Source organism: Saccopteryx leptura, chromosome 2 (assembly GCF_036850995.1).
Source record: "Saccopteryx leptura isolate mSacLep1 chromosome 2, mSacLep1_pri_phased_curated, whole genome shotgun sequence".
Classification (NCBI taxonomy): Eukaryota; Metazoa; Chordata; class Mammalia; order Chiroptera; family Emballonuridae; genus Saccopteryx; species Saccopteryx leptura.
Window position 1 is genome coordinate 364,032,503 of NC_089504.1, and position 121,896 is coordinate 364,154,398.

The 121,896-nt window shown below is 54.4% G+C and overlaps 3 protein-coding genes, 2 long non-coding RNA genes and 4 other non-coding genes across 11 annotated transcripts; 2 read left to right on the forward strand and 7 right to left on the reverse strand.

Moving 5' to 3' along the window:
• The first annotated feature begins 26,322 nt into the window (after positions 1-26,322).
• Positions 26,323-71,610, forward strand: LRRC75A (leucine rich repeat containing 75A). The gene is made up of 4 exons (XM_066364957.1): positions 26,323-26,688; positions 61,189-61,317; positions 66,715-66,830; positions 69,865-71,610. Exons 1-4 carry the CDS (start codon positions 26,437-26,439, stop codon positions 70,406-70,408), a joined length of 1,041 nt encoding a protein of 346 aa, XP_066221054.1. The 5' UTR covers positions 26,323-26,436; the 3' UTR covers positions 70,409-71,610.
• Positions 49,520-49,595, reverse strand: TRNAV-GAC (transfer RNA valine (anticodon GAC)). Its single transcript has one exon. It is a non-coding gene; the product is annotated as a tRNA-Val (tRNA).
• An 87-nt stretch (positions 71,611-71,697) lies between the features above and the next one.
• Positions 71,698-74,083, reverse strand: LOC136392626 (uncharacterized). The gene is made up of 5 exons (XR_010748957.1): positions 73,771-74,083; positions 73,505-73,555; positions 73,093-73,162; positions 72,241-72,300; positions 71,698-72,041 (listed from the first exon to the last, which is right to left on the reverse strand). It is a non-coding gene; the product is annotated as an uncharacterized lncRNA (long non-coding RNA).
• Positions 72,111-72,183, reverse strand: LOC136396167 (small nucleolar RNA SNORD65). Its single transcript, XR_010749572.1, has one exon. It is a non-coding gene; the product is annotated as a small nucleolar RNA SNORD65 (small nucleolar RNA).
• Positions 73,637-73,707, reverse strand: LOC136396040 (small nucleolar RNA SNORD49). The gene has a single exon (XR_010749471.1). It is a non-coding gene; the product is annotated as a small nucleolar RNA SNORD49 (small nucleolar RNA).
• A 1,289-nt stretch (positions 74,084-75,372) lies between the features above and the next one.
• On the reverse strand, positions 75,373-103,842 carry TRPV2 (transient receptor potential cation channel subfamily V member 2). 3 transcript variants are annotated; one of them, XM_066364925.1, is made up of 16 exons: positions 103,730-103,842; positions 103,297-103,514; positions 101,132-101,366; positions 98,331-98,464; positions 95,400-95,693; positions 94,459-94,757; positions 92,339-92,512; positions 91,781-91,936; positions 90,686-90,781; positions 89,828-89,898; positions 89,214-89,379; positions 80,759-80,825; positions 80,311-80,648; positions 78,673-78,800; positions 78,080-78,159; positions 75,373-75,759 (listed from the first exon to the last, which is right to left on the reverse strand). In XM_066364925.1, exons 3-16 carry the CDS (start codon positions 101,329-101,331, stop codon positions 75,665-75,667), a joined length of 2,298 nt encoding a protein of 765 aa, XP_066221022.1. In that variant the 5' UTR covers positions 101,332-101,366; positions 103,297-103,514; positions 103,730-103,842; the 3' UTR covers positions 75,373-75,664. The 3 variants fall into 3 exon arrangements, with proteins under 3 accessions (XP_066221022.1, XP_066221020.1, XP_066221023.1); XM_066364923.1 differs by lacking the exon at positions 103,730-103,842 and having other exon boundaries at positions 103,297-103,579; XM_066364926.1 differs by lacking the exons at positions 75,373-75,759; positions 78,080-78,159; positions 78,673-78,800; positions 103,730-103,842 and adding an exon at positions 80,049-80,177 and having other exon boundaries at positions 103,297-103,579.
• TRNAP-AGG (transfer RNA proline (anticodon AGG)) lies at positions 84,386-84,461 on the forward strand. Its single transcript has one exon. It is a non-coding gene; the product is annotated as a tRNA-Pro (tRNA).
• Positions 103,843-108,325: 4,483 nt separating the features above from the next.
• On the reverse strand, positions 108,326-110,314 carry LOC136393809 (uncharacterized). The gene is made up of 3 exons (XR_010749138.1): positions 109,952-110,314; positions 108,901-109,165; positions 108,326-108,491 (listed from the first exon to the last, which is right to left on the reverse strand). It is a non-coding gene; the product is annotated as an uncharacterized lncRNA (long non-coding RNA).
• Positions 110,315-118,141: 7,827 nt separating this feature from the next.
• Positions 118,142-120,196, reverse strand: UBB (ubiquitin B). Its single transcript, XM_066364927.1, has 2 exons — positions 120,073-120,196; positions 118,142-118,978 (listed from the first exon to the last, which is right to left on the reverse strand). Exon 2 carries the CDS (start codon positions 118,970-118,972, stop codon positions 118,283-118,285), a length of 690 nt encoding a protein of 229 aa, XP_066221024.1. The 5' UTR covers positions 118,973-118,978; positions 120,073-120,196; the 3' UTR covers positions 118,142-118,282.
• Positions 120,197-121,896: the final 1,700 nt, after the last annotated feature.

The window sequence follows — 121,896 nt, forward strand, 5'->3', positions numbered from 1 at the left end:
CACTAAGGCAAGAAAATGATAAAATCTATTTCAACAGTGAGAAAAATATAAGTAATGGAAAATAGGAGTTTAGTGCAGAAGGTGCGTCGGGGGAAAAAATCAAGATGAAGACGCTAGCAAGGAAAGAATTCATAGAGAACTTCTAACATGAAGTTGACCAAAAAACGATGAGTAACTGAATGAAAAAGCAAAATTTATCCCTGTCGTTTGTAAGAAGAGACTAGAAATGATTGATTTTAAAGGCATAATTGGAATCGGTTTTCCTTTATATAGATAAGTAAAATAGAAGATACTCTTAAAATACCAGTAATAAGTTTCATTGGAAAAAAGCTTTGATGCAGAAACTGTCATTGATGCAGTAATCATTAGACAGTAACAGTTTGTCGGAGCCCTAGACAGCATGAGAGGGAAAGGGCAGAAATGCAGATAGAAATAGGTAAACGTACTATTGCATCGAATGTTCCAGCATCCCTCTGTCAGAGTAGAGGGTTGTGTTCTGCGAGATTTCATCGGGCTTTTGTTTCTCCAGTGCCTTGCGTAGAGCGGTGGCCATTATATGTTTGTTAAATTAATAAGTTGACTAACAAGGTAGAATTAACTGATAAGGAGTAAAATTGGTAGAATTTTTTGTGCGTACGGGCAAAGAAATATTTAACAAATACAGGTCATTGACTGGTTCATAGGAACCACTTGATAATGAAGAATCAGAATCCCAGTAGCATCAGTGGGGTGAGTCTAAGAAACCACAGGACACCTTTGCACAGGAAGTTTTCCCGAGCTAGGTGAGGAAAAACTGATGGATTCTGGAGCCATACACATCAGTTTAAACGTGTTGACAGTGTGGCTTTGTTTGGACGTGACTTGATATAAACATCTTACAACCCGGTGCTGAAGGCAAGACATCTCCAGGGTGTTGTTGCATGTTTTCTCGGAGAAATTGCTCTCCCTTGTCCTCACACATAAACCATGCTGTCATCGAATCCCCTTCACAAAGTGCAGATTGTCTCCAGGTTGCAGAAAACTCACACGGATCTTATTCCCCTTATTGGGTTAAAAAATAACCATTGTGCTTAAGATGCAGTGTTTATAATGCCACTTCCTACCTTACACAACACGTTTTTCTCCTAGAATGAGTGTGCTGAGTCTTCTTGTCCATTGCATCTTTCTTAGCATTAATTTGTGTTTCTTTTATATGTTTTATGTAAATAATACCTTTTATAAGGTCTTCCAGTGATAACGCAAACAGTTGATGTCCTTAGAATAATAATAGTGGAGCATTCCAGATCTTAGGGTATTTTTCCCACTTTTACAATTGTCTGGCCCAAATATAGCTCAAGCTTTTTTATTTTCCTCATTAAAACAAACTATTGTATCTGCCACTTAAATGTAAAAAATCACATTTTGCCATATTTTTGTTGGGAAGTAACTTAAAGACGTGACGTTTCGCCCCAAGCATGCATCGCGTAAGGAATAGACAGTTCTGTTTTTTCATAACCACACCACCATTACAGATCTGAAAAACATGAGTAATTATTACCTAATGTCTAATACTCAGCCCATGTTTAAATTTTCCTCTTAATTCAGTTAAATATCACGCATAATATTTGATTATGTCTGGTTCATCTGTAACACTGACCGCTTTGATTTTTTCCAGGACTCTTTTTTTTTTTTTATAATGGGGCAGGTCAGTTGTAGACTATCTCACATTCAGGATTTATCAAATCAGTGGGTTTATTTTTTAAATGTTTATTTAATTTAACGGAGAGAGAGAGAGACAGGAACATAGAGCTGCTCCTGTACGTTCCCTGACCGGAATCAAACCAGCAACCTCTGAGCTTCAAGAAGATGCTCTAATCAACCAAGCTATCTGGCCAGGGCAGATCAGTGGTTTCTTTATCTGCTGCTGTAGTTTATGTAAATCAGCAATTAGGACCAAAGGCTTGATGTCTTCAGGTTAAGCTTTTAGCACACTTCACAGATGTATGTCATATTGCATCATATCAAAAGCCTTATTAATATCTGGTTGACTCACTTATCAATGATGCAAAATTTGATCCTTCAGTTGAGGTGGTCACCACTGTGTCTTTCCAATCTAAAGGTATGTTTTTCCTGTTGCAGTTAATGAATCTGAACTGAGACCTTGGCAGCATGTGGATATAGCCTGTTTACCCAGAAACTTGACCTGGTGGTTTTGGTATCCAATGATGATTGGATTTCATCAAGGTGAAATGCAAAATGGTGACGTTCTAATTCTGTCATTCTTTCTACACTCATTGACTGGCATTCTTCTGTAAGGAAGAGCTTCCCTTCAACTGGAATACACTGAAGGCAGGCTCAGTTCTTTCATTATGAATTGTCAGAGTATGGAGTTGACAGTGATGACAGATAATTCAGTGTGTTATGAAGTATGATCTTTTTTTAGAAATTGAATGTAATGGGGCGACGCTGGTCAGTAAGAGTACATAGGTTGCAGGTGAACGTCTCCATAGCACTTGAACTGTTGATTGTGTTGTGTGCCCATCACCCAAAGTCAGATCATTTTCTGTCACCGTCTGTTTGTCCCTCTTTACTCCCCTCCCCCCACCTACCTTCCCCTGGTAACCACTTCATTTTTTTTTTTTTTTTTTTTTTTTTTCTTTTTTTTTTTTCATTTTTCTGAAGCTGGAAACAGGGAGAGACAGTCAGACAGACTCCCGCATGCGCCCGACCGGGATCCACCCGGCACGCCCACCATGGGGCGACGCTCTGCCCACCAGGGGGCGATGCTCTGCCCATCCTGGGCGTCGCCATATTGCGACCAGAGCCACTCTAGCGCCTGAGGCAGAGGCCACAGAGCCATCCCCAGCGCCCGGGCCATCTTTGCTCCAATGGAGCCTTGGCTGCGGGAGGGGAAGAGAGAGACAGAGAGGAAAGTGCGGCGGAGGGGTGGAGAAGCAAATGGGCGCTTCTCCTGTGTGCCCTGGCCGGGAATCGAACCCGGGTCCTCCGCACGCTAGGCCGACGCTCTACCGCTGAGCCAACCGGCCAGGGCCCACTTCATTTTTATCTATGTCTGTGAGTCTCATGGTCATTGTTTCTGATGCTCGAATTATCTCAAGTTTGGCCAGTTGGAACCCTTCAGGTAGCTCTTACGTCCTTCATTCAGCATTTCCCTCTCCGGTCTTTGGGGACTTAATTGCCTTTGGACAGAAGACATCTCGGGTTCACCTTGCGCTTCCATGGCCCCAGATATGGGCCATTTCTCCAAGAATTCATGGCTCCTGTCGACAAGCGTGTTTAGAACCCAAGGCCCAGGCACTAGGCATGCTCGTGGCTACTGGAGTGTGATGAGCAAGGAGCCTTTGAGCCTTTCCAACCATTCAGCTTAGTTTTATGAAGAGATCTCTACTTGTCTAAGACCTAATTATGTAATGAGAGACTTCATTACGTACTGGGACAGACTTAGGAGCAAACAACTGTCGTGTTAAATCTACAACTCGGTTGGAGAGAATAGAAGTGTCCTGTGTGCTAAAAGCAGCAAATGTAACTGCAAGAGGTCTGTGCCAAGGCCATTAGGAAATTTTGCAGAGGAAGAAAGATTGGCAGTTAATGTGGCAATTAAGAGCAACTACAGGTATGGCACCTACTGTAATTGACTTCTATAAGTTAATCACACTTCTTTTCCATCACATTCCTTAAGGCAGGTTTCTGATCTAAATTTGAATTCTGAGGATCTATTTTATGCAGATTTAAGTACTAGAGATTTTTTCCCCCTAAAATTCCACTTGGTCTTCAAACTTGAAGGTTGTTAGCTTTCATTTTGACTGTTACCTTCTGGTACTGACTCACTTGCATATGTGCCTGCAAATGTACTCTAGTCCTTTGTCTCTGTTCTCATGGCGTGTATTTCTCTATAGTGACTCACTCCTTAGGACACTATAGCCATTTACAGTGGCAAGCATGTGCACTGTAGCAATGCCTATAAACTTGTAAGCAACACTGAGTCCTCTGTTTGGGTGGGGAAAGGGGTGGCCATGGTGCTGACACGTCTCCCTGGAGGTCGTACGGGGACAGAATACAGGCTGGAGCCCATTGCTCCAGCACAAGGTCTTCCTGTGAAATGTTAAATGAAAATTCAGAGCACAAAAATATATATGTGTGTATCTACAATTTAAAGTGACGCATTTTGATGAGATTAGAGCATTAAAAGTTTGTCTCCCCTCCCACAGTTGCCTTAATTCAGATTTTTAAGAGAGAAGGGCCCAACAGAGGAGGTACTTACTCCCCTCATTTCTGGTCCTCCACTCAGATCTTCGCCAAGTTTCAGAACCACACAGTCGTTGGTCACTTGGAACTACCTCAAGGACCCCCAAACCTCCTTAATTCACTTTACCTTTGATGACAGGGACGCAGGAAGGCACTCTTCCTCACCCATAGTCATGTTAGTCCCACTGGTGTTACCTCCAGTATAGTCCAGTTCATTCTCTGTCCCCACTGCCTCAGCTTCATTGCTGGCTTTCAATCAGCTCTTGTTTAGATTATTTTATAACCAGGTAAGTGTTCACCCTGACCCTGACTTTCCCCCCCTTTCAGTGTATCTTGCACATTTTTGCTGATGTGACTTGAAAACATCTAGCTAGGACCACCATGGGCAGCTAAGCTGGACAGGTTGAGTAAGGACATTTGACCATGGAACAGTTTGCTTAAAACCCTATCTTGTTGGCAACAGCAGTGCATCTCACTCTTAGCTACACAGTAGAATGACCTGGTGCAGGGGGCTTTTAAAAGTACAACTCCCCCGGGTGATTTCTAATGCTATAAAGTGGTTCAAGGGCAGAAGCAGGGACACCAGCTAGGGAGAAATTTCAGTGGTTTTGAGGGACAGTGCTGGTTGAGAAGTGACAGAACCCCAGGCTGCACGAGCATGTCGGGGTGCTCAGGGCCCGTGATATATCGTCTCTTCCAAAAGAGCCCTTTCTAGTGTAGACTTGCTCCTCTGAGGGTCCGGAGAACGTTCTGGCTTAGAGAAGTCACAGGAAGCAAAATGAAGTTGCCTGTTTGAAGCCTACATTGTGGACATTTCCCTGAAGAAAAAACAATTTTAGGTCAAATCAGAGGTATGTATACCCAGGGGGTGGAAAAGTAATCTCACTACAGTGTACATGAGAAGCTACGGCAGGAATACTAAATTCATTCTGGGCATCCTATGTTACGCTAGAGTATGATACATTCGGTCTAAATCGTTAAGGGGAAACATCTCGCCTGTCATGAAATTCGAATTTCAGCGTCAACAGAACATATGAGCCAAACTCCCCAAGTGGTGTCCGTGGCCGCTTTCCTGCTCCAACGGCAGAGCTGAGAACCGTAAAGAGACCGCAAAGCCTAAAGATGTACAATTAACCCTTCATAGAACAAGTCAGCCAACTCTGCGTCTACACGACGAGGTGGTGGGGGGGGGGGGGGGCAGGTCTATCGGCAAACAAGCAGCGACACTCAGGGTGTGGGGAGGGGAGCGAGGGTGTCACGGAATAAGAGTCAGGATCCCCGCTGCATGTAAATAAAGGGGGCGCATCGGCAGAACTCCGGGGAGGGAGGGGAAGATGCTGCCGTCCGTTCAGGCCGCGAGCGGTCCAGGCGGCGGCGAGAACCTGGGACAGTACACACACACACACGCACACACACACACACACGCCCGCGTGCATGTGCCCGGTCGTCCCCGTCGCACTGGAGAGCCTGCGGCAGGTGCGGGGTGCAGGTGGGTGACATTCGGAAGGGTCACTTGAACAGGTTCGGGAGGAGAGGCGTTTTCCCCCCCTGCAGTCGCCCTTTTTCGCGCACTCGTTCTCCGGTCATGCGAAAAAGAGCAACGCGATCCAAATTCCGCACTTGATTCCTAAGCCGCGGTCTAACGCGGTCAGGCTGGAACCCCTCGGTCCTAACACGTCGCAGAGCATGGACACCCCCTTTTCCTCCCTAAAGTCGCTCATCCAGACCGGACCACAGGGAGGGCTGCTTCTCGGAAGTCTTTCTTTTACTCTTACATGTGAACCCCCACTTCTCATCGATGCCCCCGAGGGTCTGCAAGTCCACGGGCGTGGCCGGGGGACAACCCCCGGACCCCAGACCCCCGCTCGTCCCCGGAGACTTGCCGAGTGGGAGGTAGGTCACTTCCCGCAGGGAGCGGGGGTCGCGCCTGACGCTCGTGCGAAAACAAGGTCTCCTGTGCGACAGCGACCCCGCCCCCCACGGGCTCCGGAGGGGGCTCGGGAGCCCACAGCGCCGCCAGCCGCGTCCCGGGTAAACGCGGGACGCCGAATGCGCGGCGCAGGCGCACCTGCCGGCTGGGCGGCCACGCCCCGCACGTCTCCGAGCCCCTGGGGGCGCCCTCCGGTGGCGGGGAGCCTTCTCCATGGTCTGCCAGCGAATCCCAGAGGACCTGTGCACCTGCTTCGACCGTCATCCTGTCGCGATGCCCCTGGAGAGCCCAGCCCGCTCCCACTGCCGACACACGCCATGTTACTTTGAAGCAAATACCTGTTATTTTACCTGCAAATATTTCAATATACGTGTAAAGACGGAGACTGTTTTTACACAGTGGCATAACTTTTATTAATTATTATATTATTATTTTAGAGAGAGAGAGGTAGAGAAACATCCACCTGCTGTTCCACCCATTCATACATTTCTGCATGTACCCCGACTGGACACTGAACCCATAACCCCAGCTCATCAGGACGATGCCCCAGCCAACTGAGCTAACTGGCCAGGGCCATAGTAACATATCTTTTTTTATTATTTATTTATTTAGTATTTTTCTGAAGTGAGAAACGGGGAAGCAGTCGAACAGACTCCAGCATGCCCACTGGGGGTGATGCTCTGCTCATCTGGGACGTTTCTCTGTTGCAATTGGAGCCGTTCTAGCGCCTAAGGCAGAGGCTATGGAGCCATCCTCAGCGCCGGGGCCAACTTTGCTCCAGTGGAGCCTTGGCTGCGGGAGCAGACGAGAGACAGAGAGGAAGGAGAGGGGGAGGGGTGGAGAAGCAGACGGGTGCTTCTCCTGTGTGCTCAGGAATCAAACCCAGGACTTCCACACACTGGGTCAATGCTCTACTACTGAGCCAACCCACCAGGGCCCATAGTAACATATCTTTATTGCATTTTTTAAAAATAGTTCTTAAATGTTATTTAAATTTTTTTAATGTTTAGATTTCCCAGCTTGATGTAAATATTTTCCATTTTTTACAGTTTGTTTGAGTCGGAATCCAGGGAGGTGCACACTTAAAAGCTGATTGATGTGTCACTTGTCTCCTTTGCAAGCTGTAAGTTTCTCTGACATTTCTCTTTTATTTCTTTCAACATATTTCTTGGAGAACTGAGGTGGAGTTGTTTTTGTTTATTTGTCTGTTTTTGTCTGTAGCGCTTCCGCTCCATGTGTTTCCTGTAAATTGACAGCACAAGAAGCTTGATCCCATTCAAGTGCAATGTTTAGGCACAAATACTTCATAGGAAGTTTGTGTTCTATCGGAAGGCGCATAATGTCTGGATTTCTCTTTCTGGGATGTGTGCAACTATTGATGATCAATACCCAAATCTATTGATTCACTAAGGGTTGCAAAATACTTATATCCTAAATCTGTAGTTTCTTCTTCATTTATAAATAGAATTATTTATAAACTTCCCCTCATCAACTCTTGTGCTACCCTGGTGTTGGGGAAACAGCTGTGTCAGGCTTGCTTGCTTGTACCTTGCCTGATCAGTGCGTGAGCACGTGGCAGAGCCACGTGTATAGTGTATGTAAGGCTAGGGGTGCTTGCCCTCAGGGCTGATGGCGGGTTGCAGATCTCCTGCTCGCCCTGTGAGGGGCCATTTTGCTGTTTGTTTACCTGAGAAGCGGTTCACCCCTGCCTGTTTGCTCCTCTGCCATTGCGAAACTCTTAAATGGGAATGGCCCAATGTTTTCTGGCTGTGCAATTTCTCTACTGTCCACCTGAATCCAGTGTGGACCTGCCTGGCTTCGGCCACCAGCATTACATCTTATAAGAGTAAGGCAGAAGAGAAAAGAAGAAAGTAATGTGAGTGACCAGGGAACAGAGACTGAAATGATGTCATCACAAGCCAAGCAATGATAACAGCCACCAGGAGCTAGAAGAGGCAAGGAATGGTCTTTCCCACAATGGTGAAAGAAGAAATTTCCATTATTTTAAGCCGCCCAGTTTCTGGTGGGTTTTTACAGTGGTCTTAAGAAACAAATACACCCAAGTTCATGTGTTTCAGTTTACTTTCACAATTCAGGGATTGCTTTTTCTTTACTGTGGATAATTGACTTTTTGGAGCAGGAAGCTAATACTTGGGGTCAAGAGTTCGTGAGCAAGTCTTCTGTAAATGAGAGGTTGTTGGGGTAACCAGTAGGTTTGCAGAAATATGATAATACAATGAGCAGGAAGCTGTATCCTAGACACCATGAGGTTTAAAGGAAAATAAGGCAAAATAATTGTATACTGAACTTTGGTTAAGCCCTCTCATCATGCTGTCCTATCCTCTATATACTTTTCTTATGAGGATCAGAGAAATGGAGAATTTAAGAAGACAACGTATTTATCATATGCAATGTATGTAGATATTTGCAATTTTTCATATATTAGATATTTAAACTTGGAAGAAAATGAAGAGAGTGTTTAAAATGCAATTTTAGGCCCTGGCTCAGTAACTCAGTAGGTTGGAGTATTGTTCTGGTACATCAAGGTTGAAGGAATGGATCAATCTTTCTCTCTCTCTCCCTCCCTCTCTCTCTCAAATCAATAAATAAAATTTAAAATAAATAAAATGCACCTGACCAGGCAGTAGAACAGTGGATAGAGCATTGGTCTGGGACACAGAGGACCCAACTTTGATCCCCAGGGTTGCCAGCTCAAGCATGGATTCACTGGTTTGGGCATGGGATCATGGACATGACTTCATGGTCATGTTATAAAGTACTGCACCCCAACCTGACCAGGCAGTGGCGCAGTAGATAGAGCGTCGGACTGGGATGCCGAGGACCCAGGTTCGAGACCCCAAGGTCTCCAGCTTGAGCTCAGGCTCATCTGGTTTGAGCAAAAAGCTCACCAGCTTGGACCCAAGGTTGCTGGCTCGAGCAAGGGGTTACTCAGTCTGCTGAAGGCCCATGGTCAAGGCACATATGAGAAAGCAATCAATGAACAACTAAGGTGTTGCAATGTACAACGAAAAACTAATGATTGATGCTTCTCATCTCTCCATTCCTGTCTGTCTGTCCCTGTCTATTCCACTCTCTGACTCTCTCTCTGTCTCTGTAAAAAATAAATAAATAAATAAATAAAATAAAGTACTGCACCCCAGATTCTGAAAGGCACTGTACCTCATTTCATCGAGTTCATGTAGAGACACCCAGTCCAGATGAATTTGGAAAAGTTTTATTGAAGGAGGAAATTTATTAAATATGCCGGCTGCATACAGCTTACACGGGGCAGCAGTCCCAAATCATGTGTGTCTATAATATTCTAGGGGCTGGTTATATACCTTTAATTATACATGGGTGGGAGGAAAAGACTGATATCACGGCATAAGCTTATAACCTTTGTTTTCACCTATACAGGTTTGGGAAAAGGATGAAGGGGGGAGGGGGAATGGGACATAATTCATTAGCAAGTTTATAACATTCGCCTATAGGATTCATAAAAAACGTTTCTACACATTAAAACTTACAAGGTAACACAGTAGTAAAAATGTCACTCTATATATTATTTTCACCTGCCATTCCTTTGTTCAGAGATATATACATTAACTACATGCTTTCAGGAGGAGAGGGGTAGTTTCCATGGGGACAGATGCCTGTAAATGGCCCATCAATATAAGAAAAGGTTTAATTTAATTTTTCTCTTCCTGCACCTGGCTAGCTATTCTCTGGCTTCCTTAAAGGTGTGGGGGGAGGTCAGAGAATCCAACTCCTTCCCCTCTGCATTTACAATACAATGCCATCGGCCATCCTGGTTTTGGTGCTAATCACACAAGTACAAAGATCATTTTCAAAATCTCTCTGTACCTAGCCCAAATTAATAAAATGTCCTTTAAGCTTCCTAAAATATTAATATTAATTCTGTAGCTTTTTGGTACCTTACAACAGTTGCTGGCTTGAGCCCAAGGTCACTGGCTTGAGCAAGGCCTTATTGGCTCAACTGGAACACCCCCCCCCCCCAGTCAAGGCACATATGAGAAAGCAATCAATGAACAACTAATGAGCTGCAACAAAGAATTGATGCTTCTCATCTCTCTCCCTTCCTGTCTGTCTGTGTCTCTCTTGCTAAAAAATAAATAAATAAATAAAAATTAAAAATAAATAAAATGCAATATGGCATTTAGAAAATGGTTATTAAAGTAGGGTAGAATCATTACTTAATTGATCACTCCTCATCTAAGAAAAAAGTACATATCTTTAAACCTGTAAAAAAATCTTTTTACCAAATAAAGTAAGACATTCTGGGAAAATGTCTCTGATAACTTTAAAAAGTAAAGGTGGGGGAGGGGCATAAGGAGGACAAATACGGTGATGGAAAATGAGTCGACTTTGGGTGACGCACACACAATACAATCGACAGTTCGACTGCCATCGAGATGTTCGCCTGAAACCTGTGTACTCTTAGTGATCCATGTCACCCCATTACATTCCATTTCTAAATTTCAAAAAAGAAGAAGACAAAAATAAAAGGAAGTAAAAATCAGCAGTGTTCAAGGAGCAGCTTTGTTTGGATCTTTCACCCTGAGCCGGGGAGACTTGCTCTCACCCTCGCTGCTGCCACGCTGTGAAAAGAGCAGGCAACACAGCTGACTTGATTATTGACTTGGAATTGAATTTAGCCTCCTTCCCAGGGTTTGTGGGTACAACCACCAGGAGAACAATTCAGCTGAGAAATCCGGCCCTTCCGGCTCCTCCGACTTCCTGGTGCCGCCGGCGTCATTAGGAAGGTTGTTGCTTTGGTTAGGCTGCCGGACAGGTGCAACCGTGCAAATTGAAATAAAACAGCGTCTCTGGTACTGAGGGTTACCCAGAAATGCATGTGTTGGGCTCCCTCTCCACTTCCTGGCCAGAGCTCCTACACCCGTCATTTTCTAGTAATAAGAGGACGGGAGCACAGTGTTTGTGATACAGTTTGGGTTTTATAAAGGTGGAAATAGCACCTTTTGTTATAAGGACCCCTGAGTTCATGTGAATGGGGTGACTTTTGGAAAGCCCCAGAGGATGGGGGCTGGTGTAGGGGGGAATCAACCCTGAGATTAGAGACGGGATTTCAGCCCCTCGGCAGGGCGTCGAGGGACTAGACGTTGACTTAATCACGAATTGCCTGAGGTTTAATCAATTGTGCCTACGGAATTATAAAGGAAACACTCGGTTTTCCACCTTCTGGGGTCGGGGGACTGTTCTTCTCTACCGTGCCTTTCTTCCCCGTGCGTCTCCTTTACTAACACACAGAACACCACGGCTCTGGCCAAATGTGTGAAGGCTCTTCTCCACAACAAGCCATTCTTTGCAACCCCCCGCTGGGTGTCTACGCTTTAACTCAATTCTGACACTCTCTAGTTGGAGATGGTGTCAGATCTCACAGGTTGAGGGCTCAGACCCACAAGACTGCTCCCGGCAGACGCGCATGCACGGATGTGCTTCGGAGGCCACCGCCACCGCCAGCCTGGGGTTGTCCCCTGTGCTTCTGACCAACCAGTGGTAGGTCAGAGGTTCCCAGAACACCCTCCCCAGGTTCGATTCACTTGCGAGAGCGGCTCACAGGACTCAGGGAAACAAGTACTTTCATATACCAGTTTATTCAAGGATGTGATAAAGGACACAGATGAAGGGAACACACAGGGTGAGAGGTCTGGGAGGGTCCCGAGCTCAGGAGACTCTGTCCAACCCCACTGCCAGCCCCTCTGCCCTCTCTAGAGAAGTGGAAGGTGGGGTGAGAATTCCAAGCTTCTAATGAATCATGAATCGTTGTTTCCAGTGGCCAGCCCCCCCCCCCACCACCACCACCCAGGAGCCAGCCAGGAACCCAGCCAGCCAGCGTTGCCTCATTAGAACAAGAAACGCTCCTAAGGGCTCTTATCGCTTAGGAATTGACAACGGTTTTAGAAGCCCTGTGTTGAGCGGAGCTACCGATGTATCTATTTTCTATTATCTCCCAGTAAGGAAGCCTCCATGAAAACCTCAGACAACAGGGCCAGAGACCTCTCAGATCAGTGAAGACAGTAAGGTACTGGGCAGGGGGTGTGCCCAGAGTGGACACGGAAGTCTGCCCCTGCCCCATATCACGCCCCATGCGTCTCACCCCCTTGGCTCTTCCTGAGTTCTCTTCTTTACAGCGCACTGGCCAGCGGTGGTCAATGTTTTCCCTGAATTCTGTGAGCCATTCTAGCAAATGATCAAATCCGATGATTGTAATAGATGCGGGAAATACGTGCATTCCTATTTGTGTGTGTGTGTGTGTGTGTGTGTGTGTGTGTGTGTGTGTATTTTTCCGAAGCTGGAAATGGGTAGAGACAGTCAGACAGACTCCCGCATGCGCCCCACCGGGATTCACCGGCACGCCCACCAGGGGGCGACGCTCTGCCCCTCCAGGGCGTCACTCTATTGCGACCAGAGCCACTCTAGCGCCTGGGGCAGAGGCCAAGGAGCCATCCCCAGCGCCCGGGCCATCTTTGCTCCAATGGAGCCTCGGCTGCGGGAGGGGAAGAGAGAGAGAGGAAGGAGAGGGGGAGGGGTGGAGAAGCAGATGGGCGCTTCTCCTGTGTGCCCTGGCCGGGAATCGAACCCGGGACTTCTGCACACCAGGCCGACGCTCTACCACTGAGCCAACCAGCCAGGGCCACGTGCATTCCTATTTTATTCAACATCAGGAGATTTATTCTGCAGAGACATCTTTTCAGTGCGAAATGTGCAGAAGTATTTTCAAGCAGAAGACACACACCTTATGTTCCATCAAGGAATCCAAGCAGCTGAGGGACCCTGGACGTCAGCAGAATGAGGAAATGCTTTGGGGCACAGCTCATCTCTGTGCAGCGCAGAGAAGTCGTACTGGAATCTGTGATTTCAGAATGAGTGCGAAGAATTGTGGGAAGACCTCAGTCCTAGATCATCCCTTACACTGACTCAGAGAACTCATCTATGGACCAAACGCAGGTGGTGTCTAGTCAAAGATCGTTCCTACTTCCCATCAGGATACCAAACCAGGGGGAAACTCTAAATATCATGAATGTAGGATGTGGTTTCATAATTGCAAAATCATTTTTGAACATTAGAAAATATATATGGCTCTGGCTGGTTGGCTCAGTGGTAGAGTGTCAGCCCAGCATGTGGATGTCCTGGATTCAATTCCTGGTCAGGGCACGCAGGAGGAGCAAACATCTGCTTCTCCACCCCTCCTACCTCTCGCTTCTATATCTCTCTCTCTCCTCCCCTCCTACAGCCATGGCTCAATTGGAGTGAGTTGGCCCTGGGCACTAAGGATAGCTCCATGGCCTCCACAGCAGGCACTAAGAAGAGCTCAGTAGCTGAGCAATGGAGCAATGCCCCAGATGGGCAGAGCATCGCCCCCTGGTGGGCATGCCAGGTGGATCCTGGTGGGGCGGGGCAGGTAGGAGTCTGTCTCTCTGCCTCCCTTTTCTCTTACTGAGTAAAAAAAAAGGAAGACTTATACTAAAGAAAAAACTTTATAATGCATTATATGTGAGAAAAATTTTTAGATAAAGCAGGGGTAGTCAACCTTTTTATACCTACTGCTCACTTTTGTATCTCTGTTAGTAGTAAAATTTTCTAACCGCCCAGCGGTTCCACAGTAATGGTGATTTATAAAGCAGAGTTACAGCAAGTTAAAGCATAATAATAATTACTTACCAAGTACTTTATGTCAGATTTTCGCTAAGTTTGACAGAATAAATCTTTATAAAACTACTTACTATAGTTAAATCTTTTTTTTTTTTTTTACAGAGACAGAGAGTCAGAGAAAGGGATGGATAGGGACAGACAGACGGGAACGGAGTGATGAGAAGCATCAATCATTAGTTTTTTTGTTGTGCGTTGCAACACCTTAGTTGTTCATTGATTGCTTTCTCATATGTGCCTTGACTGCGGGCCTTCAGCAGACCGAGTAACCCCTTGCTTGAGCCAGCGACCTTGGGCTCAAGCTGGTGAGCTTTTGCTCAAACCAGATGAGCCCATGCTCAAGCTGGCAACCTCAGGGTCTCGAACCTGAGTCCTCTGCATCCCAGTCTGACACTCTATCCACTGTGCCACCCCCTGGTCAGGCCTAAAGCTCTTTTTATTTATACTTTGGTTGCTCCGCTACTGCCCACCATGAAAGCTGGAACACCCACTAGTGTGCGGGAGGGACTAGGTTGACTACCACTGACATAGAGCATTAAATTTATTCCCCATTGAGTGCTCACACCAGAGAGAGACCCTATACATGTAATAACTGCCGCGGACCAGCGCGGTTCCAAATAACGGTGCGGAATTGAGGAAACACACTTGTCAAAACAAAACCGATGGGACCGGGAGGACTCTTCAAACTGCCTAGCAGTATCTGAGTGCCTCATAGCCCCAGTTCGCTTTATTATATAGACCTATGCAAATCAAGGAGCCTGATACAAAGTTGCACATCAAAGGCTAAGACAGGAACTCTCCCAAGGCAAAAACAGGATACATTAGTGAAATTTACAAACATCTGAAACAAACAAAGAGTCAGAGGAAGGGCATGTATATTGCTTCCTGCAACCCAAGGAAGCAAGTGGAGTGGGTGCAAATACTCAGCATCAAAGCCAAACATGGAGATGGAGGGGGGAGAACTTAGCCTCTTGCCAAGCCTCGAATCTATAATGGCTTCCTGCCATTAACGGTCTAAAACAAATAACCATGAACAGTGGTAAGTCACAGCTCATCTCTTATTGCCCCCAGAGGAATCCTAACTATGGGCTATGAGAGGAAAACCCACTAGGTGTCCTGAACGTGGTATAATTGTCAAACAAAGTAGGTATCTTACCACAGTAGTCACCTCTTATCCACAGTTTCACTCTCAGTGGTTTCGGTTAACCACAAGCAACCGCAGTCTGAAAATATTAAATGGAAAATTCCAGAAACAAGCAATTCACAAGGTTTAAATGCTGTGCTGTTGTGAGTAGCATGATGAAATCTTTTCTTTTTAATTTATTCATTTTAGAGAGGGGGAAGAGAGAGAGAGAGAGAGAGAGAGAGAGAGAGAGAGAAGGGGAGGAGGAGCAGGAAGCATCAATTCCCACATGTGCCTTCACCAGGCAAGCCCAGGGCTTTGAACTGGCGACCTCAGCATTGCAGGTCAACACTTTATCCACTGCTCCACTTCAGGTCGGGCTCTCTATTACTTTATTGCTCACAAAAATTAGGGGATATAGGCCCTGGCCGGTTGGCTCAGTGGTAGAGCGTCGGCCTGGCATGCAGGAGTCCCGGGTTCGATTCCTGGCCAGGGCACACAGGAGAAGCACCCATCTGCTTCTCCACCCCTCCCCTTCTCCTTCCTCTCTGTCTCTCTCTTCCCCTCCTGCAGCCAAGGCTCCATTGGAGCAAAGTTGTCCTGGGCGCTGAGGATGGCTCCATGGCCTCTGCCGCAGGAGCTAGAATAGCTCTGGTTGCAACAGAGCGACACCCTAGATGGGCAGAGCATCGCCCTTTGGTGGGCGTGCCAGGTGGATCCCGGTTGGGCGCATGCGGGAGTCTGTCTGACTGCCTTCCCATTTCCAACTTCAGAAAAATACAAAAAAAAAAAATTAGGGGATATTTCAAAATGAATAAGAAGCGATAAAAAAAAGAAGCATTTGCCCTGGCCGGGTGGCTCAGTGGTAGAGCATCGGCCTAGCGTGCGGAGGACCCGGGTTCGATTCCCGGCCAGGGCACACAGGAGAAGCGCCCATTTGCTTCTTCACCCCTCCGCCGCACCTTCCTCTCTGTCTCTCTCTTCCCCACCCGCAGCCGAGGCTCCATTGGAGCAAAGATGGCCCGGGCGCTGGGGATGGCTCCTTGGCCTCTGCCTCAGGCGCTAGAGTGGCTCTGGTCGCAACATGGCAACGCCCAGGATGGGCAGAGCATCGTCCCCTGGTGGGCAGAGCATCGCCCCCTGGTGGGCGTGCGGGGTGGATCCCGGTCGGGTGCATGCTGGAGTCTGTCTGACTGTCTCTCCCTGTTTCCAGCTTCAGAAAAATGCAAAAAAAAAAAAAAAGAAGCATTTGATTTGTTTTCTTACTAAACAGGAACATCAGAAAAGCAAACAAGTCAAAGAAAGTTAGTTGTTTGATTATGCAAATGAGATGCAAAACCAACTTTTATTTCATTGGTGAAAATGCACTATACAAAAGGCTGAAAATACTGGAATATCTGCACGTTCCTTGATCCCCTAATTTTTGTATTTCTAACATCAAATTATCTTCCCAATCTAATGACATTTTGGCGTTCCCCTGCCCCATGGTGGTTTCCAAGTTACAGAGCATGCCAGCTGATGACTTGGTTGTGATACTCAACCGTGTCTTTCTTTCTCCTGAGCCTTGCAGCTTACGAAATGCCGTCTCCCCAGGTGGTGATCAGCAATCGTTGTTTATTTTTCCCCAACTTCCTTTCATGACCTATTCTGCCCCCTACTTCCAGCAGTGAACCTCGTGTGGGACATTTTTAGTTCTCTGTATCCCATAGGACTCAGACTCCCAGCCAGCTCGACCGACTTCCGGACCAGAGCACAGAGCGCAGCGACCGGGCAGACCCGAGGCTGCAGTCCCCCTTCTTGGCATTGCTGCCTGGTCTCTTCTACTCCCAAGTACTCGTCTTACCTTTCAGTGTGTCTAGATATTTTAGGTTTCATTACAATATTCTATCTGTTCCTGCTGCGTGTGTGGAGCAGAGAAGGTACATCAACGCAGCAACTGCCCATCTGCGCCCTGACCTCTCTGTCTGCCCCCCCCTCCCGGGTTTTACATCCTGTGGATACTGTGCCAGGGAGGTTCTGCGTCTGTGGACGCCACGGTGTTGACAACCCACTGTTGGCCAGATAATTTCATCAGCTGCCCAAGCTTTAACAAGATATGGGGAAGGCTCTGTTTCTGAACGGCTGACTAGATTAGGAACCAACTCTCTACTTCATGCCTGGAGGCAGTAAAAGCGGCATCCAATTATTACAAAATCAGAGGTCTGGTCCAGATTGAAATGACCTGCCCTTAAGATATTGCTTCAGAGAGGGGCACAGCAACCACGCGCTGTGTTGGAGGGTTTGAACCAGTGGGTTTCTAATAACCAAGCTTGATTGTGAGCTCATTAGCCCATCTCCGCCTAGGTCCGAGGATATGGAAGCCTGAACAGCGGGTGATAGCCTTGCTACAGAACCTCCCTGCTGTCCACTTACAAGTGCGATTCTTCTCATTGAGGAAGCTCCTTTTGCATGGATTTTGGGTAGTGAATTTGCAAGTCGAATCCCAACTCAGCAGTGACTTGGTTTATTTGCTGGTTTGTTGCCCATCTCTCTTACTAGAATATAAGCTCCCTGGGAACGGGGAAGCCTGCCTGTCCTGTTTCCTTCAGTGTCCCTCCTGCCGAGCAGGGCACCTGGGGTGCCACCGCTTGTGACGTGTGCAAGAGACTGAAAGCACAGAGTTCCGGGACTTTGCTGGGGGTCCGTTCCGCTTTTTCTCCGCGTAGATTCACTTAAATGTCTGCACCTGTTGCAGACGTTCCCAGGAGTCTCTGAGACCTTCACAGCTGCGTTCTCCTTGGTCCTATGTAATTTCCTGTGGCTTGGTAATATGCCTTCAGTCATTTCAGTGATAACTTTGAAGATGGAGGTTCCTGGCACACACAGAGGACGCAAGATCAGAGAGGCACGAACTGACGGAACAGTGATTCCTCTTTGGAGATGGCATTCATTTTCTCACCTCCCAGGGTTTCCAGCTCATCCCATAATACGTATGTATTTCCTTGGCAGGGACCCAATTCACTTCCCCCACCCCCATGGGGTTCTACTCTATTTACGTTTAATCCGTGGATCTAACTAACTAACCCACAGGTAAGCAGTGTCAGCCAATGGTCACTGAGGCCAGTTCAGCCTCAACAGGACTCCCCAGTTTGGAAACTTGATTCAGTGTAAACGGCTCAGCTGTGATACGTACAGCAGGGCTGTTAGGTGGCCCTGGGCGGAGGCCCCTTCCAGCCGGCCGGAGGGCTCTGCTCGGCCCACCCCGCCCTGCCCTGCTCCCCACTGGCCAGCTCCGCTTTGGGCGAGACATCTTCGGAGTCTCAGCTTCAGCAGGGGAAACACAGTCTTCAGTCTCCAGTGGAAAGGGACAGCCCCCCTCAAGTCCCTTTCCTGAACCCGAAGTCCCAGGTCCTCGTATGGATCCGTCTGGAGCCTTCGGCACCACGGACTGCGCTTTCCGTTCCGGCCCCCCCCCCCCCCCACTTCCCCGGTGCTTCTCCCGAATCTGCCCTCTTCCTCTTCCTCTTCCTCTTCCTCCTTGACGTTACTCTAGGTTCTCTCAACGGCTCCCCTGCCTCCTCCAGCCTGGTAAACAACACAGTGCCGACCGACCGGCCCTGGTTCATCTTCTCATCCCCGGCGAGCGACCTCATCCCCTCACTGGGGTTCAGTTTCTTCCATGACGCGCGCCGGTTGGATCGCAGGCGATGCGCATCTCAAACTCCACCTGCGCAGAACAGAAGCCGTCTTCTCCCCCCACGCACACTCGAGCTCCTCTCAGCTTCTTCTCCAGCCCTCCGCACGTCCCCGCCCCCTGGTTCCACGGGCGCGCGGAGTCCTGTTGGTTCTAAATCCTCAACATCCCCCTAGGACTCTCGCTCTCCAGCCCGACCAGCCTTCCTGTGACTTCAGCCGGCATGGCTTCTGTGTCCACTAGTTAACCCCTGCCCCCCCCAGCCCCTCGCCTCTGTCAGCTACCTCTACCCCTCCACTAGGAGCATCTACCCACTAGGCCACACTGCCACATCTCTCTCTGGCTTCCGCTTTCCAACACGTCAGCGTCGGGAATGCAGGTTCAGCCCCAAGTTCTTGTCACCTGAGGCCTCTCATGGCCAGGCCCCTTGCCCACCTGCTCAGCCTCCCTCCATCACCTGCACCCGCTACCCCAGCGCTGTGGAGCCGCCTGCAGGCAGGCGCCGACCTGCCGAGCCACCGCAGGCCGCTTCCTCTTCGCAGGGGTGCCTCCCCTTAGTCAGCCTGCAAAATGCCACCCAGTGTCCAGGCCACCCGGAACGCCTCCTGGGGACCCTCTTCCTGCACCCCACCCTGTGCTTATCTGCCACAGGCCCTGTCACCCGTCCTTCACTGGACGACAAGCCTGCCTTCCCTGCCAGACTATAAATTCCATGGCACACAGTAGGCTCGCCACATAATACGTTCCACGAGTGACTATTACACACACAGGAACCCCATGACAAGACTGTTGTTTTATCGACTGCTCTATCCTTAGACACTAAAGCAGCACCTGCCACATAACAGATACTCAACAAATATCTGTTGAATCCGTGCGTGGATACAGATAAAAGTGTACACACCAAAGGCAGGTCCTCCAGACAGACATATTCTAGAGACCAGCTGGCCGGGGTCTTCAAAGCAAGCCCAAGGGGACATCATTTCCCTCCCTGCCCTCAGGAGCCAGATATCAGCCAGATACCAGCCCAACAGCTGCCAGCTTCCTCCCGGCCGCCTGATGACTCAGGAGAGCTTCCTCAGGGAGGAGTGGGAGGCGATGGTTGACAAAAATAACCACAGACGCCTGAAGCATCATCAAATCTCTGTCTGTGGCGTGAACCACAGAGGCGAGTCCAGAGGTTTATCCCAGGCAGGGCAAGGCAGGTAACCATCGCACCAGCACCAGCGGTTAGCAAACAGTGACTCTCAGAGAGTCAGACAAACATGGGGTAAGTGAAGTAAAGGGGCGCCCGCTCCGGAGCTGTCAGTGGCCGGTGTTCTAGGGGAACATTCTTTGTAGACTGCGAAGGAAACACACTTGGGAGTTGGGATTATTATGCTTCATTATGTTGATCATTCCTTTTGTGTGCCTTTTTTTTTTTTAATTATTTTGTCTGTGAGATAATTGCAATTTTTTTTTTTTTTTTACAAAGACAGAAAGTGAGTCAGAGAAAGGGATAGACAGGGACAGACAGATAGGAATGGAGAGAGATGAGAAGCATCAATCATCAGTTTTTCATTGCACATTGCAACACCTTAGTTGTTCATTGATTGCTTTCTCATATGTGCCTTGACCACGGGCGGGCCTTTAGCAGATTGAGTGCAACCCCTTGCTGGAGCCAGCGACCTTGGGTCCAAGCTGGTGGGCTTTTGCTCGAACCAGATGAGCCCACACTCAAGCTGGCGACCTCGGAGTCTCGAACCTGGGTCCTTTGCATCCCAATCCGACGCTTTATCCACTGTGCCACCGCCTGGTCAGGCTGTGTGCCTTTTTTTTAATGTATTTTTTTTTACCAAGGGCTTTCCCTACTTGATCTCATTCAGTGATCACATCAACCAGGAGAGAAGGGCAATTGGACACATGAAGGAAAAGACAGAATCAGCGGCCTTCTTAGAGTCCGATTCTCCAAGTGACCCGAGGACCAGCAGTGTCCTCCTCATCGCCTGGGAATGTATTAGACATGCAAATTCTGGGCCCCACCCAGGTCTCCCGAATTGGAAACCAGGATGAGACCCAGCAATGTGTGTGGCAACCAGCCCTCCAGGTGATTGAAACGCATGCCTCACTTTGAGAACCTCCGAGAAGTAAAATCCTGCGGGCAGCAAGTTACAGACCCTGGGTGAGAAGCCAAGGTTGTCCTTAGGTGTGACCCTTCTCTGAGTTCCTTGCAGGTTTTTTTTTTTTTTTTTTCCATTTTTCTGAAGCTGGAAACGGGGATAGACAGTCAGACAGACTCCCGCATGCGCCCGACCGGGATCCACCCGGCACGCCCACCAGGGGCGGTGCTCTGCCCCCCAGGGGGCGATGCTCTGCCCATCCTGGGCGTCGCCATATTGCGACCAGAGCCACTCTAGCGCCTGAGGCAGAGGCCACAGAGCCATGCCCAGCGCCCGGGCCATCTTTGCTCCAATGGAGCCTTGGCTGCGGGAGGGGAAGAGAGAGACAGAGAGGAAAGCGCGGCGGAGGGGTGGAGAAGCAAATGGGCGCTTCTCCTATGTGCCCTGGCCGGGAATCGAACCCGGGTCCTCCGCACGCTAGGCCGACGCTCTACCGCTGAGCCAACCGGCCAGGGCTCCTTGCAGGTTAACAGCTAACAGTTTCCTACTAGTACCCTTCCGTAAAGCCCTGCCCAGACCAGTTTTAGCTACACCTCCAACCTCTCCCCACTCCACTCTCCCTCCCACGAGACCAGGGGTACACAACCTTTCTATACCTACCACCCACTTTGTATCTCTGTTAGTAGTAAAATTTTCTAACCGCCCACCGGTTCCACAGTAATGGTGATTTATAAAGTAGGGAAGTAACTTGACTTTATAAAATGTATAAAGCAGAGTGACAGCAAGTTAAAGCAGATAATAATAATTACTTACCAAGTACTTTATGTTGGATTTTCGCCAAGTTTGGCAGAATAAATCTTTTTTTTTTTTTTTTTTTTTGTCTTTTTCTGAAGCTGGAAACGAGGAGAGACAGTCAGACTCCTGCATGCACCCGACCGGGATCCACCCGGCACGCCCACCAGGGGGTGACGCTCTGCCCACCAGGGGGCGATGCTCTGCCCCTCCGGGGCGTCGCTCTGCCGTGACCAGAGCCACTCTAGCGCCTGGGGCAGAGGCCAAGGAGCCATCCCCAGCGCCCGGGCCATCTTTGCTCCCATGGAGCCTTGGCTGCGGGAGGGGAAGAGAGAGACAGAGAGGAAGGAGAGGGGGAAGGGTGGAGAGGCAGATGGGCGCCTCTCCTGTGTGCCCTGGCCGGGAATTGAACCCAGGACTTCTGCATGCCAGGCCGACACTCTACCACTGAGCCAACCGGCCAGGGCCGGCAGAATAAATCTTTATAAAACAACTTACTATAGTTAAATCTATCTTTTTATTTATACTTTGGTTGCTCCGCTACCGCCCACCATGAAAGCTGGAACGCCCAGTAGTGGGCGGTAGGAACCAGGTTGACTTCCACTGCACTAGGCTAATCTGTACCTTAGGCATGCCAAGCTCTTTTCTACCCCAGGACCTTTGCATAGACTGTTTTCATTGCCTGGAATGCTATCCCTCCAGGCTTGATTCTTCTCACATTAGATGTCAAGGAGAGCCCCCTGTGGGACTCAGAAGCACCGGGAACTGATGCAGATACGCTGATGCGCATGCTGCACGTGCCTGACAGTCAAATCCGAAGCCTCTGACCCAGGAGTCTCATGTCTTCTGTCAGCATCCACAGGTCAGTGACGGGTTAACTTATTAGCTTATCAAGTTGGAAAGAGAGACTGGGAGTCATCAGTGCGTGTGTGTGGTGGCTAAGGCCCTGAGTATAAATAACACTGCCTAGGAAGAGGTCTGAGGCCGTACCCTGGGCAACACCAGGTAAAGGAAGGGGGTAAGAAGAGAAGACCTCAGGAGACCCCAAGAAGGAGACCTGCAGGAGAGTAGCTCCCTGCGAGACAGGGGAGAAGAGTTTTAACCAAAGCAGAGTAGGCAACAGAATCAGATGCTGCTTAACCGTCAAACAAAATGAAGAACAAGAATGGCCACTGACTTTAGCAACCAGGTCACTGGCAAGAGTCATTTCAGTGATGTGGTGGAGGCCAGAAGCCAAATAGGAGTGGGTGAGGAATAAGTAGAGGAAAAGGAGGTGTGACGATAGATATAACGTATTTCAAAAAACTGAGGCCCTGGCTGGTTGGCTCAGAGGACAGAGCGTTCGCCTGGCATATGGACGTCCCGGGTTTGATCCCCAGTCAGCGCACACATGAGAAGTGACCATCTGCTTCTCCCCCACACCCCTCTCTTCCCTTTCTCTCTCTCTGTTCCCTTCCCAAAGCCAGTGGCTCAACTGGTTGGAGCACTGACCCGGGCGCTGAGGACAGCTCGGCTGGTCAAGCATCAGCCCGGATGGAGGAGCACTGACCCGGGCGCTGAGGACAGCTCGGCTGGTCAAGCATCAGCCCGGATGGAGGAGCACTGACCCGGGCGCTGAGGACAGCTCGGCTGGTCAAGCATCAGCCCGGATGGAGGAGCACTGACCCGGGCGCTGAGGACAGCTCGGCTTGTCAAGCATCAGCCCTGGATGGAGGTTGCCGGGTGGATCCCAGTCAAGGCACACGCAGGGGTCTGTCTCTCTATCTCCCCTCCTCTCACTTTAAAAATAAAAATAAAAAGCTTAGCTGGAAAGGAAAGAGAGAGATGGGGCGCTGGTAACCAAATGGAAAGATGGGGCAACTGGAAGTTTTATTTCTAAATAAACAGAAGAGACCGAGAAGAACAGGCAGAAAAGAGGGAAAAGTCAAAAATAAAAAAATAAAAAGAAACTAAGAGCAAGTTGAAGAGGATAAAACGGTCTCTGAAGAAGAGGAAAGGCAGGACATTGACTGGCCCGAGCCCTCTTCCACTGAGATGGCCTTTGCCCCAGCCACGCCCCTCAGCAGGCCACCTGCCACCTCAGGATGAGGGTGGGGCCCACCGTCCCCAGAGCAGGGCCTGGCCAGCAGAGTTCCCTGCGGGCCACTATGCCTGGTGGCCTGTAGGCCCGAGATGAGAGGCACCACAGGGCTCTCTGGAGAGGCCAGCAGGTCTGTTCCACACACAAAGGGTCCCGGCAGGTGTGGAAGGTGCTGCTCCAGGCCCCGTGGGGCCCACTGGCAGGGAGGCTGACTGAGTGCCCAAGAGCGATGGGCACTGGGAAGCAGGCATGCCAAGGGGAGAGAGCCTGCTGGGGGTACACGAACCTCACCCTCCCCGCGCTGGGACCGGCAGAGGAAACCCCTACGGGAAGACCGCCATGATTCCCAGTGCAGGCAAAGGCACTGTCCTCAGTGGAGCACCTGTGCTCTGCTGGGCGTTTCCGCTCCCCCACCCCCAGCCCATCCCCCTTACTCTCCCGATTCGTGGTAACATGCGTGTCCGTATCCCGACAGGGCAGACGGAGTTGCTGGGACTTGCCTGTCGCTTAGCGGTCAGCATATGGTGGGTTCCCGTCCTCCCTGACTTGGGATCTGGCTCTCCCACCCCTGTAGCATACCCATGTCCTTTCCTCCCAAAGCAGCATCCAGGGCCTGGGGCAGAGGCCAGCACACACCCTGGGGCCCCTACAGCCCTGTGGCTGAGACCAGGACAGACACCCCCCCCACACCGCCACCAGGTGGTCTGTGTTCTGTGATAGGGACGGTCCTCCGGGTGCCGGATTTAGCCTTCTCTCTGAAAGGACCCTGGTTGGCTTTCCAAGTACCATCAGACCCCAGGGGGCTCTGGTCCCTTAGAGGCTAGGTCACCGGGCAGAGGTGACCAGGGAGGGAGGGGGCCAGCAGAAGTGTGCAGGTGGGATTACTTGTGGGCATGCCACTGCTTTTTTGTGTGAGGACTATCCCCAGGAGCCTTCTCCAGAGGTGTGAGAATGAGAACAAATGACAGCAGTTCTTTACACGTGATGGTCTGGACCACGTGGTGTGCCCCAGCCGGCTGCAGAATCTTTTCTTTTTTTTTTTTTAGTTTTTAAATTTTTTTTACAGAGACAGAGAGAGAGTCAGAGAGAGGGATAGATAGGGACAGACAGACAGGAAGGAGAGAGATGAGAAGCATCAATCATCAGTTTTTCGTTGCGATACCTTAGTTGTTCATTGATTGCTTTCTCATATGTGCCTTGACCGCGGGCGTTCAGCAGACCGAGTAACCCCTTGCTCAAGCCAGCGACCTTGGGTCCAAGCTGGTGAGCCTTGCTCAAACCAGATGAGTCCACACTCAAGCTGGGGACCTTGGGGTCTTGAACCTGGGTCCTCTGCATCCCAGTCCGACGCTCTATCCACTGCGCCACCGCCTGGTCAGGCACAGCTGCAGAATCTTAAAGCACGCAGTAGCTGACTATTTAGTCGGGGCACTGACCTCTTTTCCCTCAGATCATCCAACAAGAAAATGACAACAGCCACCAACAATAGTTGTCCAGTGTGAATCAAAATTATACATTTTTGTTTTGTCAAATTGACAAAATATATGTATTTTGTGGTGTGCTGGAGAATTTTAGTAATGTTTATGTGTGCCCTGAGATGAAAAAAATAGGTTGAGTCGCTCTGGACTCTGAGAGACCGATGGAAGCAAGAGATGGACGCTCTGCATAAAAGGACACACACGCCTGTCCTGTGGTGGCGCAGTGGATAAAGTGTTGACCTGGAACACTGAGGTCGCCAGTTGGAAACCCTGGGCTTGCCTGGTCAAGGCACACATGGGAGCTGATGCTTCCTGCTCTTACCCTCTTCTCTCTTTCTCTAAAAATGAATAAGTAAAATTAAAAAAAAGACACACACATAGCCTTGTGCATAGTTTTTGGGTCCCCTCACCAACCACGACCACCACCACCAAGAACAACAACCAGCAGTAGCAGCCAGGTGTCTAAGGAGTCTGCATCAAAACCACCCGAAAGGCTGGCTAAAAATGCAGGTTCCCCAGCAAAGCTGCGGGCGCCTCATTTAATTGGTCGGGGGCAAGGCCCTGGGGTCTGCGTTTTGAGCCAGCGCCTCAGAGGTCTTGGGCGCTGATGCTCTGCGGAGCCCACTTTGAGAAATCCGGCGTGATGGGTACACAACATAATCAACACTTCAAATGCTCTAGAAATGTTTACCTGAAACCTATGTTCTCTTATGGATTAATGTCATCCCCGTTAAATGTAATTTTCTAAATAAAATTAAAAGAGAGAGAGAAAGAGAGAGAGAGAGAGAGAAATCGGACGACTCCGGGGTTGGGAGAGCGCCTCGGGCTTCGAACTTTCCCCACCCTGCCGGGCGCAGGACCATCTCCCTCCACCTCCCGTGGGCCTCACCCGCGCGCGCTCGTGGAAGCACCGTGGAAGCCTGGTGGGGACCCAGAGCGGCAGGGGCCGGGAGCGGAGGGCGGGCAGCAGGAGAGAGGGAGGGAGGGGAGAGCGCGGAGGGCGGGGGGTGGCGGCACGCGGCACGCGGCGCGCGGAGCCCGGGCGCGGGCGCAGGGGTTGGGAGCCCGAGCCGGAGCCGGAGCCGGAGCCGGAGCCGGAGCCGAGCCGGAGCCCGAGCCGGGGGCGGGGCGGGGCGGGGCCGCGGCTGGCGGCGAGCGCCGGGGGAGCGCGCCCAGGGAGCGTGGGGGAGGAGCTAGGGGAGCGCGGGCAGCCGCCGCCGCCGCCGCCCCCACCCGCGCCGCGCTCTCGCGCCCGCGCCGCCCGCGCGCAACAGTTCCCCCAAAGTTGCCGCCCGGGAGGCGGGCCGCCGGACGCAGCCGCGGCGCGATGGGCACCCGGCAGACCAAGGGCAGCCTGGCGGAGAGAGCCAGCCCCGGCGCGGCGCCCGGTCCCCGCCGCGAACGGCCCGACTTCTGGGCGTCGCTGCTGCTGCGCGCCGGGGACAAGGCGGGGCGCGCGGGCGGCGGCGCGGGGCCGCCCCCCTACCACCGGCGCGTCGGCATGGTCCAGGAGCTGCTGCGGATGGTGCGCCAGGGCCGGCGGGAGGAGGCAGGGACGCTGCTGCAGCACCTGCGCCAGGTGAGCGGGCCGCGGGGTGCTGGTGTGGGGGAGCATGGGCGCGGGGGGCGCGCCCCGCCCCTCCCCAAGGAGGCCCCGCAGCGCCGGGGGACACCGCCCAGGGTCCCCCTGCGCGGGGATGGAACGCGGTCTGGCAGCAGGTGCCTCGGGGCTCCCGTGGAATTGAGGCCTCAGGACTGGGCGGAGGAAGGATGGCCGGGCGAGGCTGGGCTGCGGGGGACCTGTTGAAATAATATTCCCGCTCCTCTCCTCTTCAGGCAGAGGAGGCTGGTGCCAGGGATGTCTGGTGGGAGGGGTGGCAGGGAGGGTCGCGTGGTCTGGGCCCAGGTGCTGTCTCCCCTCTCTACCCACTCACTGGCAGTCACCCTCTGTCAGGGGTCCTCCAGGAATGCGTCGTTGTCAGCTTCTCCAGGGAGCCCAAGGGCCCAGCTCTGGGGCTGGTGCGATGCCAGTGCCTAGGTCGTTTATCACTCGGAGGCATCCCGGATGGCCCCTCAGGTGGGAGGCCGCGTTTTACCTCCCCTGAGTAACTTTGACAGGTGCTGGTCACGAGTTCCCGCTGAACAGTGGAGGAGAGACAGGAGTTGGGTTGGTTTCCTGTGTCACTTACCTGGCAGCTGAAACTTCAGGAAGCTGCCCGCCACCACTCTGCTCTCTGCCTGTCCTTGTCTCACTGGTTAGCGACTGACTGCAGGTCTGGCTGCCCTGGGACCCACACTGTCACTCGTCTCTTTTTGGCTTGTTTTCCTTCCTTCCTTTCTTCTGAGGGAAGGGTACACTGGCCCATGGATTTTGTTGAGTGGGAGGCAGGAGAGTATACTTCTTGCATCACCAAATAGGTTGTTTTCACCTAGCTTTGGAGGGGGCGGGGACTCCAGGGCCCCATTAGTGATGGCGCCCATGTGGAGGGGAGAGGAGATTTCAGGTGGCCTTTGTGTGGTTTTCCCATCACTGATGAAAGAGGATGAGGGGCACCTACCTCGTAGGAGCTTTCAACAGCTACTCAGATGCACATCCCTCCTGACTCTGTGTCCCCGCCCCCTTTCTCTCTGGTATGCTGGTGCCCTGGGGTGTGTGTTCCCAAGTTGTGCCCTGCACAGGCAGAGGGAATCAGAGACCTACGGGCCAGGGTGAGAGGCTGGGGAGGTCCATTCTCGCTGTGCTTTTCCAAACAATGAGTCCTGAGATGCCACTGGGTTCCCAGGCACCTTCTCTGAATTGAAGCATCAAGGAGAGATGGCATTACATGCCACCACGTAACTTCAGCTGTATTTCTTTGTCTTTCAAAACTCGGAAACCAGTGCGTGGCCCTCGGTGGGAACTGTTGCTTTCAAACAGAGGAATGGATTTTCCAGACCGTCATATTCCCATTTGCACACCAGACAGTGAAAAGAGTCCACTGATCACATGCTGTTCCCCCAGCACTGGGGTGGGTGCTTCCGGGGATGCAGAGCAGTGGAGGGAGCTGACGAGACCCGCCCTGCTTGGAGAGGAAAGGACAGAGGGAAGGCAGCGTTCTTGAGGGCCACTCGTGGCAGGCAGACACCTCAGGCGCCTCCAGTGCCCCTGAGGCCGAGTGTGAGTTCACATCCTGAAGCTGACCTTCTCCCTGGTATTTAGAAAAGAGATGGTTTCCTGTGGCCCCACGGGGCCCTTGCGACAGGGAAGGTTTCCTGAGAAACTGTTGGTCTGGTTGGTGTCCTGACGCCTGTCTTAGCCGCAGGACTGGCAGGGCTGAGGCAGGCAGGATGGGGTTAATCAGACTTTCCCTTTTTCTGTGAAAACAGAGGAATAACTTGGCCGCAGCTCCTGGCGTGTTGGCTTCCTTGGCCTCTAGCTATGGGTAAGGTGGTGGGCCCGTCCAGAGCCAGTGACAGGCACGCCTGCGGAGCCTGGAGGGACGCCTCGTGGCCTGCCTGCCTGCCAGGGCCCTGGGCAGTGCGTGCGTGCGTGTGTGCGTGCATGTGTGCGCGCGTGTGCATGTGTGCGTGCGTGTGCGCGCGCATGTGTGTGCACATGTGCGTGTGTGCGTGCGTGTGCGTGCGTGTGTGCAGGTGTGTGCGTGCCTGTGTGTGCATGTGCGCGTGTGCATGTGTGTGTGTGCGTGCGCGTGTGTGCATGTGTGTGCGTGCATGTGCGTGTGTGTGTGCGTGCGTGTGTAGCACCGGATGCCCACATGTCCATGAGGCACAGAGAGACAGTTTCCTAGCCCCTGAGACTGTTGAGAGGAATGTCGAGCTGGGTCTGTGCTGTGCACCGAAGCGGCCCTTTCCCCCACATTTTGTTTTCATTCTCGTTTCCTTTCCCGGTCTGGAGGTGGTGATGTTCAGAAAGGCAATGAGCGGTCACCGAGAGACATGAAAACACCCAAGGCCTCCCTGGTGAGGTCAGACCAGGAGAGCTTCTTCAGTAACACTGTCGGCAGAGACAGGTGTTTGCAGAGCGCAAGGTGCTGTGTCCCACGGTGATGCCGTCTGGAACCCACAGGGTGGGCACTGAGGAACAGGCAGGGGGTGATGACAGCCAGGACAGTAAGAGCCTCCTGCACTTGCCTGGCACTTTCTCTCCTGTGTCCGATAATGTCTGTTTGGCTGCAGGATTTGTGTGGTCCCAGAGCCCCAAGGTTGGAGGTGAACCCAAGATCTTTAATCCCTGTGGTCTTAACCCCAAGCCCTGGAGCTTTCTGAGGTCACGAAAGACATTCTTCCCAGACAAAGGCACCAACTTACGCAGTGTGGCCAGAACTTCAGAGGGTTCGCTGACCCCAAGTTCAGAACGTGCTCCAGTCTGACACCCCACCTCCCCCGTTTACGGGACTCGCTGTAAGCCGCGTGAGATCTGGAAACAGAGGCTGAGGGACCACGCGTGGCGGCTGCTGCGGCTGCTGAATGCTCCACGTTCGAATTTAAGATCGGGTGCGTGGAGATGCTGTGATGGGAGACCGTCCCGCTGTCCGTGCTTGTCACTGGCTAGAGAGGTAGCAGGAGGCCTCTGCTCAGTGTTAAAGGTCCTGAGCTGTGGCCAGTGACACGGACAGGAGGCCGGGAAGCTGCCTGAGGGAGCAGAGCGTGACCCCAGCCCTTCGGGGGCCGTGTAATCACGGGAGGAGCCCGGGCCAAGGGTCAGCCCGGAGCCTTGCCTTCCACGCCTTGCTCTGCTCTGACCTTGGACCCGGCAGATAACCTGGGCGGTGTTTCCTCCTTTCCCAAAGGGCGTGGGAGGTACGAGGCCAAGCAGATGCTACAAAGTGTGTAAAATTTCATGGGGTCTGCAAATCAAGACATGTTTGCTTGTTTTGTTTTGTTTTTCATTTTTTTTTTACAGCAAAGATGATAAGAAACAGAAGAATCTGCCCTTCTGTGGGGTTTGGCCAGGCTAACAGGCAAGGCCTTGGTGTCCTTGCTCCAAGCAGCCGGGTTCAAGGAGCTTTGGGATTCTGTCTACCGGGCCAGGCAGGGCTCAGTCAGGGTCACAAGCTCAGGGCAGATGCGGAAGCCGTCCGGAGTGGACGCTCCTGGGGAGGGATAACAGAAGCCAGCTGTGGCTAGAAGAGGCCGTGCCTGTGTCCTTCCCCGGACCTCGGGCCGGCAGGCCTCCCCCTTCCCCAGAGGACCCTCCCTGCGTCTTGGCAATCAGCCTTGCCATCTGTGAGGAGCCCTGGGGTAGAAGTAACCGTTGAGTCAGGAAGAGAGGGTGAGTGCCAGGCTACAGGGAAGGTGGGGGCATCTCTCATCAGCTCAGGAGTGTCCCTGAGTCCCAAGGTTTCCAGACTGCGTTGTCAGCCAGCTTCATGCAGCAGCAGAAGAAGGGGTCCGTTTCCCCAAAAGACACCAAGCTGAAGTGGCTCCTCTTCTGCTCACGGGCCAGCCCCCCCCCCCCCCCCCCCCGTTTTCCTGTATAGAGGCGGTGATTGGATGGGTTCGCTGCCACTCCGTGTGGTGCAGCCCTATTGGGCAGAGCTGTCCAGGGCTGGCCTGCCCGCCCCACCCAGTGGTGCGGCGTGGACATGGACTCCTGGTTCACTCCTCTGTGGCCAGGGTGGCAGGACAGGCTTCACTCTGTATGGGGGAGCGTGAGCCGCATCAGCTACTGCAAAACAGGACCCCTGCGCCCCACCCCCACCCCCACCCCAGGACGGGCGTGTCGTGTTTCCCAAGGGAGACTAGGTAATGGACAGGCACTTGGAAGTCCCATGGGGACCTGGACACTGGACGGGTCTTTCCTACCTGGAGGCCGGAAGATGAGTGGAGTGGCCTCTGATGATCCCCTGCTCCCTCCGACGCCCCACCTATGACGATCTCTGTAGGCGGACAAGTCGAAAGGCCACCAGACCCCCACCCCACCCCCCAAGCAGGGAGGCCCCCCACCCTTGGCTTTGAGCTTGATCTTTCTTCCCCTGGAATGCATGCCCTTGTTTCTGCTGAATGCCCCTGACCTTTCCAAGGCCACCTTCCTGGGCCCGGTCAGCCCATGGCTCTCAGACCCCTTGTCCTGCAGGCCCTCCTCCCCTGGGCGGCACTGAATCGTCCGCACACAGTGCACCCCTGCTGTCCATTTTGTTTGTCAGACTGAGTCGGATGCTTCCTGGGGTGTGGAGGCAGCACCACCACCGTCGTCCCTGGCGTGGCGTTGAGCACGCACAGGCCCGTCACCTTGAGTAAGTCTGAGCTGCGCTGTGCGTCTGCCTCCGCTGTCCCAGTGTGCCCTCAGAGACCATCTGGCAGCCGGGCACAGCCGTGTGCCTGCGGGCATCATCACCAGGCGTGTTAGTGTGGTCGTGAGAGCTGGCACGTTGCCTTGGGTTCCTGGGAGCGAGGTCCGAGGGGCCTGGCTGTTCCCGGCAGCCTGTCAGGTGGTGGCGTTCTTGGATAGAGGGACGTGGCACAGTGCCTGGCCTCCGTGGGCACCTCGGGGATGCCCTCTGGCAGGTGCAGTCTGGGGCCCCTGCCGAGGCGGCAGAAGGGGACAGAGCTTGCAGGGAGAACCTGGTCTCTGCCTCCCTGATCTGTTGTTGGTGCTGAATCACGTTCATTCCATCCATAAACAGAAACCTCGCTTTTTAAAATTCCGCCGCTCTCAGGCTGGGCTGGGCACAGGTGTTTCCAGGGATAAAGATACAGAAGGAATTCAGTGCCAGGACCTGCTTCACTGGTTTCTAAGGCCAGGGACACGGCAGCCTCTGTGTGGCCGGGCGTGACCGCAGGGCCTGGTGCGAGGCCAGCTCTCTTGACTTCAGGTGGTAGGTCGGGGCTTTTTTGGTTGTTTTTGTTTTTGTTTTTGGAACAAATGCCTCCCACTTCAGTGATGACCAGAACCTGCTTTACTCTCTCTTCAGAGCTCCTGAAACACCTTGTGGTCTGTGCATGGACACCACCCCCCCAGGGCACCCTCCTTGGTGTTTGGGTGTATGCCCTCCCCCCTTCCGGTGAGCGGGTTTTAAACTATTTGGGGCGACTGCCCCTGAGCCCTCAGGAACTAGTGGGCTCTGGCTCAGACTTATCTCGTGTTCCGTTCCTAGCACCAGACCCAGTTATCCTTCCCATCGCTCACGGAATGGGGACCGTCCCTGCTCCTCACCCTCAGGGTTCCGGTGGCTCCCCTCTGCACCCCACGCCCCTCCTGCCGGCAGTACGCCGACTGCGGAAGGGTCACGCAGGCAATTAGGGCCTTTCTCCGGCTTCCCAATCAGGACGCCCAAGGTGTGGGGTCAGCGCTGGAGAGGGTCTCCCCCGGAGTGGGGATCTGAGCCAGCCAGCTGCCCGATCTTTTCCTCCACGACCAACACTGGGGGTGACTTAAGAGAACAGTGGTACATGTGTGTCTTCTTTGCTGCCTCCTGCCGCCTGGATCCTATCCTACCCTCTCCTGGGGGGGGGGGAGAGGGGCCCACATGTCTGGGACAGCGGACTTGGTCACTGTATCTTGGGCTCACTGTCACTAAAGAGTTGGCTGTTCTAACAAGACTAGTGACCTTGGCTTACAGCGTCCCCAGGTTACAGTGCCCGCTGTCCTTCCTGCCCCACCCACCCACTGGCCCTGAGCCGTGCCACGTGGCTCTCTGGGAGCATTTCCCAGCTTTTTATTTTTATTTTATTTTATTTTTATTTTTATTTTTTTTAACTTTTATTAGCTCCAACGCCTGGTTGCTGCAGCCACATGGAGTTCTGCCCATGGCTACCGCTCAAAGGGATGTGGCATTTTGATGTTTCCAACTTGATCGTAACCAGGACAGACCCAGGAGACCAGCTGAGAGTGGGAGGTGTCCAGAGCTCGTTTGCCTGCAGAGGTGGCCGCTCTCTGGGTCTGAGGTCCGAGCCCACCTTCAGGGCGGCCCCTCCCCCCACCCCCGGGTGAGAAGCAGCTTCTCATCTCTTGTGAGTCTGCCGGGTCTCGGTCACCTTCCCTGTCTCTGCACTCTGAGAGGACGCCTGTCTCCAAGGCAAGAAAGACGGGAGGAGCAGTGAGCTCTTGAGAAGTAGGCGGGGGTGGCACCAGGCAGAAGCGGCTGAGAAAGGGCTCCCCGGTCGGTCGTCTTGGTTATTTGGGGGTTGGCTCAGTGTCTCGGGGGGGGGGGGACAAGCATTGGAGACACCCTTCCCAGCTGCGTACGGCTTTCTCGTCTCTAAAGAGAGAGAGTGTTTGTGTGTGTGTTTGGCTCCTTATACACAGTCTTTGGGGTTTGGCAGCATAGTTCGTAGAGTGAAAAGTGGGCAGGGTTATGTCATGTAAAAGCATCGTGCAATTATAGAGAAATGAGAAAGGGCAGGTGAGCCGAAAGCAGACTCGGGGAATTCGGTGAACGGACCCTCCGCGACTGTCCGCGCTTCCAGGCGCCATTCTAGGCGCTGGGGAGACAGCAGGCAGCCAGACAGGAAAAGCAGTACTGGTCACTGTTCCCCACTGCAGGGAGGGGACTGTGAGGACCCAAGAGGCCAGTGCTAGTGGCCGAGCAGAGCGTGGCCCAGAGTAAGCGTTTTGTGGCTGTCGAACCTTGACTGGGAAACTGGAGTTCCCAGCCCAGCTTAGACCTGAACTTGCCCAGCCCCTTCCCTTCTCTGGCCTCAGTTTTCCCATCTAAAAAATGAAGGGATGGGTGTGCTTGAGATGATCACTGAGTCTCCCTGCCACCACTCTGCTGTGCTCCTGGAAAGATGTGTTTATTTCCACGTTTGATTGGTTGGTTGGATGAATGGTTGGTTGGTTGGTTGGTTGGTTAGATGGTTGGATGGATGGATGGATGGATGGATGGATGGATGGATGGATGGATGGTTGTTTGGTTGGTTGGTTGGTCGGTTGGATGGTTGGTTGGTCGGTCGGTCGGATGGATGGATGGATGTTTGGTTGGTTGATTGGATGGATGTTTGGTTGGTTGGTTGGTTGGATGGATGGTTGGTTGGATAGATGGTTGGTTGGATTGTTGGTTGGTTGGTTGGTTGGTCAGTTGGTTGGTCGGTCAGTCAGATGGATGGATGGTTGGATGGATGTTTGGTTAGTTGGTTGGTTGGTTGGATGGATGGTTGGTTGGTTGGTTGGTTGGTTGGATAGTTGGTTGGTTGGTTGGATGGATGGTTGGTTGGATGGATGGTTGGTTGGTTGGTTAGCTGGTCGGTTGGTCAGATGGATGGATGGATGGTTGGATGGATGTTTGGTTAGTTGGTTGGTTGGATAGTTGGTCAGATGGATGGATGGATAGTTGGTTGGATAGATGGTTGGTTGGTTGGTTGGTTGGTTGGTCGGTTGGTCAGATAGATGGATGGATGGTTGGTTGGTTAGTTGGTTGGTTGGATAATTGGTTGGTTGGTTGGATGGATGGTTGGTTGGATAGATGGTTGGTTGGTTGGTTGGTTGGTCGGTTGGTCAGATGGATGGATGGATGGTTGGATGGATGTTTGGTTAGTTGGTTGGTTGGATTGTTGGTTGGTTGGTTGGTTGGCTATTTCTTCTGGGCTCTGAGCCAGATTCACATTCATGCACTGAGGTCACTTCTTGGCGTGAGCTAGTGCAAAGCCAGGACACAGGGGGTGGGGCTTCCACAGCAGTCCTGGTGACGTGCCCTCATCAGATGGAGGAGGGTAGTCACCCAACATGGGGGCACAGGCCAGAGCTAGGGCCTGTGTCGACTTCCGCGGCGTACCGAACTGTAGTGAGAGAGCCACGGCCAGTGGACAGAGGCCTGTGCTGACCGTGAGCCCCAGGCCAGTGGACCGTGAGCCCCAGGCCAGTTGACAGGCCTGTGCTGACCGTGAGCCCCAGGCCAGTGGACAGAGGCCTGTGCTGACCGTGAGCCCCAGGCCAGTGGACAGAGGCCTGTGCTGACCGTGAGCCCCAGGCCAGTGGACAGACGCCTGTGCTGACCGTGAGCCCCAGGCCAGTGGACCGTGAGCCCCAGGCCAGTTGACAGGCCTGTGCTGACCGTGAGCCCCAGTGCTGACCACTCCCCCAGTGTGTCTAGGAGGAGCACAGCCCTGGCTCCAGCCCTGGCAGCCCCCTGGGCCTGCCGCCTGCCTGACTCGGTTTCCGCACCGCCTGAGGAAGCTGCCCCTCCCCCCAAGCTCCTCTCCGCTGAGGGGTCACTCAGTGTTCATCTGGCCCCAGCTGTGTGCCCCTCCTGCCCACAGAGCTCTCCCGGTCCAGGCAGAGCTCGGGTGCCTGGCTGCGGGGGCACTTGGTTCTTTCACTTGGCTGACACTGTTGGGCCAGTGGGGTGGTGGCACCAGGAAGAGGTGGGCAGCATGGGGCCTGCTGTGGCTCTTTGTAGAATGGGTCAGAGCGGCAGCTGGTGCTATAGCAGGGCGGTGAGTCAGTGCCGAGCCGGCCAGGGCCGGTCAGACTGTGGCTCCACCTCTGGCCACAGATGCAGAATGGCCGGGCTGGGCAGAAAGCCAGGAGAGGGTGTGTGTGTGTGGTGGGGGGTGGGCAGGGTGGGGCAGGGGCGGGATTCACAGGTGCAGGACACACAGCACATGCCAGCCAGCCGCTGTACGAACCCCTCTGCTCCACGGCGCTCCTGAACGGACCCAGGCGCTGGGCCTGGGAGTGCAGGGAGTTGCCTCCCCTCCCTGTCCCCAGTTGGGGCCTTGCCTTCCCTGCCCTGCATGGCACCTCGTGGCAGCTCTGATGCCCAGACCTGCCCCTCTCTGTCCTGTACCCTCAGCCCAGGGACCCCCCAGTGCACACCATGCCCTGGAGGAAGCAGGAAGCCCCAGCTCTCCCTGGGCCCCAGCAGGTACCCCGCCCCTCCATCATCCCTTACCTCACCATAGCTGTCCCCATAAAGCCACCGCCCACAGCTGCAGCCTGCCCAGGGAGGTGTTCAGGGCACCCCTCTCCGACCGAGGGCCACCGGGCGAAGGTGAGAACCCCACGGGGTGACCAGGAGCCTTTCCCACTGAAGCAGACGGTCCACCTCCAGGTGGGCCAGGGTTGGCGGCCTGGGCAGGTGTCCGCCTGGGACTCCCAGCCCCTGCTGCTCCTGGTTATGGAAATACAGTCACTGCTTTCTGACATACTGGGCTCAGGCCAGCCTTACCAGAGCCAGCTGGTCCCAGCACACCTGGCAGCCCCCCACTCCACCCGCCCCCCATGTGGACTGGCCCCTCAGCATCCACTCTGCCTCTTCCGAGACCCACCCAGGGGCTGCGGGGCCCACCTGGAGAGTGCTGGGCTGCGGGCACGGCAGGGGACGAGGGTGGCAGCTGCAGCTGCTTGTTGGGAGGGAGGGTTCTGGGGGCAGCAGATTGCTTGGCTCCTCTGATCCCAGGGGAGTCCTGTCTTTCTCATTTTCACTCCCAGTGAGTGGTCAGACCTCCGGGGCTGTCCCTCCCTCCCTCTTCTAAATGCCAGCCCCACTCACCCGCCTGCTTGTCTTGACGGTGGTGACACCCACTGACGCAGCCTGATGACTGGCCCCGCCCTCCCTCAGGCGCCTGCTGGGGTGGTCTCCCCCCCCCCCCCCCCGGGGTTGTTCTGCTCTGTTGCAACCTGCCAGGACCCAGTGTTTGGAGAGGCCGGCTCTGCGTTCCGGAGAAAAGGCCTGTGGTAAACTCCGCGTGCCCGTGAGGTGCTGGTGAAGCTGGTTTATGATCTCTTACCTAGGGCTCCGCACGGCCTCCCTGTGGGAACGTCACCACGTCCTCCCTGGGTCTGTGAGCTAGCAGAGGACAGCGAGGGCCCCAGAGGAGGAGGCATGGGAGAGGCTCCAGGCCCACCTGGACCAGGTGCCGGGCCAGCCACCGCCCTTCATTGGACTGCCTGACCAGCTCGTACACTGTGGTCTGACTGGCTGAATCCTGGCAGTCCTCCTGGGTCCCAGCCACCAGAGGACCACAGAGCAGGGGCTTCATGTTCTCAGAGGTCCGAGGGGCCTGGACTGGCCTGTCTGCCCGCCCGGTGGGATTGGAGGAAAGGAAGGAGGTTCCCGTGGCCTCTTTGGGTGGAAGGCATGCTGCTGGCAGGGCTGAGGTGGTCTGAGGAGGGGTCAGGGCCTGCACAGTGTCACACAGGAGCGGCCCAGGGCTGTGCCGCCCGAGGCCTCGGTCCGTCCCAGGGATTCACTTGTGTTCTGAGTGCCCTCCGGTTGGGGCAGGTCAGGGGCCCACTCGCAGGGGCAGGCTGAGGGATGGATGGTCTCTGGGACTCTGCCCATGATGTGACAGGGAACCCTGGCTGTCCCTTCCCCATGGCAGGAACCACATGGTGACCAGGAGGTGGGAGGAAGGGAGTGGACAGCATCTGGCCCCTGAGCGTGTTCTCCTAAGATGCTTTTTTTTTTTTTTTAATTTATTTATTTTTTACAGAGAGAGGGATAGATAGGGACGGACAGAGAGGAACGGAGAGGGATGAGAAACATCAATCAGTTTTTTGTTGGGACTCCTTAGTTGTTCATTGATTGCTTTCTCATGTGCCTTGACCGGGGGCCTTCAGCAGACCGAGTAACCCCTTGCTGGAGCCAGCGACCTTGGGTCCAAGCTGGCGAGGTTGGGGTCTCGAACCTGGGTCCTTCCGCATCCCAGTCCAATGCTCTATCCACTGGGCCACCACCTGGTCAGGCCTAAGATGTTTTTTCTTTTTTTTTTTTTTTTTGTATTTTTCTGAAGCTGGAAACGGGGAGAGACTGTCAGACAGACTCCCGCATTCGCCCGACCGGGATCCAACCGGCACGCCCACCAGGGGCATCACTCTGCCGCGACCAGAGCCACTCTAGCGCCTGGGGCAGAGGCCAAGGAGCCATCCCCAGCGCCCGGGCCATCTTTGCTCCAATGGAGCCTTGGCTGCGGGAGGGGAAGAGAGAGACAGAGAGGAAGGAGGGGGGTGGTGGAGAAGCAAATGGGCGCTTCTCCTATGTGCCCTGGCCGGGAATTGAACCCGGGTCCCCCGCACGCTAGGCCAACGCTCTACCGCTGAGCCAACCGACCAGGGCCTAAGATGCTTTTTCAACAGCTTATTTTCTGAAGTAAGATGTTGAATCAGCGTTGGCCCGTCGTGTGGAAGTCATGGGTTCAAGTCCCGGCCAGGGCACACAGGAGAAGCGCCCATCTGCTTCTCCACCCCTCCCCCTCTCCTTTCTCTCTGTCTCTCTTCCCCTCCCGCAGCCAAGGCTCCATGGGAGCAAAGTTGGCCTGGGCGCTGAGGATGGCTCCATGGCCTCTGCCTCAGGTGCTAGAATGGCTCCAGTTGCAACAGAGTGATGCCCCAGATGGGCAGAGCATTGCCCCCCCTAGTGGGCATGCGGGAGTCCTTCTCACTTCAGAAAAATACAAAAAAAAAAAAAAAAGATGTTGAATCAGTGGTGGCCCAGACTCTGGTGAACTAATGTGGGGGGAAGCAGAAAGTAGGGCGTGGCCTGGAGAGAAGGTGGTCCCAGGAATGGGGGGCTTGTCTCATGAGCTCCCACCCCGCAGTCGAGCTTGGCGGCTCCTGTGCCCCCGAGGAAAAGCACCGGCTCTGGAGGTGTGGAGGCCCGTCAGTGGGTCAGTGAGAGCTGGGGCCCCCAAGGCGCCCTGTCGTCTGGGTTTCTTTCAGTGAGACAGAGGGCCTCTCCTCGCCCCTGCGGAGCCTCCGTGAGAAGTCGGAGAGGGCAGGCTGGCTGGCAGGGCTGAAGTCAAGGTGTGCTGACTGTGCCCCACCCAGATGGCCTTGGGCACACCTGCTCCACCTTCGGACTCACTCGGCAGCGGTGATAAGGTGCCCGGAAATTCAGGGTCATTTCCAGCTGAGGCCAATGCAGAGCCTCACCCCCGCCTCCCACCCACTTCCTCAGGCATAGCCTGCCCAGGTCACCCAGGGCAGGGGACGGTGAAGTGACTTCCAGTTCAGGACCTCTGCTTCTGAGACAGACAGGGGTCCTCGGGTTACGACCATCTCGACATGATGTTTCGAGTTTACCATGCTCACTCCCATAAAAGCTTAAAAAACAGAGCGTTGGCCTGGCGTGCGGGGGACCCGGGTTCGATTCCCGGCCAGGGCACATAGGAGAAGCGCCCTGTAAAGCCAGTAGCCACGGCCAGGGCCACTATCACAGCCGCCCGGCCCATGCAGGTTCGCATTGGATTCGGACAGTCGGTAAAGAAACAGCGGAGCCAAAAACTGATGGGCCATAGTCTTTAATTCTAGCTTGCACCCGGCGGGCAAGTAAAAATACACACTGGGCTACAAAACCCAGTCACATTCAGTGCTCACAAAGCCACTGACTTATCCGAGTTTCCTAGAATCAAAGGTTTCTAGCTCACCAGCCTTATTCTCCTCAGTTCCCCATCTCCTTCCTTATCCCAGATACAAACTCTACACAAACTGGCATCTCACTCAGCACTCCGCCATCTTGGCTGCTTTTCCTGGCCTCCTCCACGTGGCCTTTCTCTGCTCTCCTCTGCTCTCTCTTCTAATGATAATCTCAGGAACCAAGAGCGCCAATTCCCATTCTGCCCCCACTTTATATTGTAGCTTCACACCTCTAATCCAATATACAAAATAGGGAAGTCTCTAATACAAAGTCACTTCTCTGAGGCATGATTGGATTGTATCACCCCACATCAAAAAGGGTGGGAAAGGCTTAATCCCAAAACCAAGCCCCAGGCTACAAGGATTCTGCCTGCCTTTAGCCTACCCCAACACACATTAATATCACCTGGGTGACGGCCTCCACGTGGGCAGCACCACTTTAACAAAGTGAGCATAATATATTTTATCTGCCCAACACACCCATTTGCTTCTCCACCCCTCCCCCTCTCCTTCCTCTCTGTCTCTCTCTTCCCCTCCCGCAGCGAGGCTCCATTGGAGCAAAGATGGCCCGGGCACTGGGGATGGCTCCTTGGCCTCTGCCCCAGGCGCTAGAGTGGCTCTGGTCGCAACAGAGCGACGCCCCAGAGGGGCAGAGCATCGCCCCTGGTGGGCGTGCCGGGTGGATCCCGGTCGGGCGCATGCGGGAGTCTGTCTGACTGTCTCTCCCCGTTTCCAGCTTCAGAAAAATACAAAAAAAAAAAAAAAAAGGCTTAAAAAACATTGAGACGTGGGTGTTTGGGCTTACGCCGTTGGCATCATACTTACAGACTCCGTGGTGAGCTGGTTTGGCTGGGCGGCGGAGGAACACGCAGTAGCGAGGGCGAGGGCGTCCCCCAGGGCCCTCGCCTGTGCCAGCTTGGACTGTTAAAACTGCAGGTGTTTCGTTTGTGTTAGGCTAGGGGCGTGTTTTGACTCACACCAAAATTTGGGGTTACGTCTCTGTCGTGGGAACGGACCTGTGTGGTAACCCGAGGACCCCCTGTACTGGCTCTCTCCCTCCTGAACCAAGGAACTGAAAAACAGTTGGGCATCTTCTTGTAGAAGGTTCCAGCTTGACACTTGTGCCTCTCAGAGGGTGTCCGACGAAGATGACCTGTTTGGGTCTGGAGTCAGGCCCCCCCGTCAGGAGCACCAGGGGACAGAGCGGTGTCATAGTGCCCTTTCTTGCCCGGCTCAGGGGTTCGGGGTGATGCAGCTGCCCAGACGGTCGCAGCCCCACCTACGCCAGTTTGGGGGGGGGCAAGGGGGGGCTGATGCTGTCCACCAGCTCTGAGTCACTTCTGCGTCTCCAGAGTGATTCCGTTCCGTCTAGTTCTCCCCGGGATGTACCAGTCTCCTGAGTTCTTGATGATTCTCCGCTACATCTACTTTCCCCTTTCTGCTAGAGTTGGGGGTGGGGTGGGGGGGGGGGTGAAAAGAACCATTTTTTACCTGGGATCCTGGCTGATGGCGTTTCCAGACAGCTGCTGGCCGGGGGGGACCCTCAGGAGTGCGGAGGGGAATGGTTCTTGGATACGGAACTCGAAGACAGGAAAGGCGCCAGGTTACCTGTTCCAAGAATTCCTTTCTCTCCAGAAATGGCCTGCCGGTTGAGAACTGGCCCGGTCCAGCGGGGCGAGGGTAACAGGAACGTGTTTGGCGTGGTGCCTCTGAAAGGCAGGCTGGTTCGTGACTGAGGGCCCGGAGGAGAGGGCTCTCTCTGCAGGGAACGTGGAGGGCGAGGCAGGTGTGGGACGGAGAGGTGGGGGCTCCTGGGATGGACTGAGGGAAGCCGTGTTTAGAGAACCAGCGAGTCTGATCGGGAACGCCCAGGAGTGAGGCCGGCTGGTGGGGAATCTGAGGGCAGGAGTGGGGCACCGTGCCCTCCAGGTGGGTCTCACCTGGGCGTGCTCCTGAGGGTGGCCGGCTGGTGGGGAATCTGAGGGCAGGAGTGGGGCACCGTGCCCTCCAGGTGGGTCTCACCTGGGCGTGCTCCTGAGGTAGGAGGGTGGCCGGCTGGTCGGGAATCTGAGGGCAGGAGTGGGGCACCGTGCCCTCCAGGTGGGTCTCACCTGGGCGTGCTCCTGAGGTAGGAGGGTGGCCGGCTGGTGGGGAATCTGAGGGCAGGAGTGGGGCACCGTGCCCTCCAGGTGGGTCTCACCTGGGCGTGCTCCTGAGGGCGGCCGGCTGGTCGGGAATCTGAGGGCAGGGGTGGGGCACCGTGCCCTCCAGGTGGGTCTCACCTGGGCGTGCTCCTGAGGGTGGCCGGCTGGTGGGGAATCTGAGGGCAGGAGTGGGGCACCGTGCCCTCCAGGTGGGTCTCACCTGGGCGTGCTCCTGAGGTAGGAGGGCGGCCGGCCGAGGTCCTGCAGGTGGAAGGGGAGGCCTGGGACCCTCAGAAAGTTCTGGCACGTCACCTACCGGTCCGCCCATGTCATCTCACCCGCCCACGCCACACCCTCTCCCTCCCAGGGTCCCTGGAATCTGGGGCCAAACTCAGTGACCTCTCAGGAACCCAGCAAAGTCCTCCCACCCCGCCTTCCTCGAGGACACTGCTTCCAGCCCTTTCCCTTGCAGCCAGTAGGTCTCCCTGGTTCCTCCGTGCTGCTGCTGCTGCTGCTGCTGCTGCTGCTGCTGCTGCGGGTGTGGCCCCTGTTCTTCCCGCTGCAGGGGAGTGAGGCCCTGAGGCACAAGGCTTTAGGGTGGGAGAGATGCCACCTGCCTGGGGTGTCCGGCTGTGGCTCTTTCCTGGGCCGGCCCCTGCCCTCCCTGCTGCACAGCTCCTCGGCCACAGGCCCTTGTGCTCACGGATTCTGACTTTGTGCTCACGGATTCTAATTTGAGAGGTCTCGGGGAAACTGGCAGCGCCTGGAGGCGCAGGCAGGGCCTTGCCCTCAGCCAGGGATCCTGGGGGGATCTCCTCCTCCCTCTGCACCACTTCCTGCCTAGCCTTGGGAGAGAGCAGGATTCCTTCTCCAGCGTGACTCATCTCTGCTCACCCAGCTTCTTGGAGGCTTAGCCTGGAACTGCCTCTGACCTAGAGATTTAAAGTGGTAAAAACCCTCTGTTTGTCGCGACAGTTAGTCTGACCTGTCTGCCGGGCTAGGGCAGGGTACCCAGTTTTTTGTTTCAACACAGACCTAGACGTTGCTGCAAAGGTCTGTTTCCGCCGATGAGATTAACATTGAAATCCTTGGACTGTAAGTGAGGCAGATGACCTTCCGCCCTGGGTGGGCCTCATCCGATCAGTTGAAGTCCTTCAGAGGAAAGACGGGGAGTTCTGCCCCCAAAATGCCTCCAGGTTCGAGACTGCACCCTGCACTCTTCCCTGGGTCTCCACCCTGCACAGACCTGCCAGATCCACAGTCTCGCCCTCTCTCTCTCCCTTTCTCTCTCTCTCTCTCTCTCTCCTATGCACACACACATTCTGTGGGCTCTGTCTCACTGGAGAACCCTAACGCATAATAATACACTTGTCCCCAGGCCTGGCAGCTGAGTGAGATGGAGTTAGAAACCTCTGCCCCCCACCCGCACCTGCCCACCCTCCGCTGGCCCTGGCCCTTGCTCCCTGAGACAGCCCTCCGGTTCTCAGCCTCCCACTCAGGAGTGGGCCTCTCCCGGGGAGTCCATACTTCCTGGAAAGCAGGTTATTAGCCGGAGGTGCCTCTCCGTCATTCCTCCAGCTTGTTGTCATGACCAAGAAAGAGTTCCTTTGTCAGTGAACCAAAGTGACCACAGAGGGGGACAGATGGGCTCGAGTGCCTTCGCCGGAAGGAAGGAAGGCGTCAACAAGCCTCTCGGATGATTTCCCGAGCAGAGAGATCAGGAGGGCTCTGGGGTGGGTCCTAAGAGCTGAGAATTCGAGGAATGTAGGAGCGGATGGACCGCAGGGACTTCCTGTGGAAGAATCCCCGTCTGGGTCCCACGAGATACTGGGGAGGGGGGCGGGGCCGGGGTGTGTGTGTCGAGAAGTAAGTGTGGGAAATGGTGCCAATGCCACCCGCCTTTCCTTGAGTACCAAAGTACAGCGGTTAAAAAGTCTGAGAGGAAAAAAGGAAATGGATATTTGTTGAGTTTCTTGTGCTCCAAACCTGTGTGGTCCAAGGCTCCCCTCTCCCCCCTTTCTGCTCACTCTTCAGGAAGCAGGCAGCTGGTGCAATCCTTGTTGGTGGGGGTGCCACAGTGTGCAAGGGGGTGTCGGAGAGTCTAACCCAGGCCCGGCGCTGGGGGGTCTCCCACCCCCTGCTCTCAGCAGAGTCTGTGATCACAGGGGGCAGACCACGCCTTCCACAGGTGGCTGAGCCTCCCAGCTAACTGTACATACATATTTTTAAAATTATTTTTATTTATTCATTTTAGAGGAGACAGAGAGAGAGAGAGAGAGAGAGAGAGAGAGAAAGAGAGAGAAGGGGGGGGAGGAGCAGGCAGCTTCAACTCCCATATGTGCCTTGACCAGGCAAGCCCAGGGTTTTGAACCGGCAACCTCAGCATTCCAGGTCGACGCTTTATCCACTGCACCACCACAGGTCAGGCTGTACATACATATTTTTAAAGAAAAAAATATTCTTTTAAAAAAATTTTTTTTAGATTTTATTTATTAATTTATCTGGAAACCTATGTACTCTTATTGATCAGTGTCACTCCATTCAATTTCATTTTCTAAACAAAATTTTTAAAAAATAAATTGCAGGCCCTGGCCGGTTGGCTCAGTGGTAGAGCGTCGGCCTGGCGTGCAGGAGTCCCAGGTTCGATTCTGGGCCAGGGCACACAGGAGAAACGCCCATCTGCTTCTCCACCCCTCCCCCTCTCCTTCTTCTCTGTCTCTCTCTTCCCCTCCTGCAGCCAAGGCTCCACTGGAGCAAAGTTGGCCCGGGCACTGAGGATGGCTCTGTGGTCTCTGCCTCAGTCACTAGAATGGCTCTGGTTGCAACAGAGCAACGCCCCAGATGGGCAGAGCATCGCCCCCTGGTGGGCACGCCCGGTGGATCCCGGTCGGGCGCATGCGGGAGTCTGTCTGACTGCCTCCCCATTTCCAACTTCAGAAAAATACAAAAAAAAGAAGGATAAAAAATAAATAAATAAATAAATTGCATACCATTTCAAAAAAAAATAAGAAACAAAAACCACCCCTCGTGTATTTATTTGTTGTTGGTGCTGCTGTTTCTTGGATTTTAATTTAATTACGCTTGGCAACAGCCAGGCATCTATTTCCAAGAGCCTGTGCCTTTCAGAGGGTGTCATTTTGAAAGACTTCCAAGTTCAGACTCAAGCAGCACGCAGCAGCCGCCTGGAAGCCCCTCACTGAGCAGAGCCGTCACTTCCTGGCGGGGCGGTCAGCTCTGGCAGAAGCACTTGCCAGAGAACGGAGGGCCCAGCTGGCAGCAGATGCCAGGCTCCCTAACCCCGCAGAGCAGGGCGACCTTGGAGGAGCGGAGAGTCACCAGCCGTCCCTGGGCGGGCAGCAGCCCTGAGGCGGGGACCAGAGGACCCCACTCTGCCCCTCAGCCCTCAGCCAGGGGGGCACAGCAGGCTGGGAGCAGTGGGTGACCAGTGTCCTCCTCCAGCCGTTTCTCGACTCGGAGCTCCTCAAAGCGGCCCTTTCCAGGAGTGTCTGGCTGGTGTCCTCGGTCAGCCGTGCAGTGGGCGTCTCCTTGCATGCCACCGGCTCCACGGGCCCATGAGGCGGTGGGCGCTGCGCCAGCCCACCCTGGAGAAACCGTATCCAAGGCTGCACCCGGGGCTGGGCGGTGGCCGCCCCGCACACCCAGGAGCATGGGGAGCCCTCACCCTCAGCAGGGACCCGGTGCTCCCTGGGTTTCAGGGCAGTGTGGGGGTTGCTGTTACGATCCCCAAGTTTGCTTTGCTGTCTGGTGTTGTCTTGAGCAGCACGCCTCTGGCTCTTCAAGTCAGTAGCCCCCTCTCTCCTGGGCCGTGTGCTCCCCCACCCACAGGGTAAGAGCTGCCCCTCCTGGACCTCATCTGCGTAAAAGTGTCTGGGAGATTTTCGGTGGCGTCCTTGAGGGGTGTGTCTGTGTGCACGCGCGTACCCCACCTACGCAGAGACGGAGACGGCGTACAGCCGCTTGGGTTTTCTCAATTACTATTCAGATTACTGTTCAGTATATTGCAGGGAAATTTGTTTTAAATTGAAGTGTAATTGCTGTGAAATAGAATTTTGAAGCCTAATGGTTCCGAGATTTTAAGTTTAACCTACAAATTTCGTTATTCTGCTTATGAGTCAGTCAATTTAAATGATCGTGTTGAGTGGTGGGAGGCTTATAATTTCAACTAAACTTATTAAAATGTCTTAGTGATTTTTACAAATTCAATGTCTTCTCTTTTTTTTATCTTTTTTTTTTCTCAGGTGAGAGGAGGGGAAATAGTGAGGCAGACTCCTGCATGCGCCCCCACCAGGATCCACCCTGCAACCCTGTCTGGGGTTGATTGATGCTTCAGTACTGGTCTATTTTTAGAGCCTGAGGCTGATGAGCTGCTATGAGCCATCCTCAGCGCCTGAGCCATCCTCGGTGCCCAGGGCCACTGTCTGCAGGAGTGGAAAAGGAAGAGAAAGAGGAGGGAGGGAAAGAGAAGCAGATGGTTGCTTCTCCTGTGTTCCCTGGCCGGGAATCAAACCTGGCACATCCATATGCTGGATTGATGCTCTACCACTGAGCCACCGGCCAGGGCCTCTTTTTTTTTTTTTTTTTTCAAGTTGACAAATATTCCAAGTTCCAAAAATTCCAAGTTCCTAAAACGGTTCTTAAAATCTAATAAATTTAAGCGTATAGATAGACGAATATTAAGTTTTCTTAAACATTTCAAAACTGTCGGAAACTCAGATCCTCTTTCAACAACATTCTGCTTTTAAAATCATCAGCCTAAATAAAAGTCAGTGCCTCCATTGCCTGTTTTCCATTGGAATTGCAGGGCCAATCTGTTGGTCCTCTGATAGAGCTAATTCTCTTACATGTTACAAATATGTAACTCAACCCCTCTCTGGGTAAAGGACACTTTGTAACAAAGGAAGTAGTTTTACTCTCCAGAGCCAATGAGCGGGGAGCCCAGGGTAGTGGTTGGGCCCTTGAACTCCAAGTGCCACTTCTAGTAGGTGGTCTCAGCCCTATGATCTGATACAAGTTCCCTTCCCTCTTTTCCAGTCTTCATTCTCTCCGCATCCCTGAACTACTACTCCTCCTCCTCCTCCTCCTCCACTCCCACTCCCACCCCCATCCAGGCGGCTTCATCCCCAGATTAGATTTTTATGTATTGCTTGATCCTTTCAGCGTTCTTGCCCTATCCTATGGCTCTGGCATCTAGCATCCAAGGCCATGCTAAGTGCTCATGACGAGAACCACAGGGAGCCGGCGGGAAGGTTCCTTGGTGATTCCCTTCCCTCTTGGGACAGACATCCCCTGCTGCAGTAGTGCTGCGTGCTAGTGTCTCTCCCCTGCTTACATACTTTTGACGATGGGAGGCTCACCACTTGTATTTTTAAAGTGGTGATAAACTATCCATAACCTGAAATTTGCCATTTACTTTAGCCACTTTAGGTGTGCCGTTCAGCCTCATAGAGTATCTTCACGTTACTGTGCAACCGTCGCCGCTATTCGTCCCGGGGACTCGCTTTATTTTTTCAAACTGAAACTCTGTGCCTGTTAACCAGCTCCCGTTCCCCTCCCCTCCCCCAGCCACCGGCCAGCCGCCACACTACTTCTGTCTCTATGAATGTGACTAGGATAGACACCTCCTATAAATGGAGTCACATAGTATTTGTCCTTTTGTGTCTGGCTTATTGCCCTGAGCACCGTGGCCTCAGGGTTCATTCTTGTTGCCCATGTCAGAATTCCCTTTGAAACTTGTTTTTAAATGTTCTGTCTTACTCTGAACTGGGACCCGTCTTGGGGCTGGTGTTCCGACGGGAGATGTTCCTGGCTGACCCAGACCCGCCTCCGGACAGACGAGCGAAGGAGAGGGTGTCGGGGATGCAGGCACCCGGGGGACCTGGGCTGATGCAACAGCAGGTGGATTTGTGACAGTAATATAGTAATGGTCCTTGGTTGTCCACCGCGAGGCTGCAGACTGAGGTCAGCACTGCCGGAGGGGAGGGGTCCCAGCCCACTTGCCCTCACCTGCCCTCACCTGTTCTCACTGATTATATATATATATATATATATATATATATATATATATATATGTATGTATGTATGTATGTATGTATCTCCATCCATCCATCCATTTCCCCGGGGAAAATGCCACCTCTATGTTGATGTGGTATTTTGGCTTCCTAGGGCTGCCATAGCCAATCGCCCACCAACTCTGTGGACCACAACAACAGAAAATTAGTCTCTTGCAGTTCTGGAAGCCAGAAGTCTGGAATCAGGGTGCCAGCAGGGCCCTGCTCCCCCCAGAGGCTGCGGGGGGCGTTTCCCTCTTTGCCTCTGCAGCCCCCTGCAGTCATGGCCGCCGCAGCCTCCCGGTCTCTGCCTGTCTCTCCATGGCCTTCTTCCCTGTGTCCTCTCCGCGTCTCATCCGGCACGCCGATGGGTTTAGGGCCCGCCCGGGTAATCCAGGATGATCTCCTCTTGAGACCTTTCATCTGATCACATTTGCAAAGACCTTTTCCAAACGAGGCAACGTGCACCGGTTCCAGGGGGGGACATGTCTTTAGGGGCTCGCCGTGTAGCCCACGGCGGCGTCTGCATCTGTCTCCGGCATTCAGTGTGTACACGGACTCCTCCCCGCGCCCCCCATGTCCTCGTGGCCCTTTGGGGACTCCTTCAGCGAGCAGCTGCCTGGGGTCCGTCCCCACCGGCCCCTTCGCTCTGAGACATCTGGCTTCCCGCCCTGGTGCCTTCCTGGGGCTGCATCTCCCTTTCGGCACCTGGCCGCTTTCTCTCCTCCCTGGGGAGCCCCCCTATCTCCCCCCCACACACACACACCCCCGCCCGCCCCCAGGCAAGCCAGAATGTCATGGAGAAAGAGGCGCAGAGCTGAGTCACCAGCTCAGGGCAGAATGACACAGGCTGCCGCGTCCCCGCCCTCAGGGGGAGCTGGCTGCGGTGTTGTCTCGAACCACCAAGAGAAAAAGGAGGCTGCCCCCCTCCTGCTGGCCCTCTGGACCAGTTAACTTCCTTCCGGGAGACTGGATTTGATGACAGCCTCGGCGGCAGCTCTGTGCGCACAGGCCCTGGGGTTTCAGTCCCGGAGGCGCCGCCTTGGTTCCTGCGCGGAGCCCGCTGCCTCCCCACCGCCCTCCCCACCACCCGCCCTGCACTGCAGCAGTCGAGGAATTATGCCTGGAGCCAGAGAGACAGATAGATACAAGGGCTGATTTCCCAAGGGACTTTCCTCCTGGAAATGGGTTTAAAACCTGGCGTTTCTCAAGAGAAGGGGAGTGGTTGTGGTTTAAAATATACATAATAGCACGGCAGCCTCCTGCCTGGCTCCCACCTCACCCCCCACCCCAGCTGTTTTCTAAAGGACCAAAGACAGGCACAGAAAGATGAAAACAAACAACAGAGAGAGAGGAGGACAGTCTGGGAGGAACGTCCTTTGGTTCTAACATAGTTGGAGCTGGTTCTGGGTTCCCCACACCCACCCGGGCATCTGAGACCCCTCAGAGGGAGGGAGGAAGCCCCTTTCTTCCTCAGTCTGAGGACTTGACCCGTGGGAAAGTCGGGCAGCTGCCCCTTTCCCGTGTGAGTGATAGTTCAGGGACACAGAAAGAGCGCTGCTTCATTTCAGGTCCTCTTGAAAGGAGGCTTTGTGGGTTTTTTGTTTGTTTGTTTTTGCATTTTTCCGAAGCTGGAAACGGGGAGGCAGTCAGACAGACTCCCGCATGCACCCGACTGGGACCCACCCGGCATGTCCACCAGGGGGCGATGCTCTGCCCATCTTTGGGCATTGCTCTATTGCAACCAGAGTCATTCTAGCGCCTGAGGCAGAGGCCACAGAGCCATCCTCAGCGCCCCGGCAAACTTTGCTCCAATGGAGCCTTGGCTGCGGGAGGGGAAGAGAGAGACAGAGAGGAAGGAGAGGGGGAGGGGTGGAGAAGCAGATGGGTGCTTCTCCTGTGTGCCCTGGCCGGGAATCGAACCCGGGACTCCTGCACGTCAGGCCGACGCTCTACCACTGAGCCAACCGGCCAGGGCCGAAAGGAGGCTTTGGTGTTTCGGTTTCCTAGGGCTGCCGTAACAGATGGCCCTCAAGGACGCGGTTGAGAACAACAGGAATTGAATCTCTCACAGTTTCAGGAGCTGGACGTCTGAAACCAAGGTGCCAGCAGGGCTCTGTCCACCACCTCCTCCCCGGAGGCCACAGGGGAGAGCCGTGGAGAGCCAAGCAGGCCGTGGTGGCAGAGTAGGCCGAGGGGAAGCAGGCCTGTGGAGTTCTGGGTGGGCAGCGATTCAGAGCAAACCGAGCGCCCCTCTTGGTGAGGTTAGATGTTTGTGCTGGTCCGGGCTTCATCCCCGCCTCCTGGCCCCACTGCCCCGCCCTCCGCTCCTGCCCATCCCCGCGCGCATCTCTGCCAGCAGTGGGCGGTGGCGGGCCTGTGCTGGTCACGTCTGGAGGCCACGGGCCTGCTCTTCCTCATGGTTTTGCCCGTCTACTGCTGCGGCCCCGGGGGAAGGCCACACAGCGGTCACAGGTCCCTTTGCACTTGCGCCTCCCGGGTGTGTGACTGCCCCGGGTCCGGTCAGGCTCTCGGTGGGATTTGTAGGGATTTGTGGCGAGGCTCGATGAGTTTCCCGACAGCTTTGTTACACTGTAATTTTCCTCTTGGGTCTGATGAACTTTTTCTACTTTTCCCCGATGGTGGGGGTCTCCCGGCAGAGCTGAGGTCCCGAGCGTGTCCTGAAAGCTTTGGTCACCTGTTGAGTAATGTGGGGAGTGAGCGATGGTCCGGTATTACTTTGTAGTGAGGTTAGGAGCCCAAATTTTGGAATCATTTCCTTCAGTATGGATTTTACTACTTCCTGGACTTGTTCGGTTTGGTTGGGGAACACTTCTACCCACCCGGTGAAGGTATCTGTCGACCAAGACAAGTAGGTATTTGTATCCCTGGCGCGGAGACATTTGGGAGAAGTCTAACCGCCAGCCCTCAGCCAGGGGGTCCCTCTCCTCTGGGCTGGCTCGGCCAGTGCAGGGGGTGGTTGTCATCCCTGCGGGCTGTGGACTGTGCACAGGGAGGAGCTGTGGCCGACGGCTTTTGTTAGCCCCTTAGTACTAAGTAGGCGCTCGCCACGTTGGGCTGAATTATCTCTTCCAGCGGGCAGGAGCTGTAGAGACCCTTTGACAGCCTTCCATCGGACAGTCTGGGGAAGGGGGTGAGATTGTTCTGTCACTACCATCCTCCTTGTTGTGAACGGGCCCTTGCTGTTCTGACCAGTCTACTTCTTCCCTGGTATATTGGGACGCTCGCCGGCACATGTCTGATGAGGGTATCGGTTCCCCAGTGACAGAGCCCCCTTTTATAGCAGTGGCTTTAGCAGTGTGCTTTGCGGGTCTGTTTTCCAGGATACCCTCTTTGGCTCCCTCTTGCTCTCTCTTACAGTGGATTGCTGTGATTTCTGTAAGTAGAGGGACTGCTTGGAGGAGCTATAGAAGATGTGTGAACTGGCCCTGGCCAATTGGTTCAGTGATAGAGCATCACCCCAGCGTGTGGAAGTCCTGGGTTCGATTTCCAGTCAGGGCACACAGGAGAAGCGACCATCTGCTTCTGCACCCCTCCTCCTTCTCTCTCCTTCTTTCTCTCTCTATTTCTCCTCCTGCAGCTCAATTGGCCCCGGGCACTGAGGGTGGCTCCATGGCCTCCGCCTCAGGCACTAAAATATCTTGGTTGTTGAGCAATGGAGCAATGGCCCGAGATGGGCAGAGCATTGCCCCGTAGCGGGTTTGCCGGGTGGATCCCAGTCCGGGCGCATGTGGGAGTCTGTCTCTCGGCCTCCCAGCCTCTCACTTAATTAAAAAAAAAAAAATGTGTGTCAACTATATTTTATTTATTTATTTATTTTACATTTAGAAGTTCTTTTTCCTTTTATATAGCTGTTATAAGCACGTAGCCCTGGAAATGTATATTTGGAGTTTGTGTAGATGTTTAATCTTTTGGGTGCCGGGACCCGCGCGACAAGTCTATTCCAGGGTCTCGAGTGGGAATGGTACGAAATTGAATGAAAAATAGAGAAAGAACTAAAGACATATACAGGCTGGGTTTCGGGAGGATGCCACAGTTCCATGCCAGCAGTAAAATTTACCACCCTGGCAAAGCCGCCACACCTGGACGCCCCCAGCAAACATCCTTCTTTATGTACTGGAGGAGGTGGGCCATTAGCAAATCAATCACATTTCTAAGGCAACACAAGAAAAACACCAGATGCAGAAAAACCCCCCACCCAGGGGTTGTCAAACTTTTTATAAAAACCACCCACTTTTGCAGTGCTGGTCAACCTGGTCCCTACCGCCCACTAGTGGGTGGTCCAGCTTTCATGGTGGGCCAGTCGCAGCGCTGTTTGGTTGCACGGTAGGGACCAGGTTGACCAGCACTGCAAAAGTGGGCAGATTTTATAAAAAGTTTGAAGACCCCTGCCGGGAACGTGGGAGGCAGCACGAGCACTGAGGCTCAATCAGGCAGGTGAGGTGGGGCCTGGGCAGACCATCACCTGACAGCCAGCTCCCAGCCCCTCTGTCCAAACTGCAAAATACCCTGTGGATTTAACGGAGCCCCCAACATCTGGGCTCCGTCAAAGCAGTTAACTCTGCAGGTCGTGGCTGAGGCTTGGAGGGCTTCTGCTTCCACTGCTCGGTGCGGGGATGTTTGATGGCGCGTGGCGTGTAGTTGGTCCCTTCTCTGACATCGCTGCCCCTGTGAGAGAGCCAGGCCTCATCGGGGTTGGGGGGCCATGGGCCTGTGAGATCGGGCCTGCTGGCCTAGCCGTGGCCTCTGTCTCCGGCAGCTCTGGTCACTCTCCGGCGGGCCCGTGAGATCGGGCCTGCTGGCGTAGCCGTGGCCTCTGTCTCCGGCAGCTCTGGTCAGTCTGCAGCGGGCTTCGGCAGGAGTGCAGTCCTTAGGGTAGTCGGGTTTAGTGTCCAGTGCTCCGCTCTCACCTGAGGGCTTTCCCGGTAGGATGACTTGGTACCTTAATCATCTATTGTTGGTAAGCCAACAAGGCCTTTTGATATTTAAGAGGGGTCCTGTTTGATGGGAGGAATACAAAGGGGTTTATTTCCTGCCCCGGGATATTTTGAAGGCCTCCTCTAAGCGTAGGGCAGCTGCTGCAACATTTCTAAGGCCAATTCTATGCCACTAAATGTAGGGTTGTTTGAGAAATATCCAATAGGTCTTGTTTTTTTTAAGATTTTTTTTTTCTTTTTTTGACAGAGACAGAGAGAGGGACAGACAGGGTCAGACAGACAGGAAGGGAGAGAGATGAGAAGCATCAATTCTTCGTTGTGGCTCCTTAGTTGTTCATTGATTGCTCTCTTATATGTGCCTTGACGGGGCGGGGGGGGGGGCTACAGCAGAGCGAGTGACCCCTCGCTCAAGCCAGCGACCTCAGGGTTTGGAACAATGCTCTATCCACTGCATCACTGCCTGGTCAGGAAAGATTTTTATTTATTCATTTTAGAGTGGGGAAAGAAGGGGGGGGGAGCAAGAAGAGGGGGAGGAGCAGGAAGCATTACTCCCATATGTGCCTTGACCAGGCAAGCTCAGGGTTTTGAACCAGCGACCTCAAGAGTTTCAGGTGGGCCTGACCTGTGGTGGCGCAATGGATAAAGCGTTGACCTGGAAATGCTGAGGTTGCCGGTTCGAAACCCTGGGCTTGCCTGGTCAAGGCACATATGGGAATTGATGCTTCCAGCTCCTCGCTCCTCCCCCCTCCTCTCTCTCTGCCTCTCTATCTCTCTCTCTCCCTCTGTCTCTCCTCTCTAAAAATGAATAAATAAAATAAAATTAAAATTAATAAAAAAAGAGTTTCAGGTGGACACTTTTCCACTGCGCCACCACCGGTCAGGCTATCCAACAGGTCTTTTATGCAACCCCTTGTTTTTCTGTGACATTAAGTTGAGAAGGTTTCTCAGGGTCTGGTAGTCCCATTAGGGCGCATTTTGAATGCTCAAATGCTCTTTGCTGTTCTTGCCCCCAATAGGGCATTTTGCTCATTATTACTGTCTTTGAGGGCGTTATAGAGGGGCCTGGCTATTTCTTCATATTCCAGTATTCAGGCGATAATAACCTGTTAATCCTAAAAAGGCCCAAAGCTGCCTGTGGGTGGGAGCAGTTGGGGTGTCTGTAATGGTCTGTGATTTTTCAGAGAACAAGGGTTTTTTTTCCTGGGGTTACTGTTAGCTCCCAATATTCTACCCTTTGTTAGAGGACTTACGCTTTCTTTCTGAACACTTTGAATTCCCTTTCGGCCAAGAAATTTAGGGTCTGTAGGACATGTAGGTGGCCCCGTTCTTCTGTTGGGGAGTAGATGAGTAGGTCATCTATATATTGTATGATTTGGCCATCCCCCAACCTCAAGAGCTAGGTTTTTCAGATCTTTAGCTAGGGCCTGCCTACACAAGTGAGGGCTGTCTTCTGCAACCCTGGGGTAGAGCAGTCCAGGTGAGTTGTTTGCTGGTTCAGCCCCCAGTCAGGGCAGATACAAGAGCAGCTGGATGTCCCTGTCTCTCTCCCTCTCTCCCTTCCTCCCTTTCTCCCTTCCTCTCTTGCTGAAATCAATAAATAAAATTTTAGATAATAATAACAATAAAAGAATTACATATCTGAGACCATAGTTCGGCATTGGCAGCTGAGTACCAAAATTACCACTTAAAATTCAAAACGGAAACCTGCGGTCTTTTCAGAATGCATTCCTCATCTTCATGCTGTCACCGGCGACTGAGCCACGTACTGTAATATTGCGGTAAGCAAGCACTGCTTTGTCATTAGGAGGAAAAAAGAACAGCGATCAGACAAAGATCATAATGAGGTAGTCCTTGGAAGACTGCACACTCTTTTGCTATGCACAATACACAGTACAATAAAACAGGGCACACTGTGGATGACAGCAACACGCAAAAGTCAGGTTGTAGAAAGATTAACATAGCCTCTGCTACATCAGAATTCTGTGTAGCTGTTTGCAGTTTGGGAATTATAAGGACAAAAAGCAATTCTTTAATGCTTACATAGCAGAAACATGAGGACGGGTGCATCACAGTTACCGCTGGGCACTGACATGGAATTCACAAAAACATAAAAGATTTAAATAAAAGACTGACCCATGTAACCTATGTTTCTATACCCTTTTTACAAATTGAGATATAACTGGACACCTAACATTGTGTAAGTTTATGGTGTAGCACATAGTGACTTGATACATTTATATGGCAAGATGGTTACCGTTATAGCATTATCTAACACCCCTGTCGTGACACATAATTGCTATTTTTTCTAGTGGCAGGAACAATGAAGAGCTAGTTTCTTAGCAAGTTGAATGTTTAGGATAGTTTTTTTATATATATATTTTTTTCTGAAGCTGGAAACGGGGAGAGACAGTCAGACAGACTCCCGCATGCGCCCGACCGGGATCCACCCGGCACACCCACCAGGGGGCGACGCTCTGCTCACCAGGGGGCGATATTCTGCCCCTCCGGGGCATCGCTCTGTTGGGACCAGAGCCACTCTAGCGCCTGGGGCAGAGGCCAAGGAGCCATCCCCAGCGCCGGGGCCATCTTTGCTCCAGTGGAGCCTCCGCTGCGGGAGGGGAAGAGAGAGACAGAGAGGAAGGAGAGGGGGAGGGGTGGAGAAGCAGATGGGCGCTTCTCCTGTGTGCCCTGGCCGGGAATCAAACCCAGGACTTCCGCACGCCAGGCTGACGCTCTACCACTGAGCCAACCGGCCAGGGCCTAGAATAGTTTTTATTGTGTGTTGGGTTTCCAGGACTTACGTTCTTTTTTTTTTTTTTTTTTTTTTTCCTGAAGTGAGAAGCAGGGAGGCAGTCAGACAGACTCCTGCATGCGCCCGACCAGTACCCACCCCGCATGCCCACCAGGGGGCAATGCTCTGCCCATCTGGGGCATTGCTCCACTGCAACCAGAGCCATTCTAGCGTCTGAGGCGGAGGCCATGGAGCCATCCATCCTCAGCGCCCAGGCCAACTTTGCTCCAATGGAGCCTTGACTGCAGAAGGGGAAGAGAGAGAGAGAGAGAGAGAGAGAGAGAGAGAGAAAGCAGAGGGGGAAGGGTGGAGAAGCAGATGGGCGCTTCTCCTGTGTGCCCTGGCTGGTAATCGAACCTGGGACTTCCACATGCCAGTTCTCTTCTCAACCCTGAGCTAGCCGGCCAGGGCCTCCAGGACTTACGTTCTTATTGCAAGTATATGCTCTTAAATGTCACCCATTCCCCCAGACCCTGATGATTGCCATTACACTCTTCTTGAGTTCAGTTCATTTTGGATTATACATACTGTAAGAAATATGCAGCATTTGACTTCCTCTGTCTGACTTACCTCTCTTAGTATAATGTCCTCAGGGTCTATCCATGTTGTTGCAAATGCCACGATGTCCTTTCTTGTGGCTGAATAGAGTTCTCTTCCACACACACACCACATCTGTTTCTGTTCATTCATTGATGGACACTCATGTATTTCCGTATCTTAGCTATTATGGATGGTGCTACAGTGAGTCGGGGGGTACAGATATGTCTTCAATAGCCTGTTTTTATTTCCTTTAGACAAATCCCCAGAAGTGGGATTGCTGGATTGTATGGCAATTCTAATTTTAGCTTTTTGAGGAATCTTTTTACTCTGAAAGGTTTTTTTTTTCCTTACCTTTTTAAAAAAAATTTTTTTTAAATTTTTATTTATTCATTTTAGAGAGGAGAGACAGAGAGGGGAGAGAGACAGAGAGAGAAGGGGGGGAGGAGCTGGAAGCATCAACTCCCATATGTGCCTTGACCAGGCAAGCCCAGGGTTTTGAACCGGTGACCTCAGCATTTCCAGGTCGACGCTTTATGCACTGCGCCACCACAGGTCAGGCTCCTCTGAAAGGTTTTCTGTGTCTGGGCTATAGCTGATGAATGTTATTTACTACATTAGAAATCAAAAGTATTTTAAAGATAAGACTTTTTTCATTTATTGAAAATTAATAAGCGCATCTGATGGTTTGTTTGTTTTGTTTTGTTTTGTTTTGGTTTTGGTTTGTTTTACAAAAGTAACGGTATTTTCTAAGAGAAAATGTAGTGAGCAGAGCGGCATTGCGCCTTGTTCTGTGGTATCGCTTTAACGTGCGGCCCCGGGGACGGCGCGGGCTCCCTGCCGGCTGCTTCTGCCGCCGCTCGCGATCGAGTGTCGTGGTCGAAGGCTGCGAGGGAGATGCGGTCTGACTGATGTGAAGGAGATGTGGTCTGACTGATGTGAGGGAGATGTGGTCTGACTGATGTGAGGGAGATGCCGTCTGACTGATGTGAAGGAGATGCGGTCTGACTGATGTGAGGGAGATGCCGTCTGACTGATGTGAGGGAGATGCGGTCTGACTGATGTGAGGGAGATGCCGTCTGACTGATGTGAGGGAGATGCCGTCTGACTGATGTGAGGGAGATGCCGTCTGACTGATGTGAGGGAGATGCGGTCTGACTGATGTGAGGGAGATGCCGTCTGACTGATGTGAGGGAGATGCCGTCTGACTGATGTGAGGGAGATGCCGTCTGACTGATGTGAGGGAGATGCGGTCTGACTGATGTGAGGGAGATGCCGTCTGACTGATGTGAAGGAGATGCCGTCTGACTGATGTGAGGGAGATGCCGTCTGACTGATGTGAGGGAGATGCCGTCTGACTGATGTGAGGGAGATGCCGTCTGACTGATGTGAGGGAGATGTGGTCTGACTGATGTGAGGGAGATGCCGTCTGACTGATGTGAAGGAGATGCCGTCTGACTGATGTGAAGGAGATGCCGTCTGACTGATGTGAAGGAGATGCCGTCTGACTGATGTGAGGGAGATGCCGTCTGACTGATGTGAGGGAGATGCCGTCTGACTGATGTGAGGGAGATGCCGTCTGACTGATGTGAGGGAGATGTGGTCTGACTGATGTGAGGGAGATGCCGTCTGACTGATGTGAAGGAGATGAAGGAGATGCCGTCTGACTGATGTGAGGGAGATGAAGGAGATGCCGTCTGACTGATGTGAGGGAGATGCCGTCTGACTGATGTGAGGGAGATGCCGTCTGACTGATGTGAGGGAGATGCCGTCTGACTGACGTGAGGGAGATGCCGTCTGACTGACGTGAGGGAGATGCCGTCTGACTGACGTGAGGGAGATGCCGTCTGACTGACGTGAGGGAGATGCCGTCTGACTGACGTGAGGGAGATGCCGTCTGACTGACGTGAGGGAGATGCCGTCTGACTGACGTGAGGGAGATGCCGTCTGACTGACGTGAGGGAGATGCCGTCTGACTGACGTGAGGGAGATGCCGTCTGACTGACGTGAGGGAGATGCCGTCTGACTGACGTGAGGGAGATGCGGTCTGACTGACGTGAGGGAGATGCCGTCTGACTGACGTGAGGGAGATGCCGTCTGACTGATGTGAGGGAGATGCCGTCTGACTGATGTGAGGGAGATGCCGTCTGACTGATGTGAGGGAGATGCCGTCTGACTGATGTGAGGGAGATGCCGTCTGACTGATGTGAGGGAGATGCGGTCTGACTGATGTGAGGGAGATGCCGTCTGACTGATGTGAGGGAGATGCCGTCTGACTGATGTGAGGGAGATGCCGTCTGACTGATGTGAGGGAGATGCCGTCTGACTGATGTGAGGGAGATGCCGTCTGACTGATGTGAGGGAGATGCGGTCTGACTGATGTGAGGGAGATGCCGTCTGACTGATGTGAGGGAGATGCGGTCTGACTGATGTGAGGGAGATGCCGTCTGACTGATGTGAGGGAGATGCCGTCTGACTGATGTGAGGGAGATGCCGTCTGACTGATGTGAGGGAGATGCCGTCTGACTGATGTGAGGGAGATGCGGTCTGACTGATGTGAAGGAGATGCCGTCTGACTGATGTGAGGGAGATGCCGTCTGACTGATGTGAAGGAGATGAAGGAGATGCCGTCTGACTGATGTGAGGGAGATGAAGGAGATGCCGTCTGACTGATGTGAGGGAGATGCCGTCTGACTGATGTGAGGGAGATGCCGTCTGACTGATGTGAGGGAGATGCGGTCTGACTGATGTGAGGGAGATGCCGTCTGACTGATGTGAGGGAGATGCCGTCTGACTGATGTGAGGGAGATGCCGTCTGACTGATGTGAGGGAGATGCCGTCTGACTGATGTGAGGGAGATGCCGTCTGACTGATGTGAGGGAGATGCCGTCTGACTGATGTGAAGGAGATGCCGTCTGACTGATGTGAAGGAGATGCCGTCTGACTGATGTGAGGGAGATGCCGTCTGACTGATGTGAGGGAGATGCCGTCTGACTGATGTGAGGGAGATGCGGTCTGACTGATGTGAAGGAGATGCGGTCTGACTGATGTGAGGGAGATGCCGTCTGACTGATGTGAGGGAGATGCCGTCTGACTGATGTGAGGGAGATGCCGTCTGACTGATGTGAGGGAGATGCGGTCTGACTGATGTGAGGGAGATGCGGTCTGACTGATGTGAGGGAGATGCCGTCTGACTGATGTGAGGGAGATGCGGTCTGACTGATGTGAAGGAGATGCCGTCTGACTGATGTGAGGGAGATGCCGTCTGACTGATGTGAGGGAGATGCCGTCTGACTGATGTGAGGGAGATGCCGTCTGACTGATGTGAAGGAGATGCCGTCTGACTGATGTGAGGGAGATGCCGTCTGACTGATGTGAGGGAGATGCCGTCTGACTGATGTGAGGGAGATGCCGTCTGACTGATGTGAAGGAGATGCCGTCTGACTGATGTGAAGGAGATGCGGTCTGACTGATGTGAAGGAGATGCCGTCTGACTGATGTGAGGGAGATGCCGTCTGACTGATGTGAGGGAGATGCCGTCTGACTGATGTGAAGGAGATGCCGTCTGACTGATGCGAAGGAGATGTGGTCTGACTGATGTGTGGTTGGAAAGATGACTCGGCAGAGCCCCTGGAAGGCTCTCGAGGGCCCCTTCACCCCTGGGGAAATGTTGTTCTAACCTTCCTTTTCTGGAAAGCCGCCCCCCGCACCCTTGCACCTCCTCTCCTTGGAAAGAGGGCCCCAGACTTGGTCCCTCAAACTTCGGGAGCGTTAGGGGCCCCACTTCCATGAGACAGCATCTGCTGGCCCTTGTCCCCCTTGGTCCCAGGCCTGTGACACTCTCCGTGCCAGGCAGGGACTTGGGCACACCTGCTGGCGTTCCCGGGCTCTCTGCTGAGGGGCCACCGTACGCACGGTTCCTGTGGGCAGGCCCGTTCCTGCAGGGAGGGGGCTGGGGCTTCCCTTGCTGCCCCTGTTTGCCAGGCAGACGAGCCCCACCGAGGCCTGGGCTCTGCGGGGGTGTCCAGGGCCCACGTGTGGAGGAGCCACAGTGGGATTGTGATTCTCCCACTTCCCGTTCCCGTGCACGCTGCAGGCGCCGCTGGGCAGAGGGGAGTCGAGCGTGAGAGGCCCCTACTGGGGCATAGTAAGGCCGTGGGTGCCCAGAGTGGACAGGGCTCCCTGGCAAACCGGCCTGGGTGGGGGTGCATGGAGAGAGCAGTAAGAAGTCCAGGAGCGGCCTGACCAGGCGGTGGCGCAGTGGATAGAGCATCGGACTGGGATGCGGAAGGACCCAGGTTCGAGACCCCGAGGTCGCCAGCTTGAGCACAGGCTCACCAGCTTTGACTCAAGGTCACTGGCTCGAGCAAGGGGTTACTGGGTCTGCTGAAGGCCCACGGTCAAGGCACACATGAGAAAGCAATCAATGAACAACTAAGGTGTCACAACAAAAAACTGATGATTGATGCTTCTCATCTCTCTCTGTTCCTGTCTGTCTATTCCACTCTCTGACTCTCTCTCTGTCTCTGTAAAAAAAAAAAAAAGAAGTCCAGGAGCGGCTCGAGTCGTCAGACCACATGAAGTGTCCTCAAGCGGCACAGCCTTCAGGGGTCTAGGGAGGGAGGGTCACAGTGAAGAGATAAAGCAGTGAGATGGGCCGCAGCCTTCGTCCGGGTCTGTCTGGCTGTTCGTGTGGCGGCAGCTTGTAACCCGGAGTCCTGGGACCTTTGGGAGCCCCAGCCCAGCTGGAATTCACGGGGAGGACGGTGGCCATGACTCTCCCACACACAGGGAGCAGGGCCACATCCGCCTTCCTCCTGGGGGGCCCTCCTCCCCACCTTCCCAACCCCCGCTCCTCCCGCAGCAATGACGGAATGGCCCCGGGCAGCGCAGCCTGCGGAGCGAGCCGCTGTCAGCAGCTGGTCCCGGGAGAGGTGGGGGGCCGCGTGGGGGTCAGCAGCTGGTCCCGGGAGAGATGGGGGCCGCGTGGGGGTCAGCAGCTGGTCCCGGGAGAGATGGGGGCCGCGTGGGGGTCAGCAGCTGGTCCCGGGAGAGATGGGGGCCGCGTGGGGGTCAGCAGCTGGTTCCGGGAGAGATGGGGGCCGCGTGGGGGTCAGCAGCTGGTCCCGGGAGAGATGGGGGCCGTGTGGGGGGTCTCTGGGGTAGGACGTTGTGCACCCCGAGAGCTGTCTCTGCTGCCTCCAGCTGGCTGCTCCAGGCACTTGGGGGGCATTGAGGGCAGAGCAGGACCACCTCTGAACTCTGGCCACCCCTGGTTCCCGCAGGACCTGGGCATGGAGTCGACCTCGCTGGACGACGTTCTGTACCGCTACGCCAGCTTCCGGAACCTGGTGGACCCCATCACGCACGACCTCATCATCAGCCTGGCCCGCTACGTCCACTGCCCCAAGCCGGTAGGGTGGGTGCGTCTCGCTAAGCCAGCTAGGGCCGGGGTCTGAGGCAGGCCCAGCGAGGGCTGGGGGATGCTGTGATACTGCCCGGACCCGAGGAGGAGCCCCCCCACCATGCAGACACCGAGAGGGTGGGCCTGAGACGCCCAGCCTCCACGGCTCTGGCCGCACGGGTGGTGTGGGCCTGGCACGGTGTCCCCCCGCCCCCCGCGCACAGACGTGGAGGTGTAACTGCTCAGTGAGCACCGGGCACTTGCCAAGCCGGGTCCTCGGCCTGAGCGGGTTCAGTTGTGGGGCATGGTGGCAGGTAAGACACAGCCCTGAGGCCCGGCCCCTGTGGGTTCAGAGTCTCGGAAATGACCAAGCTGGCCTCTGACTCACATTTCTAGAGCCAGCCAGAGTGGGGTTGGCCCTGCTGGAGGCCCAGGGGCACAGCGTGTCCCAGCCACATCCCCCAGGGCTCCCGGAACAACCTCCAACCAGACTCTGCGCCCCCCCCCCGCTCCGGGAGCAGCCAGAGTGTCTGCAAGGTAAACCGGGTCCTATATGCACCTACTGGAAACCTTCCCCGAGGCTTTGCGTTGTGATCGAAACGAAACCCAAACTTCTTACCCGGCCCTGCTGGAACCCCCATCTCCTCCCAGCCTCTGTCCGCCTGCTGAGGCTCCACCGCCCGGGCCTCCTGAAGCCTCTAGAGACCCTCTCCTGCCCTAGGAGCACTGGGCCGCCCAGACCACACCTGCCTCTGACCACACCTGCCTCTGACCACACCTGCCTCTGACCACACCTGCCTCTGACCACACCTGTCTGAGGTCCCCTGTGCTGCTGCAGACTCGTCTGCACGCCCCCTGGCACCCCTGGCAGAGCCCTCCTTCCCTCGGCCACTGGTGCCCAGACCACACCTGCCTCTGACCACACCTGCCTCTGACCACACCTGCCTCTGACCACACCTGCCTCTGACCACACCTGTCTCTCTGACCACACCTGCCTCTGACCACACCTGTCTCTCTGACCACACCTGCCTCTGACCACACCTGCCTCTGACCACACCTGTCTCTCTGACCACACCTGTCTCTCTGACCACACCTGCCTCTGACCACACCTGCCTCTGACCACACCTGTCTCTCTGACCACACCTGCCTCTGACCACACCTGTCTCTCTGACCACACCTGCCTCTGACCACACCTGCCTCTGACCACACCTGTCTCTCTGACCACACCTGCCTCTGACCACACCTGTCTGAGGTCCCCTGCGCTGCAGACTCGTCTGCACGACCCCTTGCAGTGACCTCCTTCCCTCGGCCACTGGTCTCCTGATCAGTCCCTGGCGTACCCCGTTTATTTCTCCATTCCACTCCTCGGTCTCCAGAATCATCTTGCTTATGTATTTGTTGGTGCACGTGGTGTGTGCTCCCCCCCACACTAGAAAATAAGTCCACGAAGGGGGCGAGAGACAGCATCGGTCCTGTGCAGGTCACACCCTGCAGCGAGCAGAGAGCCCGGGCAGGGAGCCGAGACCCTTCCACTGTGGGTTTGTAAGAGAGTTTATTAAAGGGGGGTGGGCAGGATAAAGGAAGTGAGCAGGGGACCCTGAGAGCCCGGGAACCACGGCGGCAGGAAGTCATTTTCCCGGAGGCTGTGTCGTTCGTTGCGGGAGCCAGGACCAGAAACCCTCCCCTAGAGCCGAGGTGTGTTTTCTGTGGCTGCCCGTCACCTCCACGCTGCAGGTTTTAAACAAACAGATGCGTCTTGCTGTCCAGTCTCCGCGGGTCAAGCATCCTGGAGCAGCTTAGATGGCGGTTCTAGCCTAGGAGAGTCTCTGGAGACATGGGCCAGGGCAGTGGATCTGACGACTCGACAGAGGTGGGGAGGCTCGCCCCCAAGGTGGCGCATTCCACGGTGTGGGCAGGAGGCCTCAGCTCCTTGCCGCGTGGGCCTCCCCACGTCGGGGCGGCTGGCTCCTCCCGCAGCAGTGGGTCCAGAGGAAGATCGGCAGGAGCTGCCCTGTCTCTTCTGACCCAGCCTCGGCGTGTAGCGTCACCTGCTGCCACCTCCTGTCGGTCTCCGGGCCTCTCTCTCTCTCTTCCTGCCCTTCTGGTCTCTCTCCCAGTTGGTCCCATTAGCTCAACCCAACTGGGAGCTGTGGGCAAGAGGGCTGGGCGATGCCGTTAATGGGAGCTCAGCCTCCAGAGCAGAGAGGAGGGCGGAGCGTGGACTGGGGGAGGGCGTCAACAGGAAACCCAGCACAGTGTCCGGTGTGGGATTTGATGAATGAATGAACGTATGAATGGGTGAAGGAAGCCTTCGGGCATTTGTTTGCCTGGGGACAGCGTAGGAAGAAGCCTGGGGAAGGGAGGGCAGCAGGTGGGTGTCTCTGGCTGACAGGGTCCCAGCACCAGGACCTCTGCTGGAGGGGAGTTCAGACAGGTGAGCCAGTCCCTCAGACAGAGTCTTCTCCCGGGCCCCCAGCACTGGGCAGGCCCGAGAGGCTGCCGCCCTGACCAGTACCCCACATGGTGCCGAGTCACCCCTGCCCCGCCCCTGCCCCCCTCTGCCCCACCCCTGCCTTCTCCTTCCTTTCCCACAGGTAGCAGAATTGATTCCACGAATGGCCTTTGAGCCCCCCGTGTGGGTTAGGACTGTGCTGTGAATACCGGGAGTCCCCTGGGACTGCCTCCAGCTAGGGAGAGAATTTATGCTGATACCGAGGGGTCTTGTGGGGGCTGAAGGCAGCCAGGCCTGAAAGAGTGGCTGGGACTACAGACAGACAGTGCCGACATCTCCCCTCTGACTCTTCCCCAGGGCCCACGCTTCACTCCGTCTTTCCTAGACCACAGGTGCCTGAAGCCCTGAGGCAGAGCCAGGATTCCCGGGAAAGGGCTGATTGGCTGTGTTCTCCCAGTGCCCACTTCTGGACCAATCAGCTGTAGCTTGAGAATGCAGGTGGCTGGTTGCACAAAAGGGTTGCTGGGTTGCAGCCCCTTCAGAAGACTTCCCAGAGGGGAGGGGCCAGCAGACAGGCAGAGTGCTGGGTGTGGGGCGCACAGACCCAAGTCACATTTGCTGCCTCTTGTCAGGCCCCCCAACCAAGGGTGTGTGGCTGCTTTGAAGCCGAGGGGGAGCTGTTTCTCACGCAGAAATGCCACGGTCTCCTTCTTTGCCTCCTCCCTCCCTTTTTATCCCTCCTTTCCCCACCATGTCCAGCTCTTTCTCCTCCACCTCTGGGTCTGTCCCTCTGTGTTCTGTTCTCCTTGGGAGGGAGGCCTGGAGGGGGGAGGTTTTTGAAGAGCCATGGGGTTGAGAAAGAATTAGAAGAGCATGGCCCTGGCTGGTTGGCTTAGCGGTAGAGCATTGGCCTGGCGTGCGGGGGACCCGGGTTCGATTCCCCGCCAGGGCACACAGGAGAAGCGCCCATTTGCTTCTCCACTTCCCCCCTCCTTCCTCTCTGCCTCTCTCTTCCCCTCCTGCAGCCGAGGCTCCATTGGAGCAAAGATGGCCCAGGTGCTGGGGATGGCTCCTTGGCCTCTGCCCCAGGCGCTAGAGTGGCTCTGGTCGCTCACAGAGCGACGCCCCGGAGGGGCAGAGCATTGCCCCCTGGTGGGCAGAGCCTCGCCCCTGGAGGGCGTGCCGGGTGGATCCGGTTGGGCGCATGCGGGAGTCTGTCTGACTGTCTCTCCCAGTTTCCAGCTTCAGAAAAATACAAAAAAAAAAAAAAAAATTAGAAGGGCCTTCTGAAGTCTTTTCTGGGTGCAAATGGTAGAAACACCCTGAACTAACGTCAGGGAAAGATGGTCTTCAGGAGGGCAGAGCGAAGCGCAGGGCCCGGGGGCGCGTTGGCACCCGGCCACAGAGCCTTGCCGAGGTTTTTTTTTTTTTGGGGGGGGGGCCGGGTCCTGATGCCACCGTACATGCTGCGTGTGGCTCGCCAGTCCGCTCCACTTCTTGACGCCCCCGTGTCCTCGGGTGTAGCATGGAGACCACGGTTGCTGCTGTTTCATAGGATTGTTGTGAGAGCCCTGTGATGCGTTCACGAGTGGGGGGGGGGTGCACGCACAGAGAGAGTGCCCTCCCCCCGTGTGGGCATTGAGAGCAGGTGCTCGAGAAATGCTAGCTGTCCTTGATTTAGCCCAGACAAGTGGAGGGGAGTTCTCACGTCTGTGAGGACACTACCTTCCTGTTAGCCTCAAGCTAGCTTTGTTCAGTGACTTGCATCTATCTACTGTCCCGGGTTCATTGAAGGGGAAATAGGCTCTCACCCCATTCTCGTGGGGCGGAGCCCCATGGGGAGTCGAGCCTGCGCCTCGCCCAGGGCACGGCTGCCCCCTTGTGGCCGTGCCGGCGCACTGAGGCGGCTGCCGGGGAAGTGGTTGGAGGAGGAGCTGACACTTTGGAAGGACCAGCCTTGTGGGTGGGATGCTGGCAACAGTCTGTCCGTGGGTCGTCCCGGGTGAGATGCTGGGCAGGCCGCCGGATCCCACCCACCGGTCCTTCTTGTCTCTAAAGCATCCGAAACAGTGCCTCTCCTTCTGCACCCTGGCCGCACTAGGTAACCCCCGGGGGGAACTTTGTAAAAGCCCCGCACCCGGACTGCTCACGCCCGGCGGGGCTGGCCCGGGCAGCAGCGTATCTTAGAGCTCCCTGGTGATCCCAGTGGGCGAGAGTCCCTCCGTTGTCACCTCCACTTCAACCCCCTTTGGCCTCCAGAGTTGGCCTTCAGCCTGGCCCCTACCCTTCTCGTTGGGGACCTGAGTAGAAGGCAAGTGGTTCTGGGTGAGAAGCCAGTGAAAAAGCAAGATGCGGGAATGACCCGCTCATTTCCAGCTGGGAGAGGAGATGGGATTTATGAGGTCGGGGCTCAAGACCGGTCCAGGCAGGACACCTCCATCGGCCTTTGATGAAAGAAAGCCCCAGGCCAGGAAATGAGGCTGGAGGAGGCGGGGCTAGGGAGGCCGAGACACTGGAGGAGGGGCGGGACCGGGGAGGGGGCGGGGCTAGGGAGGCCGGGACACTGGAGGAGGGGCGGGACTGGGGAGGGGCGGGGCTAGGGAGGCCGGGACACTGGAGGAGGGGCGGGGCTAGGGAGGCCGGGACACTGGAGGAGGGGCGGGGCTAGGGAGGCCGGGACACTGGGAGGGGCGGGGCTAGGGAGGCCGGGATACTGGAGGAGGGGCGGGGCTGGGGAGGCCAAGACACTGGAGGAGGGGCGGGACTGGGGAGGGGGCGGGGCTGGGGAGGCCAAGACACTGGAGGAGGGGCGGGACTGGGGAGGGGGCGGGGCTAGGGAGGTCGAGACACTGGAGGAGGGGCGGGGCTGGAGGAGGGGCGGGGCTAGGGAGGCAAGGAGGCTGGAGGAGGGGGCGGGGGTCTCATCCACCTCCCTCCCGGGCGTTGCCCCTGCAGGAGGGCGATGCCCTGGGCGCCATGGAGAAGCTGTGCCGGCAGCTGACCTACCACCTCAGCCCCCACTCCCAGTGGCGGCGGCACCGGGGGCTGGTGAAGAGGAAGCCGCAGGCATGGTGAGTGGTGGTCACCCGAGGTGGCTCTGCCCTGCCTCCCCGCCCGCCCGCCTCCCTCTACCAGGGCAACCCAGATGGTCTGGGTCAGGCGTGGTGTGTGAGTCGCAGCGGCCCCTCCCAGGGTAGTGGGGTAACGGGAAGAGCGCGACCAGAGGGGGCTGTCCTGGAGGGCTGCCTGAAGGAGGTGAGATGGAAGGGGCATTCAGTAGCTGGGGGAAGCCGTCAGGTGGGCATTTGGGTGAGCATGAGCTATGAGAGGTGCTGGAGGCAGGGCCCTGGTCTGTGGGGAGAGAGCTGGGGAATATGGGCCCATTCTGTGTCTTTTCTTTTTTTATAATGTTTATTGTATTTATTTTAGAGAAAGAAGAAGGGAGAGAGGGAGATAAAGACAGGAACATCCATCTGTTCTTATTTGTGCCCTGATCAGGGATCGAACCGGCAACCTCTGTGCTTCAGGATGACACTCTAACCATCCAAGCAAGCTGGCCAGGGCGGGCCAGTTGGATGGATGGGTGGGGAGGGGGACAAGAGGGTCTAATTCCTGGTGCCCTAAGCATGGGCCTGCCCGCTGAACATGCCGGTTCTCCACGTTCTCCCCTGGGAAGACCCAGACCCTAGGCCTTTCCCTGGTCCCTGCAGCAGTGGGGACCCTCAGAGGTTGTGTGGCCCTTGTGATTGGGGGAGAGGGGGGCACTTGGGATATAGGGGAACCTGTGGAGCCTAACAGGAAGCAGGAGGAGGGGAGCCTGGCAGGAAGACTTCCTGGAGGAGGAAGCACCCTGCCTTTCTTATAAATGACTGTGGGGCAGAGCAGGACAGGAGAACCCATGGTACCTGGAATGCCCCGAGAGGACTGTGAGCCAGCCCCTCAGGATTGAAAAGCAGAGGATGCTTGAACCCTGATGGAATCCAGGGGCCTTTTCTACTGTCCCCCACCCCCACCACCCCCCGCGTGGCTTCTGGTCACATGGAGCGAAATGCAAACAGGGCCCTAGGTGATGGGTCCACAGCCCCTTCCTGTTCTGTCCCCTCCAGCTCTCCTCTGCCTCCTGCCTAGTGCGCAGACACACCCAGCTCTTTCCCAGCTGGTGTCTTAGCAGCTGCCTGTCCTTCCTCTGCAGGAACTGTCGCCAAAACCTTCCCACGCCTGGCTTTCTTATTCTTAGCCAGTCAGCTCAAATGTGACCTCAGAGGAGCGTTCCCTGGGCAGCCACGGCCCCCGGCTTCTCTCCCTGGTTTGTGCTCGAGCAAGTATCTGGCAGAAGGCAAACACGAGTCTTGTCCATCTTGCTCACCACCCTGGCCTCAGTGCTTAGGACAGCGCCCGGCACCTAGTAGGATCTGAGCAAACACTGGTTGAGGGATTGATCAAGGTGGGGGCTACTCCTGTAGCCATTTGACTGGCCACGGTCAGCCAGCTGGTGAGGGCAGGGCTCGGTGCAAACCCCAGGCTCAGGCTATAACCACAGCACTGCTGTTTCTCTGGTGTGGTAAGCCTGCCTTATTACTGACACAGGCTCAGGCTATAACCACAGCACTGCTGTTTCTCTGGTGTGCTAAGCCTGCCTTATTACTGACACAGGCTCAGGCTATAACCACAGCACTGCTGTTTCTCTGGTGTGCTAAGCCTGCCTTATTACTGACACAGGCTCAGGCTATAACCACAGCACTGCTACTTCTCTGGTGTGCTAAGCCTGCCTTATTACTGACACAGGCTCAGGCTATAACCACAGCACTGCTGTTTCTCTGCTGTGCTAAGCCTGCCTTATTACTGACACAGGCTCAGGCTATAGCCACAGCACTGCTGTTTCTCTGGTGTGCTAAGCCTGCCTTATTACTGACACCGTAAGAATTACCCCCGACGCATAAATCCCGCTGAACAAAGACCAGGCAGTGTGCCAAGCCGTAGACGTCAGGCCTTCGGTGTTCTGCCTTCCCGCTCCCTGGGCCTGGGCCAGGGCCAGGGGGATGTGCTGTGGGCGGCCCCAAACTGCAGGAGAGCCCACGTGTGTGTGGAGGAGAGAGGTCTGCCCAGCTCTGGCTGTTCCTGTTAACGTGTGCAGGCTGTTAGCACCCCTGACCACCACCACCCGCTCCTGCCCAGGGTTTGGGGCCTCGGGGCTTGCCTGGGATACCAGGAAATGGAGAGCTGGGGCCCCAGAGGAGCAGGGGAAGAGAGAAGACAAGGAACGGCAGAAGGCAGGGAGGGGAGGACACGCAGCCTCCGGGAGTCAGCAGCTCCCACCAGGCCTGGAGCCCCTGCCCCGCCCCTGCCTGCTGTCCGGTGGCGATCTCCCTTAGCACCCCCTTCCCCTGGGGAAGATGCCCTTGAAAAAGGAAGCGGCAGAGATCTTGTGTGGCTCTTGAGGAAGCTCTTGCTCAGCCCAGGAGATTAATGATAGCAAATGTTTCTTTTTTTTTTTAAATGAGAGGAGAGGAGATAGTGAGACAGACTCCCACATGATTTGGATCAGGATCCACCCAACAATCCCCTCACCCCTCCCCCACCCCCAGTCTGGGGCCAATGCTCAAATCAACGAAGCTGTCCTCAGTGCCTGGGCCTGATGCTCTAATCAACCAACCTATCCTCAGTGCCTGGGGCCGACGCTGGGACCATTTGAGCCACTGGCTGGCAGAGCAAATGTTTCTTCATCACTCCCCATACTAGGCAGTTTGAAATGCTTTGCATTTAGTAACTGACTTCACATGACAACCCCTTAGCACTCAATTAGCTCCATTTTTCAGGAAAATAACTGAGGCGTAGAGAGGTTAAGGACCTAACTAAAGGTCACGCTGAGTAGGAAGGAGTGTAAGGTGCAAACCCAGGCACTGTGGCCCCAGAACGTACCCTTGGGTCCCTGCAGAAACCCTCGGGCTTCTCCCTTGTGGTCCCTCGGGCTCTGGCCTGCGGGGCCCAGCCAGGCTGAGATGTGGGCCCACCCTGGAGCAGAGGCTGGCTCCATGTCTGTCTCTGCCGAACTGGGAGAAGTCCCTGCCACCTTCTTGAACCCTGCTTGTCCTTTCTCCCTTTCAGCCTCAAGGCTGTCCTGGCCGGAAGTCCCCTGGACAACACGGTAGACCTGTCGGGCATTCCGCTGACCGCCCGTGACCTGGAGCGGGTGAGCAGCTACCTGCAGCGCTGCGGGGAGCAGGTGGACAGCGTGGAGCTGGGCTTCACGGGCCTCACGGATGACATGGTCCAGCAGCTGCTGCCGGCACTCAGCACGCTGCCCCGCCTCACCACGCTGGCCCTCAACGGCAACCGGCTGACCCGAGCCCTGCTGCGGGACCTCACCGACACCCTCAAGGACCCCAGCAAGTTCCCCAGCGTCACCTGGATTGACCTAGGCAACAACGTGGACATCTTCTCTCTGCCCCAGGCTTTCCTGCTTGGCCTGCGCAAGCGCTCCCCAAAGCAGGGCCACCTCCCCACCATCCTGGAGCTGGGGGAGAGCCCAGGCTGTGCGGAGGAGGCCCGGGACGGAACTGTGGGCCAGGAGGACCCGGGAGGGGACCTTCTGGTCCCTGCCAAGGACCACGAGGGCGGGGCGACTTCAGGGGCAGCAGCTCAGACGTGACACGAAGTGGGGGGCCTCACTGGTAGTCCTCGTGGGTCAGGACGGCTGAGGCAGCCTAGCGGCTCCTGCCCAGGTGCTCAGGCTTCCAGAACCCAGGCCTGGGCAGCCCCACCCAGGGGAGCCAGGCTGTGGAGGGTGGGCAGGGGGAGGCTGGGTGCGACTTCTCGCTGGTCCTCCAGCTTCCCACTCGTCAAGCCCCATGATCAGCATGGCTCCTGAGAGGTCCTCCCCAGACTCATGGGTCGGGGGTGCTGGTAGCTGGGGCTGAGTGGTTTGTAGGTCTGCCCCAGAAAAGGAGTGTAGTTGGGGCCCCACATCCAACCCAGGGCTTCACAGTTCTACATTTGTTCTGTTCAGGGCAGCACACTCCAGCCAGGTGCTCCATGTGCCCCTGCTCAAGGCAGGTGGGAATCTTGGCTCCCTAACTGGAGTGAGGGACGATGGGCTAGGGACTGGCTGCCACGCCCAGTCTGTCTCCCCGAGGATTGAAGGCTGTCTACCTCTTCCTTGCGGAGCCTTGGGCTCCAGGCGCAGCCCTCGCACTCATGGGTCCCTGGGCTGGCCCATCCACCAGCCTTCAACCCAGAGGGTGCCAGGACAGGTGGTATGCAGATATGCACGGGCAGCCCACTGAGAAACCCCATACCATAACCCACCCTCCCCACCAGACGGGGTCCAGTGTTGCTGGTGTGCAGGGCAGAGGACTGCTTCCTCTTACACAAGGACTGCAGGTCCTGGCCGTCCCTGAAGTAACCTTTCCTACTTTGAGCACATTCCTAAACCTATGGAAGGCTCTTAAACACCCAGGCCCACTGGCCTTAAAAGTGCTTCTAAGGGAACTCCTGGTGGATCTAGGGCCTCCAAAGACAAAGGTAAACTGGACATCCCAAAAGCAAAGGTTCCCACCCAAGGCCTACCAGCTTTGGAAAAATCCCACCATGGCACAACAAAGCCCTAGACCCAAGTCCAGGGGGCCTGGAAACGTCCTGAGCCAGAGAAAAGCACTGGGAGCCTCTGGTCAGCTTACCCCTCGGGCAACCAGAGCACCAGGGGAGCACAACCCAGGAAGGCAGCAGGACGGGTAAGCTCACTGATTAGGTGTCAGCTTCCCCAAGGAACTAGGGGCTGGACTCATGTGAATGGATGCCTTAAATGCTCTGGGACTTTTACCCTGGAAGTCAGGAAAGTTTAGCCCATAAGGAAGCCAACAAGTGCTTATGTGACAAGAGCTATCAAATTTAACTTGTTCATCCAATACACATTTTAAGAACCAATAACCAAAGACCATCTTTTATTACAATGCTGGTTTATGGTAATTGCATGGATATTAATTTCAGGAGGAAGTTTCAGCTGAATCCACTCCCTTGCCCAACATAAATACAATATTGATACAGAATACAGTATTAAAACATCAATTTAGGAGCTCCTTTCGAGCAAGGGACAATATTAGGAAACATGGATTTAATGACACCAAAGTGCTTGTCTTACAAAAAGGTTGCCAGAGCCTGACTCTTAGCACAAGGTCAGAATATTTTTACACCAAATGTTGAAGCTTCGGTTGTCAGGAGTCCAAACTGATGGCAGCTCCTGGCCCTTGGACTTCAAGTACAGCCGACCATCCTCTAAAAACAGCCTGCAAAGAAACTAAGCATCAGCCACACTTTCTACTCCCAACAGGTCAGTCATTCCCAGCACAGGATATTGTCAGAAAACCGTAGGCTCACCACCACACAATCTGCCGGTAATTCCAGCTATTTTGGGTAATTTCATCATTTGCTATCCTTTTCTGCAAGTTATCTGTCATGAGGCCATCACTGCAGATGAAATCTTACCTCCTCCCAGGGTCACCACCAGCTTTAGAACCATGCTGATCATTCTTCCACACTCAAAGCCTAGGGAACAGAGCACTCAGTCAGCAGATACAGCCCCCCCCCCTTTTTTTTTAGCAAGAAAGAGGGCCAGACAGGGAGGGTGAGATAAGCATTATCTCACAGTTGCCTCACTTTAGTTGTTCATTGATTGCTTCTCACATATGCCTTGGCGGGGGTAGGGGGGCTCCAGCTGAGCCAGCGACCTTGAGGTCATGTCTATGATCTCTCGCTCAAGCTGGCAAACACAGGGTTTTGAACTTGGGTCCTCAGTGTCCCAGGTTGATGTTCTACCCACTACGCCACCACCGGATCAGGCAGCAAATGCAGTTCTGATCATAACTGCCTCCCTCTACTTAAGAGGCTTTAAGAATTCAGTCCCAGTTGGCTTTTTGGGTGTTGTTAACTGCCATTTGGTCAGTTTCTATTTATTTTTGTTTATCCCTTTTTTGGAGAGTTAAGAGAAGGGGGGGCAGGAGCAGAAAGCATCAACTCCCATACGTGCCTTGACCAGGCAAGCCCAGGGTTTTGAACCGGCCCCCTCAGCAGCATTCCAGGTCAACACTTGATACACTGCGCTACCACAAGTCTTGGTCAGTTTTCAAAACTCACAAACCTAAGGCTATCATCATTTTTTAGAATGAGGAAGAGCCACATCCTGGGGCAGCGAGGCAGTTTACCCAGGAGTATAAGGCCATCAAGTAACAAGGAACTCCCGTTGTGCCACTGCCAACATCTGACCTCACAGCCGTTTCACAAGGTTCAACTTCCCAGCTAAGCACCCCGCACCCCTAACCTCTGGGGACAGAAGCTTACCTCGCGGCAGGCCGGTGCTCCTCACGCCACACTAGGCTCTTCCCTTCCCAGTCCTTTCTTCATTTGCAACCTGGGTGAACAGAGAAATTAAAGGTCACAGTTTCAGGGCTCCAAGGACCTGCTGACTGCACTCAGCCAGAAATCACCCCGTTATCACCTCCGACCCCCAGTACTGGTCTAGAACACCGGACATCACTTGGAACTAAACTCATGACTTTAACAGCCAGGAGACATTTTAATGGGAGTTTGTCAGGTAAGTTTCAGGTTAGGGAAGGCCGTGTCCCCGCCATTGCAATGGCGCAAAGCGGTAGTGCAAAAAATCGCACGTGTGCGCCCATCAGGCAATTGTCAGTGCATGAGAGTAAGAAGACAGCCAAGTTCCATATTAAACCGGACCGGAATTGGGTCTCACCCCGCTGGGACGCGGCTCCCGGTCTTCGGTCCTCTTCAGTGGGGCCGCCACCTGAAAACATGAAGGTGGACACGCGTTAGGGCCCCCGCTGGGAGTCCCGTGCAACGTCACGACCGAGGTTTCGCAGACTGCGGTCAGATAGGCATGAAAATCGTCAGTTATCGCATCTGACGGCACTTCCTAGTCTTCGTATCATCAGGACAGTCCAGCAAGTCTTCCTCGTGGCCCGCACCCACGCGTGAGCCCCAAGGCCATCCCCAACTCACCCAGTCTCTCGGACTTCTTCACTCCCACCAGCCAGGCCAGGGGAAGGGGTCTCGGCCTTCCGGCACCGCGGGGACAACGCGCGCGCCGTCCATGAGTCTCCGTCCGCTGCGGGCGCGGCCCTGCCAGTCTCAACACCCAGCCACGGCGCCGCCCGCCCCGAGGCCCACGTGGGCACAGCCGCCCTCCGGCTTCCGGTTAAGCTTCCCGAAAACATTTTCCAAAAAACGAGAAAGGGACGACCAGCTCCCGCGCCCTTGCCAACAACCACCAACTGCGGTAACACAGGGGAAGAGGCCGCATGGGAGAGAGCGCTCCCGCCCCGGCCCCGGCCTTTAAGGAGTTGGAACATTCCACTATCGCAAGAAGGAGGGTGAAACCGGCAAAGACTCACGGGAACTTCACCCCTGAGTGTTACAGAGCAGGCGCCGCACCACCCCAGGGACTCCCCCTCCCTTGGAACGATGGTCTCTTCCACGGCCTCGGGAACTCTGGGTACGGGGCGAGCGGCGCGGGCCAGGGCCAGGACGCGTGCGCGGAGGTCTGGAGCGCGGTTCCCGGGCGGGTGGCGGTCCCAGCCGCCTTTGCAGCCGCTGAGCGCGCTGCGTGACCTTGACCTTCTGATGGCTCTGCTGGAAAATGCAGGAACCGGCGGCACCGAGTCGGTGCTGAGCATCGCGAGTTCACGCGTCTGAAACCCCGCGGCCTCGGCACGGCGCGCGGCGAGCGCTCACCCATGGTGGCTGCTCCTGATTCCCCGGGCGTTGCCCGCCTGTTGTCTCCCCACGGCGATTTCCAGTACCCCGTGGGGCACTGGCCGCGCTCATCCCTTCGGGATGACCCCGGGGGAGCGAGCAGCCTTCCTGCCCTCCTTGCCTTTCAGCATGGGGACATGCCCAGGTCTTTCCCACTCTGAAAATAAAAAATGCACGTTGTATAAACACACATTACCCCAAGGGAGAGCAATTCATATTCGAGCTGGTCTTAGAAATAAGGGGAGTTATCCTACTGGAGGGACGGGATTTCCAGGGAGAGCCAAGTCCAGGGGTCAGACACCCATGAATGAGGTCCATCATCAGCCTGCGTGAAAAATTTAGAGAAGTGCCAAGGTGAACATAGGGGCACCAGGGAGGGTATTGGGGTGTCTGGAAATGGCTTGGGCAGTAGCTTAGCGGGGGTGGGCAAGGGGGTCTGTCATGCCCCGGGCGCCACATGGTCTCCAAGACAAGCCAGAAAAGCGTAGTAGAAGCATAGTTAGGAGGGGGGTAGGGGGCGCCAGTTATGTTCGCTACGCCACTGGGCTTGGGCACAACCGCACAGGACTGGGGGTGCCTACTCAGGCATCCTCTGCATTCTGGGGAGCCTCTCAAGCCTCCGGAACACAGAAGGGCCACGTTTCTCTTGTGTCTTAGAAAAGTCCCCTCTGACTACAGAAAACGGCTTGCAGAGTTGTAAACTGAGCAGGAAGTCTAATGGGGAGAGAAAGCCATAATCCAGAGTCTAAATTAAGCCAAGAAGCTTAAAGGCTTTGAGAGACATCTTGGAGGTTCCCTTCAGGGGTGTCTGGAGAGGTGGCTGTCCTTGCCCATGTCCACCACCACAAACCTGCTGTTACCAGCGAGCACAGCACCCCGGCTAGCTCCCTGATCCCAGGAAGAGACCATCTCAAGGCTGGGGGGCAGCAGGTGAGGGCGAGGGGGGCCCAGCCCCAGAGTCATGAAGATTCAGCCATCCAGAGGAACCAGTAACTTGGCTCAAATGTTTCCAAAAGAGTCAGTCATGAGAAAATATTTATTTATGTTTGCCGCCGACATTCCCGAGGGCCCCCGGGCCAGCAGGTAGGGCTGGAAAGATGTCCAGGCTCTGTCCGGCTGGCCACCGTCTGCATCAGGGCCGTCAATGGGACTTGAGGAGCTGCAGTGGCAGATGGTCTTCCTCCAAGGCACTGTCCTCCCCGGGTTGGGAGGCCAGGACAGGGTTCTTCTTGCTGCCTGTCAATGGGATGGAGAGAACTGTGACTGGCCCTTGGGGTGTGTCCCCAGGAGGCAGGAGGCCCCCGACCCTGAAACCACATCCCACCCTGGTGGACATCGAGGGATCCTGAAATCCCCAACAATCCCTCTCCTTGCCTCCGTCCTCCCACAAGCATTTCCTGACCCCCAGCCAAGAGCCAGTGGAGGGCCCCCTCCCAGGAGCTTCAGGTTTCTGGAGGCGACAGGCTTTGGCGTTAGAAACCGGAACCCGGGAGACTTGCTGGAGAGCTGCAGGTAGGCGGGATTTGGGTGCTCAGGGAGCTCATAGGGGAGAGGGGATCCAACCCCTAGGGGAGGTGGCAGCCTTGGACACCCAGAGGACCACCAGGAAAGGCACTTCTGACAGAGAGAAGAGCCAAGGAAAGCAAAGAAGAAGGAGCACTGAAGAGGGACTGGCTGTCACATGGAGAGATGCGTGGGCAATGGATGGGACAACAGCTTTGATCACTGACCTCCGTGCGGAAGAGTTTGGCCTTCCAGGCGGGGGCGGGGGGGGGGGGGCATTGTACAGTGTGGGCCGTGCATAGTTTTCGTCTACATGGAAGTATTGGAATTGGAGTGGGCTAAACTCGGAGCGGAAGGACTTATCTGGAGGTCGGGGTGCAGGCTGAGCGGCCCTGTGGTCGTGCAGAGTCAGGAGGAGTGAGGGGTGGGAGGAAAGGTCAAGGGGCTGCCCGTGGGGTCCCGAGCCCACTTGGCACCAGAATGGGGGACCGGGGGAACAAGAAACCCTCAAGGCCTCCCACCTGGATGAGGATGGGGTGGAGTTACACGGTACCTGGTAGGGCATTCCCAAAGCTGTCCCTGTTTGGAACGTCCAGAAGCCTCAGCAGGCCGTGGGGTGTGGGGATTAGGGTGTGGAATGCTGGAGGCAAGGCCAGGAGCAAATCTACTTGCGCAGCTTGTCGGGGAAGTGACAGGGCAGCAGGATTTGGAATTCAGGGACACACAGAGAGGGTGGGCAGGAAACCTAACGGTGTGTGAGGGCCTCGGGAAAGCAGTAAGCTTCGGAGCAGGAGGCCAAGGCAGTCCCCTGCACGAGGGTCGCGGGTGGCACGAGAGGCTGTTGTGGGAGGGGTCGGGACAGAGACAAGCCAGCAGAGTCTGTTTGAAAGTGAATAATAAAGGAGAGCAGGAGAGGTCACGGATGAGGTGGGAGCTACTGAGGGTTCCAGAAAGAATGTGCTATGGCGAGAGCTCATTCTCGGAACAGGGCTCTGGGGGGGAGGTAGGAGTCTCTCTTGGTGGGAGGCAGCAGAGTGGGGGACCAGAGGGGCTGTCACCACACTGAAATGGAAAGGAGGCCAGCCATGAGAGGTGTGAAGGGCTCCTTCTCGGAGGTAGGGGTGCTGGAGGCGGGAAGAGGCTGGGGGCTCGCGCAGAGAGGGGGAAAGCCCGGGTGCTCGGGTCAGCAAGGCTCGGGACGGAGCCAGTGGGGGCGCAGAGAGATGCCGTCTAAGCAATGGGATGGGTCTGGGGACATCCCTAACTGGTTCCCCTGCTGGGCCTCCGGGCTCAGCCCAGGCCTGGCACATGAATGGGCAAAGGGTGCCGTGAACTGGAGCCTGCCAGGAGGAGGGGAGGGGATGGAGACGCAGGCGGTGAGGACAGGGTGAAAGCCTCCGAGTTCTGCCCAGGCCCCCGGAGCGGAGAGAGGGTGGCATGGACAGAGGAAAGCACCGTGGGAAGGAGTGCAGGTCCTTTAAATGAGGGCAGCCGGGGAGGGGCCCCCACCGGGGACCTGCCCCAGATTCTGCACGGCCGTGTGGCCACACAGACACACGCGCCCCCCGTCTCTCCCCGCGGTCACTCACCGGGGACGCCTGGTTGGGACCTGCCCCAGACTCTGCACGGCCGTGTGGCCACACAGACACACGCGCCCCCCGTCTCTCCCCGCAGTCACTCACTGGGGACGCCCGGCTGGGACCTGCCCCAGACTCTGCACGGCCCTGTGGCCACACAGACACACGCGCCCTCTGTCTCTCCCCGCGGTCACTCACCGGGGACGCCTGGCTGGGACCTGCCCCAGACTCTGCACGGCCATGTGGCCACACAGACACACGCGCCCTCCGTCTCTCCCCGCAGTCACTCACCGGGGACGCCCGGCTGGGACCTGCCCCAGACTCTCCAGGCTGTGTGGCCACACAGACACACGCGCCCCCCGTCTCTCCCCGCGGTCACTCACCGGGGACGCCCGGCTGAGACCTGCCCCAGACTCTGCACGGCCATGTGGCCACACAGACACACGCGCCCTCCGTCTCTCCCCGTGGTCACTCACCGGGGACGCCCGGCTCTGCAGGCTCCTCGCACACCGTTGGCAGCGTCTGCTCCCAGGCGGCCCAGTTCACTTCCTCCACCCTGCGGGCAACAGAGCAGCTCTGAGGCTGCCAGGGGCCACCAGTGCCCTGGGCGTTACCCCAGCGTGGAGGCCTGGCCCCTCCGTGGGTGGCCTGAGCAGATGTTCTGGTGGATGTGGGGACTGCAAGGAGGATGGCGTTTCTCTGCCCTGCTCCTCAGGACACTGGCCCGCACACTGCTCCCCCTGACCCTGCCTTGCAGCCATCCGCCCAGTGCCCTCTGAGCCTGGTGCCCACATGGAGGGATAAGTGTCTGTCCCTTCAGGCAGCTCACAGCGACCTGGGTGCCCCGAACATCCGGAGAACAGTTTAGATCAGGCGTGGCTCCGTGTGCTCAGCCAGCCCCGGGCCTGTGAGACCCAGCACCTCTGACCTCACCTGCCCGGGGCGGGCTGAGTCCCTTGGCACTCCTGAGCCCTGCCTTTCCCAGCAGCCCCGCTCAGGACAGCTGTCCCTAGCTTTCAGAAGAGCTGGGCCGGCTTTCACCGGCTGCCCTCCCCTGCCCCTCACTCACCGGAAGCACCAGCGCTCGTCGGGGCTGCCGTCGGGCCTGGCGCCAACCGTCAGCTTCACGCCTGTCCGCTGCTTCCTCCTCCTGCACCACCAGTAGCCCTTCTCCATCTCCAGGACAGAGATGGCTTTCTGGGGACAATGGACACATCAGACAGCGGCCGGCTGGGGCGCCACGACACGCCCCTTACGGGAGAATCCCAAGTCCTCAAAAACGTGCAGGTTGGAACCGGCTCTGACGTGTGGTGACCTGCGTGGGGTCATGCCCTCAACCCCTCTGAATCCATCTCCTCACTTACAGGCTGAGGACGATGTACCTAGTGTTTGGGGGACGTCGGCCTGGAGAGACCGCTCAGCAATCACCTGCGATCGTGTCATCGCATGTCCCGGCATTTCACACCAACCAGGTGCAAAAGTTCATTTGCCTGCCCCGCACACAGTCGGGTGGGGACAGAACTTTGCAGGTGAGGACGTGAAGTCTCAGAGAAGACCAGGGGCTGACCTGAGGTCAACAGTGAATTGGTGACACCGTCCAGCCCCGGGGGTGAAGCTCTCCGACACAGACTGCCCAGACCAGCACCCAACCCTCCCCCTTCCCAGGTCAAGCTGCTGTGGCTTCCGCCACAATAGGCGATGTCTTTCTCGGCCACCAGTTTCAAGGATCTCTGGTCCGCCAATGCCCCCAAGCTGACCAGCACCAAGACTGCACAGCCTGCCTGCCTCTCCCACCAAACCAACCCATTGAACTTATGGTGAACAGGCCCTGGCCAGTTGGCTCAGTGGTAGAGCGTCAGCCTGGCATGTGGAGGTCCTAGGTTTGGTTCCTGGTCAGGGCACACAGGAGAAGTGCCCATCTGCTTCTCCACCCCTCCCCCTCTCCTTCCTCTGTGTCTCTCTCTTCCCCTCCCGCAGCCAAGGCTCCATTGGAGCAAAGTTGGCCGGGGCACTGGGGATGGCTCCATGGCCTCTGCCTCATGCACTAGAGTGGCTCTGGTTGCAACAGAGCAACACCCCAGATGGGCAAAGCATCGCCCTCTAGTAGGCATGCCAGGTGGAGCATGGTCAGGCATATGGGGGAGTCTATCTCTCTGCCTCCCTACTTCTCACTTCAGAAAAAAAAGAACACATATGGTGAACAGTGAATGGGGGGTCTACGTGAGGGCCAATACGTCTTCTCTGCTGTCCAATGAGAACTGAAGACTGTGCCTAGCCCCATAGTAGGTGCTCGAAGAAATAATTATTATGATGGCAGTAACTAACACACTGAGCACGTACTGTGTGCCAGACACTGATCGAAGGGCTTGACATATATGAGCTTATTCAGCCACCCCCCTCTTTTTTGAGAGAGAGAAAAAAAAAGAGAGAGGAGAAGCCTCAACTCGCTGTTCCACTTAGTTGTGCAGCCACTGGTTGCTTCTCATAGGTGCCCTGACCGGGGCTGAACGGGTGGCCTCAGCACGCCGGGGCGCTCCACCTGCTGCGCCAGGGGCCAGGCGCCTCGCAGGAACCCTCTGAAGGAAGGCGTGGAGGATGAACACCCCGACGAGAGCGAGGCCACCCAGGTCCCGGACCTGCTCCTCCCTGGACCCAGACCTGGGAGGGGGAGGGGCCAGGGGAGGGGAGGAGAGCCTCCCAGGGGCACCTGCAGCTTCCAGATGCTCCAGCTGTCGGTGGCGACACTGTTGACGGTCTCGTTCATGAGGGCGATGAGCATGTTGAGCAGCAGGATGTAGGTGAGCAGCACGTAGGCCAGCAGCAGCAGCAGCACCACCCCGCGGAAGCGCAGCTGGTCCTGGAAGGCCAGCTCCCCCATGCCGATGGTGAACTTGAACAGCTCCAGCGAGGCGTCCATGATGCCGTCGTACGCCGCCGCCGCCGCGCCGCCCTCCTCCTCCGCCTCCTGGCCTGCCCCCGCCCCCTCTGTCTTGGTGGCGTTAGACTGTGTGGGGCCTCGGGCCTCCCGGCTCAGGCTCACCAGGGCTGTGGGGCAGGGCGGAAGGGGGTCCTCCCTCAGCCTGGAGTCCAGCGGGCGGACTGGGGGGGTCTACAGGGCGGGCAAGGGGCGGCAGGGGCCAGAGGGGAGCTTTTACCTACAGCGAAGCCGAAGAGGAAGACTAAGTAGACCAGGAGGAAGCGGAGCAGGTCCCGCAGGATAACCTAGAAGACACGCACCCGGGAGCTGGGGGTTGGGGCGGACCACCCACCGGGACCCCTTCCCCTGCCGTGGCCCTGAGCACGGATTCCGGTGTACCTACCGCACACAGACACACAGACACGTGTGTGTGTGTGCAGGCACAGGGCTCTGTGAAGCTACACTGAGCCCATGGGTCTTGTCAGAGTCTATCTCAGATCACATCGTTTTTCTGCTTAAAGCCCTCCAGGCTCAAAGGAAAGAGAGGAAAGAGTTACCACGTGACCCAGTACTCCCACATTTGTATACCCAAAGGAATTGGAGGCAAGAACTCAAGGAGATACTTGGACACACCACTGTGGATAGCTACTTTGAAATCCTCTAGTACAGGGGTCTCAAACTCAACTCAGCATGTGGGCCGCAGAGCAAGATCACAGCCGTTCGGCGGGCCGCACTAGGTCTACAAAAGGCAACTGTTACGCAACACTTTTCTCACTGCAGTTGAAAACAAAAAAAAATCAGTACAACAAGCACAATCGTACATGCAGTTTACTCAGTGTCACAAAACGACCAGAAACTGTAGTTCGCATCACAACTGCTGTTAACTAAGCTAATATCTAGCTAGGATGCTAGAGAAATGAAAAATACAAGTAGGCCCCTAGGCTTACTTAATTTTATCCAAAATATTTTGAACTTCGTGGATTAGTCTGCGGGCCGCACAAAATTGTTCGGCGGGCCGCATGCGGCCCAGAGGCCGCGAGTTTGAGACCCCTGCTCTAGTATGTGGGACCCCTTTCCTCCTGCATCTTAGGCCTGGGAGTACCAGCATCATCCCCAACACCAGAAGGGGGGAACCACCCACGTGTCCCCTCATGGGCGAAGGGATGAACAGAACGTGGTCTCTCCACACCGTGGGATATTCTTCAGTCTAAGAAAATGAGGCCCTTCCGACACCTGCTGCAGCACAGAGAAACCCTGAGGACATCACTCTAAGTGAAATGAAACCCACGGCAGAAGGACACGTGCTGTGCGATTCCACGTCTGTGAGGTTCTTTCTCACCAAGACAGAAAGGGGGTGGGTGCCGCGGGCTAGGGGAGGGAAGCGGGGAGGTCGCGGTTAATGGCTGCCTAGTGGCAGTCAGTCTGGGACGATGACAGTGCTGGAGATGATGGTGCTGATGGTCGCACAGGAATGCGAAGGTGCTTAATGCCACCGAAGAGTACACTTAAAAAATGGTGCCCTGGCCGGTTGGCTCAGTGGTAGAGCATCGGCCTAGCGTGCGGAGGACCCGGGTTCGATTCCCGGCCAGAGCACACAGGAGAAGCGCCCATTTGCTTCTCCACCCCTCCGCCGCGCCTTCCTCTCTGTCTCTCTCTTCCCCTCCCGCAGCCAAGGCTCCATTGGAGCAAAGATGGCCCAGGCGCTGGGGATGGCTCTGTGGCCTCTGCCTCAGGCAATAGAGTGGCTCTGGTCGCAACATAGCGACGCCCAGGATGGGCAGAGCATCGCCCCCTGGTGGGCAGAGCATCGCCCCTGGTGGGCGTGCCGGGTGGATCCCGGTCGGGCGCATGCGGGAGTCTGTCTGACTGTCTCTCCCTGTTTCCAGCTTCAGAAAAATGCAAAAAAAAAAAAAAAAAGGTAAATTTTGTTATATATGTTTTACCGCGACTTGAAAAAAAATTCTTTTCGAGCCTCCTGGGCCTCCACACCATTCCCGATGGCCAACCACCACTCCCGAGCACACGCACCTCAGCTCCGCCCCCCTCAGGCTCCCAGCCTCCGCGGTCTGTCTCACGCACTCTGACCTTGTTCTGACTCCTGGCCTCTTTCTCTCTCTGCTCTTCTCTCTGTGTCCCCAATGCCGCTGCCTTGAGTCAGGGCTGAGTCATTCTTCCCGGTCTCCACTGTCACTGCGAAATCTGTTTCCCAGACCACCTCATCTAAAGCACCCTCTGTCCATCCTGGTCATTCTCCCTCACCTATCACGCTGTCCCATGGATCTCCTCCATAGTATCTAGCGGTCTGCAAGGTTCTCATCTGTTTTCTCAGGGTTTCCATGTCCCCTACCAGAATGCCACCTTCAAAAGGGCGGGAATTGGCCCTGGCCGGTTGGCTCAGTGGTAGAGAGTCGGCCTGGTGTGCAGGAGTCCCGGGTTCGATTCCCAGCCAGGGAACACAGGAGAAGCGCCCATCTGCTTCTCCACCCCTCCCCCTCTCCTGCCTCTCTGTCTCTTTTTTCCCCTCCCACAGCCAAGGCTCCATTCGAGCAAAGTTTGCCCGGGCACTGAGGATGGCTCTGTGGCCTCTGCCTCAGGTGCTAGAATGGCTCTGGTTGCAACAGAGCAACGCCCCAGATGGGCAGAGCGTCGCCCCTAGTGGGCATGCTGGGTGGATCCCAGTCGGGCGCATGCGGGAGTCTGTCTGACTGCCTCTCATTTCCAACTTGGGGGGGGGGGGGAAAGGGCGGGAAATTATCTACTTTGTTAGTAAACAAAATAGTGTATCTGCAACACTTGGAACAGGGCCTGGCCCATTGAATGTGCTTCCTCAACATTTCTCGAATAAATAGCCTGACCTGTGGTGGCGCAGTGGATAGAGCATCAACCTGGAATGCTGAGGTCACCGGTTCAAAACCCTGGGCTTGCTGGTCAAGGCACATATGAGAAGCAACTATACTAGTTGGTGCTTCTTGGTCCTCCTTCACCCCTTTCTCTCTCCTCTCTCTAAAATGAATGAATAAAATCTTTCAAAATCAGTCAGAGATGACAAATACAATATCAGAAATAAAGACCACAATGGAAGGAATTAAAAACAGGATAGATAGAGCAGAGGATCGAATCAGCGAGTTAGAGGACAACTGGAATGAAGGCATGAAAGCAGAGAAGAAAAGAGAAAAGAGACTCAAAAAGTCAGAGGAAACTCTTAGAGAGCTCTGTGACAACATGAAGAGAAATAACATCCGCATCATAGGGCTTCCTGAAGAAGAAGAAAAAGAACAAGGGATAGAGACTTTGTTCAATCATATCATAGCTGAAAACTTCCCTAAATTAATGCAAGAGAAACTCTCACAAGTCCAAGAAGCACAGAGGACTCCATTAAAGAGAAACCCAAAGAAGCCTACACCAAGACACATCATAATTAAAATACCAAAGCTAAGCGATAAAGAGAAAATATTAAAAGCTGCAAGAGAAAAAAAAGTTATCACCTACAAAGGAGCCCCCATAAGGATGACATCCGACTTCTCAACAGAAACACTTGAGGCCAGAAGGGAATGGCAAGAAATATTCAAAGTAATGCAGAACAAGAGCCTACAACCAAGGCTACTTTATCCAGCAAGGCTATCGTTTAAAATCGAAGGAGAAATAAAAAGCTTCCCAGACAAAAAACAACTCAAGGAATTCATTACAACCAAACCAATGCTGCAGGAAATGTTAAGGGGCCTGTTGTAAACAGATCAAAGTGGGAAAAGAATATAGCAAAAAAGGAATACACCTTTAAAGAAGAAAATGGCAATAAACAACTACATATCAATAATAACCTTAAATGTAAATGGATTAAATGATCCAATCAAAAGACATAGGATAGGCCCTGGCCAGATGGCTCAGCGGTAGAGTGTCAGCCTAGGGTGCGGGGGACCCGGGTTCGATTCCCGGCCAGGGCACATAGGAGAAGCGCCCATTTGCTTCTCCACCCCCCTCCTTCCTCTCTGTCTCTCTCTTCCCCTCCCGCAGCCAAGGCTCCATTGGAGCAAAGATGGCCCAGGCGCTGGGGATGGCTCCTTGGCCTCTGCCCCAGGCGCTAGAGTGGCTCTGGTCGCAGCAGAGCAACGCCCCGGAGGGGCAGAGCATCACCCCCTGGTGGGCAGAGTGTCGCCCCTGGTGGGCGTGCCGGGTGGATCCCGGTCGGGCGCATGCGGGAGTCTATCTGACTGTCTCTCCCTGTTTCCAGCTTCAGATAAAAAAAAAAAAAAAAAAAAAAGACATAGGATAGCTGCGTGGATAAGAAAACAGGACCCATACATATGTTATCTACAAGAGACACGCCTTAGAACAAAAGACACACATAGATTGAAAGTAAAAGTATGGAAAAAAACATTTCATGCAAACGGAAATGAAAAAAAAGCTGGGGTAGCAATACTTATATCAGACAAATTGGACTTTAAGACAAAGGATATAGTAAGAAATAAAGAAGGCCACTACATAATGATAAAGGGAGTAATCCAACAGGAAGATATAACTATTATAAATATCTATGCACCTAATATAGGAGCACCCAAATATATAAAGCAGACTTTGATGGATTTAAAGGGCGAGATCAACAGCAATACTATAATAGTAGGGGATTTCAATACCCCACTAACATCACTAGATAGATCCTCAAGAAAGAAAATTAACAAAGAAACAGCAGACTTATTGGAAACACTAGATCAACTCGATTTAATAGATATCTTCAGAACCTTTCACCCTAAAGCAGCAGAATATACATTCTTTTCAAGTGCTCATGGTACATTCTCTAGGATAGACCACATGTTAGGGCACAAAAGTGCTCTCAACAAATTTAAGAAGACTGAAATCATATCAAACACTTTCTCCGATCACAACGGCATGAAACTAGAAATGAATCACAACAGAAAAGCTCAAAAATTCTCAAACACATGGAAACTAAATAGCAGGTTGTTAAATAATGAATGGATTAAGAATGAGATCAAAGAAGAAATAAAAAAAATTCCTAGAAACGAATGACAATGAGCATACAACAACTCAAAATTTATGGGACACAGCAAAAGCAGTGCTGAGAGGGAAGTTCATAGCACTACAGGCACACTTTCAGAAGCTAGAAAAATCTCAAATAAACAACTTAACCCTGCATCTAAAAGAATTAGAAAAAGAACAGCAAGTAAAGCCCAAATGTAGTAGAAGGAAGGAAATAATAAAGATCAGAGCAAAAATAAATGACATAGAGGCTAAAGAAACAATACAGAGGATCAATGAAACTAGGAGCTGGTTCTTTGAAAAGGTAAACAAGATTGATGAACCTTTAACTAGACTCACCAAGAAAAAGAGAGAGAGGACACAAATAAATAAAATTAGAAATGAGAGAGGAGAAATAACAACTGACACAACAGAAATACAAAATATTGTAAGAAAATACTATGAAGAACTGTATGCCAAAAAACTAGACAACCTAGATGAAATGGACAAATTCCTTGAAACATACAATCTTCCAAAAATCAATCTGGAAGAATCAGAAAACCTAAACAGACCGATTACAACAAATGAGATCGAAACAGTTATCAAAAAACTCCCAACAAAGAAAAGTCCGGGGCCCGATGGCTTCACAAAGGAATTCTACCAAATATTCAAAGAAGAACTAACTCCTATCCTTCTCAAACTATTTCAAAAAATTCAAGAGGAAGGAAGACTTCCAAGCTCCTTTTATGAGGCGAGCATAATTCTGATTCCAAAACCAGGCAAAGACAACACAAAGAAAGAAAACTATAGGCCAATATCTCTGATGAATATAGATACTAAAATCCTCAACAAAATATTAGCAAACCAGATCCAACAATATATGGAAAAAATCATACACCATGATCAAGTGGGATTTATTCTGGGGAGGCAAGGCTGGTACAATATTCATAAATCAATCAATATGATTCATCACATAAACAAAAAGAAGGAGAAAAACCATATGATAATTTCAATAGATGCAGAAAAAGCATTTGATAAAATCCAGCACCCATTCATGATAAAAACTCTCAGCAAAGTGGGAATACAGGGAACAATACATGGCCATATCAACATGATAAAGGCCATCTATGACAAACCCACAGGCAACATCATACTCAATGGGCAAAAGTTAAAAGCAATACCCTTAAGATCAGGAACAAAGCAGGGGTGCCCCCTTTCACCACTCTTATTTAACATGGTCCTGGAAGTCCTAGCCACAGCAATCAGACAAGAAGAAGAAATAAAAGGCATTCAAGTTGGAAAAGAAGAAGTAAAACTATCATTATTTGCAGATGATATGATATTGTATATAGAAAACCCTAAAGTCTCAGTCAAAAAGCTACTGGACCTGATAAATGAATTCAGCAAAGTGGCAGGATATAAAATCAATACTCAGAAATCAGAGGCATTTTTATACACCAACAATGAACAGTCAGAAAGAGAAATTAAGGAAACAATCCCCTTCACAATTACAACCAAAAAAATAAAGTACCTAGGAATAAATTTAACCAAGGAGACTAAAGACTTGTACTCGGAAAATTACAAAGCATTGATAAAAGAAATCAAGGAAGATACAAACAAGTGGAAACATATACTGTGCTCATGGTTAGGAAGAATAAACATCATTAAAATGTCTATATTACCCAAAGCAATCTATAAACTCAATGCAATATCAATTAAAATACCAATGACATACTTCAAAGATATAGACCACATATTCCAAAAATTTATATGGAACCAAAAGAGAACACGAATCGCCTCAGCAATCTTAAAAAAGAAGAATAAAGTGGGAGTTATCACACTTCCTGATATAAAGTTATACTACAAGGCCATCGTACTCAAAACAGCCTGGTACTGGCATAAGAACAAGCATATAGATCAATGGAACAGAACAGAGAACCCAGAAATAAACCCACAGTTCTATGGACAACTGATATTTGACAAAGGAGGTAAGGAAATACAATAGAGTAAAGACAGCCTCTTTAACAAATGGTGTTGGGAAAATTGGACAGCTACCTGCAAAAAAATTAAACTAGATCACCAGCTTACACCACTCACAAAAATAAACTCAAAATGGATAAAAGACTTAAATGTAGGCCGTGAAACCATAAGCATCTTAGAAGAAAACATAGGCAGTAAGCTCTCGGACATCTCTCGCAGCAATATATTTGCTGATTTATCTCCACGGGGAAGTGAAATAAAAGACAGGATAAACAAATGGGACTATATCAAACTAAAAAGCTTTTGCACAGCTAAAGACAACAAGAACAGAATAAAAAGACAAACTACACAATGGGAGAACATATTTGACAATATGTCGGATAAGGGGTTAATAACCAAAATTTATAAAGAACTTGTAAATCTCAACACCAGGAAGACAAACAATCCAATCAAAAAATGAGCAAAAGAGATGAATAGACACTTCTCCAAAGAGGACATACAGATGGCCAATAGGCATATGAAAAAATGCTCAACATCACTAATCATTAGAGAAATGCAAATTAAAACCACAATGAGATATCACCTCACACCAGTCAGAATGGCGCTCATCAACAAAACAACACAGAATAAGTGCTGGCGAGGATGTGGAGAAAAGGGAACCCTCCTGCACTGCTGGTGGGAATGCAGACTGGTGCAGCCACTGTGGAAAACAGTATGGAGATTCCTCAAAAAACTGAAAATCGAACTGCCTTTTGACCCAGCTATCCCACTTTTAGGAATATACCCCAAGGACACCATAGAATGGCTCCAAAAGGAGAAATGCACCCCCATGTTTGTGACAGCATTGTTCACAATAGCGAAGATCTGGAAACAGCCCAAGTGTCCGTCAGAGGACGAGTGGATTAAAAAGCTTTGGTACATATATACTATGGAATACTACTCAGCCATAAGAAATGATGACATCGGATCATTTACAATAACATGGATGGACCTTGATAACATTATACGGAGTGAAATAAATAAATCAGAAAAAAAACTAAGTACTATATGAATCCATACATAGAAGGGACATAAAAATGAGACTCAGAGACATGAACAAGAATGTGATGGCAACAGGGGTAGGGGGTGGGGGGAGGGGGGAGGGGGTGAAGAAGGAGAGAGGGGTTGGGGGAGGGGAGGGGCACAAAGAAAACCAGATAGAAGGTGACAGAAGACAATTTAACTTTGGGGGAGGGGTATACAGCACAATCAAATGTCAAAATAATCTAGAGATGTTTTCTCTCAACGTATGTACCCTGATTTATCAATGTCGCTGCATTAAATTTAATAAATAAATTAAAAAAAACATTTGTCAAACAAACAAACAAATAAATAGACAGATAAATAGATAAATGCAGACGCATCCCTCTGCCCAGATGTCCCCGGGCGCGGGCACATAAGGGAGCCTCCATGTGCAGAGACGCACGTGCTCCCGCCTGAATGCCTGCAAACACTCTCACGCAGGTATCTGTGTCCCCGAGCCGAGCGCGGACCCCTGACACACCCACACTCCTGCGTGCACTCAGCAGGCATCTGGGTCCGTGTCTCACACACACACGCGTGTTCTTCTCTGCCCAGGTGAGCTGTGGGAGATGCCAGCTGTGTGCCGAGGCCATGAGGAGCCCCGGCGCTGGGGTGTGGCGTCCACCCCACCCCACCCCACCCCACCCCGGGGGCAGCGGGGCACCCCGGCAGCCCCTCACCTTCTGGATCATGACGCTGTAGATGCCCGTGTGCTGAAAGCCGCGGGTGTAGTACAGCAGGTTCAGCCAGCCCAGCACCAGCGAGGACACGAGCAGAGGCAAGTACCACTCCACAGCCAGGAAACACAGCACCTGGGACAGCACCGTGAGCAGGGCCTGGACCAGGCTGGCAGGGGGAGGGGGGCGTCCAGGTCAGTGGGCAGGCCCCTTGGCAAGGCATCCTCAGTCCCCACTGGCCACCACTGGCCACCACGGCCTCCCCCGCCCCTGCCTGTCTGCTAGACCCACCTCCCCACCAGGCAAGTTCTTTAACCCTATGGGGCGGGGTTCCCCCCCTGCGGGATGGGGTCACAGTAGCCACGCCCAACTCATAGAGCATTTGGGAGCATTCTGTGAAACAGGAGAGGAAGAGGTCAGGCTCCCCTGGTGCCTCGTGAGGGCTCAGTAAGTGAGGTACAAGGACAAGAGCATGGAGAGCCCCACGGGGCTCCTGAGCCCGGCCTGCCCTCCGGGCCCAACCCCCTGGAGGGGACTCCCTGCCCGGGCTCCTGCTCTACAGCCCTCTTTGCCACTCCCAGGCCCGAGATGCAGGAGGAGGAGAGGGCCCCACATACTAGAGGATTTCAAAGTAGCTGTCCACAAAGGAGGTCCAGATGAACAGGCGGCGTCTCCAGAAGTACCACAGCTGTGGGGGGGCAGGGGGTGTGAAACGCGCTCCCCAGACCTCGACGCAGTCCTGCTGCCCGCCCCCCCAGAGCCTGGGCCAGGGCTCCCACCGTGCCTCCTGCCTTCTGGCCATGATGGGACCGGCTTTGACCTTTCAGAGGGGCTGGTGAATTTTGCCAATAGCTGAGAGAGATTAGGACACTGTTTCCAGAAAGTGCGGCCACCCACAGACACCCAGGCAATGTCAGGGGCCTCCCCAGAGGAGGAACTCCTACGCTGGCTGCGTATGGTCAGGGGGCAGAAGGCCGCTCCCTTCCCTCCCTCTCTCTGGCTCGCCACGGACCACCCAGTACTCCCGCCATCCTGGGTACGCTGCCCTCTCTGGGACAGCCTCAGTGCCACGGCCTCAGCACCAGCCTGTCTCCTGCAAGCCTGCAGCATCTTCCACCGCAGCGGCCCTGCTGGACGAGGCTGAGCCCCACCTGTCCCCGCCCCAAACCGGGGATGCCTCAGCCCAGGGATCTGGGGGCGGGACTTCCAGCTCAGTTCCCTGGGAGCAGAGCGGACACAGCCTCGGAAGCCTCGGAGCCCTTTCCTACCCCCACGGGCACCCCGGAAGGCAGGGTAGGGAAGGGACCCAGCTCCAGCTGGGGAGACCTCCCACCGCCCAGACGCAGGTCCGTTTCCCCATAAACAAAGGGACTGCGGTTCGCTCGCTCTAAGGTTCCTTCTCTCAGAGCTCCAGGTCGGCTCCTGGGTAGGCTGGGAGCCCCATGGACGGGGGTGGGGTAGGGTGGAGCCCTTACCTGGCCCACGAGGAGGTAGATCCCCCCAAGCAGAATCAAGATGTGGCCCAGCAGCAGCATGGAGTTTCCAGCGGTCACTTTCATGGGATGTGAGGCCTGGGAAGAGACACTGAGGTAGAACTGAGGGTCCCCACCCAACAGCCCATTCTCTGAGAGCCAGAGCAGAGGGCCCAGTCTGAGTCCTGGCGACGGAGAGGCCACTCGGAGAGGCCACTAGGAGAGGCCACTCGGAGCAGCAGAAGGAAGGCACGCTCCCCAGGGCAGGACTCCTGGATCCCAGTCTGTCAGTGTAGCAGTTGTGAGCCTGGGATCAGGAGCCAAGTGGTGGCGGGGCAGGCTCCGCCCCCACCACTTCCAGCCTGGGTGAGACCTTATGAATTACTCAACCTTTCTGTGCCCCCTCCCCTCACCTGCAACCTGGGGATAATAGGTCATCATCCCAGGCCCTGGCCAGGTGGCTCAGTGGGAGAGCATCAGCCCGGCGTGTGGAAGTCCTGGGTTCGATGCCCGGCCAGGGCACACAGGAGAAGCACCCATCTGCTTCTCCACCCCTCCCCCTCTCCTTCCTCTCTGTCTCTCTCTTCCCCTCCCGCAGCCAAGGCTCCACTGGAGCAAAGTTGGCCTGGGTGCTGAGGATGTTTCCGTGGCCTCTGCCTCAGGTGCTAGAATGGCTCTGGTTGCAACAGAGCGACACCCCAGATGGGCGGAGCATCACCCCCTGGTGGGCGTGCCAGGTGGATCCCGGTCGGGCACTGGCGGGAGTCTGTCTGACTGCCTCCCCGTTTCCGGCTTTAGAAAAATACAAAAAAAAAGTAGTTCATCATCCCAGAGGGTTGCTGTGAAGCAGAATTAAGTGAGTTAGTCCCCACAGACCATGAAGAACACTTTCTCATGTCTGGACGAGCTGTTGTTCCTGCTGTCACCCACACTGTCACCCGCTGGGGAAAAGCTTGAGTGTCCACACCGGCCATCGGAGCCTCAGCGTTAGCACCAGTAGGATGGGGCGGGAATCCCTGCTGCCTGACCCCCCTTCTCCCAGGGCCTTCCAGGAGGCCTCCCCAGGATATGCCCCCCCCCGCCGTCCCCCAGCCCTACCTCGTCCAGGGCAGGCTGGTAGTAGACAATGGCGGTGAACATGAGCATGTAGACCAGGTAACACAGGAAGTTGAAGAAGAACCTGGGAACGAGCAGGTCCCACTTCGCCTGCAGCAGCTTGTTCAGAGGCTCCAGAACCACCATCCGGTGCCGGTCCTGGGGCGGGAAGGGGAGAGCCAGGGCACAGTCAGCGGGGCACACGGGGCACCCGCTCCTGGCGGGCCCAGCGCAGGGGCTGAGGGAACGGAGCGGAGCGGAGGGAGGGCTCACGCTTGTGGCTGGGGAGAGACCGAGGGCCTCTCCTTCCTTCCGTGCCCACTCTGGCCAACGAGAGGCCCAGCCTCCGCGGTAGCTACCAGGACCCTGGTGTGATACCCGCGTGGGGTGGGACAGGAGCACGGCCTGGGTGTGGGCCCGACGGCCGGGGTTCGGGACACGCAGCCACACCCCGACTGGCACAAGAGCAGGGTCCGTGAGCGAGCAGCCCGCACGCACGGCAGACTGTGCAGGGAGCTCTCGGCCAAGGCCCTGGTGCACACCCAGCCCGGGCGGGCTCACCGGGCTTCTGCAGTGGAAGGCGATGATCTCCAGCACCGAGTTCTCCTCCCAGCTGTCCACAGAGGTCAGGTCATACAGGGACACCCGGACAGGCCCGTAGCACCACTCGGTGAACTTGCGGGAAAGGCACTGGTGCGGTTCCGAGAACTCCCGCTGCAGGATATGCCTGAAAATCTGCAGGTCGGTCACGTTAGCTCAGCCGGCTGGGCCGCCTCCCAGCACGGATGGGAGCCCGGGGAATACTCAGGACCCTGCAGAACGGCCAGCTGGGCCGCCTCCCAGCACCGACGGGAGCCCGGGGAATACTCAGGACCCTGCAGAATGGCCCACTGTCTCCAGAGCTGCGGCAGACACATGCACACGCCGCGTACCCGTGGGTCCCTGCGTGCGTGCACTCTTAACACGCACCCACACACGCTCAGTCACAGAGTAGACACCCCCACATCCACAGACACCCAGGCCTGCCAGTCAGACCGGGTCTTCCTTCCTTAGTCCAGCCCTTGGCCTCTTTCACGGACGGACTCCTCGCATGGTAGAGGGACCCCCAGCCCCACGGTCCCTAAGACTCCTGAGATCAGGAGCTATCGGTTACATACATGTGTGCCCTTTGGTGGTCAGAGTCCAGAGCAGGCAACCGAGCAGAAAGGGGTACTAGCCGTAACAGGTGAAGGAGGAATTTGGTTTCACAAATGAGAAAGGGGGGGAGGGGTTGGGCTGGACAGGGGAGCAGCTTCTCTGGGCCCCACGGCCACGCCTCCAGAGAGAGAGAGCAGAGGGGCGTTCCCACAGCCCAGGACCCCTGGAGGGCAGGAAGGAAACAGCAAAACTTCTGCTTCTGTTTGCTTTTATCTTGGCCTTTCAATATGTGCTAAGCTTCTCTCAGGGCTTTGTAAGCTACACAGTTGTGTAGCCATGAAGCCAACCGTGACAATAAGGAGAAGACAACTGCTAAGCCATAGGGAAAAGAATGTTGACTCTTGATACAAAAAAGACTTTCAAGTCTTAGGCATTCAAAAGGAAATTTCAAAAGTCTGGAAGAATATATGAATGTGGAATACACACGTGTGTACACACGCACACAAAGTTATAGCTACCTAACCTTGCAGAAAGATTAAGTAATAGCAAACTCTAAAGGAAAGCATAATTCAATTTGTGTAGATAAAAATGGAACAATTCTGTGTGGCAAAAAACAAACAAACAAAAAAAACCCATAAAAATCTTTTAAATTTTGAACTGGGAGAAAAATTTTGCACCTGTTATAGTAAACAAAATGCTCATATGTTCAGTATAAAGGGCATCTAACAATCAAGAGGAAGAATAACTAATAACAAGTAGAATAGAATAGCTAAGACTATGAGAAGACTGTCTCCTAATTAGGAAACCCAAATGACTTTTAAAAAAAAAATCCCTGTGTTTTATTGAAACCTGTATAATTTTATTAACCAGTGTCACTATAATAAATTCAGTTTAAAAAATGAAAATAAGATGGAAAAAAATCCCTGGGTATTATAATGTAATATATCAATCAGTTTAGTAGTTCAGATATAGTTTTATTTATTTTTTTATTTACTTATTTATATCTTGAGAAGCGGGGAGGCAGAGAGACAAACTCCCACATGTGCCTTGACTGGGATTCACTCAGCAAGCCCCTACAGGGGAATGCTCTGCCCATCTGGGTCTGTTGCTCTGTTGCTTGGCAACTGAGCTATTATATAGCACCTGAGGCAGAGGCCGTGGAGCCATCCTCAGTGTCCAGGGCCAACTTTGCTCCAATGGAGCCTTGGCTGTGGGAGAGGAAGAGAGAGAAAGAGAGAAAGGAGAGAAGGAAGGGTGGAGAAGCAGATGGGCGCTTCTCCTTTGTGCCCTGACTGGAAATCGAACCCGGACTTCCACATGCCAGGCCGACGCTCTACTACAGAACCAACCAGCCAGGGTCCAGATACAGTTTTATCCATAACCACACATATTAGAGGTATATGCTGAAAGTGTTCTTACCATTGGAAGTGTTCAGCTGAAAAGTGAGACCACTGATCTAAACCACCACCCCAGGCTCGCTCTGCAGAGACCTCCCCGTGAGCCCAGCTGCTTCCTGGGAAGGTGGGAAGGGGCCGGCCGCTCACCTCCGTCTTTCCCTCCTTGGCAGCCAGCTTCAGGGGCGTGAGGCCCTGCAGATTGGGGATGTCCTCCAGCCGCAGGGCGGGGCAGAGGCGGGCCCCGGCTCGGAGGAGCCCATCGTACATGTGGGTCACCAGGGCGCTGTTCTCCGCCGAGTTGTCTGCGATCATCACCAGCGCGTGCAGGACCGTGTTGCCCAGCGAGTCGGGAGCCTGCAGGCTGGCAGGCTGGTGTGGGTTCTCCAGGAGGTAGGTCACCACGTCCCACTGGTTGGTGCATGCCGCCAAAGAGAGGGGCAGCTCGCCTGGGGGCCGAGGGGGCAGCTTGGGCCTCGGGCCTCCCAGCTTTCGCCTGCCTACTCCTCCCGGTCCTTGGACAGTCAAGGCCAGGCCTCCTCAAAGCCGGTTAGGCGCCCACGGGAAAGGACAGGGTACTGGCTCGGGGTCCCGGGCCCCATTTGGGCCGCTGCGCCTCCCCCTATGCATGCTGGTGGAGGCCACCATGTTGGTTCTGGCGCCAGCGGGAAGGGAGCCGAGCTCGGTACCGTCTCGGGGAGCAGAGCAAGGGCCAGCCACCTGGGCCTCTGTCTCCCCTGCCTCTTTCTCTTCTTCAGCAGAGCCTGGGCCCCTTGCTGCCTGGCACAGACACCCTTCAGCCAGGCCCTGCCTGGGTGACCTTTGTCACACGTCACTTCTAGCAGCCGTTCCCCAGCCCCGGCCCCGGCTTGGGTATGTGGTGAGCTCCCGCCCCGGCCAGACACAGGTAAAAACATCTCTTAAAGAGAAACATGTCAGCAGGTGGCCTAGTGGTTCGAAGCACGGGGCCCCAGGGACAGACAGACTGGTTGCTAAGGGCCAGCTTGGCCACCCACGAACGGCGTGACCCACCCCCACCCCGCACCCCGCACCCCGCCTCCGCGGCCTCCCTGGAATCAAGGACCCCTCACCGAAATAGAAACAGGTCCCGCGGCTCTTCCTCTGGAAGAAGCGGCCGCAGGCCCGGGCGTGCACGTCGGCGCCGTTCTCCACCAGCAGCTGCACGCACTGCAGGCTCCTCTTCTCCACGGCAACGTGCAGGGCGCTGTGGCCGCGGTAGTACTCGTCTGTGCACTGGGCACTGACCAGGGGCCGGGGGTTGCCGGAGGCCCGGTCGATCTGCAGCAGCGGCAGGATGCAGGCGTTGGCGCCGTCGCGAAGGTTCAGCACGGCCTTCATCAGGCATGTCTTCCCCGTGGAACCCTCTGCGGGAGGAGGGGCGGGGAGCGGGCACGGCGCGCTCAGGCCTCAGGCGGCGGGCGCAGTGAGCCCGGGCTCCCCAAATGCCCCTGGGAGGACAGAAAAAAGATGGCCTCCCCTGACCGCCTAGGGGGTGAGCTTGACCACCGGGTGGGAGATAGAGGCTCCTAGATAAGTACCCTTTCCGCCCTAGAACTTGTTCCTAAAACTTCACGTCAGACGTGCGGCCTCCCGAGCAGTTATCTGCTAAAATGTCTTCACCCCCTGGCCTCTCGCCAGCTCAGGGTTCCTCACGGAAAACGGGAATGTGCCAGGGTCATTGTCAGGAGGAAATGGAATTATATCAGTAAAAATGCTTAGCCCGTAGAGGGCCTGGTGCACACACGACATGGAGGCCAAAAGCTACAAACAACCTAAACAGCCACCGATAAGAAATTAGTTAATGAAATGATGGTTAAGTCTCAAAAATGGAAAACTCTGCAGCTATGAAGTGACTGAGTTAGTGGTATTTACCGTATTTTACTAAATATTTTAACACACCATTTGGTTCAGAATATTTTTTTTCTTATTTTCCTCCTTAAAACCCTAGGTGTGCCTGACCAGGCTGTGGTGCAGTGAATAGAGCGTCGGCCTGAGATGCCGAAGACCCAGGTTCGAGGCCCCGAGGTCGCCAGCTTCAGCGAGGGCTCATCTGGTTGGAGCAAAAGCTCACCAGCTTGAGCCCAAGGTCGCTGGCTCGAGCAAGGGGTCACTCGCTCTGCTGAAGGCCCATGGTCAAGGCACGTATGAGAAAGCAACCAATGAACAATTAAAGTGTTGCAATGCGCAACGAAAAACTAATGATTGTTGCTTCTCATCTCTCCATTCCTGTCTGTCTGTCCCTGTCTATCCCTCTCTCTGACTCTCTCTCTGTCTCTGTAAAAAAACAAAAATAAAAAACCTTAGGTGTGTCTTATGGTCAGGTGCGTCTTATGGAACGAGAAATCCAGTATATTGAAATAGAAAGTGCTACAGAACGTAGTAAGTTGGGGGGAAGCACATTACACACTGTGGCATGACCCCACTTATATAAATACATACCTAACATCTGTATTTTAAAGGTTTGAAAACTGTCCCAAATCATGAACATGGGTCCAGGATGACAGAGACACCTGTTACCCTCAGCTTGATACATTTCCTGACTATTTGAATCTTCTAGAATGCACTAGTTATTTTTCTCATTTATTTACTTATCTTTTTTTTTTTTTTTTTCTGTATTTTTCTGAAGCTGGAAACGGGGAGAGACAGACAGACTCCCGCATGCGCCCGACCGGGATCCACCCGGCACGCCCACCAGGGGCAACGCTCTGCCCACCAGGGGGCGATGCTCTGCCCCTCCGGGGCGTGGCGACCAGAGCCACTCTAGCGCCTGGGGCAGAGGCCAAGGAGCCATCCCCAGCGCCCTGGCCATCTTTGCTCCAATGGAGCCTCGCTGCGGGAGGGGAAGAGAGAGACAGAGAGGAAGGAGAGGGGGAGGGGTAGAGAAGCAGATGGGCGCTTCTCCTGTGTGCCCTGGCCGGGAATTGAACCCTGGACTCCTGCACGCCAGGCCGACGCTCTACCACTGAGCCAACCGGCCAGGGCCCTTATCTTGATTTTGAGAGTACCTGTATTGAAGCTGGGGGCAGTGACACAAGGAAGGGCTTAGGATAGAAGCAGCAGCAGGAGAGAGCCAGGTGGGGCTGCCTCAGCTTTCTAGAGAGTCATAGAAAAGGGGACCTTGGAGACGGGTTCAGGGGGTCAGCCCTTCACGAGCTGCCGCTGCCCACGGCTCCCCTGGCTGCAAGTCTCATGTCTGTGGGGGAAGAGGAGGGGGAAGGGAAACGTGCAGTCCTACTTCCGGGAGGGAGGGCGCACCACGGGTTATTTTTCTAATCAGCTGAAATAATAAAGGTATTTAGATTTGGGGCAAAAAAATGCTCTGCTGCGGGTGAAGTGTATGATATGTGCATTATACCTCAACAATGCTGTTATTTTAAAAGAGAAAGGGAGGGAGGGAGGGAGGGAGGGAGGGAGGGAGGGAGGGAGGGAAGGAAGGAAGGAAGGAAGGAAGGAAGGAAGGAAGGAAGGAAGGAAGGAAGGAAGGAAGGAAGGGAGGGAAAAGGAAGAAGGGAGAGAGGAAGGAAGGAAGGAAGGGGAAAGGAAGAAGGGAAGAAGGGAGAGAGGAAGGAAGGAAGGAAAGGAATGGAGGGGAATGCATGGAGGATGCCCACAAGTTCGGCTGGGGTGGTCAGGAGCCCGTGGGGTGGGTGGACGTGGTAGGCGCAGCTGAGACAGTAAGGAAAGCGGGAGCCCTTGGCCCTCTCAGCAGGGCTACCCTGCAGTCATTCTGGCCGGAGGGCAGGCAGCTAAGCACACTCCCCCTTAAAAGAAAAAGAAGACACCAGCCCCTTGTCTCCTGAGCATGGCCAAGCCCCCCCCCCCCGGCCAGCACGGTCTGGGCACAGCCGGCAGGACACGGAGCCTTGGACAGAGCTCACCTGTGTACTCTGAGTCAGAGAGGTACTTGGACAGAGCTCACCTGTGTACTCTGAGTCAGTGAGGTACTTGGACAGAGCTCACCTGTGTACTCTGAGTCAGAGAGGTACTTGGACAGAGCTCACCTGTGTACTCTGAGTCCGTGAGGTACTTGCTGGTGCGACGCAGGTACTCCGGTAGTCCAGCCAGGTCCTCGGGGACACCCCGGGCAACCACACCGAAGAGCCGGTCACGGTCGAAGCGGTTTGGGTCCGGCTGGCTGCAGGGATGAGGTTTGTGACTGATGCTGCGAAAGACGCCACGGGCCCCGCAGAACCAAGGAGACCGCACGCGCTCAGAGCCCCCGGATCAGGAAGGAGAGGCCGCCTCTCTGTGGCTCCAGGCATCGCAGATACTCCCCAGCCTCGGGGGATTGTCATTTGCTGGGTGCCTTGATGATCTCCAGACAGGGTGGATTTCAGCATAGGAACTTGTCATAGCCCCTGACCTGGGGTTCCGGTCAAGACAGGGTGACAGGAGGTGCCCACAGACTGTCAGGGGCTGCAGGCGTCACCTGTCTCAACAAGGAAATCAAGAAAAGCCCTTCGTCCTCTCGGAAACCATTTGTGGACCAAAAATGGAGTCTCTGCACCTTGAACCTTCACTTCAGCCCCGGGAATCAAGAATCGCTACTTTGCCTGACCGGGCGGTGGCGCAGTGGATAGAGCATCAGACTGGGATGTGGAAGACCCAGGTTTGAGACCCCAAGGTCTCCAGCTTGAGCGTGGGCTCATCTGGTTGGAGCAAAAGCTCACCAGCTTGAGCCCAAGGTCGCTGGCTTGAGCAAGGGGTTACTCGGTCTGCTGAAGGCCCGCGGTCAAGGCACATATGAGAAAGCAATCAATGAACAACTAAGGTGTTGCAATGTGCAACTAATGATTGGTGCTCCTCATCTCTCCGTTCCTGTCAGTCTGTCCCTGTCTATCCCTCTCTCTGACTCTCTCTGTGTCTCTGTAAAAAAAAAAAAAAAAGGTCTTGGCCGGTTGGCTCAGTGGTGGAGTGTTGGCCTGGCGTGCGGGAGTCCCGGGTTCGATTACCGGCCAGGGCACACAGGAGAGGTGCCCATCTGCTTCTCCACCCCTCCCCCTCTCCTTCCTCTCTGTCTCTCTCTTCCCCTCCCGCAGCCCGAGGCTCCATTGGAGCGAAGTTGGCCCAGGCACTGAGGATGGCTCCATGGCCTCTGCCTCGGGCACTGGGGTGGCTGTGGTTGCAGCAGAGAGGTGCCCCAGATGGGCGGAGCGTCGCCCCCTGGTGGGCATGCCGGGTGGATCCCGGTTGGGCGCATGCCTCCCCATTTCCAACTTCAGAGAAATGCAAAAATAAAAAAAGAATCGCTACTTTCTCTTTTAGACAAACAAGGAAATAAAATCATTTTCCCAAAGCCCGTGGCGCAGAGCCCAGGGCTCCCACGGGGCCTGTCTAACTTCAGACCCTGAGTCCTGACCCCAAGGAGACTCTAGGCCAGGCAGACAAAGGTTTCTCAGAGACGCATGGGCCGGGCACGAAAACGTATCAGATGTGCACCGGGGTTTTACTGAGAAGGCGTATTTCCAGGAAAGGCCCCCAAAGGGAACTTACATTTCCTCAGAATCTGGCCACCTCTGGTGACAAGGACGGGAAGGAGGAGCCTCTCCTGGACATGTCACTATTCACAGAGACAAGCTTGTCCCTGGGGCTTCCGGCACCATGACCAGCAGATAGAAAGGGACAGACCAAGGGGACTAACGGACATTTGGGGGGACGCTCAGGTCCTAGATTCACAACTTGGGGAGAATGAACCAACCAAGAAAGGGCTGGCCACTCTGATGAGTGAGGGGGACGGTAGGGGTCAGCTGTGTTTTAGCCACATCCACAGGACCGAGAGGGCCGGACCCCGCCCCCTCCACACCGGGAAGCTGCGTATCTGCCCGGCCTGGCCAGACATACCGCCCTCCGCCCAGCAGACCGTGTGGCCGCAGCATGACCAAGAGGGCTCTGTGGCTGCCTGCAGGAGTCCCGTGGAGACTCCAGCCAGGGGAAGTATCTGTTTGGAAAAGTACTTCCTTTTCGCACGGACTGAGACCCCCCCCAAGGGCATCAAGAAGCCCGTTCTTGCAGGCATCCTCTCCTGCCCTGGTCTGCACCTGTGTGGTCCTCCTGCACAGATGGGACAGGAGCTCTGGGCTGGGAGGCCAGGGCTAGTGGCCACATCCCGGGCCTGAGGATGAAGGAAGGGGCTTCGCTGGCAGTGTTCCCCCAAGGCCGTGAGGATTCTCCTGGTCAGGCCTCACTCTGGGGGGTGGGGGGGCAGGGGAGAGCTAGGTGCAACCCCCCCCCATACACTCCCACAGGGCTATCGGCGTCACTCCCCGCAAGAGTGTGCTCACGCAGTCTGAACTGGTAGAGATCACAGGGAAGTCCCAGTGAAGGTGACCCCCAGCGGAAGCCTCCCGTCCGCAGTCCCCAGAGTCTGTATACATCCCCTGGTCGGCAGGTTCAGCCTAGGAGCAGAACCCAGGAGGTCCTGGGACACCTGCAGATGTCCTTGACTCTCTTCTTGGGCTGCAGTGAGGATCCTGCCACCCTCTGTCACTGGGACCATGACAAGGAGGGGGCCAGAGCATACGCAGGTCAGTGGAATACTTGGAGCTGGAAGAGTATTCCTTATATAGAAGAACATGACCTCAGAAGGCAGAAGGCCAAGAATAGGAAGGTTCTGGAAGGAGCAAGCCCAGACAGCAGAGCAGAGTTCAGCCCGTAGGGCAGGGAGCTATCGGAGCCGACTGAGGACCTGCAGGCTGCGGGGGAAGGGCGCCGAGCGGAAGCCAGGCGCTTGCTCTGCTGGGAGGGAAGGGACCCCGACCCCCGGGCCGAACCCCATTCCTGCCGAACCCCATTCCTGCCTCACCTGGGCCCTGCTCCCTTTCGGTAGTTGATGTTCACTTTTATCTGAGGGGAGAAGTTCTGGTCCTCGCCTTGGAACGGGGACTCCATGGGGGGCGGCAGGTCCCCACCACCCAGCTTTCCTTTGTCGGCACCAGCGCCATCTTCCTGACCCACGTCGGAGGTCTCCAGCCTGAAGGCAGGGGGGCTGGAGGACGAGGTCATCCTGAAGGGCGAGGGCTGCTCTGTCCGGCTGGAACCTATGGAGACCAAGACGTCAGAGGCCCCTCCCTCCCAGCCCCGGGTTGGGGCAGGGGGTCTGGCTGGGGGTGCAGACAGAGGGGTTCAGGAGCTGAGGGCATGCACTTAGACCCACACACTGTGTGGGGTTCAACCAGTGGGGCCGGGGGCCGGAGGGGGGGTGCTCAGAGGAAGGAGGAAGGCCGAGGGGGAGGAGAAAGGGAGAGGTCCCGGAGTGAGGACCGCAGTGTCCTGGAACAGGGTGGGAACAAGGACCCAACAAGTCTGCCTCTTCCCCGTGGTATCACAGGAAGGGGCCATGGTTGTCCCCAACTTTCCCTCTGGGACTTCCTTATACTGAGAAGCCTCAGCCGCTGGGTGGGGGGGCAGCAAGCGTTTGCACCAACAGCACAACCCTTTCTATATGTGACATTTTGCCCAGTGGCTGGTATTCACAACAGATAAAGCAGGGGTCCCCAAACTACGGCCCGCGGGCTGCATGCGGCCCCCTGAGGCCATTTATCCGGCCCCCGCCGCACTTCTGGAAGGGGCACCTCTTTCATTGGTGGTCAGTGAGAGGAGCACATTGACCATCTCATTAGCCAAAAGCAGGCCCCTAGTTCCCATTGAAATACTGGTCAGTTTGTTGATTTAAATTTACTTGTTCTTTATTTTAAATATTGCATTTGTTCCCGTTTTGTTTTTCTACTTTAAAATAAGGTATGTGCAGTGTGCATAGGGATTCGTTCATAGTTTTTTTTATAGTCCGATCCTCCAACGGTCTGAGGGACAGTGAACTGGCCCCCTGCGTAAAAAGTTTGGGGACCCCTGGATAAAGGTTCAGTAGTGGTGTGTGTGTGTGAGTGTGTGTGTGTGTGTGTGTGTGTGTGAAGGGACAAGTCCCTCAATCTCTCACCACAGAAGGGGTGCTGCCCTGGGGAAACCGTTGGAAAACCACTGCTCTGTCAAACCCCTCATTTTGCTGCCAGGACAACGAAAAGCTCAGAAAAGGGAAGTCCCTTTCCCGGTGTCACTACCTGCCAGCAGAGACCCGGCTAAAACCACCTCGCTCTGCCCTGATGTTCGTTCCTCTTCAGTTCTCAAAATCCTTTGGGGCCCCATCTACATTCTCAGTCTGACTCATCTCGGAAGACACTGAATGCCACCCCTCCGTGCCACAAGGTCTCTTCCGGGGCTCAGAAGGGGAGGAGGGCCCCCCGCGGCTGCGGGCTGCTGACGCCCCCTCGGCTCCGGCGGATCAGCAGCCTCACCGCAGGCTCTCCCCCGCGGGCGCTGGGAGCTCAGCTGACAGTCCCATCGCACCCTCCCGAGAACTGAAACCACAGCTTCTGCACAGCAAGCAGTGCGCCACAGCCAGGACGGGTGGGGCTGGAAGTCCTATGCTCCCCCCCCCACCACCACCACCCCAGTCGGAAGAAGCAGAAGGAAAGAAAGAAAGAGATGGGTGGAGAGACAGCAGGGTGGGGAGGGAGGCCAGGGAGCGAAAAACGCATGGGAATGGGAAGGGAGAGGTGGGCATAGGCGGGTGCCAGGGCCCGGGCCCCTCTCCGTCCAGCCTTAGGCCCCCACAGCCCTGGGGAGCGTGGCTGGGGAACTTTTCCACAGAAGCAGGAGGACCTGGCTGCGGTCCTTCCATCCTTCTGCGCGCCCTGGGCGTCCCTCTGGGGACAGCCACCATCTAGCCTGACGCATGTCCCCGCCGCACCCCGTTCTGCCTCCCGGCGGGCCCCACGCCCGCACCTCAGCAACAGCTGTCCATCCAGCCCCCAGCCCTTCGCGCCGGAGCCCCCAGCCGCCCTGGCCGGGGTGGGGGCGGGGGGGCGGGGGAGAGGGCAGGGACGGCGTCCAGCGGGCCGGGCACCGGGGGCGGGGGACCCCTGCGCACGCGGACGCACGGAGCCCACCCCTGCGGAGTGAGCCCCGACTTACCCCGCGCCGCCGAGCTAGGGCGTGACAGCCGCTGGCCGCGGGCCCCGGGCGTCCCGAGCGTCTAGGCGGCGGGGCTGCGGGAGGAAGTGAAGCCGGGAGGGGCGGCGGGGCTGAGAGCCGGGGACCGCAGCACCTCCCCGGGCTGCGCCTCCCCTGGCTGGGTCGCTCGGGGCTCCGGCTGCAGGCGTTCCGCACCTCGGTCGGCTCGGCCAGCCCGCCTGGTGGGGTGCGGGATCCGAGGTTAACACCCCCGTCAGGACGAGCCGGCCACCACCGGGGACTGCTCATCTGGACCACTGGCCACACCCTGGCCCTCGTGGGGACACGCCCAGCCTCCCCACCCCCACTCCTGCCGCCTAGCCACGGAGGCCTTAGATGGGGGGGGGGGGGGGGGCGATCACAGGCAACCCTTGGGTGCTGGCTGGTGTCTTACCTCTGCTGGAAGCTGGCATGGGCGGAGGGGTCTTGCCCCAGGGCACTGGCATCTACCCTCCCCTTCCTCACCACATGCCTCCCAGCAGCCATGTGGCTCCCACTGGGAATTGGTGGACCCATCACTGGCAGAGAGAGCAGATAAGGGTGGCCCCAGGGGAGAGCGAGAGGAGGGAAGGGGAGGGGAAGGGAGGAGGGGAGGGGAGGAGGGGAGGGGAGAGGGGAGGGGAGGGGAGGGGAGGGGAGGGGAGGGGAGGGGAGGGGAGAGAGGAGGCTCAGCACAGCACCTGACGCTAGAAATGCACCCTACCAGAACGTTCGCATCTCCTGGGGCCTCCCCCCAGGTCCCTAGCCAGGGGCCCAGGGGGCCCCAGACTTCCCCTAGTTAAAGGTGCTCCCAGCACCCGCCAGCAGGTGGAGAGAGGCAGGCCCTCATGTACTGCCCTGGTCTGGACTCAGCCTTGGAGCTTGGGAATACAATATCATCCTCCAGAAAGCCCTAGGATACCTCGCTCTCCCTCACACCCTAGAATCCAAACCATCAGCAACCCCCCACCACCACCACCACCTCCACCACACACATACACGGCACACTGACCGAGTTTATCTCACTCTCCGCCTGGACCAAGCCACTGTCATCTCTCCCCTGGGAGGTCGGCCACCTCCAACTGGTCTCCCTGCCTGACCCCCACCCTCACAATCCATTCCCCTAACAGCAACTGGAGCGGTCTCCCAAACACTGATAACCGAACCACCTCACTCCCCTGCTGAACTCTCCTACCCCCGGCCAGCGGTTCCCCGGGGGCCTGGGTAAAATGCAGACTCCACACCACAACCTGTGCCCTCTGAATGCCCCTCTCCGTCACTTCACTGTCATCTGTCACTGCAACCCTGTTACTCTCTCGACCTTTGCTGTCCATACGGTAGTCCCTAGCCACAGTGGTCAGTTGCATTTAAATTAATGACAATAAAATAAAACAAAATACATCCAACCCTACAGTCACATTAGACACGTTTCAAATGTTCTATAGTCACATGTGGTTGGTTAGTGGCTGTTGTATTGCACAGCACAGAGATATTCTGAATACATTGTAGTCTCTTCTGTTGCCTCTGGGCCTTTGCACAAGCTTTTCCATCTGCCAGGAACACCCCCCCCCCCACACACACACACACACAAACATTACCCTTGCAGCAGCCAACGCCTCCTTATCTGTCACATCTCTATTTAAAACATCCCTTTCCCTGGTGGCCTGTCCTAGACCCTGGACTGGGTTGGGAGCCCTTACTGTGTGTTCGCATGACACCTGTGCTTTTCTGATCATGGCTCATTATCCATGATTACCCATGACCGTCAACATTTATTCATTGTCTGGCTTCACCTTTAACAGTGAAAAATGCCTACTCAACACTCACGACATGCCAGGCGCGATGCGAAGCGCTTTACATTGAACTCTCTGAGGAACCGCCTGGCACAGAGGAGAGAACCGAGGCTGGCTAGGCAAGGTTAAGTACCTTCCACGGCCACGTGGCTGGATTCAAGTCCAGAGCTGCACCTTGACCCACCAAGCGCACCAAGGGATGCAATTTAGCTTTTTTTTTTTTGGCTGTGTCCCAGCACCCAGAACAGCACCCAGCACCCAGCAGGTGTACAAGAAGGCCTTGAAGGACTGGGTGGCTAGTTGTAATTGAGCAGAAGGCATTATTGTACTGTCGGGGAAAATCCGGAGAGGAAGTGGAGAGCCTCAAGTCCTTCGGAAACATCACCCCATCATGGGACAGTGACAGTTGGGCAGACAACCTCCAAATCCTAAGCTGCTTACAAAACGTCCTCCGATCAGTAGCCAGCAGGGAAATCCAAAACCACTATGAGACACTACTTCACACCCAACTTAGGATGGCCAGGATAAAAACATAGATCGTGCCCTGGCCAGTTGGCTCAGTGGTAGAGCGTCAGCCTGGCGTGCAGGAATTCTGGGTTCGATTCCCGGCCAGGGCACACAGGAGAAGTGCCCATCTGCTTTTCCACCACCCCCCCCTCTCCTTCCTCTCTGTCTCTCTCTTCCCCTCCCACAGCCGAGGCTCCATTGGAGCAAAGTTGGCCCAGGTGCTGGGGATGGCTCTGTGGCCTCTGCTTCAGACACTAGAATGGCTCTGATTGCGGCAGAGTGACGCCCCAGATGGGCAGAGCATCGCCCCCTGGTGGGCATGCCGGGTGGATCCTGGTCAGGCGCATGCAGGAGTCTGTCTGACTGCCTCCCCGTTTCCAACTTCAGAAAAGTACAAAACAAACAAACAAACAAACAAAAAAACCCCACATAGATCATGACAAGTGCTGGTGACGATGTGGAGAAACTGGAGTTTCTTGTAGACTGAGAGTGGACTGTAAACTGGTGCAGCCACTTTGGAAGAGTCTGGCCAAGTCACCCCAACACATTCAATTTAAAAATATTTTAAAAGATGAAACAGACAGTTACCATACAACCCAGCTGACAGTTCAAAAAAAACCTGACGAATGTATATATATATATATATATATATAACCATATATCCACCACAGCTATCAAGATAGGCAGTGTTTTTGACGGGCCTGTCCGCAGACCAGCCGATCAGAAGTCTCCTGCCCTCGGGGAAAGAGTGTAAACACCCTGATGGTGTATGAAGATTATAGACCCAATGATCTTAGTAGAATTCGCTTATGCTCAGGGTGATTTCTGCCTTAACGGTCCCAGAAATGATTCTTCTATTTTCACTGGTCCCCAAGTGTAAAAAAAAAAACCCAAAAACGTTGAAAACCACTGATGTAGATAGAGCATTTTCTTCACCTAAAATGTGCTCTGGGGACCCTTTGCCCCCCCCCTCCCCCACTGCCAAGCACGGATAACCACCGATCCGATCTGATCTCTGTTCCTGGAGCTTTGCCATTTCCAGAACGTCCTGTGAACGGAATATGTGTATGACCCATGTATCCTCGGCTGTAATGGTCCCACGCAGCTTGTCCTTGCTGCAGTTCCTTTTGGCAGTGTCTGTCCCTTCTCACCAGCCCCCAGATTTTGAGGAAAATTGGTTGTCACTGCCTTGGGGAGGTAGTGCAAGTCTGGGAGGGGAAGGACGAGCTGGGTTCTAGATTTGAAGGTGTATTAGTCTGTTTGAGCTGTTATGACAAAGCACAGACTGGGCAGCGTATTAACAACAGAGACTTATTTCTCATGGCTCTGGAGACCGGAAATGCCAAGATCAAGGCACCAGCATGACCCCAATCCAGTGAGGACCCTCTTCCCGACTCATAGCCAGTAACCTTGCTGCTTCTGCTTTTATAAGGCACTACTAACCTTCCTGACCTGAACACCTCCCAAGGGACCCACCTCCTAACACCAGCACCTCTGGGCATTAGGATTTATTTCAACATTAGAATTGGGAGGGCAGGGCATGCAAACATTAGGCCATAGCAGAGAGATGACAAGTTGAGTCAAGAACCAGGGGCAGGAATTTGGGACAAGAGCTTAGAAAATTTCAGCCTGACCAGGTGGTAGAGCAGTGGATAGAAGGTCAGATTAGAGAACACAGAAGACCCAGGTTAGAAACCCCAAGGTTGCCGGCTTGAGCGCAGGCTCATCTGGTTTGAGCAAGGCTCACCAGCTTGAGCCCAAGGTCACTGTCTTGAGCAAGGGGTCACTCACTCTGCTGTGCCCACCTCCATCAAGGCACATAAGAGAAAGCAATCAGTGAACAACTAAGGTGCCACAATGAAGAATCAATGCTTCTCATCTCTCTCCCTTCCTGTCTGTCTGTCCCTATCTGTACCTCTCTCTGTCTCTGTCACACACACACAAAAAAAGAGTTTAGAAAATTTCAAACATGTCACTCAAATTTAGACTTTAGCTTGTTAGTAATAAAGAATATTTTAAAGTTGAGTGTGAGACTCTCCCTCAGAGCCCAAGGGTTACCAGGACCTGCCTCCTTTCTGCTAAAGCCCATCTCTGAATCGTTGTTGGCCGTCTGCTCCAGACCTGGATGCTTCAGGCCCAGCACTGCCTGAAAGGAACTTAGGAACTGGAGTTAGAGAACAGGAACATTCACGCATCAGTTTTCTTTCTTCCTCTGTGTTGTCTCTCTCTCTTTTTTTTTTTCCAGTTCCGTTGGTGAGTGTGTGTGGTTTTCTCTTTCTTTCTTTTTCTTCAGAAGTGAGAGGAGGGGAGGCAGAGACAGACTCCCTCATGTGCCCGACTGGGATCCACCCGGCATGCCCACCAGGGGGAGATGCTCTGCCCATCTGGGCTGTTGCTTCACTGCAACTGGAGCCATTCTAGCACCTGAGGCAGAGGTCATGGAGCCATCCTCAGCGCCCAGGGCCAACTCGCTCCAATCGAGCCTTGGCTGTAGGAGGAGGAGAGGGAGAGATTGAGAGAGAAAGAGAGAAGCAAGAGAGGGAGGGGTGGAGAAGCAGATGGACGCTTCTCTTGTGTGCCCTGCCTGGGAATTGAACCTGGGACATCCACACACAGTCAATGCTCTACCACTGAGCCAACCGGTCAGGGCCAGTTTTTTCTTTCTTCAAGATTTTGTTGATTGATTTTACAGAGAGGAGGGGTGGGGAGAGAGAAATATCAACTCATAGATATTTCACTTTAGTTGTTCATTGGTTGCTTGTTGTATGTGCCCTGACCAGTGATCGGACCTTAGGCTCAAGCCAAGCCAGTGACCCCTTGCTGAAGCTAGCAACCTTGGGCTTTCAAGCCAGTGACCTTTGGGCTCAAGCCAGCGACCTTTTTTTTTTTTTTTCATTTTTCTGAAGCTGGAAACAGGGAGAGACAGTCAGACAGACTCCCGCATGCGCCCGACCGGGATCCACCCGGCACGCCCACCATGGGGCGACGCTCTGCCCACCAGGGGGCGATGCTCTGCCCATCCTGGGCGTCGCCATGTTGCGACCAGAGCCACTCTAGCGCCTGAGGCAGAGGCCACAGAGCCATGCCCAGCGCCCGGGCCATCTTTGCTCCAATGGAGCCTTGGCTGCGGGAGGGGAAGAGAGAGACAGAGAGGAAAGCGCGGCGGAGGGGTGGAGAAGCAAATGGGCGCTTCTCCTGTGTGCCCTGGCCAGGAATCGAACCCGGGTCCTCCGCACGCTAGGCCGACGCTCTACCGCTGAGCCAACCGGCCAAGGCTGCCAGCGACCTTTAAGATCATGTTGATGATGCCGCGCTCAATCCCAGGAGTCTCTGCTCAAGCTGGCAACCTCGGGGTTTAATGCCCGAGACCTCAGCGTTCCAGGTTGATGCTCTATCCCCTGTGCCACCACTGGTCATGCCCGCAATCGTGAGTTTAAAATGAAATCATTCTCCTTAGTTGTGTGATTTTCTTTTTCCTCCCCAGCGTTGTGGGCAAACAGGAAGAAGGGGGGTGCTGGACTCATCTGGGCTTGGGGGTTTTGGCTTGGTGACTAAGAAAGAAAAACACAGCCAGCCGCTCCTCACCCCATAAAAGAAATCCTCAAATCACGTTTTCAGACTTTGCTTTCAGACTCAGCCCTACAAATATCATTCCCTAGGCCTGGGTGTTTCGATGGGCGGGGCATGCGCAGGCAACTGCCAGAAGTCAACCCCTCACCTGTTTTTCTTAGCATCCCTCAAAAGCAGGAGGGGGCGGGGACGGGTGGGGGTGCGGATTTGACTCCACAAGTGCCTGGAGCAGAGACCGGAGTCATTGCGGAGGTGGAGGCTGGTGCGTTGGCTCCCAGGCCATGGGCAGGGGGAGCAAAGGCAGAACCCCACCCTCCGTTTCATCTTCCCAGTTTGGAACAGCACATCCCTCCCGGCCCCCCCAGGAGGTTTCCACACCTCCCCCTCTCTTGTGGGGGGGCCACCAGCGGTGCCAACTCGAACTCTTGTTTGGCCCTGACCCGGCACTGGGTGGACCGTCCCCGGTTACAAGCATCAGCGTACCTGCCTGTTTCCATGGGTTGACTGGGTGTGTTTGCCGAAGTAACCCTACCTAGCCCTTGGCACAGGGTAAGAGAGACCCGTTTTATTTCTGCAACTATGGGGCTCTAGAGTGAAGCTTAGAACAGCATACAGACACTCCCTTGGGAGATGTTTGGGGCCTGGATTCACACAGAGCCCAAACCTTGGACCCACCTTTCCGGAACGGATAGGGTGTTAGGTGCCCATTTCTGGGTATCCCCAAACTGTGCCCCACAGAACGTCTGGGTTGCCCCCTTTTTTCCTACCTGACATTCTGTGGTTTGGGACAGCCTGTGCAGGCCTGGTCTGTCTATTTTGAGAATGTCTTTAGGGACAGGTCTTTCCATATAAATGTCCATGTTCGAAGACTCACTTCAGGCCCTACTCCCCTGAGCCCTGTGGACAGAGCTTAGAGCCAGGACATGCGGCTCTGGCCTGAAAGACAAGCGGAGAGGACAGAGCTGAAAGCGAGAACAGTGAATTATTTCAAGTGGGGGGGAAGTCCGTCCGCAGCGGAGCATTTCCTTAGCGAAAATCGTCAGCCCGTGGCTGGAAGGCGCGAAGCCCCAGCCTGTGTTCCCGTGGTTTCGCAGGAGAGGAGGAGAGACAGCAGAGCCTCCCGCAGCTCCGGGAGGGCGGCGGAGGGAGGCCCAGCGAAGCAGAGGATGCTCTGAACACTGCGCAGACTCTGCCAGCCCCCCCACTCGGCGGCGCAGGACGTTGCCCTCTGTCCAGGTGCTGGCCGCCGTGGGGGCGGGCGAGGAGCCATATTGTTCCAGTAAACACTGTCAAGCCGCTTCTGGGAAGAGCTCCGGGGAGGAGGGGAAGGAGTAGGTTACCTGAAAGGCCGTCAGAGTTTCTGAACTCAAGTACTGGCTGCAAAAGAGAGAAGGCCATTCGAGCTTCTAAAGGAGACTACACTCAGGCCCGATGCTGAGACCAAACCGCTCTCACGGAGGTGGGAGAGAAAGGGGGTGCTGTTCTGCAGGAAGCCAGGGCCAAGCACAAGGGCGTTGGAGGCTGCCAGCTCACCTGACAAAGTGTGGGGGTGGAGGCTTGGTGTGTTGAAAGGCTGGGAGCATTGCCTGACCAGGCGGTGGTGCAGTGGATAGAGCGTTGGCCTGGGATGCTGAGGACCCAGGTTCGAAACCCCACGGTCGCTCAGCTTGAGCGTGGGATCATAGACCTGACCCCAAGGTCGCTGGCTTGAGTCCAAGGTCACTGGCTTCAGCATCATTGGCTTGGCTGAACGTTCCCTCCACCCACCCCCACCGCCTCAAGGCACATATGAGAAAGCAATCAATGAACAACTAACCCGCAACTATGAGTTGATGCTTCTTATCTCTCTCCCTTCCTGTCCATCTCTGTCTCTCTCTGTCTCTGTCAAAAAAAAAAAAAAAAAAAGGAAGAAGGGTAATGGGATGGAGCAAGGTGAGCCCCTCCCATGGGCAGGATGTGCAGCCGCATTGGGGTAAGCAGGATGGAGAAGCGGGTGGGGGGTGCGGGCGGGGGCCTTGAGTCTGCCCCTCCTTATGGCGCCCCATAAAGAAGGACAGTGGTCCCCAGTCCCCCGTGGCTGAGTGCCTTTCTCCTGCAAAGAGGTAGTGGGAGCTCAGGCGCACAGCCTCTTGGGAGGGCTGGGCTGTGAGTCCCGCAGGTCCAGCCCCACGTGAACGTGAAGAGAAAGCGTTTCCAAGGCAACCTCAGATCTTCCAAAATAACCTGAGGGTGCTGGTGCTCTTTACGGAAATACACAGTTTTCAGTGTACTCAGTGACGTCAGACCAAGCAGAGGCAGTTTTAGCGGCCACGAGGGAGTGTCTGTGGGCTGTATTCAAGAAAGGGAAAAGCCCGGGAGAGGTGGTCAGCTGGTTAGAGCATGGTCCTGCCGCAACAAGGTTGAGGGTTCCATCCCGGGTCAGGGCACGTGCAAGAATCGGTATGAATGCATAAAGAAGTGGAACAACAAACCGATGCTCTTTCTCTGTCTCTCTTCCTCCCTTCCCCTCTCTCTCTAAAATCAATCAGTAAATTTAAATAAAGAAAAATATCGCATGACCAGTGGTGGCACAGTGGATAAAGCGTCAACCTGGAAACTCTGAGGTTGCTGGCTCAAAACCCTAAGCTTGCCTGGTCAAGGCACATATGGGAGTTGATGCTTCCTGCTCCTCCCCCCTTCTCTTGCTCTCTCTCCCTTCTCTATAATGAATAAAATCTTTAAAAAAAAAAAAAAAAGAAAAAGAAAAATATCTGCTATACCAAGTGTTGGGCAGATAAAATATATTATGCTCACTTTGTTAAAGATGGCGCTGCCCACGTGGAAGCCGTCACCCAGGTGATATTAATGTGTGTTGGGGGCGGGCTGTGGGCAGGCAGGATCCTTGTAGCCTGGGGCTTGGTTTTAGGACTAAGCTTTTTTCACCCTTTTTGATGTGGGGTGGACTTTGTATCAGAGACTTCCCTATTTTGTATATTGGATTAAAGGTTTGGATTTCTACACTATAAAATGGGGCAGACCGGGAGATTGCTCTCTCTCGGTTCTTGAGATTAGCATTAGAGGAGAGAGCAGAGCAGAGAGAGGCCACAGGAGGAGGTCAGGAGAAGCAGCCAAGATGGTGGAGTGTTGAGTGAGAAGCCAGTTTGTACCGAGTTTGTGCAGGGAGAAGGAAGGAGACGGGGAACAGAGGTGAACAAGTCTGGTGAGCTAGAAACCTTTGATTCTAGGAAGCTCACAGAAGTCAGTAGCTTTGTGAGCACTGAATGAGTGGGTTTTGGAGTCCAGTGTGTGTTTTTACTTGCCTGCTGGGTGCAAGCTAGGATTAAAGATGATGGCCCACCAGTTTTTGGCTCCATTTTTTCATTACCACCTGTCTGAATCTAATGCGAACCTGTATGTGAATGGCCATTATAGAGGCTCCTGGCTTTACACCAAGCAGAATAATGATATTAGAAATCAATATCAGAAAAATATGCAGAGTCTAACCTGTGGTGGTGCAGTGTATGATGCAACGACCTGGAATGCTGGGATCGCTGGTTCAAAACCACCACTTGCCCGGTCAAGGCACATAGGAAAAGCAACTACTTGAGTTGATGCTTCCTGCTCCTTTCCCCCTTTTCTCTCTAAATCTCTCTCTCCTCTCTCTAAAATCAATGAGGTCTTAAAAAAAAAGAAAAAGAAAAATATATGGAATATCACCAATTGTCAGAAAGTTGAGTGACACTTTGAAATAATCCATGTGTCAAAAAAAACAAAAAATATTAAATAATTTAAACTGAATGAAAGTAAACATTTAAAAAATTATAGGATATAGCTCAGGCAATATGTTAGGAAATTTATAGTCCTAAATACCTGTATTAGGATGATTTTAAATTAGTTCAAGCGCCATTTTTTTTTTTTTAACGAGAGATAGGGACATACAGGAAGGGAGAGAGATGAGAAGCATCAACTTGTGGTTGCAACACTTTAGTTGTTCAGTGATTTTCATATGTGCCTTGACTGGGGTTCTCTAGCTGAGCCAGTGATCCCTTGCTCAAGCCAGCGACCTTTGGGTTCAAGCCAGTGACCATGGGATGACCCCACACTCAAGCTGGTCACCTCAAAGTTTTGAACGTGGGTCCTCTGCACCCCAGGCTGACACTCTATCCACTGCGCCACCGCCTGGTCAGGCTTTAATGTTTATTTATTGACTTCTAGAGGGATTCCTTGATTTGTTCCACGTATTTATGCATTCATTGGTTGGTTCTTGTGTGTGCCCTGAATGGGGATTGAACCCACAACCTTAGCATATCGGTATGGTGCTGTCACCAATTGAGCTACCCGGCCAGGGCTTGAAAGTAGGTTCATCTTGGCCTCAAACTTTGCTCTATCCTGAATGAAAGAGGCCAGTTGTAGTCTGTGGTTCCTGCTCACTTCACTTTACCGCTGGCGAGGGGCTGGCAGTGCCACAGAAAAATGTGATCAAGAGTGGAGTTGGCGCCTGACCCTTGGGGGTGCAGTGGGTAAATTGTCAACCTGGAATGGTGAGGTCACCGGTTCAAAACCCTGGGCTTGCCTGGTCAAGGCACGTATGGGAGTTGATGCTTCCTGCTCCTCCCCCCTTCTCTCTCTCTCTCTCTCTCTCTCTCTCTCTCTCATACATACACACACACACACACACACACACTCTCTCTCTCTCTCTCTCTCTCTCTCCTCTCTAAAATGAATAAAAAAATAAAATAAAAGAGTGGAGTTGGCTTTGAGATTACTTAAAAAGGGATGGAAGAGTCAACCGAAGTTTGTTCATGTATCTGAATCCAAGATAAGCCCCATTTCTGTCACCTATTCAACTCAGCGTCCATTGTCCAGCTACCTTCTCATCTAACAGCCAGGAATCTCAGTCTGCAGCGTTGGTCCAGATGCTTTAAAGGGCAAGTACCTCACTGCCCTTCCTTTAAGGAACTGTCTCACTGAACCTCCCCACCCCTTATACACAGAATGCCACAGAAGGCTGCTTGTGGGACCTTTGGGACTCGTTAGGGTGGTATCCAGAGTATATGTGGTCTATAGACAAACACCCTGAACGCACCTGCTCTGCTCTGCTCAGAGTATATGTGGGTTAAATCTAACAAAAAATTTATCTTGAGCCCATTTTATTTTGGGCCTGTGCAGCCTCCGAAAAGCAAATCCGTGTTTATCAGAACGACTTGTATTGCACGTCATTATGTCTTGAGATCTCAGAGTTTGCAGAACCAAGCTGCAATTTAACCGTCTCCCACTGTAATCTGCATTGCCTACCTTCTATTTAGGAATATGTTATTGTGTTCTATTTCTTGTGATCTCTTCTGAAAGAATGCTTGTACTTGTGTACAAGGGTGTGTTAACACTCCTTTGGCTTGCCTGACCAGACGGTGGTGCAGTGGATAGAGTATCGGACTGGCATGTGAAACCCCGAGGTCTCTGGCTTGAGTGAGGGCTCACGAGCTTGAGGGCAGGGTCACCAGCTTGAGTGTGGGAACGTAGACATGACCCCATGGTTGCTGGTTTAAAGCCCAAGGTCGCTGGCTTGAGCAAGGGGCCACTGCCTGGGCTAAAGCCTCCTCCCCCCTCCCCCCCGGAGGGGCAGAACACATGAGAAAGCAACTAAGGTGCTTCACCTGAGTCGATGCTTCTCGTATCTCTCCCTTCCCGTCTGTCTTTCCCTCTCGCTAAAAAAATAAAATTAACCTACTTCCAAAAATGGATTGAGAGCACAACACATGTAAAGCTTTTCCCTTGCTCAGATCTCAAGTGTGTGCAGGAATTTGCTGAGACCCATGAATGCCTTGGGGGATCCCTACGGAAGACATCTTGAGTTAAGAGACGGTAACAGCTGAAACCTCTTCTCACAAGACTCGAGAGCAGTCCTGTTAGCAGGCCAAGTCATTCAGTGAAATGCATTTATTTTTCAGGTTTCTTCATCAAGGCTTTTAGTAGGTGTCAAGAAAAACGTGGGAAAGAAAATGACAATCTTGACAACCCAGCTTTACTATCGAAAGGCCTGTTTTTAAATTATTTTATTGCATATTCAGCAAAAAAAGCTTGCTCAATTAATAAGCACTAGTTTGAGGACTTTTTTTTTTTTTTTTTTTTTTTTTTTTTACAGAGGCAGAGATAGACAGGGACAGACAGACAGGAATGGAGAGATGAGAAACATCAATCATCAGTTTCTCGTTGCGCATTGCGACTTCTTAGTTGTTCATTGATTGCTTTCTCACATGCGCCTTGACCTTGACCACGGGCCTTCAGCAGACCGAGTAACCCCCTGCTGGAGCCAGCGACCTTGGGTCCAAGCTGGTGAGCTCTTTGCTCAAGCCGGATGAGCCCGCGCTCAAGCTGGCGACCTTGGGGTCTCGAACCTGGGTCCTTCCGCATCCCAGTCCTACGCTCTATCCACTGCGCCACCACCTGGTCAGGCTACTTTGAGGACTTTTAAAAAATTTTTATTTTACTTTTTACAGGAACAGAGAGTCAGAGAGAGGGACAGATAGGGACAGACAGAAATGGAGAGAGATGAGAAGCACCAATCACCAGTTTTTCGACGTGACACCCCAGTTGTCCATTGATTGCCTTCTCACATGTGCCTTGACCGTGGGCCTTCAGCAGACTGAGCAGCCCCCCGCTCGAGCTAGCGACCTTGGGTCCAAGCTGGTGAGCTTTTTTGCTCAAGCCAGATGAGCCTGCGTACAAGCTGATGACCTCGGGGTCTCGAACATGCGTCGTCCGCATCCCAGTCCGATGCTCTATCCACTGTGCCACCGCCTGGTCAGGCGAGGACCTTTTTTTTTTTTTTTTTTTTTTACTGTAGAGAAACAAGTACAGGGCTGGGAGGTAAACCAGAAGAGGGGAGGAGTCAACTGTAGGTGGAAACAGAGGGGCTTCCCAACCGCTACAGAACTGCAAGGGAACCCGCGACTGCCTGTCTGTCGTCTGTAGGCCTCTGACCACTGGGATTGGACAACGGCCTCAGACCACCCAGCTTTGGGGAAAACTGCAGGGCAGGCTGGGAGTGGCAGGCTGCGTCCTGGACACCCTGTTTGCTTGCAGGTGGCACAGGTCAGAGCTAGATGGCCGTTGCACTCGTAAACAGGGCCCAAGTGGGGTCCGGCCTGGGAGGAAGTTGTCTTTCAGGCCAGCATTTGCCCATTAGACCCAAAAGTAGTGGATCCCGACCTGGAGGAGAACGTCTCGACGGTTGAGAAGGAACCTAATGTAACTTACGAATTTGAGTCGGGTCAGAGTTGACAGGGTGCTTGGATCCCAGCTCGGGGTCTGCCCCTAACAGGAATGAACCCTTGAGCAAGTCAACTGTGAAACACGGGGCCTGGAAATGTCTACTTTCTGTAAGAGAAATGTTAATGTTTCCCCAAGGTTTTCTCCCCAAAAGCCTGGGGTGGGAGGGAGGTAGGATCATGGACCATGAACTTGTAGCAGCTACTTATATGTCTTGACGAGGAAAGACCAGGGTTTTGAGCCAGGGACCTCAGCGTTCCGGTCAGCAGTCGACCCCCTGCCACAGGTCAGGCTGGATGGCTCTCCGAGTTTGATCTTCCATTACCACCTCGTGTTTACTGTTTCCCCCATTTCTGGCCAAAATATTACCCCTCCAAGGAGCTGAAGCTTTAATTTACTAGATTAGTTTAAAATTAAGTGCTATCTTCGGTGTCTAACTTAAGAAACCCAGAGTTAAACGATCCAATTTAACTTTTCTTCTCAAATTTAGGTGGGTTTCTAAAACATATTTGAGCAACTATTGCTAAGGCAGAATTTTTCAAATTACAGTGTCTTTCTGAGGTACACCAGGAATGTCAAGGGCAAATTTCTAGGCCTGATGCTTGACTTTCTACATTTTAACAACGCACCTCTGGATGTGTTAACACCAGTAAAGCTATTTCCCCGCAGTATATATTGGGAAAACCACCACGGATTACTGGTGATACTACAGGGAATTAACTAAAGGGAAAGGAGACTGGAAAACTTAAGCACTATAGGGAGTCAAGGGTCCTCATGTCCAAATACTAATTCCCTCAAAATCCCACTGGTGTTGGAAATACAGTGCCTAGTGTTACTGGTATAGCAGCATAAAAACTGCTTGTTAGCTCTAACTGCTTGTTAGAGCGTCGGCCTGGCGTGCAGGAGTCCCGGGTTCGATTCTTGGCCAGGGCGCACAGGAGAAGCGCCCATTTGCTTCTCCACACCCCCCCTCCTTCCTCTCTGTCTCTCTCTTCCCCTCCCACAGCCAAGGCTCCATTGGAGCAAAGTTTGCCCGGGCGCTGAAGATGGCTCTGTGGCCTCTGCCTCCGGCGCTAGAGTGGCTCTGGTTGCAACAGACCATCACCCTCTGGTGGGCATGCCGGGTGGATCCCGGTTGGGCGTATGCGGGAGTCTGTCTGACTGCCTCCCCGTTTCCAACTCCAGGGAAAAAACAAACAAAAAAAACCCACACAAAAAAACCCTGCTTGTTAGATCTAGATAATTAAGACTTTTTATCAAGCCCCGAATTGAGTTGCACGTGTCGTGGCAATCTCGTTTCTCCTTACAATAATGTCGAACTGTCAGTCATTGAGACTTGACTGTTAGAAGCCACCTTCTTTGGCTGCCTACATATCCAACTCTTTCAGCTCCTTCTCACCAGCCAACCGTCAACCTTGACAAGGGCTCCACTTGATCTGACGTCAAATACAGCAGACTGTATTAATATCAGTATTCAAACTACCTAAACATGTGAGCATAATGCACCAGCAAAAACAGCACTACAGCCAGGCTGTAATTACAAGTCTTAGACTTAGACTTAGTCTAAGTAAACATACCCAATGTTTACTCAAGTCAAGTGATATCATTTTAGTGATGTTAATCTCTAAATAAGTCCCTTTCTTCATCACCATAGTAAGCAGTTAGAAGTTCCCGATTCACTACATAATTTCATGACAAGACAACAAATGTACCATGCAATGAAACTTTTATTAACATTTTGAACAGGTTTAGCTATTACTGAAATGGTGGTTTCTAAACTTAAATTGGGGCAAACAGCTAGAATGCAGAGTAATGCCATCACTGGGCACTATGAAAGCAAAACTGAAGAATTAACAGCCACCCCTCAGGCGCAGAACCAGGTGCAAGGTGGACTCTTTCTGGATGTTGTAATCAGAAAGAGTGCGGCCATCTTCCAGCTGCTTGCCTGCAAAGATGAGCCGCTGCTGGTCAGGGGGGATGCCCTCCTTATCCTGGATCTTGGCCTTCACATTCTCGATGGTGTCGCTGGGCTCCACCTCCAGGGTGATGGTCTTGCCGGTCAGGGTCTTCACAAAGATCTGCATTCCACCCCTCAGACGGAGAACCAGGTGCAGGGTAGACTCTTTCTGGATGTTGTAATCAGAAAGAGTGCGGCCATCTTCCAGCTGCTTGCCTGCAAAGATGAGCCGCTGCTGGTCAGGGGGGATGCCCTCCTTATCCTGGATCTTGGCCTTCACATTCTCGATGGTGTCGCTGGGCTCCACCTCCAGGGTGATGGTCTTGCCGGTCAGGGTCTTCACAAAGATCTGCATTCCACCCCTCAGGCGCAGAACCAGGTGCAGGGTGGACTCTTTCTGGATGTTGTAATCAGAAAGAGTGCGGCCATCTTCCAGCTGCTTGCCTGCAAAGATGAGCCGCTGCTGGTCAGGGGGGATGCCTTCCTTATCCTGGATCTTGGCCTTCACATTCTCGATGGTGTCACTGGGCTCCACCTCCAGGGTGATGGTCTTGCCGGTCAGGGTCTTTACAAAGATCTGCATTTTGACCTACAGAGTTCAAAAGACAAAAGTTAATATACAATTTCAGGACCTTTATTTTAAAAAACAAACAAAACTATTGACTTTAGTGAATCACGAAGTAGTAGATAGAGACAGGACCATCTATTCCCGTGTGTTCCCTGACCAGGGATTGAACCTGGCAACCTCTGCGCTTCTGGACGATGCTCCAACCAATGGAGGAACCATCCGACCAGGGTGCATTTATTACTTTCCCACCTGACCAATCCTTCGAAACAGTTAACTCTCTTCTTCACAAATGCCTTCCACTATTTAGACTAATCATGGGGGCACAAAACTCTTGAATCAAAGCTTCAACCAATGTTGGCCAAAAGACGGAGAATTCTTTGTCAATCTACCATCCTGAACTTTCTCCCCCCCCCTTTGTGACAGAGATAGGGACAGACAGACAAGAAGGAAGAGAGATGAGAAACATCAATTCTTTGTTGCAACACTTTAGTTGTTCATTGATTGCTTTCTCTTATGTGCCTTGACCGGGGGGCTATAGCAGACCGAGTAACCCCTTGCTCAAACCAGATAAGCCTGTGCTCAAGCTGGTGACCTTGGGGTCCCGAACCTGGGCCCTCCGCATCCCAGTCCGATGCTCCATCCGCTGCGCCACCGCCTGGTCACGCTGAACTTTCTCCCTTCACTGCACCAGATACTCGGCTCACCTCAACCATTTCCCCAAAACCTAAGCATAGCCCGTAAAATGGGAGAAAAAAGAAAAAAATCCCACGGGACAAGCGAAACAAAAACCCCCGTTTAAGCGCGAGTTGGAGGCGACACCCCTACGTCGCGACTGGGAAAGAAACGGTCTCTAGAAGCCACAGTGCCTTTTCTCCGCCTGCCCCCTCCGACGCCGACAGACATGAACCTCCATCCGCTCGGAGGCCGTTGGGCTCCCGCCGCGCCCGCGCGCCGCCCGCGCCCGCACGTAAACAAGGCCCGCACTTCCGGCAAGGCCGCCGCCGCCCGCCCCTCCCCCCACAGACGCCCACCCAGCCCCGAGACCCCGCGGGCTCCCCTCACTAGAGCCGCCCCTCCGCCCTCCACTCCGAGCCTCGGCGGCTGCAGACCCGCACCTGCTAACGAACGCCCAGTCCGCCCACGTCAAGTGGCTCCAACAACAGCAAGCAAACCCCCGCAACAAACGCCAGTCGCCTCTGACCGAGCCAGCCCCGCGCGGCCGAGATTTATGCGACGTCGGTTAGGGTCCATCACCGCTTACGTCGCCGCCGTGCCCCTACGCCGCTGAAAGTAGTCCTCCCGGCCCCAGCGCCCGCGATGTGGCAAAGGCCTGGCGCAGAGCCCCGGATTCTCATCGCCGTAACCAAAGGGATGATAAAAATTCATTTCCCCTCCTGTGCAGGCTTACCTTTTTCCTTTTTTCGGAAATAAGTCGGGAAGTTACCGGGCGGATGGATTCGAGCCGAAGGCCCTTCCTCGAAAGCTCTGGAAACTTCCTCGCGGCGCCGGCGCTGATTGGTGAGGCGTGCGAAGGCCAGGCCGGCGCTGATTGGTGGGAGAGACACGGCGGCTCGGCTGTTGCTGGGCTCCAGGAGAGCGGACGTTGCTAAGGGACGGAGTGCGCGTGCGCCGCAGAGGCGTGCCGGCTCCGGAGAAGGCTGTTTCTGGCTGGTCGGAGAGGGGGGAAGGGAGGGTCTTCCGTTCTTCCCGGCGGACGCTACCTTACAGAGCTCGTGTTTTCGTGCCATAAGAGGAGAAGGTGGGGGTGGGGGTGGGGGAGGGGGTGGGGGTGGGGGAGGTGGGGGGGAGGGGGGGAGGGAGGTGGGGGTGGGAGGGGGAGGGGGAGGGGGGTGGGGGAGGGAGGTGGGGGTGGGAGGGGGAGGGGGGTGGGGGTGGGAGGTGGAGGAGGGGAGGTGGGGGTGGGGGAGGGGAGGGTCCCTGGCCTTCGTGCTCCGGGGGGCTCGGGGTCCTGGCTTTTCCCGGCTCCCGCCGAACCTGGAAGTCCCTCTCCCTTCTTGCTGTGTCTCCGAACTCGGGTGGGGAGAAAAGAGAGGCGCCCTGGGGGACTTGAAAACCCTCCCCTGAGGAACGGGGAGTTCGTGCACGAGAAAGTCCTGTGTCTGCCATTCACGGCGTTTCTCGTGCAGGCGACCCTGCAAAGCCGGGTTTCCCTGCACCCCGGGCGTGGTCCCTGGTCCTGCTGGGAGACACCCCCTCCCCAACCCCCCAGGCCCGAGAGCGAGGCGAGGTGTTCGGATCCGCTCGCCCTGCGGTCCCGTCTGAATCACGGACCGGGCTGGGGGCGTAAACACGTGCAGGCGGCTGTCTCCGAAGACCTTCCTGAGCAGTTTCACGGTTTGCTTTCATCCAGGTAGCTAGACGTCACTTAGAAAAAGTGGTTTCGTCATTAAATTAGAACATTTCTAAGCATAAGATGAAACTATGGCGATTCCCTGGGATGCGGAGGTCAAACCGCTGGGCTTGCCTAATCAGGGCACATACAAGAAGCAGCAGCTAGGAATGGATGCTTCCCGCTCCTCCCACCGTGTCTTGTCTGTCTGTCTGTCTGTCTGTCTCTCTCTCTCAAAAAAGAATGTCGATATATGAACAGCAGGCAGGTATATGAGTTAATACCTTGACAGCTTTAAGTTAAATTGAGAACTTGGTCAAGTTGACTTACTTGAATAATCAGGAGATAGACATAAAGTTTAAGATCATTTTGGAAGCCCTGGCCGGTTTGCTCAGTGGTAAAGCGTCGGCCTAGCGTGCAGAAGTCCCGGGTTCGATTCCCAGCCAGGGCACACAGGAGAAGCGCCCATCTGCTTCTCCACCCCTCCCCCCTCCTTCCTCTCTCTCTCTCTCTCTCTCTCTCTCTCTTCCCCTCCCACAGCCGAGGCTCCATTGGAGCAAAGATGGCCCGGGCGCTGGGGATGACTCCT

Coding starts and splice junctions, on each gene's coding strand:
- UBB (XM_066364927.1), bottom strand. CDS start 118,972: ATGCAGATCTTTGTAAAGACCCTGACCGGCAAGACCATCACCCTGGAG.
- LRRC75A (XM_066364957.1), top strand. CDS start 26,437: ATGGGCACCCGGCAGACCAAGGGCAGCCTGGCGGAGAGAGCCAGCCCC. Junction 61,318..66,714: donor ACGTCCACTGCCCCAAGCCG/GTAGGGTGGGTG, acceptor TTGCCCCTGCAG/GAGGGCGATGCCCTGGGCGC. Junction 66,831..69,864: donor AAGAGGAAGCCGCAGGCATG/GTGAGTGGTGGT, acceptor TCTCCCTTTCAG/CCTCAAGGCTGTCCTGGCCG.
- TRPV2 (XM_066364925.1), bottom strand. CDS start 101,331: ATGACCTCGTCCTCCAGCCCCCCTGCCTTCAGGCTGGAGACCTCCGAC. Junction 78,160..78,672: donor GACGAGCGCTGGTGCTTCCG/GTGAGTGAGGGG, acceptor TGTTGCCCGCAG/GGTGGAGGAAGTGAACTGGG. Junction 75,760..78,079: donor TGCAGAGCCGGGCGTCCCCG/GTGAGTGACCAC, acceptor TCCCATTGACAG/GCAGCAAGAAGAACCCTGTC.